Source organism: Motacilla alba, chromosome 1 (genome assembly GCF_015832195.1).
Source record: "Motacilla alba alba isolate MOTALB_02 chromosome 1, Motacilla_alba_V1.0_pri, whole genome shotgun sequence".
NCBI classification, from domain to species: Eukaryota; Metazoa; Chordata; class Aves; order Passeriformes; family Motacillidae; genus Motacilla; species Motacilla alba.
In genome coordinates, this window is record NC_052016.1 from 28,371,538 (window position 1) to 28,515,716 (window position 144,179).

The following is a 144,179-nucleotide window of genomic DNA, read 5'->3' on the forward strand; positions in this document are numbered from 1 at the left end:
TGTTTTAAAGTCTTATTTCATTTTGCGCCAATTTAAAATGGAATGATTTTCCCCCCTCCCCTCCTTCCCCACTTCCTCCTATGTTTGAAGAGTGGTGTGTCACCTTGAAAAACAGCATGTGGGATCAAGATGAGAGAGGTGGGAGAGAAAAGCTTTCAGAAGCAGATCTGTAGTCTTGTGAGAATCAAAATTGTAAATCTGAAAAGCACAGGATTAACTATATTCTGAGATTTCAGGAAAGAAGTAATAAAACTGCATGCTCTTCTACATTCTTGTTAAAAGTAGTTTTCTCCTTAGAAAGAGAGTGGCATAAAATATTAGGTAAGGTTTATCATTGCATCTCAGAAGCAATTCAAAAGGAACCTGCTAGAATTCTGCAGTTTATGTAGATACTTATTTATAGAAAAACAAAGGAAGTATTTTCTGACAAGTGGAGTGGTGAGATATTAAGAAACCCCACTGCCCAGTAGCTAATTAGAAGTATACAGCACGGAAGTCCACAGATGTGTCTCCACAGCCTCCTTCAGAAATTAAGATACATTACCTAAAAATCCTATTACAGCCTTGCTGATGTTCCTGTGGCTGAATGCAGCACACACCATGACAGATAAAAGATATTTTTTTAGGTAAGGACATAATGCTGTAATGGACACCTCTGGAAGCCTTTGTCCCTTCCATGAGCAGAGCATTTGGAAAGGAAGAAGATCAGGGAGTGGAAAATTTAAAGATACAAAAAGGCAAGAGCAGTTAGAATGCCTTCAGAAGAGGCATTACTTACTTTAATTTTGTCTCAGCTGTTTTCAGATGCAAAGCAGAGTACATTAAATGTGGAAAGTGGCCAGGCTGTAGTTGGCTTTCACTCTGACTGGCAACTTAAACAGGTTGACCTCCCATGCATGAGTCTCTCCTCACATCTAACTGTTCACACATGACACAAGTCAGGGCTAGCAGGAAGCAACCTTATTCCCATGCTGCAGACACATGCCAAGAGCTCTTAAGGAAATAAAACTAAATCTCTAGGGCTTGGTAAGAGGAGTTACAGATCCAGGTTGTGCTCAAGGAGGCTTAACTCTTTACTCTCTAAGTCACTGTTAATTCACACATGGATTACTGTAAGAGAAAAAGAAAAAGCACCCCAACTCTCAGTTATATGGGTTGCTTTGCATTTAAGCTTTAAATTTATCCTTAGACTTTCCTGACTCCTGTCTCTTTCATCCTTCTTTCCTACCCTGCTCTCTCTGCCATTTCATTTTCCTACCAAATCTGCATTCTGCTGGATTTTAACTTCTACTTTTCCCTGTGATTTTGATCTGCACATAGGGAAAGTTAATGATCAAAACCAGCAACTAGTGATATGTAAAAGCTGCTAAAATGAGCTGAATTGTGCAAGTAGACAGGTAAGAAATCTGCCTTGTATCTATTTACTTCTTCCACAGCAGATTGGTCAATTTGCTATAGGTAGGAAGATGTTCAGCATAATTCTAAAGCACAGATTTCCATCCATCCTCCTCCACTAATCTTCATGAGCATTTGGCTTGAAGGAGTCATTATATCCCAAATTCATCTTGCTCAACCTCACTATTATGCCTTTTTATTAACATCTGTGATGTGACTGAAGCATTCAGGATTTCTTTTGTAACCTGTACCAAACCTAGCTACAGACATTGATGATAAATGAAGCACCAGGTTGTATGTGAAACATTATTACACAATACATCAGTTTTATGCCAGAGTTACTGATGTTTTCATGGTCTCTCTATTCAGAGGAATGGGCCTGTGCTCACAGGAGCTTCATAGTTTGAATAGCAAGCATCTTTTAGATTGACAAAGTAATTTATAAAACCTGCATTGTGACTCAAGGCCAGTTATGTAAATCAGTTTTCTTGAAGTGAGAGTTGCTGTTGCTTTCTGTTGATGAGTGTGGTCTGCAAGTTCTCTGGAGAAACTCCTAATCCTTACCAATTATTTTCATATGCCATAATCAGTGTAAGATCCCACAAATTTCAAGGCACAACACCTGCAACAGCTGCTCTGAGTTATGACAAAATGCATGTTTCCTACTTTGTCCCAACATAACCTGAAAAATAAAGGTTGAGATAAAGCAAAGAGTCTTCAACAAAGTATTTCTGATCCCTCTTCAGAAACCTGAGTTCAGCTGGTTGGCACTTTGTTAAGCTGAAGAAAATAAGTCAAATATAAGTGAGTAACTGCTGATTTTTTTTTTCTCCCCTCTAAAATATGTTCTTGCATACCTCTTAAATGTATCTCCCAGATGTAAATCAAGGAAAATTTGATTTAATGCACAGAGGTGACCAGCTGCCAGCAATGCCAGATTTGATTAATTATCTCAAACTCATCATTGCTCCAATTCTTCCTACATGTTCCTTCTTTTTTTCTGTATTTGTCACATTTCCTGTCCTGTCACTTTGCCAAAATCCTGATTAACTGAATGAAGAGACAACCCAGCAATGCTATTGCAGGACATCATGTTGTGTTCACTTGCTGGCTTTGTTACCCAAATGCAAAGCAAGTTCACTATAGAATTAAAGTTTGGTCTTGAAACTTCAGTGTGACAAAGCTGCTCTGCAGTGTTTCCTTAATCTGAAAACAGGAAAACTGGAAGTCCCAGCAGTTTACCATTACAAACCACACAACCCTAAGCTGGTAACAACACATTGCCTCAGGTTTCTCTGTGGTTCAAGTTTCTTCTGTTATTCTAATGTTCTACTAAGACATGAAACTGTATTTCAAGATAACGTTAGGAAAATGGTTGGAAAGTTCTAAATCCATCTCAAATCCTAAAATATCCAAGTGGGAATGTATTCTATTGACTGATGATGCTGGAAATAATGGAACAAATTCCCTTTTGGTGTGAGGCTAAGCAGAATGGTTCTGAATCACCCTTTCCTTCCTGCCACTGAAGCAGCGAGGGTCTTACCAGAAACTACAAAACTCAACCCACTTCCCTCTGAGCCTGTTGCAGTCTCTGGTTTATTCGTGGGAGACAGGAATTTTCCATATTTTAAGATTTTACTGTGTTCCCATTAAATACTCTGTTTTGATCTCCTTTTATATTCAAAAGGAAGAAAGATGAGCTTTCAAAAGACTTTGTTTATCAGAAGATATTATCTAAGAAAAGCAGCTGTAAGATTTAAATAACTTCAAGTGGACATTCAGAGATCTGCAAAGCATTCAGTCTTTTCATATTATTTAACTAGTGTAGGACTCATTCAAACAGCCATGAGAGACTAGAAAATGTATTTCTAAATTAATGAGAAAGTTATTAGGAAAAGATGTAGTAGGTTGATGGAGATAACCTACCTACACTCTCTTAATTTTCTTGTTTCATGTTGAGCTAATTAGGACTTTCAAATGCAACACTATTTCACAGCATTTGCATTCTAAGTGCTGGAGAGAGAACAATGACTCAGATGAACAGGTTTGGAAATTAGCGTATTGAAACTTTAGGAAATGTTTAAACATGAGGGGAATAAGAGGTACCATTTATAGGCTAGGTAGCTATGCTGCTGAAGAAGACAAAGGTAAGTAAAAGGTACTTCAGCTTGGTGCTTTCCTAAAAGAAGATCACTTGAAAATAGATTAGTAGATATTGCCTATGATCTGCATGAGGCCCAAAACTTTATTTAGTATCAGGCCAGAAGACAAAGAACTTACCTGTTATGACTTCATTTTTAGTCCTACCTACTATGTGTCTTACACTTTGCAATGATAGATAGATAAAGTCTGTCCTCTAGCATCCTTTCTGCCCTCAAAGAAAGGAGCCTACTGGGCAGAAAAAGCAATAAATTGTAACAATGACAAGATCTTACATAAATGCTATAGCAATTATGCCTGTAAACTGCTGAATTATTCTGGGGGCCTGATAGTGAGAACATATACACATATACATGTAAGCATATATGCAAAGGAGCATTAGTCCAGAACACTAAGTACAAAGTAGTTACACATGTAGTTTGTGCAATATTTAGAATATATAAAAGATTTGTTCTTTATTCCTATTTTCATGTTTTTGTAGTAATGTTTGGCAAGCAATGTAATACTGATAGTTACTTATGTATACATCTAGTTTTTGAGACAGCATTAGTCTTTCTGGCATCCCAGGAACTTTAACATCCTTGCCTAAAATATACACATAACCACTTAATTACAAGAAAATCTAACTCCAGTCTTTTAATATGTAAATTTACCAATGCAACTATAAAGTAATGCATGAAATACCTGCAGATTTCCTTTATGTTCTTTCCAGCTTCAAAGGAAATAATCTGCCAGATGACATTTACAGCCACCAAAAGATTCTCTATTATATATGGATATGAGTATTAGAAGACTGAGCATCAAGAGTGAAAGATGAATGACCCTGAACTAAAAAAAATTATTATTGTGTCCTCCTTTTCTTCCTGTAGCTTGCCAGGAAAGTTAAAGACACAGTGCATTTTACTCTGAAAAACTTACTGGCTTAGCACAGCATGCAAGTAGCATAAGCCTTGCTTGATTTTTTTTCTTGAGAGCTTTAAAATTTAATTTCATGTAGCAACTTGCAAGCCAGTCTCAGAGTCAACAGAGTATTTCAGTTGCCTGGAATAAAAGCAAATCCCAAGTCTTATGAATGTAAAGGGACTAACTTTATTTCAAAACTTGATATACTTAGAAGTTTTTTGTATATTTCACGGGTTTCATTCTTTGGCCTGAAGAAAAAATAAATTGTCTTTCCCTGTAAGTGCTTTAATATAAATTGTCTTAACAAGCCACCAATAATTCTTCTTTCCAATCAAAATAATGAAATCTTGAGATGAGCACCTCAAGCAAATACTGTTTGCATGCTGTACTGACCACCCAGCTGATCCAATGGGCACTTCTCACAGCAGTATATTTTTTAGACTTACCATGTCGAGTACTACTTGGCGGCTGGCTTTCAGTATGCCTTCATTCATTAACATTGTAGATTAGATGCTGGGTTTTTTTCATTGGACTTTAAACAATATTTACTTACCTCTATGAAAGTATCAGTGGTCTTAGCGATAGCTAAAAACCCAAGTGAGTTGCTCAGTGATCATGGACCAACCTCAAACTTACTCTCAGACTGTGTGGTACTTAGTTACCAGCTGTGGTTAAACCATGACACAATGGTATGCAGGAATTACTGAACACCAAAAAATCACTGCTTTTCCTTCCCCCTTCTAAAAGATAATGTGTTGGTTTTCACTAGCACCAGAAATGGCCAGCATCTCCTGTAATTCCTGTTAGTTTTATATCAGCCAGCATTTGTAAAAGCAGTCAAAAATTTGCATATTTACCTGACCTTGGTGGAGTCCCGCCACAGACTTTACTACACACGACTGTTTTTCAAGCAGGTTTGCTCTTGGATGTCCTCAGCCACTTGCCCAAGAGCCGTGACAGCCACCACATAGTGCACAGCATCTAGCAGGAAAACAGCTAATAGACCAAGAGACAGTTCCTATGGATCTCTAGGTAAAACAACCTTGTGTTGCTGGCATGAACAAACTGCTGGAAAGAAAGCTCTGCTCTGCAGGAAAGAAAGAACTACACTCTGTTTTGTGCGTGTAAAACACTGGAGCAGGTAGCCCAGAGAGGTTAATAAGTGCCCGCAGTCAGGTGGGACGAGGCTCTGAGCAATCTGATCTAGTTGAAGATGTCCCTGATTACTGCAAGGGGATTGGATTAGGTGACCTTTAAACCAAATTCCTTCCAACCCAAATGACTCTATAATTTTACAATTTAGGACAGGAAGATTTTCAAAAAACCCAAGTCCCACAAAAATGTAAATAAATATGAAGAAAATATTAATGTTGCTTTTCAGTTCAAGGAAGCTTCCCCAAAACATTAATAACTTTTAGTCCATAGCACACAAAAACTTTGAAATAAAATTATTTTGCACCAAAATTGAAAATGAAGGCAAGAATATTGAAATGGGACTTTTTCATTTTGGAGACAGATAATCATCAAAATCAAGTATTTTTCACAGTCCTTTTCAATATATGGCATTCTCCAATTTGCAGTAGTTTTGCTTGAAGTGGAAAAAAAAAAAAGAAATCCCAAACCCATAGACATACCTGTCTGGCTTGTAAGCTAATTTCTGTTTTAAGGTAGGTTTTTAAGCTACTTGTGTGTTGAAGTAGCTTCCAAAAACTAGATGTTCAAAAAAGTAATGATTTGGGCATTTTGTGCAGGTTTTCAATTATTCTTTGGACAGCCTTGCATGAAGAGGAATAAAAGAAGACACAGGAGGAAATTGATTGTGTTACCTACTTATATTCCCAGTTACAAGACAGCTATTTCTTGCAAAGCAAAAAGGGAGCAGAGTAGATAAACCTGCCATTTCCTTCTGTCAGAGAATTTCCAAACCTTGTCACTACTTGAGGAATGGATTTGTGCAAACCCTGGGATTTACCTGGGTTTGCAGTATTCATGGGATTTGTATACATCCCCCATCCCATTTGTATGTATCTGTGGGCTTCAGACAAACTCTAGCAGCAAGAGTTCTCCAAATGCAGCAGTGTTTCAGGTTCACTTAGCAATAAAAGCAAGTTTGCTCTTTGTGCTCCCTCTTACAGCAGCACAGTAATGAGGCAAGTGCTAGAGCCAAGAAGAGCAGAGCTGGAATGTAGCTACAAAGAACATACAGAATTATTTTAAGATACAGAATTATTTTAAGAATATTTAAAGAATATTAAATATTTAAGAATATTTAATATTATTATATTTATCATTTGGTCAGTACTGACCAAATGATATCATAATGGCTGAGTTCTTCTTAATATATACCACCTGCCCTGAATTCAACATTTAGTATTTCAGGAGATCACATCCCACCATTCCTGAATTAAAAATAGCTCACTGCAGGGGCAAATTGTTTGCTCTGCTATACCCTCCTCTAGCCATATGGGGTATCCTGTCACCAGACCTCCTACAGCCTGCTCTCTTTACCACAAGCAGTTTACTCCTTCATTACAAACATCGAAAATATAAAGTGTGGGTGAAGGATGAAGCAGGATTCGCTTGTTCTCAGAATCACAGTACTGAAGGACTTGTGAATTAGATCCTTTTTTTAGCCTAGAATTGCCATTATAACCCTTCTCTGTATAGTTGTTGCTGGTATTTGCTCCATCAGTTAGTTTATGAACCCACCAACATCCTACATCTTTTGTGTAGTTGCTGCTAAATGAATGTGATCTGGATTTAACTTGGAGCTCTTGCAGTTGTTTTCTTCCTGACCTTCAGAAGGGAGCTGATTTCTCATTATCTTCCTTGACCTAAATAATTCAGGAATTAAAAGGAGAAACACTAAGGTCCAGGACACCGGCTGAGAGATATTAATATGGAGCCTGGAACCCTGCTGCCAAGACCCTCCCAAGGAAATTAATTTTCCAGGACACCACATCTTCAACCACACACTGCTTTCACTATCAAAAGGACAGCTCACCTACAAGAAGTCTGCACAGTATAGTCATCTAGCCTTTAATTTGTGCATGAAAATTAAATATAAGCTTTAGTTTCACTTATTTCTTATGCAGCTGAAATAGGGGATAGGAGTAGGGACAGAATTTAGATTTAAAGAGGGTTTAGTGAATTGTATTGGATTGAATTGCAAAGGTTTAAATGGGCTTATCAGCCAGTCAGGCAAGCAACCTGAGGAAAGGATAATTCACTGTGCAGCAGTGCTGCTAAAAAGGGCTGCATCTCATGAAAGGTCAATGACCTTTTGTCATACCTTTGGCATTCATCTTCTAAACCACTGTCTAATTCTTCTAATTTGCCTAGTTGTGTTCAGCAATCCCTTTGTGCTTTCCAAGACAGTTCTTGCCCGCAGAGAGTCCCAGAGCTTTTCTCTGGGAGCTGAATGCTACACACGTTACTTAATGTCCCCACAAAGGCATTTTCCATTAGGGGGCCCTTAGGCTTGTTGAGATTTATTAGCATGCAGAGGTGGGCAGCATCTTGAGCAGTGGAGAGGCAGCAGACACCAGCTGATTGAAGTCCTCAGCAAGTCACTTCACATGTCATACGTACTAAACACCTACCCTACATGCTTGCTGTAGTAAGGGGTGGAAATGTTCCAGCCCCTGAAGATCTGGATTCAACCTATCTAAAGCATCAACAAAAAATTTTCCCTTTCTTCCTCCATTCACCTTCCTTTCTTTATGAATTCACCACAGTTCTCTCTCCTTACATCTCTTCATGTCTCATTTCAACAGTGATAAAAAACCATTCTTGCCTTTTGCTTTAGGGTCTTCTTTTTTTTATAAAAGTGTGCCTTTTCATTCAGATGACTTCAGTTCTATTATTTGTTTGGCTATATCTCTTTTGTTGTCCTAATTACTGCTCCTTGCCACATAATTTTCCACTTCCTTTACATATATATATTATTTTTGTTTCATAGCTTTCTGTCTCTTCAGTCCTTGTTCCATTTAGTGTTCTCATTTTCCTCCGTAGACCCACTCAAAGTTGTTTTGATAATAAACTCAGAAGAACATGTTACACTGTGGTAACACATTAGTCTGACTAGTCATAGCTACAATACACTTTGTCCTTTGATGGAGTCCAAGGTTTCAAATAGTTTTGACCCCAAAGGGAACAAAAATTCAACCATTTAAAATGAGTTTCTGGAAACTATGTACTATATATCTACAATTTTTAAGGGAAGAAACATATGGTGACCTGGTTTGGAATCAGGAGATTCAAGAAGGTATTCAAGAAACACTTGCTCAAGCAATTACAAAATGAAACATCATAACAATTTTAATGAAAATTTTAACTGTCATTTAAGGTGATGTTTTGGAGGAAAACTCATACAGTGAATGTTACCACCTCCAATTGTGAGCTTTCAAGATGAGCTACTCAAACTGAAAAAGGTGCATATTGCCATTTTTGTAGTCATTGGATAAATATACATTGGCTAATGTCAAGTTTGACACCACAAGAGCATGGCTTTATCTTGGGTACACACATCTGTGAAGGTCATTAGTGCTAGACATGAGATGCAAATGGCACCACGGACTCACCTCTGGTGGAGCCCTTCTGTGTCCCCTGCAGCACTCGTGCTTCCAGTGTGCCCTGGGCTGGGCTCACCAGGGCTGTGCCACTTCAGGCCCCCATGGGAAGGCCAAACTGTCCCCACAGGGCACACACAAGGCAAAAGTCAGTGCTGTGTCCCCACAGTGGCTCAGGAAGAGGTGTCAGTTTTGAATGCTTGGTGGATTATATGGGCTAAGTAAGGTACCAGTGCTGATGCAAGCCCTGAGTAGGCACTGGGGACCTACACCCCATGCTGCCAGTGATCAGCTATTAGATCAGTTATTAACTCCAGATGCAGGATTTCATCTCTGACTTGCCTCCCTGGGCACCCACCTGTTCTCCCTCCTACCTTTGTGCCTGAATAGACAGCGCAGCGAGTCTTCCACAAACTTAATGTGTTCATGTGCAACTGGGAATTCCTTGAGATAGGACTCTTTTTATCTAGACATCTTTGGCTCTAGATACAAAGGAAAATATCCATTCAAGCATTAGAATTACTACTAAACGAATTAGCAACATCAAAACCAAGACGACACATAAGGTCTCACTATCCTAGTTGTTCCCCAGATTTCCCAGGAGTAGATTACAACAAAAGAAAAGTAATTCCTAGAAAAAGTTCAAGTTTTAAGACAAAATTTTAAGTTTTGCAAGCCACTGGAACGGAACAAATGACAAATTCACAGCTAGAACCCTTTTGTATTTCTGTTTAGCCTTACTTTGTTGGAGTGTTAAATCTTACAGGTAAAAATCTTTCCTTGCAGTTTAAGACCAAATCCTTTTGGTCTTAAATTTTACAGAAGTGTCATGAAGTAGATTCTTTCACATTACTGTTCCTGAAACATCATCTTTGCTGTAAGATCTGCCTAAGCTTCAAACCTGAAGAAAGAGATACAAAGTAAAAAAGCCCGCCAAAAATGTGCCTTTTTTTTTTTTACCTACACACATTTTTTTTAGGATAATGTAACAGTTTTAAAAATTGAAATATATCATTAGCTTTTCCTAGTCAATATGCAAAGATACAATAGCTGCACTACTCATTGTAAAAAATATAGATCACAAAATCTTCAATCTGGAGATCAGTTTCTGGTCCTAAATATATTTTGTTGTGAAATATTAAATTCTTCTAGCCGTGGAAACTGTCACCAATTGTCCATTTGATTTTCTTAACTAGACAAATCAGTTACTAACACCAAATTATTTAGTGCAGAAAAAAGAAGCAAGAAAGTCTTCTTTCAGTTCACTTGCTGAGTGAATAGGAATCTGCAATGAAGTCTTACAATAAAATAAGAAAGTGGCCTAAATTAAGCATAGAGCATAGAGCAAATGATGCTCTTTTTTTCTGGCAGGTTTTGCCAGATAACTGTGACAAACTTAGAAACTTTAGACTGGTGTATCTCCACTATTCCCACTCTTGTACGAAAAACAGAGGGTATGTGACAGTTAAAACCAGATGTAAACAAATAATTATATAAGGATAAGGGCTATTCCATAGTAAGTTATTCAGTATTTTTGAACATATTTCCCTTCACAGTGAAATAAAAAGAGCCAGTGCTGTCCTCAGCTTGATGAATTTTCCTGCTAGATGAAGGTATTTAGGCCCTAATCCCTCACTGATGCATGACTGCTGGGCACATTACATGAGAGGAGACTCCTTTTCCCCTGTGCCCTGATCCCAAAGATCTTGCTGTCCTTCTGCAGCTGTCACCTCTGTACTTTGTTGTTTTCTACTACACATAGGTACCAGGCCAAGGAGGCTTTTGGAGAGGACAGTGGAGATTATTGGCACTCACAAAACTGCCATCAAAATGCTGGGATGTTGTCCTTGTCCAAACATTTAGAACCTGGTGTGCAACAAACAACAATTTCTGCTGCCTATTCTGTAGGGAAGCTCTGCTCGGGTGTCCTGTGCTCCTCTCCCGGCTTGCCTTAGGCACTACTGTCGGCAAACAAGCATTAGCTGGCATTTTCTTGTTCAGAAAGAGACCACCAAATGCTGTCCGTGACAATGAAAGAAATAATTTGCTAGGACACATCTCAAGCCTGTATTCAAAGTGTCACATTTAAATATGTGTAAGGTGCCAGAAGTATCATTTGGTATAAGCCTGTGATGCATAAAGTCTTACATATTTCTTTTTGCTCATGTTTGTTTATATCTCGGAGCAAGGTAAGACAGCAGTAGCTTGATCCAAGTTTTACATTCCTCTGACATTAGGAAGAACGTTTTCAGAAGAGTTGAACAGTTCAATGGCTTACTTGTCCCTTTCCCTCCTAGGAAATGAGATGCTACTATGGTTCCAGATATGGTTTTTTTTATTCAGTTCAGAGGTAATGGACACAAGCAGGTAAAACAATCCTTGCCCCTCTCTGTAATCATCTGCACTGAACTAAATTACACCAAATTGTTCAGCTTCTGGAAAACAAGGTAAGAAGAAAATCCCTCTGCTAAATCAGCTGATTAATGGATGGAAAAAAAAAAAAAACCCAACAAAATAAAACCAACTCCAAGCTGGTAGCTTGGAAGATCTGAAGATCACTTTTGTGGTTTTTTCACCAAACAGAATAACCAGTTCCAAGATTCTGTCTCTCTTGTTAATATTCTGGCTTTATTAAATCTGTTCATATCTACTAGATTTTACGAAACTTAGAAATGCAGAATGCTCAAAATCTTCAAATTTCTACCTGCAACAGTTTCTGGATCTATAATTTTAGACCTTACTGGCTGATGGCTGGGAAGGGGTGGCCCAAGACATGAGCTGTACCCTAGACTCCAGTGAATAAGCTGTGTACTTGCAAATACACTGTTCCAGTTGGAAAAGATGCTATAATTTCTATGAAATGGAGGTAGACAGGGGAGAAAAACAAAGACAGAGCAAAAATTAGTTAAGTACTAATACAAAGCCTCACAAATGAGGGCTTCACTTAGAAATTGAATATAATCATATATAAACATATTTTTCTATTAGTGACCTCTGGAACATCTCAGCACTAAGTGGTGCTGGTGTACAGCAAAAGAGAGAGCCTTATACTTCTGTAAAAAAAGGAAGCAAGGCCATGTTCCCTCTTCATACATCATCAGGCAGTAACAGGAAAGAAAGATTACAACATCTGAGACACAAATATCTGTGCATGTCTAATAGTTCCTGTCAGAGCTCCCTTAAGGCAAACTTAAATTAACTAACTTGAGATTCTGAATGATGCAACTTCATGCCCAATCTAACACTAAAAAGAGGCCCTGATGATGGAGCACTAGTCAGCGATAAGGAAACAAGATTAAATATAGAGTTAGTCCTCCCTAGCAGAGACGGGCAGGTCAGGCTGACTGAGATCCAGAGGAACAAAAAGTGCATTTTCATTTTAAGATGGTTTCTCAGGTGAACACAGCATGGTCTGCCTAGGAGCTGACAGCAACAGGACATCCATGATCCACTCCCATGCACAACAACCTGTGACGGTGTCGAGTGCCTACAGGTTGTGGAATGTTCCAAGCATGGAGCACATAAAGCTGTCAGGTGCGGTAGTCACAAATCATTCAGCTTTCAGCTAGGAAGCTGAGGGGAGTTGGCACTGGAAAGAGACCACTTTGGCAATTGGCGCTGGAAGAGACAATCTGTGGCAGCTCAACATGTTTTTCTAAGCTGATACTGAAAGCAACTGCCATGACAATAAGGATTAGGCAGGCAGCTGATATATTTGGCATGCATATCTAAGCATATCAACGGTGCTAACGAGGCCCCTTCTTTGCCGAGATTGCTGAGGGTCAGAACAGACCATGTACAAACACACCCTCTTCTCTATCAGCACCATTAGGAATGGGAGTCAATAGTTAAAATATCTTGCTAGTGACAATCAAAATCCAGATTCAAGTCTGCATTCAGAAAGCCACCAACAACTTGTCTAAGGAGAAGGAAAAGAAAAAAAAAAGGGCTTTGTATACAAATGGTTCATTTTCTTCTGCATCAGCAGATGGTGCTCTTCATATTCTCTCAGAGGTTACTTCTAAGCACAGTGCTTTTATGCCCAGGGCTGAAATCTCTAAGTGCTTTTTCCACACTCCCTTCTTCATCTCCTTAAATTGCCAGACCTTCTTCCCTCTAAGGTGGCTGGACAATAATCATATTCATGCTCAATGGGTTCAGTCAGGAACTTTAGGATTATCTGTCATGGTAAATAACCAAAGGAGGCAGAGAACATGTGGGATTTCTGTGCCTTTCTGGAAGGCTACCACTCGGTAAATACTAATGTGATCCTTCTTTTGTAAGTGCTTCTGAAGGCGTCTCACCATGCTTCTGTCCATGGCTGTCCTGAGTAGCAGAGTGACACCACCTCTCACAAGTGCTTGTGGATGCACAGTGTTTACAGCCAGCATATAAATTTGGCATATCGGAGGCGCATGAAAACCGCCCTGCACACCCCTGTAATACCACTTACTCCTGTTAGGCTTCTCAGAACCCTAAACACTGCAAACAGTCACATTCAGATAAAATTTCCAAGTGCAGAATGAGGGAGAACACATCCTAAGAAAGCAGCACAAACACCATCCCATTTTCTGATACCCAAAACAGGGACATGCATGATCTATCCAGCAGCAAAACTAGCTGTCCTCATCTTGACAAGCAGGCACAAATGCCCTTTCCATACTCTGGAAATGGAGCATCTGGGCATTTGTTCCACTTTATTCACTGAAACTCAGGCAGATGATGGAATATCATGTGGGCTGTAAATAGGCTCACAGGCATGATGAAAGAATCAATTTCTGGGATAACAGGAAGAAAATAACTCGAAATATACATACACATAAATCAAGGAAGATGGCACACTTGCATGAAAGTGCTATAAATGATGCACTCTGAAAAAAACCTCTGTCGTTTCTCAGTCGCCTTTGAAATCTATAGACTTCTATAAACAGCATTCTCTCTTCATGGCTTCCTTCTGAGTTTGGCTCTAGAAATTTCTCTAAAGACAATGTGTTGTATGAAATGATGTAAATTATTAAGAGACTTGGAAAATGCAGCTAGTCCACAACAACAGTAGTAAGACCACAAATGACAAAAAGTGGCACTGACACCACTGAGGTAGCAATACACTGCAGTACTTGTCCATGAGTTTCCCCACCAGAAGGGAAACAAACTAATAAAAAACATGAGCCACAAGTTCACCCCCACTCAAAAAATCTCCAAATCTCAGGGGGGTATCTGTAACCTGTACTGCTGCCTTAATTCCATAGCACACCTGGTCAGGAGGTGTTGTTCCTCAGAGGCCTGAGATTGAGTCTTTAAATCTCTGGCACTGAAGGTGACCCACAGCAATTAACTCCTCCTCAGCTGCTCCCTTTTTAAACCCAGAAAAGCCCCTGGGATTGTGTTTTGTTTTGTTGGGGTTTTTTTGTTGTTGTTGTTGGGGTTTTTTGCTTGTTTGTTTGTTTGTAGTTACTCTTTTGCCTTTGTTTAGAGCCTGCTCTGTGTCCTTGGCAGGAGGCACAGTATTTCCTTAGAGTAGGTGAGGGGAAGAAGGATATAGTGGCAAAATTCAACACTCCCTCAGACTTATTTCACATAAATGAATAAGGTTGATATCTCCAATACCTATTGCCTCTGACCTGGCATAGTCCTTATGTAAGGGCTGAGTTTTTGCTCTGGCAGCAGGACTCCCAAATACTTCTGGAAGGATGCTGCCCAAGAGCTCCACCACAGAGCTTAGCACCATCATCTGAGGCTCAATGCCTCTGGCTACTTTAATGAAGTGTGGCTCACATCATGGGGCCTTTGTTATCTATCCTTTATTGAAATCATTAGAGTTCTGCTCTATGTTTTCCACCCACATATCTATCTTTATTTTTTACCTCTTCCTCACCTTGAATCTTGCCTTTCTTTTCCCTGCAGTATTGCCCAGTTGTCCTTTCCAGTAAGACACATGATCCAATTCAACCTTTGATGTAACAGTCATTGTTAAATTCAAGTATCCACAACCTGAGGAATTTCCTGAGAGCAAAGGAATACAGCTTCAAAATGTGCTGCTGAAAAGCATGCACAGAGACTTTGGAACTTGCTGTCTCAGTCTGCATTTTCATTATTTCTTTCTGTGCTAGAATATTTGTCTTAGAAAGTGCTGAATATGGCATGAAGATAAATACAGCTTTGGCACTCAGTGCACTCTGCTTTTTCATTTGTTATTCTAATGAAGCAACAAAAACCCCAATATTTTTTTTCCCAACAGAAGCCATGTATCTGATAGCCTAAAAAATCTCTTTCTGTACCTTAAACACCTCTCTCAGAAATGCCACCCTCCTGTGGTAAACTGAATTATGTATCTTGGCCTGATGTTTACTGAACATATAAATTGGTTTGTTTTCGTTCCATGCTCTATGCTCTCTAGAAAAGACACACTTTGAACAGAAAAGGGAAGAGGAAATGGTAATGTTATGGATAAAGGTCAAAATTCATATTTTATTTAAGAGTATAGCAAATGTAATATAGTTATAAGTATAAAATATGTTAGAAGTAGTTATAGGAATTAAAGGGTTGGATTCTATTTGGGGAACCGTGTCTGGACATGCTTTTAGGGAAACCAGGGAAAAACGTCCGGCAAGATTGAGAAACTGGAACACATACACACACACACACATACCATACAGAAAGACCACATTTGCATGTGAAACACAACAGTAACTCAGGGTTTCGAAGTTTTGGTTAAGCAAAGGATTACACCATCGACAGCACACCTGACTACTCACGACCGGAGGGAAGGAGACAACACTATTCAGGCATGTAATCTGTTTCTGGGAAATCTCTAAGTATGAAAAGGGACTTCCAGTAAGGGATGATTATCTTGTATTTGGATTGTTAACAAGGATATCTCTCTCCGCATGGAACGGTGTGGATTGTAAGCATGATTGTTTGAGTCCTGTCTAGCGCAGGACAAGAAGTCGATGAATTATTCCCAAAGACATCGAGAACTGGACCATCTTTCATCAGATAGCATTCTACTGGACCGGAGAAGCTTTTGGGACTCACTTGATTAAGAAAAGGACAAAGGACTTCCTAGCCCATGGCAAGAAAAAGAGTATAAAATCTAGACTCGAGACTGTGATGGTGTGCCACTACCACTCTGATGCATGCAGGGGCTCAGAGCTGTATAGCGTGTCACCCAGGGTCTAGTCCCGGGCTAGACTCTGTCTGATTCGTGGCTGACCGAAATTTTGTCATTTGAACATGAAATAAATTTTGTACTTTGTTATTATATCATAATTTGGCTCTCGCAAATTATTGATAAAATTAGATTGGCAATTTCATTCATAACAGGTAACAAAAGTGTATGAGAATTTACTGGCACTGGGAAGATTCTGGCTCCTGCTGAGGGCATGGGACAGGTTCTAAAAGGTAGAAAGATGAGTACAGAGCTATGAACAGAGATGAAAGAATGGAGCTTGACAAGCTCTCCAAATTAACATAGATGTCTGCTGGTAGGATCTGAAGCTCTGGCTGCTCAGCTTATTATCATAAGAAAGTCTTTGCACAGGACAGATGGATGTATTTACCATTTCAAAATCCTCTAATTAAATCTTAGTTAGGGTTAAGCTACCAGAAAAGTCATTATGCTTGCCAGAAATCACAGGCGTGGGATATAAAGCAACAGAGGCATTGATTCCACTCCAGGATAACAAACATCTTCATCTGAGCTGCAGCAAAGCAGCTGCCAATTAATCAGCAGCCTCAGTGTGCTGGTCAGGGAGGGAAGGATATGGCCAATCTGTACAAAATAACCCTGAAGTGAGATAGGATCTCTTTGACCACTCAAGAAACTAGTTGGCTCTAAGAAATGCCAGTTGCATAGGTGACACCTTGTTGTATTGCACTAACTAGTTATTTAGTTGTTTGCACTGGGTGATTTGCACTGTTCACATGATTTGTATCCTATCACGAAATGGTCCTCCCCTTCCCCCCCCCGCAAGTGTCAGTGCGGTGATCTCTCCCCGGTTTACCCCTCCCCTCGCCCCTCCTCAGTTGTATCCCATTGGCTGTAGTCCCTCTCCTCCAGTCCCCTTTCCCAGTTCTTAAAACCCCCTAGAGGCAGCTGGCCTGGCCGCTTTTCCGTGTGGTGTCTTTGTCGCCTGGGTATCTTTTCACCTGGAAATAAGCGGAGGACATTTTGTCCCCACGTGAAGAGTGCTTCTCGTCTTTTGCCTTTGTGCATGTAAGATCGTGTGGGCTGGGGTCCATAGCTAGCTGGATTGGACCCGAACAGCCCATCCAGACACGGATTCTTACAACACCTCATAGCCTGGTCAGCATTCTCTAAGATCAGAAGATTTGCTCGCAGTCCCCTCTGCCTTCTATTAGGAGACATCAGTGACAGGCTGCTACGGGCTCATGCATGCAGCCAAGCCTCTGTTCTTTTTCCTATTAAGGTTGTCAGGTCTCTCATCTGAGGTAAGACAACCCCAGACAACCCAATTGTCTCCTATCACATGCTTCACTGTCATCAGAGCTTTCCTTTGGGAATCAGTGCAGGAGAGACACTTCAGCTCTGCTCTACAGCTAAGGAAGCAAGTCATGTCAGGAAAGACTGTGCTCAAAATGTACCCTTCCCATAGCAAACTGCCAGCTCTTCAGCCCAGGGGGAGTCCCTCACCCACCACAGGACCAGGATGCTCAAAGCAGCAGGTGTCACCGCAGAAAAGCAAAGACATAAAAGGATGGTACTCTAAGTACTGCCAGCCACACATTAGCGAGATGCCTGATAGTGCTCTGCTCACTCCTTTGCCCCTCCAAAGGTGAAATGTAACCATTTAGATAATATATATGACATCTTTAAAAACACTAGCATCCAAGTGAGAAGTACAGATTGTATTTCGTAATTACTTTGTCAGACTCTCTACAGCCACAGAGAAATATTGCTGAGTTGATACAATGTTATAAACTACAAGCCTGTTAGGTAGGGTAGGAACTGCCTCACTCCAGGAATTGTAGAAGTACTAGCACAATGCCCTTCCTGAAAACCTGCACACATTTATCTATAAATACATTAAATCTTCAGATTTCTCTAGTGCTAAATTAGACATGAATTAATGCTCTCAGCAAATCATTGGAGACCTGAACTTGCAAATACAGTGATGCTCAAAGGAAATGCAGAGCCAAGACTTTGCATATATACCATAGATCAGTTTGCAAAGAGAAAAAAGTTACTCCAGTATGTGAAGGAAACTGTAATTACCTGCACTCAGCAGAAGCCAATCTGCATTCCTCACTGGGTATTACCCTTCCATCATGGCTATGAACAACCTCACAGAGTTGCTGCTGGGTGAGGTGAGCATTCTAATTCAAGGTTGGGTGTGTTATCATGCTCTGTATGGTGCACAGTATTTACTGGTTTCAGTTTATGAAGAGTTTTGATATGTTTCAAAGCCAGACAGTCCTGTAATAATACCAGGTTTTTAAAAGCACGTCAGTACAGATTCTTTTGTATGGCTTGTCTCTGGATTTCATTGCCTAAAATAAGCAGGCACATTAAAATACAGAACCCCATTACAGCAGGGAAAATAATTAGCTTCAAGTCACAGCATTAGCGTAAGAATCATGCACCCAATTATACATTTAACCAGTGACAGAGAAAACTTAGTGAGGTCTCCAAGCTTTTTCCTGGCAATTGAAAAAAAGAGAAGCTATCAACAGTTTCTTTAAAAGAACCTCCTTAGCCTCCAGTTATGGAGAAAGAAACTCTGGGTCTTGATGTCAAAATTGCATGCTTGTTCAACAGTTTTATCAGTGCAAATCTTTGATGTATACTGGAAGTTAACAATGGTTAAAAGAAAACCAGTCATGTACATATGGAGAAGATTCCTGTTTTTCTTTGCATGCCACAGTTTTGCTATTGGTACTGAGCTGAGCACAACTCCAGGAAAACTAGTGCAAAGCACATCAGAACCTGTCATCTCTGTGTGATCCAGTGACCCTCTGTGAACTGTCTGTCCCATGATGTAAAGTCATGATGTGCATGGTTTCAAACACAGAATAAAAGTATTCAGTAGGAGAAAGCCACAAACCAGAATAGTCAGCCTTTACCACATATTTTTTTTGCTCCCTAAGTAGCTGAAAAACCCAGCCTGTGACTGTTCAGCTAAAATGGATAACTGTTTTCAAAACTGACAGAAAATAATTTACACTCTTCTCTCAATTTTAGTATGGTGCTCTAACTCCTAAAAAATGTTTCACTTCAAGAAAAGGGCAGAGCAATGTTTGAAACCGATGCTTTATCCAGGACGCTTGAGTCACAGCAAAGTTCTAAGCATGCATTTATTTATATACTGAGAAGAAAATAAAGCTCAGTGCACAAAGATCAAATACTAACACTACCATTATTCTCTTGCTTGTTTCCCTTTCAAGCTTCAGGCATGCTGGTACTTTTTTTGTTCCTTCACTGAGGTGTGGGTACAGCATTTTATCCAACTCTCTTTTCTTCTCTATCCCCCTATAGTACTTAAAACCATGCTACCTCTTTATTAGGGAGGTGTTGGAAAGGTTGGAAAATGGCTTGATCTACCTGCCTCTTCTGCTTGAAGGATTGCCATCAAGCTCCTGAGCTCCACTGAGAAGAACCTCCCTTTTCAGCAGCTGCAGAGCATGACTTAAGGAGTATTTTATGAACTACCTACATACACACTTTCTGATAAATGACAGCCTGTTTTCAAGATGGAAATGCCATCAATTTCTGTAGTGCTAACATAGAAGGACAGCATTGCTGTCTGCTTTGAAGTCATTCAACTCCCATCTCAGCAACAACGTCTTTGCTCCCCCTGGCCGTACCTGATGTGAACAACTAAACCTATACACACGTGGTGCATCATCAGTGGTGATGCAGAAGGATGTGCATCCTATTTTATGCATCAGTTACCTCAGTATCTGAACGGAAATCTCTAAATAGCAACCAAATCACACAGTTGGCTATCACCTTTAAATATTAAGTAATTTTGTTCTTTAGACTATAAAAACATAAAATCCACTCATGCAAATATTTCATCACCCTGGATAGTGCTACAAATAAAGCACTGATTAAGCAATCCAGCAAGAGTTTGTTGGCACCAATTGCACACAGAGCAACTCTTTCCTAGTCATCAACTATGGAAGTGGGAGCTGCACACACACAATAAAGAAGACGGAAAATACTCCTGAGGAGCACATTTCATAAAAGAGGAAAAACACCTTTCTTAACCAAACTCAAAATAAGAGTTATGAAGGACAGAACATGAATAAAAAGAACTTTAGTAGCCTAGATTATAAACAAAACCAAAATTGAAGCCACGTGATTATTTTGCTAGTTCAAGGTAGCCACAGCAGAGCTTGTTTAGAGCCTATCAGTGTTTTGGCAATGCCAGACTTTTGAAAGAATATGGTCTTGTTAACCAGGAAGCTTAGTGAAATGAGCCATGACATTTCTCTTGAGAAAAATTCTCTTGGAAAAATTTGTCATAGAATCATGGAATGGTTTGCTTTGGAAGGAACATTAAAGATCGTCTAGTTCCAAACCAGAGTCTTCCCTTTGCAGCTGTAGCATTTGTGCATGATAGAGTCAGGTCATCCACAATACCTAAAGGGGTCCATGACTGCATTTATCATCTCTCACACAGAGACAGAAGTTCTGCCTATGCCCTGCCTCCTTCACACAGACACTTTAGTCCAAGACTCTCATGTTCAAAGAAAATTCCTGGAACGGTACCTACTTTGGCTTCCTGGAAACTCCAAAATGTACATGCCAATGTAGGACAGTCACTTCATAGGCTTTCAGCATTTTGTGGGACAAGACAACCATTTTCCATGCACCTGTGTTCTTATTTTCTGTAAATGCTAACAAGCGTCTGACAGTTTACACTACAACAGAAGCAGCACACGCTTTGCTGTGCCCAAATGTGCTGCTCAACAGGAAGTAGTAAGAAAACAATGTTTTAACAGCCATGAATGTGGCAAGATGAGCCCTTTGATCTGCTTACCAGAAACGTCTTTAAATAGAGATGCAACTACAACACTGTTAAGTTGAAAGGTACAGTAGTTAGGTGATTCACTTCATTACTCCAATGCATCTCTGACCACTTTTTAAGGCTTATCTTAGCTTCACTAAGCTTAGCTTTGTTTTTATTTCAAATCTTTCTCTTAACCTACACACACTTTAATTAGATCTAAGCATTCATTAAGCTGCACTGCAGAGATACCTCGGCTTCTGCAATCCCAGATTAAGTTGTGGCAGGCTCATACATTTTTTCATTTCTTTATCACTTTTTCTGACTTGTCAGACATGTGCATGACCTGCACTTTTCTTCCACTTCAGTGGTTCTCCTACTGCCCCCTAGCAACTGTGTCATGAGGGAAATAGTGTCTCTCTGGATAAAATTCAGGAAGTATTTCAGAGGAAATTTCAGAGAAATGTAGTTGAAGTGCTTTCACCTGCAATGTCATGGCAAAGTGAGATGGGAGCATTCACATATACATCAGAGTCTGACTTCTAACAAGAGCCCTCAACAAAACAGCCTAGACTAGTTCTCCATCAGATTTTAAAGAGCTCAGAGATTTTTTTGTGCCCAGAAGGACAGGCCATCATGAACCATGCTGTGATATTACAGGTTCAAAAAGTGGTGGAAGAGACAATATTCAAGTGCAGAGATGGCATCCTGAGTTACAAGAACTCATTGCCTGCAATACCAGTCACTCAGTAGAGCACAGGAGTTGTTTTGCCCAAAGTAAGGGCTATTTTCATTCAGAATTGTGGCTGTGAACACTTCACTCAAGGCAGAACAAGTTTAACCCATTGGAAACAGAGGATAAACTTCTGATATTCTCTTAGCCATGATGAGAAAGTCCACTAAGAAGGCTAAGCTGCTTAAGGACACACTGCAGAGCAGGAGTCAGCTTCATCACCTCGGCAATGAGGACACATGAGGAGTCAGTTTCTCAGCTCAGGCCATAGCAAAGGACTTAGACTGTTCAGGGTGATTCTACACGAGGTTTCAGGCAACATGTACAGTTTGAGTTTTCTACACCAGGTCCAGCAGAGCCACATGGACGTGCCTGTGGTAGTAGTCCCAAGGAACTTTTAAAAGAACAAGCTCAGTATTTTAGAGTTGCTATCTTGCTCACAAATTCTTCTTGCACTTTGGTCAAAGTTGATATAGTTGTAAGCTTGCTCCCAAACACAAGAGTGGAGCCTGCTGGCTTCACAAGGATGTCTCACATGAGAAAGAGTTGCAAGGCCAGGCCTTTGGCTGCCCGGGGGAAAGTATGTGCCCACACTCTTGTATAAATGTGTCAAAAGGGAACTTAAAAATCCCCTAAAACCAGGTGAATGGATGATAGCACTTTAATAGGAAATTCATTCTTCTTGTGGCTATTGAAAGAAAAATCACTAGAGATTACAGGTCTCTCAGGATACAGTGTCTGTCTGAACAGAAAATAAAACCTAGTGAAGTGAAGGGAAAAGCCACACTTCATCTCTGCAGGCTTTGAATGAAGTGGCATCTGTTCTATTTTCTCTCTGCTAAGTACACAGGGACTCTTCTGCTATCTCAAAACATGCAGCCCAGAAAACCCCACCCAAAGCTGCACAAGTATGCAGTGTTAGATTTCAACGGAAATTTTTCAGTGCAGAGTTATCAAGAAAAGAAATTTACTCTTTATAGTCCTTGATAATAAGGTTTTGTAGCATTCAGAAAAAAAAACAGCCAGTGGTTTCCCCACAGGAAACCCATGATGCTGGTTTTAATAGGAGCCACAATTTCAGGGGCAGTTAATGAGACAGCATTCTGCTTAACACTGGTTTTAAGTAAAGCGGTGATTAAAGACAGGCTTGTCTACAATGCACAAAGGACCCTGATTAGTTTTTTTAAATTTTATCATTAAGTACAAAATTCACTGTGAGAGATAGAAGAGCTCCCTGCAGCATTTGAAGCACACTTGAAAGGCCTGACTCTTTCTGGGAGCTATTTTAAACCAGCCTCTCTCCTGTAACATTGTTGCTCATTTGTGCTCACAGCACAAGAAGCACCAGGAACATCGAAGTAGAGTCACACGCTTAGCTTAAAAGAACAGTTCTATTTCTCCAATGTGTTTGTGAGACTAGAACCAGAGCAAACTGCACTTCAGCATAAACCCAATTAAAAACATTTCTGCTGTAGTTAATTTGCCCAGAAAATTCTGAAATTTTATTATTAAAAATAGATTTCCATTTCAAACAGAAATATAACTTACATCTTGGAGGAATACCTATTCTTTTCAAGATGCTACTACAAAGAGTGTCTCTTACATTCTTTGCAAGGGAATTTTCACTACAAGACTTAGCACAGCAAATGATACAATTTTTCAAAGAAAGTTTGTGATTTGACTAGTAATAGATAACGTAGGCATTTGAGGCCTGATGGTGTTGTCAGTTGTGCAACTTATTTCACCTTCAGGAAGCCAGAATAAACATGCATTCTGCAGTTTTAGAAAAGCACAACTTGCTGGCAACTTGCAAACATTACAAAATGTACTTATGTACTCCTTGACTCCATTTCAGCACAGACTCACTCCTTCATGTACATCTGTGCACATTACTATTTATCGTGCTCTGTTTACCTTCTCCAAGAATTTCAGTAGCAAGAGCTATTCCCAGCCAAGGCAGATGTCCACTTAAGACAGACTCTTTTCTCAAGATACTAGCATCCTATGTTTACCAAAGATCACATACGTAATTAAGCAGGCAGAGACACTTTCCTGGAATATGCACCCAGGAATTTATAGTTTGGGGACTTAAAACAGAGGAGGAAATGCCTTTGTATGCAATAGATGGGGATGAAGTAGCATTGCCTTATGTCCTCTCTTTCTAAATATAGTCATGATTTGCCCTTGTCTCTATTGTCCCGAATAACAGCATTTTAAGCAGACTACTGGCTCTCTCAAGTTTTTAAATGTAGCACTGATACAAAGGAAAGGAAAAAAAAGAAAGCTCATATTCCCAATGGATTTTACTGCCTGAAGCGAATATTTTCTTGCTATCTAACAGAGCCTCCTGTCTCTTGCAGGTTGCCCAAAATAGAATACCAAGTTCACATTTATTCCAATAGACTTTGCTTTTGCAGCCATTTGATGTTGATACAGTACAGCAATGATTTGCTCTTGGAGGGCAGATTTACTAACACACCAGCAGGACTACAGACTCAGAAATCCTGTGCTGCATTCTCAGTTCACCTGTCCATTATGCTCCTAATTATATCCAAAGGAGTTTATTACTTACAAGCTTCTTGTTCAGGCTGATAAGCATTTTATTAGGAATCCTCTGCAGATCTCAGATTTACTCCACGTGCTCCTAGCTGAGAAACGAAGTAGCTGTCTTTGTTTTCACAATGTACATCTTCCACCCTCTCCGGTTCCTCTCTCACTTCAGTATCCTTTGATAAGAATTGCCACCATTTTGAGTATTTTCAGATTAATTCCTCCTGCTCTATTCACTTCATTATGATAAAGCTCTGAGTAGTTAAGAGTCTATACCACCTTTACACTTGAATGGGATGTATTATATTAATCAAGACTAATCTGTTCCTTCATGTTCAAATAAGATGCTAATCCAGTAAATTATTTCTTAAGCATTGATCTAAGGCAGTTAATACAAAAATAATAATCTAAAGTAATAGTATCCCAAGTAAACACAGATCGCAGAGGACATTTTCTCACATTAGATAAACAGCAGAGCTTTACATTGCTCCTTAGACTGCACTAAGAGCTATTTCAGTTTATGTATTCCAAAAAGACATAGTCATGTGATTCACATTCTTTTTATAAGAACCCCCTCCTACTTCTACATCATACTTTGTAGGAAATAAAACTGTTTGCTCTGAAGAAAAACCCCCAAACCCAAACTACACCTAAAACATCAGAAGCTAACAGAAGGTTTCTTTGACAGTGCTCAGCGTTCAAGCTTCCTCTGGAAGAAGCTACTCTGAGAATAAAATGGCTTCTCTACGTAAACGCAGACATATTTCATTAAATTCTAAAGACAAATATACACAGTAAGCCACATACTGGTTTATCCTTTCTTTCTACAACTGTACTGGACTATGGCCCCAGATCATAAGCTCTAAAGAATGGAGGAATGACATTATGTTATTCTAACCTGACTTTCAAGACCTGGCAGTGTTGTAATTCATTCATCATGCCTCTGAATCCTGTTGTTGCTAAACTGTAAGCTCTCAGCAATGATTTTCTGCCTTGGTTTAGAAACTTCAAGAGAGGAAGAGTCACATAGCACTCCTAGGTAAAATAGTTCTGTAATTTACTTTAAGAAGTATCTAAATACTTTTGTTGAATTCAATATAACATTAAACCCAAGAAGACTTAGAGTGTGAATATGAATATTACAAAAGTAGGCTTATATCACATAAATGAAACTAATAGTCCTGTACATGTTCTTCTGAGGCAAGACAGGTGGACCATAAATACAAGGGTACACATAAATACTTTAATTCTCTCTTGGAGGCAAACACTGAAGGAGTATGTGTGTTTACTTGTAAAAGCTGAACCACATTTCCTGTTGTAAGAAAGAAGGTGAAAAAAAAAAGACTGGACGGATTTGAGATTAACAGCAACTCTAAAGACAGTTTCATGCTGCCAGGTTCAAAACAAGAGTATCCAACTTCTCCCAACATAACTTGATTTTCTGTTGGATAAAGGAGAGGGGAGTATTCCTAGAAGCAACAGAACCAGGTAAGCCTTCCTTATCTTTTAAACTTGTAAGCATAGGAACAGTAGAACCACGCTATGGTAGATTCACAGTCTTCTAAAAAGGTGGCTCAGGGTGCTAAACCTTCATTAATTAAGGCATTATTTTTATTCTGAAAATACTGTGCTATGAGCCTTCTTATTTTACAATGTACTGTTTCTCTTCTGAAGTATGAAGCTGACATCTTACAAAGCAATTAGTTGTGCACTAATTACTTGCAGTTTAAGGCATCTTTTTCAGTGAATTAATCCTGTATTAAATGCTCACACAGGTGGAAGCATTTTTAATGCTAATTTAACGTTCATCAGGCTCTTAATGACTTTCTTTTTCTAAGGGCCATTAGGACAAAATATTATTTATATCAATGTTTAATTGGAAGAGGGGGAGGAAAGAAAGTTTTACATAATCTTTAACAAATTTGTAGACAAAAACAAGAGGAAAGAAACCATTCTGTGCTCCAGATCATCACCATAAATCTGCTAGCAATTAATCTGTCTCTGTGGATAACCGTTGATACAGATGGCCTGTCCAGCTAGATGGTATCTATGTTCCTCACCTCACGTTCTTTTCAGTACAAAAACCTGGTAGAAGTATCCTGTCTCCCTGTTATGCCTTGTGATGGATTCTCTAAACAAAATATATTAGAGCAAGGAGGAACAAAACATAGCACTTCTGCTACCTATTCTTATGTTGTTAACAGGACAAATATCCAACACAAATTGTTAAATCTGGCTGTACTCTCTACGGGTAAGTACAGGATTATGTCCACTCCTTTGAGTTGCAATAAAACGAATAGCAGACGTTTGCCCAGGAAAGATTAGAATGTTTTGGAGGCTTTTGTTTTTTTGCTTGGGATTTTTTTTTTTTTTTGTTTCTTTTCCCTCACAACGCTCCAGTGACAATATAATGAACCCTGAAAAGAGAAATTCTAAGAACAAATAACCAAAACTGTATTTATTCCCATGTTTCTGTTGGTGGAGAAAGTTGTCAATAGACTTTTAAAGAGAAAAAGCACAATTAACTACGTATTTAGAAGGTCTTTTGTTTGTCTGTGTTTTGTGATGTGAATTTAGTATATTCAGTTTATAACACTGGAAAATATACTAAGAGGTGGTAAGTAACCCATCCCTGAAGTCAGAAAAGTAAAAACATTATCCAAATGAAGTAACTTACTTAAGACAGACATTCTACTTGGATGCAACTCCAAGTTTAACCTGGTTTTCAAAGATAAAAGGAAGAACAGCAGCATAAGAATGTGTCATTAATACTAGAGAGAGTCTGATATTAGTTAATCAAAATACTGTCATCTTTATAATTATTAAATATAATATTTCTCCACTCACACATCCCAAAGTCTTCTAACAATATAACAAGAATTGTTGTCCCTCTCATGAAACCTTGGGTATGTAATGAACATCTTCCTTTCACAGAGGAGCACATTACTTTAAGAAGTCTTTTTAAAGACTTCAATATCATTTCTTGTAACAAACTACTACCACCCTGAAGTTTTCCTATCACAGATAGACTGTCACAGAAAACCCTGATGGAATTTGAGCTTATCGTTTCAGAATCATAGTGTCCTATTCCCAAGCGGCCTAATTATTCCATATGACTTTTTTTAAAAGATAGAACATTCTTTTTTTTTTTAATATTAAATTTGATGGCTTGAATGAGAATACCCCTGGATACAGTGTCACGGGTTCTTTGGACTAATTGTATGTTACATTAAAAAAAAGATTATTGTAGTTTTGCTCCATTTGAGGATAGATGACTTGCATGAGAATTAAAATTAGAGAATAGGATAAAAGACAACATTTCAAAATGGAATATAATTAGTCTAATAGACTTGCTGTTTATTTCCCACTCACCATCTACAGTCTCCTTATCTTATTTTTGTCTTTAGCACAACCTGTTAACTGTGAGAGGTTGTATCCGCTATTTACATTTAGGGAGGGCAGTGTAGTTATCCATGCAGACAAATTGTTCTTCACACAGTTGGTCAGCATTCCTTCTAATGCTGCTGTTGTCAAAGTAGTTAATGTTGAAATAATGCAGGCGTAAATGTAAGCAGCATATCAGAAACACCTATAAGAACAAGAAGACATAGGAAAGATCTGGGAGTTGCATATTTGTAAAGCTAGGATGAAAAATTGGATTTTCTCATATTTTAAATCTGGGTATTATGATTAGCTTGAAACTAATGTTAGAGTGGCGTGGAGCTCTCAGAAGAGCACCAGTACATTTCTGATCAAGATGTTTACTATGGTTTTACGGGCTAAGTAAAAACTTGTATGTTTCTCCCATATAAGTTGTATTGTATGACAAATAAATAGCTAGTATTGCAAAAACAAGCAAAAAAAAATATACTGAAGTTATACATATGTTTGTACACGTTCTAATGAAACACAAGCAGATGTTTAAGTCAGTGTTATGGAAAATAAATATTAAAATAAACTACGTAGTGCTCATCCAGGAAGAAATTTAAATATTCTTTTCTTAATCTACCCACACCCATGAAATTTCCTAAATCACACTTAAGAACTATAGATTTTGAGATTGAAAACATTGATATGTTAGATGAGAAATCCAAGTTTCATATATTTTGCTTTTCCTAAAAGGTTTTTTAAATTCTTGAGAAGTAGGATGGCTCAAATACTATAGAATTTAAACTTGAAAACTAGAAAGAAAATAATTTTATCCAACCTTTACTATATTCCAGATAATAATTTCAATTTAAATCAAAAACTGAAACAGGAAAATAATACTTGTCAACAAAAAGTGGGCCAGTTAAGGGCTGACAATAGTCAAATTGAAACTAAGAGTTTTCCTTCTACTCTGGAAACACCAGGCAAAAATTGGATTCCTGAATCAGAGGGATAAATGACAACATGCTGTAAGAAGAAAAAGGAATAATGTTAGATCATAACTGTACTTTCGGTACCTGCTCACTCTTTTTGTTCTAATGAATCTCAGTGTTGTGGCCTGTGGAATGGGCTGACCAGGGAGCTGGTGGAGTCCCTCTCCCTGAGGTGTTTGAGGAAAGAATGGCCATGGCACTCAGTGCCACGGTGCAGTTGGCAAGGTGTTGTTCAGTCACAGACTGGACTCGATGATCTCAGAGGACTTTCCCAACATGGCTGATTCTGTGATTCTGTCACAGTTACATGTGCTTCCCTTCTCGTAGGCCACAATACTGCTTCTGCTCCCTGGGAAAAGTGTTTGTAGGAAAAGAAATATGAAATGGACACGAGAAGAATGGAAACCAATCACATCAGAAAAGATAAAAAAGACAGGAGAAGAATGAGAAGATTCTGATTATTTAGGTACAACAGTAAAACTTGAAATTTCTTGTCCTGGACAGACTTGTAGTTTCAGACAGGTTGCACAGGATACAAGATTAAGTGACTAATTGCACAGTAACCAGGTTCCAAAGACTGGTGATTCTTGATGCACCCTGATAACATCTTCTCATTGTAGGATCTCCCATTCTTTTAATTCCTTCCCTAAAAAATTGGAATGATGTATAGCTGCTTCATGAGGATGTTGTCTCTCCTCATAAATGTCTGCATCTCATTGCATAAAAGTGCCTTTCAACATGAAAAGGAGTATTGCAGTGATAAAGAACTCTCAAACACCTTTGGGAGAACTCAAGTGGCAGAAAGGAAGGGAAAGAGGATGTTTAGTTTAAAAAGAATAAATGGTCACTGAAAGTACCATATGCAAAAAAAAGTTAAAAGTCTGCCAGAAAATTACAGCTTATTTACTTTGCGTTGTTCCTTTTAAAAGAGCGTTCTGATCAGGAAAGAAACCTGCATCCCAGAAGCCCAGGTGATTTGTGATTTTTTACTACCAGGGCTTATCTTATCTTGTTTTGTCATTATAAGAACACCTGGGGGTTGAAGTACAATAAAGCACAAAGAGCTTTGGCAACACCAGCACAATGAGGGGGCAAAACCTGTCAGAGGGTTTTGAGCTGGAGCCCAGTCAGTCAAGGAACAAATCTCTGTTTTCTCAGCAGGAGCAAATGCATTGCCACCCTTCCCTGGCCAGCAACATGGAAAAGTACATTCCTGTACTCCTTTAACTTGGCTTTAATTAGGAAAACAAACAAAATGTGAGCTTCCTGAGGGAATCCAGGTATGTCAAGAAACAAAAAAGTGCATTAAGGATCAGTATCGTCCAATCCAGCCCCTTGACTGCTCTGCTCCAGCTACACATTTCGTTTTATGCACTATTAGAGGCGTTAGTTTTGGGCACCAGGCTTTGTTTCAAACACTCCAAATCTCAGAGAATATGAAATATGCCTCTGGGGAAAGTTAAGAATAAAGCTGCAAGCTCTTTCACTCATTTATTTGGCTCAGTGTTTCCTCTGTCAGAGAAGGCTTTTGCAGGCCATTCGTAGCAACACTGATAATTTTGACCACTGGACAGCAACAAATAGGCTATTTTCTTCAGCATGGTTTGCGATGGAAAATTTAAATAAGCTGGGTTAATAAAAAAATTAATTAAGTGAAAAACAGATTTTATGCAGGGGCATTCTTTCCTGTCTTTCTTATTGCAAGGAGTGGCAAGTTTAGAGCAAAAGAAGATTTTGCTCAGATAAGTGGACCCACCTTTTACAAAGTGATTTTCCAGGAGCTCCTTGAACTTTTCCTTGGGGCTTCACTAGTTCCCAGTTGATGCTTATCCTTTACCATCACTTTCTCTGGTTTCTCAGGCATGAAAATAAGAACAAGTAAGTGGTTTTAATAGCTGGAAGACAATGCAAGAAAACATAACCAAATTTTTACTTTTTTTTCAGGGATTGTTAAAATGTTACCATCTTAGCTATTATTCTGAGACACATCCAGCAAATTTGTTTTGGCTAAATTCAGAACTACTTTCATGAACTCTAGAATTTAGCTAAGAATTTACTTAATTTACTGCAAATACTAACTGAAAGACAACTGCAAAAATAATTTCAAAGCTATCCAGTAAAATGACTTTTTTCTTTATTAATTTCTGATTTTTACGGCATCCTACAGGCAAACCAATAGCTTAATCTTTGGCTGAATTCTTATGAAACAATATTTCTGCTAACAGTTTATTAACGTTGCTTTCTTAATATTTAGCATCTGGTTTTGATATTAATAATTTAGCTTGTATAGCAATAGCTGTCAGAGAGTAAACAACAAAATAGCAGCTTTGATTACAGAAAGCGAAAACCAGCCAAGCACGAAGAATGCAGTAATATTGTTAGACAACATAAAGAGTAAATTTTCTTTCAGTTACAGGAATGGACTGCCATTTTTCTGTCTGGGGAGTTTTGGCCTTCCTGAGTTTGGCTCTGCTTGTTTCAGTGACACTAAATATTGTACACTGTATGAAAAAGAAGCAAGGTAAGTAATGTCTCTTTCTAAGGAATCGAATTTCAATGTTTAAAGCCAAACCTGCTCAGAGCTATCAAGTCCACTCTTCTGAATCTTAAAGTTATATTTTGGCAAGAATGATTTTACTAGCTTTTACGAGGATTTTTTTTAACTAGGATTTATCTTTAGAAAATTTTTAGGCAGAGTCAGATATGATTACAGAATGATTGCTAACTGCCCAATCCACTGCTAAAAACAGCTACCCAAATCCATTCTCTGAAGGCAAATCAGCAAAACAAGAAGAATTTAGTTCTGACTAAATTTTTATTTTTAAAGTCTATTTTTAATACCTGCAATTTCCTTTCCTAGGAAGTATACTTTTCCTATAACTGATTATTATTTATATTTCCATTTAAAATTTATTTTAAGTAGATGCATGGATAGAAAATACATTTGAGAAAATTTTCTCCAAATTCCTGAATGCTCATTTGAATTTTAGATTTCATACAGATTTTATACCTTATCAGTGTATTTTGGAAAAACATTCTAATTGCTTTTCATAATGGGATTCTGATGTATTTCTTAAACCAGTGTGTCTCTCATACGGCTGCAGTCATACTCTGGTTTTGGTTGAAATTAACTTTCACTTTTTGACAGATTCTGCCAGTGCAACCTGTCTTATGCATGCAATTCTATGGTTAGGAAGTTGTACAATCCTCACCATTCCCTTCACACAGGGAAAACTGCTCCTGTGCTGTACATGTAGGGGTGGGCAGGCAAACACTGGTGACTTCAACAAGGCTAAATACACCTGTGTATATAATCTACATAAACAGAAGGCCCATGCTTAAAAACTGAGCTCACCAAGTATTAGAGTCAGATATTCACAGGATATTAAGAGAGTTGCTGGAGTCTTTTGGGATGGGTGTCAGTTGAGCTTTTTGGTTTGTGTTTTAGGGCTACTAGGCAGATATTGCTCTGAGGAAGAATCACAATCATTTACAAAACTAACCTGACCAAGATTTAGGTCAGAGTGGCTGATGCCACATTAGCCATCAAGTTGGAGCTTACTCCATGGTAAATTCTGGAGTCCTGGAGCATGAAAGTCAGGCATTCCTGACTTTGAATTATTCATCAAGCTCTAGCATAAAATCTCTTTATAGCCATTGCCTCTCTGCTTCAGTTTCTTCTGTGTGGATCACAGGATCTTTTTCAGCCATACCAGAACTAGTGAAATAAATAAACCCATCACCCTGTAATAGTAACACAATTCATCTCCCCAGAGAAAATCTGAGAGGAAAAAAATGAGAATGAATCACATGTGTTGCAATATGGTTTTTGGGTACTGTAAACTAATGTAGACTTTATAGACACAGCACAGGACCATGCATTTCTTGTATTTGACAAAATATTTGAGGAAAGTAGAGGGACAAATGAAGATCCTGAGAGCCAGAACTCTGAGAGCTTTCAATTGTATTCCCTAAAACAGAAACAAAACCATGCCTTTTGAGACTGAAGTGTTCTAAAATAACATTTCATTTTCTCTTCACTTTTTTTTTTTTTTTTTTTTTTAATTCCAGCCAAAATGCATAAAGACTATGAAGAGAGTGATCCAAGGTAAGTTGTATAAAAAGTTTTTTTCTGGCAAGGGTAAAATATGCAATAAATAATGACAGATGGCTTTGGAGGGATGGCATAAAGGAAAATTCAATATCTCATGCAGTCTGCCTGGAAATGTTGGTAGTGGAAAAAAAATTTTAAAAAACCTAGGGAAAAAATATTTACATGTGAGATACATCCTCTAGTCATTTTATCAACAATGACATAATTGCATGCTAATGCAATAATTTTATCTGAAAGTGCAAGGTATTGAGTTAAACCACCATTACTTATTGCCTAAAGTCAATAATTCCGTAATAATTTAAAAGAACTCTCAACTCTCACAAAGCAGTAGCAAATTATGGTCTGATAGTTAATACTTGTGGAGCGATAATTTACACGTATTTACATTTCATAACCATCTTTTACACATGGCATCCAAAAGCAATAAAAAAATCTGTTTACAACTGTAGGATACCTCATGATCCATTACACAAATCTGTTTCAAGTCTCTCTCTTATGCCACACAGAAGAAAACCCCAAACCAAGCCCAAACTTCAGAAAACAAAGATGGATAGAGTCTCATCTCAACCCAAATATAAAAGGCCCTTGAAACAAAAATATAAAAGCCTGCACCTGTTACCCAAAACCAATTCTCAATTACAAATTTTCTTGAAATTGGAAAATCTATATTTGTCTATTACTGCCTGTTTAGATGAAACACCACTGAATATGGTGTTAGAGCACAACTTCACCCCCTTGATGAGACGCAATATAGGGGCACAGTAGAAAGGTTACACAGTACTTCCCACTTACAACTCCCATTTTACAAATCCACTTAAAAACATTTTCAAGTAACACCAGGTAATGAAACACAACATAAAATTAAAATTGCAAAGCTGAACTTGACTTTGGTCTTCTGTGTTTGTGTTGACAGAAGTATTTTAGTTGAATCACGAGGGGACGTTTTAAGAACATCATCCCAAAAGACACATATGTTGCTTTAGTTTGTATTGCAGAGTGGTCTCAGAGGATATGAATTGGGTTCCTTTTATGGATCATTAATATTTCTTACCCTACCTCAAACTGTAGCTTAATAGTCTTGAGATTAGCTTTGTGCTTTAAGAAGTTACAGGAAAGGAGAGTTCAATTCTGGGCTAGGTAGCAAATCTCTCCTGAGAATACCCACACTGCCATTTCTGCCCCCTTTGATATTTTTGATCTTGTTTATAAGATAAAAACCAATCTGGTATATATAGATATATACAATCTGCATATGTGCATAAAACATTTACTAAAATATAGTATTGGGGTGCTAAATAAAGCATATTCTGTGAATTAAAAGTATTTTTTCATTCCCCTTGTAGCTATGATGGCTATCACACAGAAGATTATCCAGTTTATGGCAATCTCAATCAAGATATTTTAGGTGAGCTTCATTTCAGGAACATGTGTCTATTCAGTGGCTATAAAAATGTATAATTAAAAAATGACTGACTGAGATATTTTGCATTTCTCAAACAGCAAACTTGAGAATCTAAAAACTTTCAACTATTAATATAATTGAAATTATTAAAAGATACTTGGGATAGAAATGCAAACCTTCATACTGCACTACAATTTATAAGAACATATCTCATACTGAATTTGATTTTTTACAGTCCATATGTTCCTGTTCAGCCAAGTATCTCAAAACAAAGAGCTTGTCTAAATGTAAAGCTGCACTAACTGAAACAGCAGCTTGATCCATGCCCATTAAAGCAATCTAAACCACAGATTGCTCATGGCCCAAGGTCAGTGCTCCCACAGAAGCACGCAGAAACACATACCAGCTCTCTGCTGTGCCTATGCACATATCACCAGCCACACTGACAAATGTGCTGAAGCCCAGCAGCTGAATGATGGGCAGACATCTTGGCTCTGCTTCACTGTGCTCATGTTAACAATCCTTGGCAGAGACACCACATTAAAGGCTGTACCATCATGTAACTGCAGCGAGAGCTGGATATGCAGAGGTTTCAAAGCCCTTACAGAGTTAAAGCAGTATTTAAGTAACAAGAATAACTTTTTCTGCAAGCCTTAATTGGAGCTAAGCAAAATTAAAGCACTTCAACTGCAGGGGAAAAAAAAAGGCCAAACAAACCCAACTTTTTCATACACAGTTTGCATAAATTGAATCAAGTCAACACTCAAATGCAGTGACATTGTGAAAGTCTGAAAACTGTAAGGAAGTAATCTGTTTTACTGGTGGCTAAAATGAGATATAACATGAGAAAATAACTAGAACCAAATCTGCAGAAAACTGAAGTAGACTCAGGAACAGAATTTAATCACCAGCTGCTGCTACTCACAACCTCTTTCTCAGTCAAAGAAAAGGCTGCTTGTGCTGAAAAATTAATCAGTATGTGGCTACCTCTTAATTGCAAGAAGTCCTCCCACCACTCCAAAATGACACCCATATAAGTAAATAATGAGAAACCTCTCCTTCATATGAACACAAAATTATTTTCATTTTCACAGTATGTGTCTGAATTTCTTAGCTATTTACTTCTCTATAATTAGAGGGAGAAAACTGTGTGTGATTTCAAAACAAACACAAACATCCTACCAAAGCAAACTGGGGGGAGTTTACAGCATTAATTTAATTTAGAGTATTCTCTAACAGAGAGAATCTGTTGGTCTGATCATTTAAGACTCAGTAGCATGTCTTAATAAAAAGATTTTTCTATTTTGATAAATTACAGAAGAATGTTGTTATGAGCAGATGAAGTCCCAGCCTCAAAGACCAGTTAATCAGCTACAGGTATCTTTAATTTTAGTTATATATTTCTGAATTAGAGTAACATGGTCTGTCTCAGAGTTCCTTTATTTATCCTATAAGAGTATATAACAAAAATCTTCACACTCTCACAAAAATTACCATGCATTATTATCTCAGTTCATCAAAGTATTTCAGTACAAACTCAACCCTCCATTCAATCTGAGTCATTAATAAGGACTCATAATTATAGATGGTTCAAATCCATGCAATGCAGCGTAATAAAGCTCAGCCACAGGCACGCAGATCACATGGAATTAAATTTGCATCCATGGCTAATGTAAAGAATTAATTTTATTTGGTTTCGTTATCAGCCAAGTGAAAACACAAGCTGCATCACATGATACTCATGAGTTTGACTGGCTCTCTCCTGCCCAGTGCAAAATCTATATGCCTTAAACAGGGAAAGATTATTTCCTATTGATTTGTACTTTGTTGAGATACCTGTATGCCTAAAAAAATGAAAGCTTCAAATTAAATCTGCCTGTAATTGAAGCATTCCTAGCATCAATTTCCTGAGTATTTGCAACATATTTCATAGGGATGGATTTCTGACTCTCCCACAGGATATTTCCAGCAGGTAAAGAACAACTTTTTAAATCTAGACAGTCATTGATGGTTTGCATTGAAGAGCACAAAAAACAGGGGAAACACAAAAAGCATACATTTTGCACTGGAAATGAGATCATGTATATAGACAAGAATCATCCATCTTTGGATTTCTGCACAAAGCCTGTTAATAACTGGATTCCAACTAAAAAATAAAAAAGTGAGAAGAAAACCAGATCAAATAAAGTCTTGCATCCCAAAGAACCTGGACTTATTACATGAGCTTCCCTCTTTCCCACAGAGAATCTTTCCAGTGATAACTTGATGAATTTTTCCATATTGCAACTATCAGTCATTTACCATTAGCTTATATTGATCTGTTTTCCATTCTCGCAGAGATGATTAATTTGTACTTTTAATGAGTTGTTTTACAGCTAGTTTAGGCAAATTTCAGGCAGGATTATGATTAGAGCATAGACATAGTTGAAGACTTAGATATGAATTTAAAGCAAGGATAACTACTGAATGTTAAAGTGAATTTTCTTTCAGGTGGAGTCTGCCAGTCAGATGTGTTATGCCTCACTTGATCACAGTGTCAAGGGAAAATGCAGAAAACCAAGGAGAAAGAAAGATCCTTCATTAGAGGAAAATGAAGGAGAAGGATCATCTAATCCCATGGTGGCTTCCAAAGTTAGCATTTACCTCAACAGTGTGCAGCTGGCTGCTGAAAACACAGAGAATGTAGAAGCCATTCACGATGATCCCGTCAGATTAATGGGCTTGATTCATAATACAAAAGGGGAGAACTGAATATGTAATGAACCAAATATGTAACCATAAAGTGAGACTTGCTTTTTGGAGGGTCAATGATTGATCAGAGAAAATATTCCAGAAAGCTGACATACTAAACAGTGGTATGAAATGGCTAAGTTAAGTGTTCCAAACTGTCTGCCAAGCATATTTGTAGACTAAGCAAGACATAGGTCCAGACTGCCACTCAGATGGATCTGCCCCTCTGAAGACTATTTGAAAGAGTTGCAGAAGCTGGTAGCTCAGCATTCACATGGTAGTGATTCCAGTAAGAATTGATCCTGTTTTAAACAATCATCAGCTTTCAAGCAGTCCTGAAAGACCCCCTTGTTGTCTATACAGCTCTAGCAGAGTACAACTATTCCATATTAACTTCAACACTTTTGAAATGAGATAGTGTTTCGTACTTGCACACTTCGTGATTCGTTGTTTTACCAACTAAGAACTGATCTGCTCTTCCACACTGTGAACTTTCTGACTGTGACTGGTCTATGGTCATGACTGGAGAATAATTTAATAGCTGATTTAAAGTAGTAATTGTACATTTCACGAGACTTAGCAGTATCTTTGTGTATCTTAGTTTCCTCTAACAATACTAGAATACATCTCGAATCTCAACTCCTCTACTAGTGTAATATTGTATACAGCTGTATTCAAGGTCCACAAAGATTATCACACCATCTGTAACAATAAAACTAGGAAGGATTTCTTCCAATTCCTATTGGGTCTTCCATTGCCATCCTTAACTATTTTACAAAAACAAGAGCTTTTCATTTCCCCAAACCCTTCACTTACCCACTCTATTAAACTCTTTAAATGGTAAGTTTTGTCTTCAAATAAATGTGCATACAGTATCTGTTTCATATTATATTTTATATTCTGGGAGTCATTAAGTAGTTGCAGCAGGAAAAAATAAAGCAAGTTGATGTAATGTGTCTGCCTCTAGGTGTCAGACACTTCTGCCTTCTCACAAAAACAGGATATTGGAGCCTTTAAAATCCACAGAGTAGTGGTAAGGAGCTTGCAGCTCTGAAGCACACAGAGCCCTAAAACTGTGTCAGGTCTGAGAGATAAACCTGGAAACAAAAGGCCCATAGTACAGAGAGCCAACACCTTCTAACAGTAGAAATGGATGGACACATCAAGGGATGAGATGAATTTATGAAAAAAAAACCAAAAAAACCAAACAATGGTTAAATGCAACCTGTCGTTTCAATCTGGTAACTAATTTAATGGAAATGAGGTACCCACTTCTCTCGTTAAGTGTACATGTAACATTAGGTTCACTTCCAGGGATTTAAGTACATTTAGTTTCCTTTCTATTCTCAGTCTTCATTGTTTAGTCCAGCTGTATGTTTATTTTCATCAGCTGTATGCTAATTTTCATCAGCTGCTTTCCCTTGCAACATAGTTTGTTCAAAGAACATTTTTGTAAATATTCTCCATATATATCTATACATACTTGCTTTCCACATTTAATCACTGCCACCAATAAATTATTGATTGTGGCTCTCAGGATGATCTTTAATAGCCTATCAACTATTTCCAAGGCATTTGTAATCCTGCCACATTCACATTTAGCTTTATTTTTTTGGCTCTTTACCCTCCATCTACTTAAATAAGCAATCAAACAACCTATTTTTTTTTTAAACAAGTTTTGGGGTAGTTTTCAAATGACTACTGAATCCTTACATAAAAAAGCATGTTCAATATTGTTCCATCTTCAAGACATTAGAGAAAGACCTACATAAACTATCATATACTAGTTAAATTTACATATAAAGCAAGTTTCAACTAATTACAACATAAGAAGAGTTGCTAGGTTCTAGGTTTATGCTGTCTCAGTAACCCCATCTGTTTTTCCACTGTTCCTTAAAAAAATTTTTATGGCAAAGATAAGCAGTGTAAAGCTTTTTTTTATTAATGGGAAGCTTAGCATTCAAGTACCAGTTCAATGGAACAGTTAAGAATGAATAAACAAGAGGACATATGGTGGAAAAAGCAATACTGTTTGGAAGGGTAGAAGAATGGAACTCAAAACACAAGAGATCTGGTAGCACCACTGACATCTTTATAAGTTGAGGCAGATGTATTCCAGCAGTAATTACAGCATTTGATAATCACTGCAGATCCTGGCTAAACATACCTGGTCTAGCAGTTGTTAGTATCGTTAGGAGAAACAACAGACTTTTGTTTGTATCACACTTTTTAAGAGTCTGCTGGCTCACATGGTGTAGGAGGATCAACCCTAAACACAGAAACTTTCTCCATGTTTTGCTACTGCTAGCACCCAAAACATGGCATTGGTATGATCTTATCTAGCAACACTTAAAGGTTTTCCAAGAATGACCTCTTTAAATTATTTTAAAGTAATCCACAAAGACAATTTTGCTATGTTGAATAAACATAGCAATTGTTTATTTTAATAATTTGCATATGTTGAATAAACTTCCTTACCTGTCTGAGCTGCATTGAAGTTGCTGTGTAGAAGTCATACCTAGATTCAGAACAGGTCCAAACCACAATTCTAGTTAACTTCTAAATTACTTTAAAACAGAAAACAATTAACTATGCAATCTCTCAATACTAGTGTATCAAGAAATACTGGGAAATTACCTCAACAAATCCAAGAGGAAAATATATTCATAAAATATATTCCCTACAGTGCATCTGTGTCTGGAAAAGGAAGAAAAAAGAGCCCCAAGAGCATTTCTAAAAGACAGTATTTTGCTGCTGTCATGGAAAGAAACGTAATATCCAAATTATGAAGGATGGAATGTATGTGCAGAGTTTGTATTGCAGAGAAAACCTTACTTGAGCTGGCTTCTTGTCCTATTCAATAACAATACTTAAGATAACAAGATTTTGGTTTTAAGAGCTAAAATAAAACCCTCCTGTGTGTCTGGAAATAAATTAAAGCCAAAGAAAATAAATTTCTTCCTTTTCTGAAGCTCAGAAAGCTAACAAGGGGCAGCACTGTTAAAACAGCAAATACCTGATCTGACATCACTAACACAATCCCCTTGCCAAGAAAGGACACAGCAGTGAAAACCTGTGGGACTCTCATACCTCATTCTCATGGATTTGCTTGTGCAGGTATACAAACTCCTCCTGAGAATTCACATAGGCAAAATAAAATGCTGAAGGCAGGTATTTCTTCAGAACAGTTTTTTATTCAGAACATATACTGTATCAGGTACAATTTTGTCAAAACACAGAATGCAATGCATAGCAGAATCAAGTCATAGCATATAGCAGTGATTTTTGGGTCTGTACTGATGCATCCAAAAAGCATGAATAGGCAGCAATTTAGGTAAATAAGCTTATTCCTTATTATTAACACAGTAAGAATCAAAGCTTATATCAACTTTGGTGATCTACTTAGAAAATGTTAACATTAAGACAGCACATAGCAGTGAATTTGGATCTGTTCTGAGACACTCAAAAACATGAATAAGCAGCAATTTAGGTAAATGAGCTTGTTCCTTATTATTAACCCAGTAAGAATCAAAGCTTATCAGCAAATAAAAAGAATACAGATTACATTCTGTTATTACAAATACTGCCAAATATAAAAATCCAATTTAGCCATAAATTGAGTAAGAAGTGCCCTGTTAAAAGGGACGAAGAACCCTTTCCCAAAGATTTGAACTACAAGGAAGTATAAACCAGAACTAGTTGTGTATTGCTTACATCTAATTATACATCCTTGATTCTTGGAAGAAGAAACAACACTGAATAAAACCCAACCTATATAAAACTTTTTTAACTGTAACAGTGCATTAATGCTTCTTTGGTGAGCTTTAACCAGAGAGTCATCCAAGGGATTCCTAGAATTGGTCTTTCCCATCAGTGTAGCTTAGTTTTCTGTATACCCTAAGAAAAAAAACCAAAACCTTTGTTTAGATGATGGAGTAAATTACACAAAAATACTGTATTTGCTGAAACTCCAGTGAACAGGATGAAATTGAAAGAAATTGTCACAGCAAAGTATCAGAACATCTTGACTGTGAACAGCAGCAGGGCTCCTTGTCTGCTTTCCTATGTGCTACCACATGGAGAGGAAGCTTTTCATGCTATGTCATTTTAATGCCTCAGTAGTGCTACTAGATCAATCTAAGTTATGTATATCTATTAAACTTTGAGATGCAATCTTGGAATGTATACACAACTAGTTAAAAGATAAAGACACAAGTGAGAACACCTTGCATATTACTTAAGAAACTGCATAAATTTTCTCTCCTTTTATAAACTGATTTGGTTTACATCTGACAATTAAGTATAGCAGTAAAGCTGTAGGACAGCGTTCACACAGAGTTGTTATGAACATTAGTTATGAAAATTTATGTTATTATTTATAAACATTTCCTTTTCAGAAATCTCTTTCATAATTATCTTCTAGATAAAGGCAATCTGGTTCCAGATAGAAAGATCTTATTTCCTTTTCTTTTCACAACCATTCATTAGAAAATAGAGCATTTTTCCACATGGCTTAGGCATTAAACATCTGAGGGATCTGAAGCCATTAAAAAGCTTTACTGCTGGGAACCATAGAAAGCTAAAAATATCACACTACAGGCCTCAGGAAGCTTTCCAGCTGACAGTCCATTTTGGCTACAAATAAGCAAACATGTCTTTGTGTAATTATAAGAAAGAAATAGATTTTATTCCAGATGACTTGGAAGAAAACTCTGAAATCTTGATTTCTCTACTTATAGGCATTAAATAAAGAAAATCCATTTCCTTTAAAACAGTAGCTAATCTAACAGGAATGGCTGTTTGTATGGGGAGACAGAATAACATAATGAGGAAAAACAAAAGGGAATCCAAGAACTGAGAAGAATTTTGCTCAGTTAAGTGGGCATACTCAACATCACAGAAACATCCTTGCATACTCATCAGCTTGTCTCCAATCTTTCATTATATAAGAAATAATAAAAATATAATCTTTAACAATATTGTGTGTGCTTGTAAGCCTCTAAATTTCAATTCCTTCTTTGCTTAAACTGAAACTTTTTTCTTTACATCAATAAACTCATTTTCTGGTTAAATTCTCCATACAAGTAGTTTAAAAAATGCTTTCAGCTTTCCTTTGAACTTCCAATTCAAACACTGTCAGGTAATGTTGATATCAGCCATATGATGATCTCAAGCATAGTGAAAATATTTCTTGACTGAGCTTGGGAAGCCAGCATAATGTCTGGTGACAAATTACACTTACAGCAAAAAGCATAAAATGTAAAAAAATATTTTGGTAAATAAAATCAGGATTTTTTTACAGAGCTTTTAATGATTTAAAATCCTTAGAATATTAAATGTTTGTAATTAAAAATCAAAGAGATCTGAAGCTTGATAGTCCTTTAAAAGTTACCTATTTTCTATGAAAACCAGACATTTTAGGCCAGTATTCAGGGACTACTGTAAAGTGTCCTGCTTCCAGAGATCTAAATACATTGCCAGTAGTGATAATAGCAGGAGGAAAGGATCTCTGATATGTTCCAAACACAGCCACTGCTTGTTCACACAGAGCCAAAATGCAGCTAATGATGCTCAGCTGCATAGAGGCCAACTTTTCCAAGTCCTTTTAAATAGCAATATGCTGCACTCCTCTCTGAGAGGACTTGTCAGCTTAAAAACAAAGCCACAATCAAAACAATTCCACAGCATATCTAAAATAATAAATACCTCTATAATGAACACCAGATAAAGATTACAGTAGGTTTCAGTCAGGTCATCTTACTGTCTTGTGCTCATCAGCTCTCCTTGCTGGAGTCTGGCTAGTTTTGACTGCAGACACTTGCCTCCCAGTGTTTAGATCTGCAGGTGTGATTACCTCGAGCTCTCCCACACTCATTTTCATTCTACAAGTATGATATCTTTAATACAGGTGTAGAGGAGTAAGAATTCATTTTGAAATCTCTTTAAAAAGAGGCTATTATTACCTTGGGTGGCACTTGCTCACATTTCTGAGAGGGCTGCAATTCTCCATTGCCCCAGGCCAACCAGAGTGTGCACCTGCACACTCAGATTCTGGTGGTTAGAAACAGTGGATGAAAAGGGTAAGAACAATGTTGAGTAGCATGAACATTACAGAATATTGTTTAAGTATTAGCCTATTTAAACACTGGAAGTACTTCAATGGGCAAATTTCCTTAAGAAAATACTCTTGAATGAATTAATAAAGTGTCTGAAACTAACCTTGCAGGGAAGTACCAGGAATATCAAGAAAACTTTGATCTGAAGAATCATGAGATCCAGAGCCCTGAAAATAAAGCAGCAACATATAACATTCATTAAAAGATATACTATTTCACAGCTTGCCTCAGAAGAAATTACTGTGAACTTTGAAATAAGTGTCTGATTTAAATCAAAAAGTTTAATGATTCCTGTGAAACCCTTTAAAGATTAATTTGTTTGTTTCACCTTGTCCATCTATAAAATTAATGTCATTACTTCAGAAGGACAACAAACTGAGTCACTATTTGAGACCATTTTTTCCAGTGACACTGTCTATTAAAATAGAGTAAAACCTTTCATTTGGAACCATTTCAAATATATTAAATATAGAGAGCTTCATCACATGGATCTAGGAGACCTGATATCCCCAAGCCACCAGAGCTGTAAAACATCTCTACTGACCAAAAAGCACCATAAGTATGCTATCCCTAGTAAAAACAGCTTGCAGCTCTAATCCATTCTTAAGCCCTTCTCCTAATATCTAAAGGTGCACAATTTTTTTCCCCCCAAGGTCCTTAAATACCTGACAATGATGGTTGTGATCAGCAAAAAAGCTGGGGTTGCTGCAGTTGTACATGCTCAAAAAATCCATACCACCTCTCTGAAGATTACCCTCTTTACTGTGGAAAATCTCCTGACATTTGCTTGAAGAAACACAATGTTCCGGTATAAATTTCAGTCTCTTTACTGGTGAACAAGGAAGATGGTTTTGAAAATTTCCTGCTCTTTTAACACTGAAAATTGCAGAATAAGTTCGGTCAGGAGAATTAACAAGAGCATTTACAGTTTCAGGCATCTGTATTTCTTCATATTTCCTGAAATTTGAAGCTCTCTTAAGCCCAGGAGATTTTGGAACAGACTCTGCACACAGTTTCTCAAATTCTCTATGACACTGTTTAGGGGACCTCTCAGAATCACTTAGACTACGCTTCACTAATGTTCCTTTCTCTTCTAAGTTCTGTGAGTTTAAAAGAGGTCTTGTCAAAGGCTTTAGGTATTCTCCAGAAATCACTCTGTAGTAGAGTTCGTCAAATGCAGCATCTATTTCTTTGTCCGTCTTTGAAGAACTCTGCTTCCAGGAGGAAAATGACTCTTTGCACTGGAAAGAAGTTCTTTTTTGAGGATATATGAACATATTATTTGATGATCTTGCAGGAGAACAATTTGTGGTAGGTACAGAATTGCTTCTATTGTCATGGGAACTGCAAGCAGATGAACACAACTCTGAGGTACATACACAAAAGTCAGTTTTCTGAGTCTTACTCTCTTTTACAAGGTGAAACACTCTTGAATCTGAACTGGCAGGAGATGTTATAAAACTGGGTTCTGAGAAATGTTTATAAGTAATATTTTCACCTTCTGTGTATTCTGAATTCTTTGGTGAGGCAGTAGTCTGTAATTTATCTTCAAGTAGAAATGTCTCTCCCATTCTATCCATAACATCAGGAAAAGCAGTGTGCTTGCAGACTTCTTGGCTTTTTCCAGATGCCCAGTGTTGTTCTAAACTTGAGTCAGAGTAGTGCATTTTGATTTCATTTGTATCAGCACAAGGCACCAGACCAGATGAATTACTAATGGGGCAACTGTCAGGACAGAATTTTCTGCTCTCATTTCCAAAATCTGGATTTTGGTTGTCTTTACTTCTACAGCTACACATGCTGTGAAATGCTTTCTTTAGTTTACATTTACAGGGTGTGAAGCCTCTCATTTTGTCTACAGTGACACTGAGCTTTGGTCTTCTAGAACGCTGTCTCTTGGACCATAATTGTCTAAACACGTACTTCAACACTCTTCTCTGAGAACGCTTTGTCACGAGCTTTGTAAATATCTCTACCATTGCTGGATACAAGCCTGAAAGAGTTGTACTGCTCAAGGAGCATTCCTCATCTGCAGACTGGTATTCTTCAAGGATACTATCACATGAAGTTGTGCTCAGTTCTGGACAAGGTCGATGCCTAGGTGAGGCTACTGTATTTGATGAAATGGGAACAGCAGAATGTTGTAATTGTGGATATTTGGATGAAGAACATGCATCTGACAACTCTAGCTTCTTTCTGCAAACAACAGCTTGATTGTCTACTCAAAAAATACAAAAACCAAACCAAAAACTACAATGAGTAAAAAAACAAAAACAGAAAAAAATCCAAACCTATTAAGGCACTTCCAATGATATACTGTATAACTTAAAACCAACTGCATATGATTCAGATAGCCTTACCGATTATTAAAAAAAAAATTAATATACTTCCTAACCATATGGAATTCACATAGAGGAAAGAAATTAAATGTATTGGAAAAAATGCACTATTCAAAGTAGCGTAATATGCAGATATTCACTGCAGAGGAAGACGTCTTTGCCTTTTTGTGACTCCTGGTCAGAATTAAATGCCTTGTCCAAAAGGTTTTGTTACTTATTTCCTGTGTTCCTTGAAAGCTTCGCACTTCGCTAGTACAAGTGCAGCTTTTGCTTTCATAAACCATGATGAAAATAAGGCTTTCTGTAGTTGTTAAGCCTAAAATATTTGCACTAAAACTCTTAGGCTTGAAGCAAGTTTGGAAAGCTTCTAAACAAAGTTTACTAGCAAAGTACCACTTGGAAAACACCTTCCCAGCAGACCCAAAGCCATTGTATTACATGCCTGGAGTTTAAAATTAGCAGAACTAAAAGCCAGTGCATTAAGTGAGCTAAATGCTCCTGAAATAGTAAAAATTGAAAACACGTAACTATGCATAATTGGTTCCCAAGGCTGCATAAGAAAAACTGGATTTATGTAAACAAGTTATTTGCTTTCAGTTTTCTAAATACATTTTGCCATAAGCAAAAACATACCTAAGTTTCCTTTGAAAACAACCCTATTAAAATTTACAGCCGAATATTAACGCCTTTGTTAAAAAAATTGACATATTTTTTCTAATGAATTTTAAGAAATCCACATTTTTAAACAAATACATTTGACCAACAGACAAGAGACTTAATTGTACCAAGCAGTTCTTGCCCTGGCAAAGTTGAACGACGACTTTTTGATGAACTTGGAGTTGTTATCTGAAAAACAAAGAAAGAAAAAAAAAACAATCCAACGCATTGAGTTTTTTGCACTGAGTTTTTTGTTGAAGATATTATCAAAACCTTACGTGTGACTTCCTTGCTCCTTGCTGTTCTGGGTCATGTACAGTTATGGTCTTTAAGGGCTCAGCCAAGTTCAGACAAAGTGGAAAACATCTATTCTAAGACTTCAGTACGAAGTTTTAGGAGTTACTAGTTTATTCTTGGAAAGCTATTCATCATGTTTTCAACTTACACGTTATGTGGCATGTATTGATCCCCACCCCAAGTATAAGAATTTATCCATGGATATATTTCTACACACACACACACACCCGAGTAATCTAGACATCTCTGGCAGCTCCAGCAGAAAAGAGAAGCTGTATCCTGACACTTCATCTCTGACCTTCCTCGCTCCCCTAATCAAAACAAAGCTAATTCTTTTTTTTTTTTTTTTGTCCTCTACGAAGCTCAGATTTAGACTGTTAGGAAAACTGACAGCTCAAAGATCAACCAGCACATGAGGGTTCCAAGAACAACATACAAAAGTAAAAAAAAAGTGAAAATAAATGTATAAAACATTTGCTCTGTTTCTTACATATCACAGCTGTCAAAACACCAAGATCCGACAATATCTACACAGACATCAAGCAGAAGGACAATGGGAGAACCACAGAGAAGTCGTGTTAGAATTCATTTAACTGCTACCCAGTTAAAGAGCTTTTATTTTATTCTAGCAAGCTAATAACTTAGAAGAAGAGAAGTATCTTACCGTTATCCACTTGGGAATATTTCTCTCATCACCTTGTACTATCACATCCACTGGAACTCTCTTTTTCTTTAGGGTTTGTCCATCATCTACATTCAGATTCTTAGAAGAAAATAAAATTATTAAAACACATAGAAATGATTGGCACAGGCAACTCCAAACTGATTATTCTGATTTCCTGTAAACTAGCATTCTTCAGATCAGGATATGCAACCCGCATAAACTTATTTTTAATGTATACATTTTAGGCAAAAATCCGCCTCCCAAACTCCCCCCCCCCCCCCTGCGCCAAAAAAACAAAATCCCAAGAAAGAACTACATGTGAAGATATATAAAAAGGGATAATAAACAATATGTTCAGGGAAGAGCACACACTGCCTTAAAGATCCTCTGACAAAAACCAACAAACAAACCACGCAAATAAAGAAAAGAGAAAAAAAGAGAAATGGTTACAAAGCTCTGGTAATTACAGCTGCAAATCTCTACTTGTATTCAATTTAAGGTCTACTCTGCAACAACCCTCAACGTAAAACCTAAGAGAATTTTGTAAGAAAAGGCAATTCATTAGTCAAACTGTCACTTTCTGAAGCAGATTGTATTAGCTGTTGTCAGAGAGAGAGGACACCAGCACAGTGCTAGACAAGTAAGAAAAGTAAATCCCATTTCTGGCAATGCTATTTGAGCAAGCAGAACACAGGATTAAAATGGCTGCACACACAAAGTGTGTGTTATATTTTTCCTCAACACTGTAAATAGTGTGGCTATTCCTGACCATTGTCTAGTTTGGGGAGCAACAGCAGAAGATTCCAGCCTGCTTTTGTTACAGCAGCCATTACTGCACATTTACCATTTGCCAATCATGCTACCTATTTATGCTAGACTCCCAGGTGAACGACCATACTTTTTAGAAGTGCCTTCACCTTATGATCCATCTGGTTGCTCTTTTTCCTTACCTATAAAGGCCTTTCTCAGGGCTGCCTGTTGATGCAGTACATTGCAGGGCTTTCTCTGGCTCATTGGTATCAGCAAGACAATAAGATCACTTGTCACTGGTCTCTGTGACCCTATGTATTGAACCCCTCGCTTGCCAAAAACATGCATAAAGATGCAGACAAAATCAAGTCTTCCGCTGACTGCATCAACTCATGGGGCATGTGTAAACTATTCAAACAGGTAACAGTTTCTATTGAATCGTTACATTCTATTAGACACCCAAAATTTTTACCTTGAGGTGAATTCCTTCAAATTTTCTTCCTACTGAGGCTATGTCATCACTTTCTTCACCTGCAATTTGAAGGTTAATATTAAATTAAACATAGCTGAACGCAAAACAGAAATGTTTTTAAACAAACACACACTGAAAACAGTGTAGTCAATAACTTGCACATTCTAGAAAACAGTTTTCTATGCTGTGACTTTTAACTGTATCACATTTCCATTTCAATTCCAATTGAAAAGCATGGTTTGTGGCTCCATAAATGACTTCAGGGGAGCAAAAGAAGGGTAAAGAAACTTGTTTGCAATCAGTTCTTTACAATTTATATTAAACATTTCAGAGAGTAAAGTATTTTTAAAGCTCTCTTTTGTGGCTCTCTATGATTTGTTAGTCATTAATGCATAATCCCCACTACATTCCTAAATATCCCAACAAAAGACAGCAAGGACGTTCTCTCACGCTCTTCCTCTTAGTAGCTTCCTGTTGTCAAGACCACCTTAGGACTCGCCAAGTGAGAAATAAGGCAGACTTGAGAATATGACAAAACAAGTCAAGAGTCCTTTAACTCAGGTTTAGGTATTCTGTGTGGGTGGTTTTGTGAGTCAAATGCAAGAAAATATTTTTTTCCTCGATGTAGCCAGACCTTCCAACTCATCATTAGCTAAAAACCAGTCATCCATGAGCATAAAATACATGACTGCATTTTCAGCCCCAATTTCTGAATTTCCCTGCACTCACCAGAGGGAAGGAAAAAGGAAAGGAGAAGAACCCTAGAAACCGTGAGCAAAAAAACCCTTGGCTATGATACCTACCACATCACTGCCTCGTCATACTACTCTTAAATTGCTATTACTCTTTCTGCCATACAATCTTCTTCCTCCAGTAGAACTGGGCACAAACCTGTCAGATTGCTTCCTCAACATTCATCGAAGAGGAACAGACTGGACTGCCACAAAAACGGGCAGTTCTTGAGATAAAGGGAACAACTCCTGTGTCACGGAATGCTTGACTCCATCACACCAATTATAAATTACTAAAAAGTAGCTTGTATCAAAGCATGAGTTGATTTGTATACAAGTGGAAAATTCTTCCAAGTGTGAATCCTCAAAAATCTAATTTTGGTATATCTTCAGTGTGCTGGCAATCCTACTTTCAAATCACTGGAACTTCAGTAATTAGCAGTGGGCCATGGCACAGAACAGAAACATAAAAGTATTTTCTCCAGGGAATCTGAAAGTGGTCTTAAAGGCCAAAAGGGAAATTCAGTAACACCTTTGCACCTCAAAGGCAGAACAGAGAGGAAAAAAGAAAACTTCCACCTTTCTCTCTCAAAAACACAACCTTTATTACAGAAAGCTATTTCACAGGAGGTGCATGCAAAACACTATCCTTCCCTAAGTTGTAACTTATTTATCCCTTTCTCCAAATTAATTTGGTCTTCTGTGATCTTCAGGATCCTGCTAGATACAAGTAACTGTTACATATACTCTGCCATGCTACTTCCTCAGAAAGCAAGAGGGTACTCCTAATAACTTTCCCTATTTAGGACAGACTAACACTTGCAGGCCCAGGTGAGAGCTGCTCCACTTGACTTTTACCTGCTGTAGACAAGCTTTGTACACTTTCAAGACAAAAATAGTGTATAATACCTGGAAGAAACTCTGCCTTCCCTGACAAGTGTGAAGTATTCTGTATGAATACTAGAAGTGGAAAACACCTGCCAAAACTAAAATTTTAGCTAATACAGCTAAAGACAGATTTCTTTCCTGAAGTTAGTATGCCCTAGTGGTAAGCGTTTATATATCAAAAAACCACCAAAACCCAACCAAACTACCAAAAGCCAAAACACCACACATCCCAAACACCACAGTGCACTCAATTTTTTTATGTGAGGAATCCAATCCCATACCCCCAAGACTCCTAATTTCTACATCTTACAGGATTTGGAGATAGCTGGAACTCACAGAGGTTTCTACAAATCCACAGCAGACTCTTTGCAGACCATTCGTAAGAGGAGGAGGAGAAGTGGATAATCATTTCACTGTATGCTGCTATGATAGTACCAGAGCCTGAAGCCCTTCACTCACTTATCCCTCAAGTGCAAAAGGCAAAGGAACTTACAGAAGCCAAGCTACAGGTGCCTCTGAAATATTTTTCCTAGCTTTCATTGAGCAGGTCAAGTAAAATGGCATGCTTTCTAAATTGGCAGAAATTATTTTATCATTCACATGCTTATTTGAATTTATCCTCCCAAAAGACAGCAGGACACATTTCCCTCAACAGAAAAGTAATCGCCAGCCTTAGAGGCAGCCATGTAGGCAAACAAGCTAATTTAATACCAGAGGACTTAAACCCCAAGCTAACCATACTCTACTGCAACTTCCCTTTCAGCAATTACCTGCTGGCGACTGTTTAGCTAGAGCTTAATCTAAGACAAACACTGGAAGCTTTCATTTGCTCACGAATCAAAAATGTTGAACAATATCAGTTATAAACATTAAAAAGCCAGTCATAAATCTATGGCCACAAATTATTGCAATTGAGTAGTTATATGGGGATACAGAGCCAAACCCGCCCCAAAAGCGAAATATTTTTTCTAATGAATTTTAAGAAATCCACATTTTTAAACAAATACATTTGACCAACAGACAAGAGACTTAATTGTACCAAGCAGTTCTTGCCCTGGCAAAGTTGAACGACGACTTTTTGATGAACTTGGAGTTGTTATCTGAAAAACAAAGAAAGAAAAAAAAAAAAACAATCCAACACAGTGAGTTTTTTTGCACTGAGTTTTTTGTTGAAGATATTATCAAAACCTTACGTGTGACTTCCTTGCTCCTTGCTGTTCTGGGTCATGTACAGTTATGGTCTTTAAGGGCTCAGCCAAGTTCAGACAAAGTGGAAAACATCTAGTCTAAGACTTCAGTACGAAGTTTTAGGAGTTACTAGTTTATTCTTGGAAAGCTATTCATCATGTTTTCAACTTACACGTTATGTGGCATGTATTGATCCCCACCCCAAGTATAAGAATTTATCCATGGATATATTTCTACACACACACACACACACCCGAGTAATCTAGACATCTCTGGCAGCTCCAGCAGAAAAGAGAAGCTGTATCCTGACACTTCATCTCTGACCTTCCTCGCTCCCCTAATCAAAACAAAGCTAATTCTTTTTTTTTTTTTTTGTCCTCTACGAAGCTCAGATTTAGACTGTTAGGAAAACTGACAGCTCAAAGATCAACCAGCACATGAGGGTTCCAAGAACAACATACAAAAGTAAAAAAAAAGTGAAAATAAACGTATAAAACATTTGCTCTGTTTCTTACATATGACAGCTGTCAAAACACCAAGATCCGACAATATCTACACAGACATCAAGCAGAAGGACAATGGGAGAACCACAGAGAAGTCGTGTTAGAATTCATTTAACTGCTACCCAGTTAAAGAGCTTTTATTTTATTCTAGCAAGCTAATAACTTAGAAGAGGAGAAGTATCTTACCGTTATCCACTTGGGAATATTTCTCTCATCACCTTGTACTATCACATCCACTGGAACTCTCTTTTTCTTTAGGGTTTGTCCATCATCTACATTCAGATTCTTAGAAGAAAATAAAATTATTAAAACACATAGAAATGATTGGCACAGGCAACTCCAAACTGATTATTCTGATTTCCTGTAAACTAGCATTCTTCAGATCAGGATATGCAACCCGCATAAACTTATTTTTAATGTATACATTTTAGGCAAAAATCCGCCTCCCAAACTCCCCCCCCCCCCCCCCCCCCCCCAAAAAAAAAAAACAAAATCCCAAGAAAGAACTACATGTGAAGATATATAAAAAGGGATAATAAACAATATGTTCAGGGAAGAGCACACACTGCCTTAAAGATCCTCTGACAAAAACCAACAAACAAACCACGCAAATAAAGAAAAGAGAAAAAAAGAGAAATGGTTACAAAGCTCTGGTAATTACAGCTGCAAATCTCTACTTGTATTCAATTTAAGGTCTACTCTGCAACAACCCTCAACGTAAAACCTAAGAGAATTTTGTAAGAAAAGGCAATTCATTAGTCAAACTGTCACTTTCTGAAGCAGATTGTATTAGCTGTTGTCAGAGAGAGAGGACACCAGCACAGTGCTAGACAAGTAAGAAAAGTAAATCCCATTTCTGGCAATGCTATTTGAGCAAGCAGAACACAGGATTAAAATGGCTGCACACACAAAGTGTGTGTTATATTTTTCCTCAACACTGTAAAGTGTGTGGCTATTCCTGACCATTGTCTAGTTTGGGGAGCAACAGCAGAAGATTCCAGCCTGCTTTTGTTACAGCAGCCATTACTGCACATTTACCATTTGCTTTAAATCATGCTACCTATTTATGCTAGACTCCCAGGTGAACGACCATACTTTTTAGAAGTGCCTTCACCTTATGATCCATCTGGTTGCTCTTTTTCCTTACCTATAAAGGCCTTCCTCAGGGCTGCCTGTTGATGCAGTACATTGCAGGGCTTTCCCTGGTTCACTGGTATCAGCAAGACAATAAGATCACTTGTCACTGGTCTCTGTGACCCTATGTATTGAACCCCTCGCTTGCCAAAAACGTGCATTAAGATGCAGACAAAATCAAGTCTTCCGCTGACTGCATCAACTCATGGGGCATGTGTAAACTATTCAAACAGGTAACAGTTTCTATTGAATCGTTACATTCTATTAGACACCCAAAATTTTTACCTTGAGGTGAATTCCTTCAAATTTTCTTCCTACTGAGGCTATGTCACCACTTTCTTCACCTGCAATTTGAAGGTAAATATTAAATTAAACATAGCTGAACGCAAAACAGAAATGTTTTTAAACAAACACACACTGAAAACAGTGTAGTCAATAACTTGCACATTCTAGAAAACAGTTTTCTATGCTGTGACTTTTAACTGTATCACATTTCCATTTCAATTCCAATTGAAAAGCATGGTTTGTGGCTCCATAAATGACTTCAGGGGAGCAAAAGAAGGGTAAAGAAACTTGTTTGCAATCAGTTCTTTACAATTTATATTAAGCATTTCAGAGAGTAAAGTATTTTTAAAGCTCTGTCTTTTGTGGCTCTCTAAGATTCGTTAGTCATTAATGCATAATCCCCACTACATTCCTAAATATCCCAACAAAAGACAGCAAGGACTTTCTCTCACGCTCTTCCTCTTAGTAGCTTCCTGTTGTCAAGACCACCTTAGGACTCGCCAAGTGAGAAATAAGGCAGACTTGAGAATATGACAAAACAAGTCAAGAGTCCTTTAACTCAGTTTTAGGTATTCTGTGTGGGTGGTTTTGTGAGTCAAATGCAAGAAAATATTTTTTTCCTCGATGTAGCCAGACCTTCCAACTCATCATTAGCTAAAAACCAGTCATCCATGAGCATAAAATACATGACTGCATTTTCAGCCCCAATTTCTGAATTTTCCTGCACTCACCAGAGGGAAGGAAAAAGGAGAGAAGAACCCTAGAAACCGTGAGCAAAAAAACCCTTGGCTATGATACTTACCACATCACTGCCTCGTCATACTACTCTTAAATTGCTATTACTCTTTCTGCCATACAATCTTCTTCCTCCAGTAGAACTGGGCACAAACCTGTCAGATTGCTTCCTCAACATTCATCGAAGAGGAACAGACTGGACTGCCACAAAAACGGGCGTTTCTTGAGATAAAGGCAACAACTCCTGTGTGACGGAATGCTTGACTCCATCACATCAATTATCAATTACTAAAAAGTAGCTTGTATCAAAGCATGAGTTGATTTGTATACAAGTGGAAAATTCTTCCAAGTGTGAATCCTCAAAAATCTAATTCTGGTATATCTTCAGTGTGCTGGCAATCCTACTTTCAAATCACTGGAACTTCAGTAATTAGCAGTGGGCCATGGCACAGAACGGAAACATAAAAGTATTTTCTCCAGGGAATCTGAAAGTGGTCTTAAAGGCCAAAAGGGAAATTCAGTAACACCTTTGCACCTCAAAGGCAGAACAGAGAGGAAAAAAGAAAACTTCCACCTTTCTCTCTCAAAAACACAACCTTTATTACAGAAAGCTATTTCACAGGAGGTGCATCCAAAACACTATCCTTCCCTAAGTTGTAACTTATTTATCCCTTTCTCCAAATTAATTTGGTCTTCTGTGATCTTCAGGATCCTGCTAGATACAAGTAACTGTTACATATACTCTGCCATGCTACTTCCTCAGAAAGCAAGAGGGTACTCCTAATAACTTTCCCTATTTAGGACAGACTAACACTTGCAGGCCCAGGTGAGAGCTGCTCCACTTGACTTTTACCTGCTGTAGACAAGCTTTGTACACTTTCAAGACAAAAATAGTGTATAATACCTGGAAGAAACTCTGCCTTCCCTGACAAGTGTGAAGTATTCTGTATGAATACTAGAAGTGGAAAACACCTGCCAAAACTAAAATTTTAGCTAATACAGCTAAAGACAGATTTCTTTCCTGAAGTTAGTATGCCCTAGTGGTAAGCGTTTATATATCAAAAAACCACCAAAACCCAACCAAACTACCAAAAGCCAAAACACCACACATCCCAAACACCACAGTGCACTCAATTTTTTTATGTGAGGAATCCAATCCCATACCCCCAAGACTCCTAATTTCTACATCTTACAGGATTTGGAGATAGCTGGAACTCACAGAGGTTTCTACAAATCCACAGCAGACTCTTTGCAGACCATTCGTAAGAGGAGGAGGAGAAGTGGATAATCATTTCACTGTATGCTGCTATGATAGTACCAGAGCCTGAAGCCCTTCACTCACTTATCCCTCAAGTGCAAAAGGCAAAGGAACTTACAGAAGCCAAGCTACAGGTGCCTCTGAAATATTTTTCCTAGCTTTCATTGAGCAGGTCAAGTAAAATGGCGTGCTTTCTAAATTGGCAGAAATTATTTTATCATTCACATGCTTATTTGAATTTATCCTCCCAAAAGACAGCAGGACACATTTCCCTCAACAGAAAAGTAATCGCCAGCCTTAGAGGCAGCCATGTAGGCAAACAAGCTAATTTAATACCAGAAGACTTAAACCCCAAGCTAACCATACTCTACTGCAACTTCCCTTTCAGCCATTACCTGCTGGCGACTGTTTAGCTATAGCTTAATCTAAGACAAACACTGGAAGCTTTCATTTGCTCACGAATCAAAAATGTTGAACAATATCAGTTATAAACATTAAAAAGCCAGTCATAAATCTATGGCCACAAATTATTGCAATTGAGTAGTTATATGGGGATACAGAGCCAAACCCGCCCCAAAAGCGAAATATTTTTTCTAATGAATTTTAAGAAATCCACATTTTTAAACAAATACATTTGACCAACAGACAAGAGACTTAATTGTACCAAGCAGTTCTTGCCCTGGCAAAGTTGAACGACGACTTTTTGATGAACTTGGAGTTGTTATCTGAAAAACAAAGAAAGAAAAAAAAAAAAAACAATCCAACACACTGAGTTTTTTTGCACTGAGTTTTTTGTTGAAGATATTATCAAAACCTTACGTGTGACTTCCTTGCTGTTCTGGGTCATGTACAGTTATGGTCTTTAAGGGCTCAGCCAAGTTCAGACAAAGTGGAAAACATCTAGTCTAAGACTTCAGTACGAAGTTTTAGGAGTTACTAGTTTATTCTTGGAAAGCTATTCATCATGTTTTCAACTTACACGTTATGTGGCATGTATTGATCCCCACCCCAAGTATAAGAATTTATCCATGGATATATTTCTACACACACACACACACCCGAGTAATCTAGACATCTCTGGCAGCTCCAGCAGAAAAGAGAAGCTGTATCCTGACACTTCATCTCTGACCTTCCTCGCTCCCCTAATCAAAACAAAGCTAATTCTTTTTTTTTTTTTTTGTCTTCTACGAAGCTCAGATTTAGACTGTTAGGAAAACTGACAGCTCAAAGATCAACCAGCACATGAGGGTTCCAAGAACAACATACAAAAGTAAAATAAAAGTGAAAATAAACGTATAAAACATTTGCTCTGTTTCTTACATATCACAGCTGTCAAAACACCAAGATCCGACAATATCTACACAGACATCAAGCAGAAGGACAATGGGAGAACCACAGAGAAGTCGTGTTAGAATTCATTTAACTGCTACCCAGTTAAAGAGCTTTTATTTTATTCTAGCAAGCTAATAACTTAGAAGAAGAGAAGTATCTTACCGTTATCCACTTGGGAATATTTCTCTCATCACCTTGTACTATCACATCCACTGGAACTCTCTTTTTCTTTAGGGTTTGTCCATCATCTACATTCAGATTCTTAGAAGAAAATAAAATTATTAAAACACATAGAAATGATTGGCACAGGCAACTCCAAACTGATTATTCTGATTTCCTGTAAACTAGCATTCTTCAGATCAGGATATGCAACCCGCATAAACTTATTTTTAATGTATACATTTTAGGCAAAAATCCGCCTCCCAAACTCCCCCCCCCCCCCCCCCCCCAAAAAAACAAAATCCCAAGAAAGAACTACATGTGAAGATATATAAAAAGGGATAATAAACAATATGTTCAGGGAAGAGCACACACTGCCTTAAAGATCCTCTGACAAAAACCAACAAACAAACCACGCAAATAAAGAAAAGAGAAAAAAAGAAAAATGGTTACAAAGCTCTGGTAATTACAGCTGCAAATCTCTACTTGTATTCAATTTAAGGTCTACTCTGCAACAACCCTCAACGTAAAACCTAAGAGAATTTTGTAAGAAAAGGCAATTCATTAGTCAAACTGTCACTTTCTGAAGCAGATTGTATTAGCTGTTGTCAGAGAGAGAGGACACCAGCACAGTGCTAGACAAGTAAGAAAAGTAAATCCCATTTCTGGCAATGCTATTTGAGCAAGCAGAACACAGGATTAAAATGGCTGCACACACAAAGTGTGTGTTATATTTTTCCTCAACACTGTAAAGTGTGTGGCTATTCCTGACCATTGTCTAGTTTGGGGAGCAACAGCAGAAGATTCCAGCCTGCTTTTGTTACAGCAGCCATTACTGCACATTTACCATTTGCTTTAAATCATGCTACCTATTTATGCTAGACTCCCAGGTGAACGACCATACTTTTTAGAAGTGCCTTCACCTTATGATCCATCTGGTTGCTCTTTTTCCTTACCTATAAAGGCCTTTCTCAGGGCTGCCTGTTGATGCAGTACATTGCAGGGCTTTCTCTGGCTCATTGGTATCAGCAAGACAATAAGATCACTTGTCACTGGTCTCTGTGACCCTATGTATTGAACCCCTGGCTTGCCAAAAACGTGCATTAAGATGCAGACAAAATCAAGTCTTCCGCTGACTGCATCAACTCATGGGGCATGTGTAAACTATTCAAACAGGTAACAGTTTCTATTGAATCGTTACATTCTATTAGACACCCAAAATTTTTACCTTGAGGTGAATTCCTTCAAATTTTCTTCCTACTGAGGCTATGTCACCACTTTCTTCACCTGCAATTTGAAGGTTAATATTAAATTAAACATAGCTGAACGCAAAACAGAAATGTTTTTAAACAAACACACACTGAAAACAGTGCAGTCAATAACTTGCACATTCTAGAAAACAGTTTTCTATGCTGTGACTTTTAACTGTATCACATTTCCATTTCAATTCCAATTGAAAAGCATGGTTTGTGGCTCCAAAAATGACTTCAGGGGAGCAAAAGAAGGGTAAAGAAACTTGTTTGCAATCAGTTCTTTACAATTTATATTAAACATTTCAGAGAGTAAAGTATTTTTAAAGCTCTCTTTTGTGGCTCTCTAAGATTCGTTAGTCATTAATGCATAATCCCCACTACATTCCTAAATATCCCAACAAAAGACAGCAAGGACGTTCTCTCACGCTCTTCCTCTTAGTAGCTTCCTGTTGTCAAGACCACCTTAGGACTCGCCAAGTGAGAAATAAGGCAGACTTGAGAATATGACAAAACAAGTCAAGAGTCCTTTAACTCAGGTTTAGGTATTCTGTGTGGGTGGTTTTGTGAGTCAAATGCAAGAAAATATTTTTTTCCTCGATGTAGCCAGACCTTCCAACTCATCATTAGCTAAAAACCAGTCATCCATGAGCATAAAATACATGACTGCATTTTCAGCCCCAATTTCTGAATTTCCCTGCACTCACCAGAGGGAAGGAAAAAGGAGAGGAGAAGAACCCTGGAAACTGTGAGCAAAAAAACCCTTGGCTATGATACCTACCACATCACTGTTGCTGGCTACCTGCTGGCTACTGCCTAGCCATAGTTGAATTTATGAAAAACATTGGAAGTTTTCATTTGCTCAGGAATCAAAAATGTTGTCTAATACCAGTTATACATATTTTTAAAATGTGAAAGTAATTTCCAACGTCAGTAATTAACAGAATCAAATAATTATTTGGGAATGTAAGGTCAAAGCCTTGCTATCTGCAATTTTCTCAACAAAGTTCAATAAAGTTTAGATAACTAGTAAATGAAGAAACCCACCTGTATCAGATGTAACCGCACAAGGGTTCTCAGAAGATTCCTTAAAAGCACATGAAAGTAATTTTAATACCTGATAGCTTAAGCTATATTAATTAGCCCATAGAATTTCCTGCTTTCATTACTTGCTCAATTTTTTGGGCAGTGGTGGTAGTGAAACAAACGCAGTTGTATTCCACGAATTCTGACCAAACCACACCATCTTTATTAACAAGTCTATACACAAACTTTGAGTCAAAAGAAGCTATTCTAGACTACACCGATTTTACAAATAGTACTTTAAAAAGTCAGACTCACATGTTTCCTAACTAAAAAGGCACTTGATGGTGAAGAGCCTATATCCAACTGCTCTCTTTTCCCCTTCAAAACAATCCTAATAATTCAGGTGAAATCCAGTACAGATATCGTGGTACAGGACCACCTGCTCATAAATGATTTCTTAGCTTTTGACTACATAAATACACTCTCCCATGAAGGCTGACGTATGATGGTTGGGGTTGGAAGGGACCTTAAAAATCATCTAGTACCAGCCCCTCTGTGATAGCCAGATTGCTCAAAGCCTCACCGTGCCCGGCCTGGAACACTCCATCAAAACAGATGCAATGTAGCACCCCTACCTGGTCCACCACTGTTGAGTGTTCATCTTGAAAATCACAGCTCTTCTTGTCTGATATTTCATGGCATGAATGGGAGGAAAAAAAAAAGTTCTATTACTTTCATAATATTTAGCCTCTTTTGCTATTTTTGTTTTCAATTTTTTTTTGTTTTTCCCTCCATTTACATCCTATCACCAGTGGCTCTAGTAATTGGTTTCTTTTTCTGACTCACTCTGGCCAATCACACTATACTGAAACACAAACTAAAGTGTTCCAGCACACTTTTTATCACTGTTGAACAGTGCAGAAAACCTGTTTTGTGTGCTTCATGTTCAAGGCACTTGTGCGTGTCCTCTAGCATGGTGTGCGCTATTTTTACAGCAGTGTATGATATCCTTGATTGGCTCAAGCAGGTTTCAAAATGGTTTCTTAAGCATTTGATTATTCCAAAGTAAGTCTATTACCTTGAACGTCTTTGCATGAAATTGAAGAAATTTTACCTTAAGTTTTATCCCAAATTTGTCAGACACCTTTCTCAGTGGTCAACCCTACCTGCTATCATCTGAGAGTTAATTAAGGGTATTCCCTCTTCTGTTATTTACTTAAATAAAGTATATAACCAATAAAGCGTGTAAAAAAAACCCCCATGTTTCCCTCAAGTCTGGACACAGACCACTGATAATTATTCTAAGCACAAGTTTCCAACCAGTGGCTATAAAACCACTCTCTCATAAAATTGAACAAGCATATAACTAGAAGGCTCTGGCTGAAGGTTGTAACCTTCTCTGGAAATTAATGCAAAACACTACTGTAATAGTTCCTTAACCACATATTTTAGAAGCTGAATAGTGTCTTTTCCAGACATATCTAGATTGGGAACAGAGGGCATTAGAAGAACAAAGGAGCGTCCAATTGAAATCCCTTACTGAGCAAGGCCTATGAAACACCACAAAGCACATTTTGTTTCAAAAAAACTCTGGAAAACTCAAGGAAAAAAAGCCAACTTAAGCAGCTAATATGTGACAAAAATATCACTTCTCTGGGAGGCTGAAATTTAACATACCTGGTCCTCCCTCACTGACATCTGCCATATATGAAAAAAAAAAGCCCAGCACTCAAAGGACTGTCATTTGAATCAGTAAAACTTGACAAGGGTACTGGACATTCTACCCAAATAGTAAAACTCAAATCTAGTAAACTTCAGAACTGTGAGTTGGAAAAAACACTAGCTATATATTCTAAGGGGAGGGGTCCCTTGATAGGTATTTGTTTAATGTTTAAACTTATTAGCACAAATCTTTACGTATCCTAATTTAAAACACTTAGGTCTACTTAAAAGTGAGTAAGTAAAATCCATACATTTGCTTTAATAATCCATAGTCAGAAGTATCTTTTGTGGGTTGAGGGTTTAAGGTGTATGCGCTGGTTTGATTTTTTTTTTTTTTAAGGCTACAGCAACCACAACAGTCGAAATGTTTATTATTGGTGAGATTCTATTTTTTATGGAATATATATATAAATACAAATCTATGCAGGCTTGTTTTTTTATAAGAAAGCTGTTCACCCAACTTTAGTAGTTAGTAAGAAATTTCCTCCCTAGGATGACTTGAAATAAAATGAAGAAATACCTTTCTTAAGTAACATTAGAAGCTGCAAAAACACGTATTACCCATTTTTCTGCCTTTCTAGGTCATCTGTAATGGAGTACACTAAATTTAAAATTAGTAAGATGAAGACTTTCTAGCACTTAAGACAACCACGTAAACTCCTTTTTTGAAGAGCTCCTAGGATATTCAGACCATGAAGTAGATTAGCAAAATATTTATTCTAAATGACTTTCAATACTGTATCTTTGAAAAAAACCCAACTTTCTTTCCAAGTTTTACCACAGACTATAGCCAAATTTTTGCACTACTTTGCTGTATTAGCCACATGGAACAAGAAGCAAAGGTTGGGACCATCTGAAACTTTTTGTACCAGACCCTTATTTTCCAGTTCTACATTTAGATTTCTTAGGCCAATTCAAAGCCTGTATCTAACCACTGTATGGACAAACTTTTTGGCAGTGCTGTGGAGGAAGACAAGTGCTAGGCAGTGATTTGTCCTCTGGCACTCCAAATAAAAGTTTCTCAGATGAATGTCATAAAATAACACCAAAAAAACTCCACTACAAAACCTTGAGAATAGAGCCCAACGCACCTTCATTTGGTGAAGGCGGCATGGTGGCATTTTGGCCACAGTAACCCCCTGCAACGCTAGAGGCTGGGGACAGAGTGGCTGGACAATACCCACACAGAAAGGGACCTGGGGGCACTGGTGAACACAAACATGAGCCAGCAGTGTGCCCTGGTGGCCAAGAAGGACAAAGGCATCCCAGACTGTGTTAGGAATAGTGTGGCCAGCAGGAGCAGGGAGGTCATTCTTCCCCTGTACTCGGCACTGGTGAGGCCACACCTTGAGTGCTGTGTCCAGTTCTGGCCCCTGAGTTTGGGAAGGACATTGAGACACTTGAGCGCATCCAGAGGAGGGCAACAAGGCTGGTGAGGGGCTTGGGACACGAGCCCTGTGAGGAACGACTGAGGGAGCTGGGGTTGTTTAGCCTGGAGAAAAGGAGACTCAGAGGTGACTTTATCACTCCCTACAACTTCCTGAAAGGTGGCTGTAGCCAGGTAAGGGTTGGTGTCTCTCTCCAGGCAGCAATGGACAGAACCAGAGGACACAGTCTCAAGCTGCATCAAGGAAAATACAGGCTAGATATCAGGAAAAAGATTTTTAAGGGAAGAGTGATAAAGTACTGGAATGGTCTGCTCAGGGAGGTGGTGGAGTCACCATCCTGGGATGTGTTTAAAAAAAAGAGTGGATGTGGCACTCCATGCTGCAGTTTAGTTGAGGTGTTAGGGCATGGGCTGGACTCAATGATCTTGAAAGTCTCCCCCAGTCTAGCGATTCTGTGTGATTCACTCTACTACACTGGAGAATTTCTCCCCCATTATTTACCCCAGTACAAATACATATTTTAGTGGAACTCTTCAGAAAAATGTTCAGATGTCACACATCCTGTCCAAGTGGTATCATATCTACATTTTGGTGTACAGACATGTTTTGATTTCTACTTAGGAACTGTATGCTACTTTTTCCTGAAGACATCCTGATTCATTGACTACACTGAATAATCTGCTAAATTTTGGATAACCCGTTTTGCAACCTCATGACTTTATTTTAGTACATATTTTCTAATATGCCCACTTATCTAGTAATTTTCAAAAAGGTAACAACATTCATATTTCACCACCATGTGCACAGAAGTCAGGCTTGTAATTTTTAAGATTCAATGGTTATTTGACAAATGCAACAAAAAACTCTTTGATTAATTGATAAGTGGTGCTTATTTTAATCAACTTGTTATGATAGCACCACAAAGTATAATGTATTTAATCTTAAACACTTTAAATGACATTTCTGAATCCTTATGAACATTAGTATTGATGATTCATTAGATGGTTTCTAACACAAAACTCAATGAGTATCCTAAAGGGTTAGCATGAACCTGAATACCTTCCTTTAAGTCAAGACTCTTGGCTTAACATAATTTGTAATATTTTTTTTTAAACACTACCTGTGTGCCTTGGACTTCGTCTATTACACTGCAATAGAAAAAAAAAAAAGAATAATCAAAGAAAAGCAAAATAACTTTAACCATCATCTGTATTTACTTTGGTATAGCCCACAACTACAAACCCATTAAATTTTCTCAGGTTTCCCCTGGCCTACACAGAAAAGCCACAAGTATCTAGTAAAACTTACCTGATCATTTGACTTTTTCTCTTACTGTTGCTGCTAAAGTCACTGCAAGAACATACCTAGGCCCACATAAGAGGCTAAGACAGAGAATTTCCCTCACAGTCTTTTATGGATTAGGTTGGGAAACTTGGGCAGCAATGCTTAGTAGACTGTGCACGAGGCATTAGCAGGAGTGGAAAGGGAACCCTAAATACAGCCTCTTTTTGGTCTCCATTAAATCCACTCATGTTCCCTCAGACTGAATTTCATTCCTCATGCCCTCACTCTGTGGGGCTCAGAACAGCTTCTGTGTTAACTGCCAAGGCACACCATACAGGCATGGGTTTACCTGACACACTGACTGGTGAGACTGCAAAGATTCTTTTATTAATCTGGCATTGTTTCACAGGGAAAAGAAAAAAAAAAAGAAATGAAAGATGAAACCAGGAACCCCTGTGGAATCGAAGAGCTGACCGTCTGAGCAAAGATTAATTGATTCAATGCATTAACTGCACTGAATGCATTCTGATGAGTTCCAAAAATACACATTCCCAACAGACAGCAATTGAAAAAAAAATTTCTCAAGGTTTACAAGTGGTGCTGACCACTGATAAATGGTCATCTATTTCAGCCTAATGCATCAGAAAAATCCTAAACTCTCCTAAAACTCTACTGTAAAGCAGATGTTGACCTCTTCAATACCTCTGAAAATATTATATAGCATGGCAAGATTAGAATATAATCCTATCTATCTACACATCCATAAAGAAATATTGCTGCATTTTGGCTGCATGGTAGAACTGTACTATTAAACACCTTTAATATTTTTTTCTTCCAGGTTTTAACGTCCTTTCTTGATACTTTATCCCATTGTTTAGGTCCTAGAAAAAAACAAAAAGTAGTAATATTACTATATATCGTAATACCATCTATACTGAATATCACTCTAACAGACATTTAGGAGCAATATATTACAGACTAACAAAGCATTAGCAAATCTGAACTGTCTACCACCACATTTGCTGAAATAAAAATTTAAAGGAAAACACACCAGGAGAATATGGCAATTCAAGTTGAGAAGTCAGGCAAGAAAAGATAATCACATGCCAAGTCTAACAAGACTGAGCTAAAATCCAAAGAGCATTACAGCCCCCTTTTCTACCAAGAGGAGAAAAGAGGCAAAAGATTTTCGGTTCTAGATTTCAGTTGTTGAATGCAGATTCCATGGTATCTGAGGTTAGTTAAAGCCATAATTAAGGCTCCTCAGGACTGAGATCCATATTCCTTCCATATTGAACAGAGATCACTAACCCAAAAGCATAACCAAACCTTTACAAATGCAAAGCTGTCTATTATAGTACTCTATGAATGCTTCCTCCCTCTCCCAATGGATAATGTATATGAAATGTAAGCCTGCCAGTCTGTAAAAACCTTTGGTGCACAACTGGTACTTCCCCGATCTCTCCAGTAAATTATAAAAACTGATACAGCAATTCACGTACATGGTAGTTTTTAAAGGGCTTGATTTTTGGTGAAGAGGGAGAAGGCCAGTCACGGACAAGTGATTTTCTAGGAAGAGCTGCCGAAAGCTTCTCCTGTGCCTGGCAAAATTAATTGCTGGCTGGCTCTGAGAAGAGGCATGCTGTTAAGCCAATTAGAGAAGCTGGTAATGCCTCTATGACAATGTATTAAAGAACCAGAAAAATGGCGAGAAGCTCTCCATCTCTGTGGTCTCGAGGAGTGGCGACGGGGGCCAGCCGCGCCCTTTCCCGGCGGAGCCTGCAGAGCCATGCTCCGGGCCCGCCCGGCACCGCGAGGAACCGCGCGGCCTAGACCGGGGCCGCTGCTATCTTGGCAGAGCTCGCAATGAACTCAATCGCCTTGGCCGCCTTTAGGCAGCCTTGCTCCAGACAGAGAGGCAAGCGTGGCGGCTTTTCCTTTTCGGCGCCCGCATGAAGAAAAGGCACGAAATGGAGCCGGCGGGGACCCCGCCTTCACAACGAGCAATTCTCCCGCGCAGAGCCCGGACGGGATCCATCTTTCAACATTGCAGAACTCTGACTAACCATTACAATGAAAAACCGGATAAATATTGTCATGGGCCCACATGGTTTAGATGTATGCTTACCACATGGGAAAATTCAATGAAAACTTAAAGACACTCTTTACCTACTCCACACTAATGTTTGGCATAGCAGTAATTTATCAGAGCATTATTCAGAATACTAAGTGGAGATGAAAATTCATAATCCATTCATGCAGATCAACTCCTGCCAATATCTGCATTCCTTTTCTTTCTCTCAGTCTTTTTTTTTCTGATTGTTCTTCCTTCAAGTCATCCAAACATTACCCATTTATATCCTGAACTTTGCTAACAACCCTTGTCTTATCTAGAAGGGAGCACACGATATTTTAAGAGTGCACACAGGAATAAAGTCTTGGTACTATACCAAAGTCTACATACGATTTATCAAACCTTAGTGAACAAAATTAAGTATCCGTCGCACTAAAATATTCTGTAGCTACCAACACTTGCGTGCTTTATTAAGTCTACATATACAGTATGTAAACATCGCAGCTTTAAGGAGTTCTTACCATCAGAGGTATCATACGTCAGAGAAGCTATGGAAATCAGTACGTCATCTTTGAACGGACGATTGTACTAAAGAAAAAGAACCATTAAATATTAGAGCAAACTATCAAAGTAATATCTTTAATGCCTGTTTTATGTATTGTTTTTAGGACATTTTTTTCTTTTATCCTAAACATGAAGTTACCAATGTGCTGTTTTACTGGCTAAAGCTATAAGTCAGCAATCTGGAAATATTAACTCCTAGAGGAAACCGGTGTATTTTAAACATGTGTTCAAGCCATTCAACCCAAGGCATAAGGCAGCCAGTGGCAAAACAGGGCTCCAGAGAGTTTTAAAATGCAGTTAAGTCGCTCTGACAGTTTCACCCAAAATTCCTGCTGTAGAAACTAAAAGCAGCCCCCAGCTAAGACCAACAGCTCATGAAATGTAAAAATACCCGACGTGCACTAGCCGAGAAAGTCCATCTAGAGCCAGATTTAGCCCGGCGGCGGCACAAAACATCTCCCGAACGGGAAAGGCCGCATCCCCAGATAAAGGCGTGTGTCTGTGCACGGAGGAGGCCTATACCCACATCTTAAACACAGAACGGCTCCCTAGGGAGAAGGATTCACGGAGGGAGTCCCCCACTTTCTGTAGTTTCATTGAAAACCCCCCGTCTAACGCAAACTAGCAGGGTTAAGGACACTGTGAAGTCAGCTCGCACTTGTGACTAAGTCGCGTATCCAGCACGGGCAGTCCCAGGAGTCCGTTTCGTGCCTGTATTCCAGGACTTGGCTCATGCCAGCCTTCTGCCAAGGCACAGGAGTGCGCGGCCCAGCACAGGCTGCTCTCAGTCCCCCCTTCCCCGCCCGCCTCAGGACGGAGCCCGGAACCCGCGGCCACCCTAGTCCCATAGCTCACTTGCTCAATGATGCGGGTCATAGATGCCACGAAGCGGGCGTTGCTGCGCCGCAGCCCCTCCTGGACTGTCGCATCGAAGTCCATGACGAAAAACAGTTACTGTTACTACTACTACCACTACCGCCGCCGCCAGCCACCTTCCGCTCCGCGCACCGCGGCCGGCCGCTCCCGCCCCGATTCAAACCGCCGCTCCTTCGCCGCGTTCGATTGGCTGTTGCTGAAATCAGTTCCGGCGCTAATGGGAATGTAGCCACTGAGAATCTACTCTCTGTAGCAAATGAGAATCCGCGATGGGCGGGCTTTATATTCTGATTGGTTGCTGAGTGTCCGATCACCCCGTTTGCAAGGCCCGGCTTTGGGCGCCAGGATGGGACGGGGCGGTTGTTCCGCCTGCCAACATCGGCTGGCCGCGGGCTCCCATTGGCGCGGCGCGGGACGCTGCGTGGCGGGACGCGCCGCCGCCGGGAAAGGGGCGGCTCGCTGCGCCCTCCGGCCTGGGCAGCTTACAGACTGTTGTGTCTCTGTCGGACTCTGCACAGACCTCCGGCCTGGGCAGCTTACAGACTGTTGTGTCTCTGTCGGACTCTGCACAGACAGCCAGAGGAGTGGGGGCTGGGGAATTTGGTGCTCAGTGGCCGGCGGTCACGCCCTCCCCAGTCGCTCTCCGGCTGGTCCGCGACGGCTTCTGGGGAAGAGTGGAACTCGCAAAGCCAAAGCGTCACCTGCCTGCTGGCACTGATATTTTTGATACTATTCTATTCCTTCCCAATATTCTTCAAGTAACCATTGGTTTTCTATAAATAAAGATTTTTTAAAAGTAAAATACCATCAAGCACATCAGTTTCCCTGGAACTTCCCATTAAAAAAACATTTTCCATTTTGGTAAAGACAGATGCATTTTTCATAATCCCTTACAGTTTAAAGCTGATCTGTATTTACTTACTTATTATAAAGTTGTATTAAATTTTATTTTTTTTAACGGTAGGACTCAAGAAAAATAGATCTTTGATCCACACTTAAGCATTCTTACTAGTATGATTGTGAAGTTTTCTCAACTGATAAGATCTGCACTAAGGCCTTACCCTGTTTCTGACAGGTCTTACCCTTTTTCTGGTTCTTCATTAAGGCCTTACCATTTTTCAGGGTATGATTTTCTGCCAGCACTGCATGAAATACTGCTCTCAGTGGTTAATGTGTGTGCTGAGGAAGCCAGCTAAAAGAGTACTGAAGTATTGATTTCAGCACGCAGAAAAAGATGAGTGTGGTAATTCCAGGGTGACACAAGAGGTCCCACTCCTACATTTGTCACTGTATTTCCACCAGGATGACTGCAGGAGAAATCATCTTTAAAAACCCAGAATCTCATTGAGGAGCACCTGATTATGTGTTCTTTATTTTCTTGATACACAGCTAGGGGTAGATTTGCAGAAGTTCTCAATACTTTGTCTTTACATTCACTTTGATGGAAGCAGTGCTTTGTATATATCAAAGCTTATATAAACTTCCTAAGATTTAAAAATGGGGGGGGGGGGGGGGGGAAGTGTAACTACCCTAAATAAATTAGAATCTCTGTATCACAGATTGACAAAATTGATGAGCACTCAGTAGTTTGAAGCAAGTGCCTATAATCTTTCCTTTCCCATTGGTAAAATGTACTACTAATTTCACTCCCTTGAATAGATGAAATATAATTTCTGTGATACTTCCAACATGGTCAAATATCGGGTTAGTTTGGAATAGTAGTAGGAATTTTATCAGTACACAAGTAAATCTATACATACTTAGGGCCAGCTTTACATGATGTGCAGAGAATGAGACTTGGAGTCCCACATTTAGAGAAGGATAAAAGGAAATAACAGGTAACTTACTATTTAATATTTCCAACTTTCAAAGTGCTAATCATGTGGAAAAAAATTGCATCATTAAGTCACTTGTGGGGAAAAAAGAAGCATCAGATTATCTCTGCTTTTCACTGGCAGGTTTAGGGTTGTCATGGCCTTCATGGTGGTGTTCTGTGGTCCCCTTGTAGCGCTTTGATAACTTCAGGTTGAAATACAGTGCACACACAGGATGAGATTAATTACTTTCCTCTGACATTTCCTAGCTTAGGACTCACCGACTTCACAGCCTAAATAATATTTGAAAACTTATTTCATATTTGAGGTAATCATCAACCTAGGAAAACAAGGGTGATCCAGTTATTTGAATTTTATCCAGGAGTTACTTTTGTCTATTTTGAATTCATGGTATACTTCAGTAGAGTGACAGGAGCACTCAAGTGCAAAAAATTTCTTCTACCGCCCATATGAGAAAATGAGATTGTCATTCAGCAGCCATGCATGGAAACTGTCCTAAGCCAGCAGTAACTGGTATATTTGGTGTAACCAAAAAAATTTTAAACTGCATGACCTTAAGAACCACAAAGTCAACAAAGATTAGCTAATGCTCGGGTGAATTTATGTTGACTGCAAAGCGAGATTGTGGATCAAATTCTTGACAAACTAAAGAAAGTGGCACAATGTTCATTGTTTACATAGTAATAACTAAACAGTGAACATTGTGCCATTTTTTGCTAGAAAAGAGAATGTATTAATATGATACAGAAACAGACATTTCAAGAAGAAAACTTCTTTGGTGCCTTTATAACACCAGAACCTCATCCTCTCTTCTGTCCAAGCTCTACATTTTCTGCCTTTCTGTTGAGTAGATCTGTGCAGAAATGCATGACAGAAGATTTAACTTCAACTACCCTTTGATTAGTTTGACTTGTAGAAGAAGTTTTCTTACATTTCCTCTTCCTGTTTTCTCCCCTGTCCTGGGGTGCATGTGGATACTTGGCTGCTGCAGGACTCAACCTACTGCAGGTTATTTCTGCTGTATAACCTAGTTATTTCTGAAGCCTTCTGATCACTGAAATATGTCTGACTGCCAGCTCATTTATAAAGACAGGTGCCAAGTTCAACCACTCTGTGTGTGGATAGAGGAATAAGCAATTACTAGGACAACAATCGTCAAGAAATGCTCAATCTTTTTTCCATCACATATGGGAATGCAGAAGAGAGAACAAAAGTAATTTTTAATTATTTAGGACTCAGGGTACAAAGCTCAGAAATCTGATATAATAGAATTGTATTACCATTGAAGCAAAGGATGAGAATTTCCTTGAATAGGAAGGAGTGATTCTTGTCCCTTTTACTACTCACTACTGTTCTCCGTTTTCCACATCTGTTGAAACTGTCTAGATTGACTTTTGCTCCAAACTCTTCATTCTCTCTGGCATTTTGTAGAAGTAGCTCTCTAGCTCCTGCTTGGGTTGGCAAAGAACTGAGTGTCACCAATGTGCTGAACAAATGCCACAACTCAGCAGTCACATCATGCCTCTCTTGCATAGGTATCAAACTGCTTCACAAAACATGGCAAAAATTATTAACCTTGCCTTGATAGACAGAAAACCCAAGGTTCAGAGTGAAGTGATTTGCCCAGGATTGTGCACATGCTGTTGGCACATTGGTGAACAGGCTGTAAGCGCACCCTAAATTCTGGTCTAGCATCCCCCTTCTTGACAGTATTAACATTTAACTAATAATAGCCAATTGCCCTTGGTGCTCCCACACACATCAGTATGGAAGGCTCAGGATCTCCCCCCTGGATGCTGGTCCTCCTGAGGCATGCACAGCTACTTGTCGTGTCCCTTTCAATCTGCCTTTGAAGGAAAGGAAGCAACCACTGAGTGTGACCCCATTCATTCCTGCCAGCTTGCACAAGTGGATGATAGCAGTCGGGTACATTGGAGGTGATATAAAAGCACATTCATCTGTAACAAAAGCCACTAAAGGATGTTCTGTAATCATCACTGCTACCTAACCTCTGTCCTGCATGAGCTGATTAAATTGTTTTAAAATATTTAAACACGGTACTCATCGTGATCAATGTCATTCTGTTGGTCAGGTCAGTGGGAATGAAGAATAAAACCCCATTTACTGAACCACAGATATTGGCTGTGTTTCCGGAACAGGCCAAGGGCTTATTGAAAAGAATATTGATTGTGCCAAGAAAACATTGAGCAGTTACAAAAGTTTAATCATATTCTTGTTCAAGCTTGCCTTCAGTGCCAGGAATTAAAATTCTCCAATCTCCTGAGGATGGAAGATGCATTTCCATAATGATCTGTAAGCTTCCAATGCTTAGCATCTGTACTGAATGGTGGAATTATTCATTGCAAGTGATTTACTGAGATTTATACACAGTGCTTTATGCACCAAGTGTACAAATTACGCAGAAACAAGCTGTGATTTCATTATTGTTTCTCATTTGCAGTTGTTTAACAATGGCTGGGCAAGCCAGTGTTAGCGCACAATATGTTTTTGAAGTGGTCACAATAAATATTTGGTCTTCATGATTGAACAACGTATGCCTGGTCCCTCAAATCAGATGAAACTCCAATGATTACTCAGCTCGAAAAGATTGCTTTCATTATAAGGATGTGTCTATGTCTTAATTAGAAAACTGCTCATAAACCTTTACAGTAGGCTGAGAGAACTACTGTGTGCAGGGAGTGAAATGTCATGTTCAGAATGGCCCAAGTGCTATGGTAGTGCCTGGTTATAGAGGCTCTGTGGGGTTAAAGAGCAGAAGTGTTTGCCAAGAGAAAACAGGAAATTGTTTTTCTGGGCTCTGATTGTGAAGACTTACACTTTTCTAAGCTAAGCTCACTGCAGTGGAGAACAAAACCAAAATAAGAGCTATGTCTGAGCTACTATTTCCCTTCCCCTTTCAAGAAGAAATCCTCTGCTTCTCTTATATCTGTGGCAATCTTTATGGAATTCAGTTGTTGCTGGATGTCCTGCAAAGGGAGATGTGAGTGTAGCCAGGGCAGAGGTATCTCAGTGGCTTCCAAATAACTGAGACTACAGCATTAACAAGGATAGTAGGGTTACACAGGGCATGGGCACCTTCTCTACACAGCACAAAGTCTTCAAACATGCTGCGGTGCTCTCAGGTATTTTTGTATAGCAGGCTAAGTCAGAGTTATATGGTATGTACACCTATGTGTTGTAAAATTGACTTATATCCTACCCAAAAAAGGGTGTGCTGTGAATTCTTCCCCCTTTGCGAAACTTGTAGGAATTTATGACTAAAGGGTCAGTGGGCGGAATCACTTTACAGACGTGTCCTGTCTCAGTTCTTTGACTCCTGATGACTGTGAACTGCAAAATGAGGAGTTAAACATGTCATATACTTCAAGTTTCTTTGTCGGGCCTGTCACTTCTGAGATGCAAAGGACAGTTGCATTGGTGCCTGGAGTTCTGAGTTTTTTTCTCTTTCTGCCCCCACCCTTCAGTTACCTTCTGTGAGATCTCTTCAAGGACATGGAAGGAAATGTCATACATGAAGAAGACTTTAAAATTAAGATAGTGTCCGTGTGAAGGTGGCTGAAAAATTGGAGTGTAAAGAAAAAATCAAAAGGGGTAAAAGACCTGGAAGCAAATGCTAGGTAGCAAATAAAAACGGGTGATGCATTGGTTGGGGTAGCTTGGGTACAGGTAGATAGAATTAGGAGCAAGGTCAAGAGGAACAGAGAACGCCTTGAAAATCTTGAACCATCAACAGATGCACACAGTGTGCATGCATGTAGGCTCTTTTCTCAAGGCAAGAAGAAGGAACAGCATCTTCCTACTTGAGAAAAAAACCAATGAGCAACACAAAACCAATAAGAAGACGTAAACTAATTCTTCTTATGTTTTATTTTGGGAAGGGAACAGTCAAAGTAGCAAGTCCAGAGTACAGGGTTCTACAGAGCTGTGGTGTCCTGAGGCACCTTGCCTACATTCACTTATCCAATCCTGCATCTCACACTTATGGATTCATAGTACAATTCCCCTAGCTCCAGCTGTACACTCTCTACACAAGCCAGTACAGTGCTTCCTAATAGAACGTGTGCTTGGAAATGCCCCATTTGAGGACATGTTCCCAGTCTACACTGTTACACCATGGTCCTTCCCATCATCCAGCACCCCTAGTGCCTATTGTGTAACTCTGAGCTGCTTGTGTGTTTATTGTGCTGGTTTGAGAAGATCAATGTTGTGCTTAACCCAATATGCTCAGTTAAAGATTCAGTTTGCTTTTTGGCACATTAAATCAAATAATTCATAAAGAAAACAAAAGTATTGCTTTTTCTGCCTTACTCTTGTGATACATGAGGTTAACATTTATTTGCTTAGACATTCCTCTGTGATTAGAGGATGTCTGGTAAGGTCAAAACAGACTTATACTGTGAAGTGGGGGGTCTCAGCAAGGAGATGGGTGCTGGGAGGGAGCAAAAGAGCTGCTGCTGAAGGCCATGTACCTTTTTTGCTTGTGTGTTTTAAGGGATTACATGGATTAGCAGCGTGTGGAGAAAAAACAGCCATTCAGGAATCATTTACAGATACATAATAGGATTATTTATAGAGGGCAAGTTAGAACTAGATTTATACAGCCCACTGTATCTGGTCCCCAGATTACTATGGAGGTTGTAGTGATACTGAGTCTCAACAAAATCCTCTTTAAGAAAAATTTTGCTTATTTGGGCTTCTATATCTTTGTGCTCTGTTCAGTATCACAGAAACATGACAGACTTGTAGCCAAATACTAATCTCAGAAACTTCACAGGAGTTAACTAACACCATCTGCGGCAGTTTTTACTGCAAATTACCACAACATGTGAAATGTTTCTCAGTGATTTGTAGAGCCTTGTCATGGGAATAGTATCACAAGGCCTCCTTGCACCATGGCTCTCATTTCCAGACGTCTCTGTTTTAGATATATAGGAAAGGATGCTTGATTATAACGCTTCAGTAAAAAGGAAGATTCTTCTTCTCAGTGTGCCTTGAATACTAATGCAAAGCAGAAATGAAAGAAATTAAACCAAATAGCATGAGTATCACATATGTAAGTAAAAAGTTTTCTCTATCACAAAGCTACTCCCCAGATGCTGAACAGCCATTTTTATCTGTACCCTCTTGCTTCTTCTCAGGGTTTGTTTCCCTCTCCCTTGGTCTTGCAGTAGTACTTTGGACAAGTAGAAGAAAGCAGAAAGGATTTGCAGGGGGAAAAATTCCACCTTGGCAACAAGCAGACCAAAACAGAGAACAAGAAAAAAGATACAAACAATCAGTGAGTACAGAGGAGAGTCACCAAGATCATTAAAGGGATGGATCCCATCTTCCAGGGGAAAGGCTGAGGGAACTGGGATTGTTCAGCCTAGAGAAGAGAAGGCTTTGAGGTGACTTAATTGCAGCCTTCTGCTACCTGAAGGATGCTTACAAGAAAGATAGAGGGAGACTTTTTACAAGAGCAGGTGGTAACAGGACAAGGGGGAGTGGCTTCACACTGAAAGAGGGCAGGTTTAGATTGGATATTAGGAGGAATTTTTTTTTCTGTGAGGGTGGTGAGACTCTGGAACATGTCCAGAGAAGCTGTGAAGACCCCATCCCTGGAAGTGTTCAAGGCCAGGTTGGGTGGGGCTATGTACGACCTGGTCTGGTGGGAGGCATCCCTGCCCATGGCGAGGGGCTGTAAGCAGGTATCTTTGAGGTCCCTTCTAATCCAAGCCATTCTGTGATTGTGTGATTCTGTGATTTGTTGGACTCTTACCCCCTAACTTTGATACCTGCAGGAAGGTAATTTCTTGCAGCTTCATCCTCCTTTTGTTTGTTTTAAGACCATTGATTAGCACTTCCCTTTAGTCCTGGCAACTGGTTCTTGCCTATTGTGCACATTTCACTTCTCTCCAAGGGTGTGGCAGCATTTGGCACTTTTCCAGAGAGGAGGCTGTGGGGGGGGGGGGGCACACAGCAGAACACTTTGTGAATCTGAGCGGGCACGAATGTGCTTTCTACAACAATCAAAACCACCAGATGTGCTTTCTACAACAATCAAAACCAGCAGAAAATAGCAAATTAAGATTTATAATTGTGTTCTCCAGAGTCATTTACTAACCCTGGCAGACAGAACACGTTTCTGGGAGCTTCTCTTTTTGGGGAGCAAGACTATACATTTATTTTGCTTGGGTTTTTTTATAATTAAGCTTCTTAAGATGATGGGTCTCCTGTGCTGACCTACCACTACAAGAACTTCCTCTTTCCACTGATGATCTAAGAAAAAGCAGTTCCTAATTTGTGTTCTTGGGAATCTCACCTGTTGGAATGTTGGGGGTTACAAGACAGACGATGGACTTTGGACCTGGTTAACATAAGAGATTTGATAACAGGATGCCTTTGCAAAAGCAAACGGAACTTTGAAAATTAGACCAAGATTGCAAGAAGATTCAATCAAATGGGTTTATTGGAAAAAGAAAATCCCATTAAACTCTGCAAGCAAGAGATGTTGTTCTATGCATAAGTTTGTGTATGTGATTTTAACCTAATCATTGTAGTACACACTACTAGTCTCCCTGAAAAAGTATATAAGTGTTTGTATCCCACAATAAAATCGGATTCTGATCACAGAGTCAGTCTCCTTGTCTCTCTCCATCGCCGACACTCACCATCTTAAATAATGAAAAAAAAGACTGATTGTTAAAAAGCTTTGATTTTTTTGTGGATTTTTGTGTATTTTTTCATGACTTAGAAAATGACTAAATTATTATATTCTTCCCTAGAATCTGATTGCTAACTGACATGGCCATTAGAGGCTGAGCTGGTGAACAGCATATGAAAGGGAAGAGTAACCTAATTAGAAAATAAATAAGGACAAGGGAAAAATTATTCTCTTTTGATATGAGCACCCCTAGCAGCTTTTTAATAGTGATCTGTATTTTAAATCAGAGGGGTTTGAAATCTTTCACAATAGAAGCAATTTTTCAAATATTTGTAATTTAAATAAAAAAGAGAAGAAAAGATGCAAACTCTTCCAATATTGTCCAGAACCAGTAAAGCTAAGAGCTAGAGGTATGCTGCAAGTGTAAAAGAAAAAAAAAAGAGAAAAACCCCACATAGTTTTTATTGCTTTGGGAACAAAGATGGAAGTGGCATGTGAATGGATGGTAAGAATGAAAAGCTGTCCCTGAAGCCTGATGGGAGTTTAGTCTCTCTTGATGCCCTCAAAATTGTGTCAACCCTTTCCATGAATACTTAATTGGCTTTTAAAGGGAAAATTATCACTATTCTAATACATCACCTGTTTTTAAAAAATGTTTTCAAAATACTTCTTTTATCCCTTCCCTACATCCTTCACTAGTAACCCATGGAAATACATAAAAGGTTAATAAAAGGTTAATGAGTACTACACAAAAGGTTAATAAGAGTCTGAAGAAATCAAGAATTTGATATATTCTTTAGTTGTTAGTGAAAAAAATTCTGTTCTGGTTTGCAATCAATGGGATCATTGACTTTTATGGGACCACAAAGAGACTACAATTTCATATTCATTTATCATTCTGAGTGTACTTTGAATTTTCCAGGAAAGGTGAAATTTAAAATAATAATAGCCATGTAAATGCAAGTGACTAGATGGCTCATGAGATAGGAGATCTAAAATACTACTATTTTCTCTTTATGTCAGTTGCTTACACTCAGCTGCCAATTGCCATTCAGAGGGCACTTGTGAGGAAGAATGTACTGTGTTTCCTAAAGAAATAGCAGTTTTCCACAGCATGGAAAACTCTCCATGGTAACACATCAGTTGCTGCCTTGCTAACTTGCACAGCTAATTAAAATAATCTAGAGAGGAACAATGAAAAGTACCTTTATTTTATTAAGCTGTTGAACATTCTCAGTGAATAAACAGAAGACATCTTGAGTGGTTCGTTCCCTTGGTAATGGAGAAATCAGGTGCAGTACCAGTGCAGAAGAAACTGCTGGGTAGATTATTACTATTTTAGATTTTTCATTTGTAACATTGGTAATCTGATTTTTCTGAATGCTAGAAAATTTCAGAAGACTATTTATGTTTGTACTGTTGCACAGGAAATGATAAAGAGATGACAGGCCAATGTGTCTGGCCTCTTTTGAGCCTTCAGTGCATTGTTGGAAAAGATTTTGGTTCTATTACAGCAGCAAGGAAAGCCAAATTTCAGACAGACCCTCAGATTAAGTACCACATATTTCTGTTTTTGTTGTGCACTTGTTGTCAGGTATTGTCTGAGGTACAGAACATGAATGTGCCCCTCCATAGCCTCAGTCTCTTCTTCCTTTTCCTCTTTTCCCTACTTTGACATTTAGACTTACCTTTAGAATATATCCTTAGGGACAGAGATGGTCATATCATGATACTCCTTTGGTGAGGCCTGATCTTTGCTACCTCCTATCCCTTCTAGGATTTCTTCCCCTGCTTCTTTTCTTTTTACGGTTTTTGGGTGTTCTGTGACTTCATCCAGTCCTCCCTTCTAGCGTTTCCAGTATTCTGCACAGGTCATGAGTTTCTGTCAACAGCGCAGCTTGAAATGTGACAAAAAATTCAGGCCTTAATTTCAAGCTGGAGCCATAGGGTTTAGGAACTCAAAAGTTATTGTTTCAATACAGTGTTGTTTTAAAGCACAGTAAAAACTGCCTAGCAAGGTGTCTTGAATTGTCTTGCAGGTTGTGGACTCCCTGTTCTTGGAAGTGTTCAAGATCAGGCTGGATGAGGCTCTGAGTAAACTGGTCTAGCAGAAGGTTCCCTGCTCATGGCAGGGGATTTGGAACTAGGTGATCTTTAATGTCCCTTTCAACCCAAACGCTTCTATGATTCTACTGCAGAGGAAGTGGAAATGAAAATTAAGTAGTGGTACAGCAACACTTTTAGAATAACTAAGTTACCTTTAATGGCTGACTCTTCTGTCACATGGCTGTTGTAAGGCAAAAATCAGTGCAGGCCTATGCAAGAGATGTCACTTTTCAGGTCCATCCAACGATAAAGTCCAACTCCTGGCCCTGCACAGCACCATCCCCAGGAGTCACACCCTGTGCCTGAAAGCATTGTCCAAACACTTGAGCTCTGGCAGCCTTGGAGCTATGACCACTGCCCTGGCGAGCCTGTTCCAGTGACCAATTACCCTATGGGTGAAGAACCTTTTCTCTCTCATGCAGGGCTTCTTAGCAAAAGCACCTCTTGGGCTCAAGCACCCTCAGGATCATCAGGTCAGCAATGCCCTGAACCACAGAAGTGTTTGCTAAGGTGTGTACATAACATGCACTAACACTGGGCTTTCTTTTTCCTTTCCTGCTGTTCATTCAACTAGCAATTCAGTCAGGGATTCTGATGGTCAGGTCAACTTACAGTATACCTCCAGAATGATGAGTTGCAGCTTCATGTTGTTTCAGAACAAGATTTTGGGAGGAGGGGTCACACTTGACGGGTTTTCCATGTGTCACCTGATTTTACTGATACACTTGATGGGCAGCTGACAAGTTTAGATAGAAGTTATGGCCATAATGCACTTATTTCAAGCAGCTGCTATCAAATTGTTTTTAACTAGTCAAAGGAAATGCGTGTTAATCAACTTACAAAAAAAAATTGAGTAGAATCTTATGTATAGTTGCCAACATGAAGAGTTACTGTAGATAAATAATTTTTGAAATGATGTGCCACATTAAAATACACCGATACTTGCATCTCATTTACACAAGTTTCTGCTAAATGATTTCAAATTAGTGTAAGAAATGAGCATTTCAGCTACACCTTCCTAATTTAGTCTAAAAAAATATGACCAAGAATTTCCTTACATACATTGTTTTATAATGCAACACAGGACTCTCCCAGAATTGGTAATTAACTTCATATAATTATAGTTATGCAGAAAAATTAGGCAAATTTAACTGGAAATACTCTTTTAAAAATCCACTTATAGAAAATAATCAGTGTATATAGATAGTAGTTATTTTTGCAAGTCTATCACTTCATTAGTTTAAGACAAAAAATCCCAAATACAGCTTTTTCCATACGCCCAAGCTGCTTAGATTGGACCATTTTATTTTAAATATTGTAAATCCAATTCTGAAAGACTCTCATAGGCTTTAAATACAAAAGCTTCAGACTAACAACAGTGATTTTCTGAAGTCTGGGTGTGAGAAAGCTGACAGTGACATATGTATATGTCAGAGATGAATAAATACAAAAACATAAAATTAAAAACGCCAGCAATCTCATACATAGTTTTATTTATTTATTTTTTATTAAGGTTGTAAAAGATTCAAGTGTCAGAACTATAATGTCGGAATTGTTTATAATGTCAAGTGATGCATGTTGCATATTCTTTCTATATTCCATTGATCAACCAGAACCTGGGATAATAACTGTAGATGACGGAGTACATTTCATGTGCAAATGGACATGGATTTGAAGTGAATTTTGAAGAAAAACTCTTTTGTATTGAAGTCTTAATAACTCTTTTGTTCAACTTGCACCAATCCTTCAACAAATTATTTTGCTTAATTCTGAAGTTTCTAACAGTAATTAATATTAGTGTGATTCCTGCAGGGCATTGTCACTCAAAGAGAACTTAGTCTTATGATATAATATAGTACTTTGATAAAACTTGTTACAGACTTGAGAGAATCAATGCTAATAGATCCCGAAAGAACTATAGTTTTCCCTTCGCACACATTTCATGCCATTCCAGTTTGTAGAATTAGTCTTGTTATTTACAAAGTAAGGTTGTGCTTTGAGCATGCTTTCCTAAAAAAATGAAAAAGATGTGATCATGCCATCTGCAAATGCCTTCCCTGCAGTCCTGGCTACCACCTTCAGAGACAATTGCAAACCAGTTTGACAGGAGGTAGAAATCTCAGAAAGACTCCATTGCTAAAAGCTTTCACCAAGGTATTTGGGCAGGGTAAAGATACCTAAATTAGTCAGGGAAAGGCTGTCTGTTTTGCAGAAGTACAAGTAACCCTATATCTATAACCTTTTGTTTCATACAGCCCTGGCAAAGAGCCTAGTAAAAAGATTTTTTTTTGCAAAGGAGGACATAAAGTCAAAGGACACAAATCTCTGGGAGCACTTACAAAATGATTTGGGTTTTACTATCCTTTGAACTTCTAATTTTGCTTTACAAAGACAACAAAATTTAATTCCAACACTTTTATAAAAGGTTGATTTAAAATAACAGTGGCTGAGCCCTGGAAAAAACATCAAAATATCACATTATTTTAATTAACAAATGTAATAAAATCAAGAGTAGTAGAGAGCTTGTTAAGGAGGAATCACATCTTGGGAATATTAAGCTAGCTGAAGTGTTTCCCAGAGAACTTAATCCAATTTTGAGTACTGATTAGAGCAAATGTTAGGTTAATACAAAGCAGGCTTTGTTCTTAATTCATCTGGATAGAACACAGTCCTACCTAAAAGTTTGTGCCCACACTTTAGATAGCAGGTTAAAGAACACATTATACAAAGAAAAAAAATTATTAACTTTGTATCTTCTAGAAAAGTTGCAGTTTACATTATTTCCATTATTTTATCGATTAGTCTGAACAGAAGAGAACGTGCTGTTTTCAGTTTGGATAGTTCTTCATAGTACCTGGTATGAGACTGTTTTGGATTTGTGACCAAAACAATATTGATAACACAAAGATGTTTTCATTACTGCTGAGAAGCACTTGCACAGTGAAAAGTCCTTTTCTGCTTCTCACCCCACCCCACCACTGAGTGGGCTGGGGGTGCACAAGGAGTTGTGAGGGGACAGAGCCAGGACAGCGGGTCCCAAACGACCACAGGGATGTCCCACACTATGTGGAGACATGTTCTGCATATAGAGCTGGGTGAGAAGAAGGAAGGGAGAGGATGTTCAAAGTGATGGCATTTGTCTTCTCAAGTCACCCTTATGCTTGATAGATCCGTGCTTTCCGTGGAGAAGGCTGAACATCTTCCTGCCTGTGGGAGGTGCTGAATGAATTCCTTGCTTTGCTTTGCCTGTGTGCATTTTCTGTCCATATTAAACTGTCTTTATCTCAGCCCACAGATAATCTCACTTTCGCTCTTCCAATTCTCTTTCCTATCCCACTAGATTGGAGTGAGTGAGCAGCTAGCCAGGGTTTGACCACAACATGTTCATAGAGATCTAGATCATAGAGACTTTTACTGCATCAAATATATTTTCTATTATATGCAGGCAAAAGTTGTTGTTTTTTTTTCAGTTTTTTTGTTTGTTTTTTTGGTTTTGGGTTTTGTTTGTTTGTGGGGTTTTTGTTTGTTTTTTTTTTTTCCTGTGGCTGCCACAGTCATTAGCAAGGAAAAGAATAAAGAAAATAAAAGGATATATTAAAAAATTGAAAATTGTTACTCCTGGAGAAGGCTGCTCAGTATTGCCCGGCAGGCTTTGACAACATCAGCCTCTCTGAATATAGCAAACATTGTCTTCCTTGAAATTATGAAACAGACACCACCTCCATGACTGGATCCTTCAGACGCTGTTTCTCCTGCCATTCTGTATGACTTTGAGTACGTTGGAAAGGTCAAAACTTTTCGTAATTAATTCCATTAGGTCCTCGTCTTTTTCCACACCATTGATAAACTCTTCTAAAGTCAGTTCCCCTAAAAGAAAGTCAGATAGTCTTTAGAAGCTGAGAAACACAGCAATCTCTCCAGTGAACAAAAGACCATTCACACCAGATTGAATCCCTTATGAAAGTTGCTGGTAGGCAAATGCAGGTAGAGTATTTGCTAATGATTTCTCACTTTGCATCAGTCAGATCCTCACTCACTTGTTTTTCTGTTAAAATAGGTCAAACACAGCTTTCACTGAAGTCTGAAACAACTATAAGTGCTCATAAATGTGTGTAAAGGGGCTCTAATGAAGCCAGTATCAGGGCTGAATTAGGATGTACTGGCCACTTCTCACTGAGCTAACTGGAAATTATATTAGAGCTGGTTTTAAAAGAGATTAGTGTGTGATTTTCTAAGGATTAGTGGTCATAGTCCCTGTGTTGACTACTAGGATTATTTAAAGCCATTATCAGAGGTAGGGGAAAAAAATCAGCGAAGTAGTTTGATAGATAAATTCTTTCAAGGAACTGAAATGGCCATTTAGAGTGTGATTTTTTTGGGCTCATGTCAAAATCAGATAACTTCGAAGTTTAAAGACAACAATAAAATCTCTTTTATTGACGAATAGGAATATTGTTTAATGTTCTTCCTCTTTTCCTGCTCTTTTCCCTGTCAACAAAGGCCAGTTCTAGGCATGTGTCTGTTTGCATAGTACACAGAAATGTCCACAGTTCTCTGTCTACGGGTTGTTTCTTGTTAAATTCAGAACAATGGATGATTTCTCTGTAAAATTAGAAATGACAAGGGCCAGGCAAAGAGGAAAATAGCTGGATGAGTTAAGGCCATCGGGTGCAGGGGAGCAGCAGTTTCAGTCATGTGTATCTCTGGCAAATGCTTAGTGTGCTGACTTTTGGCTGTTTTCAGGTTTAAGTAGTCTCTGTAAGTTTGGGGGGGCGGTATGTTGTTTTTTGGTGGGTTTTTAGTCACATATGCCTTTGCTACAGAAGTGACAGGCTCATATAAAGAGGAAAGTCCTCATTTGACAGAAGTCCTGGTTCTTAGGCTTCAATGAAAGTACTAAGACCCTCTCCAAGAGCTGGCATGCAGAGTCCTGAGGAAGTCTGTACTTCTTTTTTCAACAACAGCCTATATAATCATTTCACAAGCAGACTCAGAACAAGCCATCTCTGTACACTTGCATGCATCATCCTGCTTTGTCACTAATCCACTCACTTCCTCTGAACTCTCCTCCTATCCCAGACACTCCTCTTAGTTCCCCTCTCCTTCACTCTGTATTGCCTTTGACTCAGGTCTTTGGGTGGATGGGGTTCCTGGACTCATCACATGGACATGCTGCCCCATTTTTCTGCTTATTCAAGGAGGTCAACTGGTCTTGGATTCCCTCCTCTTGATCCCAAGCTGTGCATTTTGAGGTACCAATAGCAGGCATACAAACCACACTGCAGGTGCCAGATGAGGTTAGACTGGCAGGCCCAGACTCACTCCTGCTGTGATGGGCCTCAGATTTCTGTCAGATAACAAAAATAAATTGCAAAACCAACAGGAGATTTGTTTTAAGAAATGTTCTTTACAATCCATGGGATTATTTATTGTATATTAATGTAAGGAGGGACTTTGCAATTTATTTGTCTATTTGCACTTTTCTTTAATAAGCTACAGGGAGTAGCTTTTTTTCAGTTGAAGCTAAATTTGGTAAAACTTTGCCTATTCCTCAGGTCGAGCCAGTCCTGTTGCTTTCCAGCAATTTAAAAACTAAGAAACTATGGAAAACAGTTTGAAACGGAACCACCATGAAGATAATCCTCAATATGTCATGTTTTGGATTTTCCTTGCTAAAATTTATGACAGTAATTATGGTCTAGCTCAGATACAACTATTACTTGCCAGTAAATGTATGGTCAAAGCATTGAATAATCATAGAATTTGGGTTAGATTTTGACTGTGTTATTTGCACTCCTTTCATAATTTGTCTTCACCAAAGAGTGGACCAAGGAGGTGGGTCAAAAAAATCCTCCACTGAGGCATCCTCCACAAGACCACTGTTTATACTCTGATTATATATTGCAAACAACTTTTAAAAAGAGTAACTTCAATACACTAAATAAGACCATAAAAATGCCCCTCCCTTTGCCAAACTCCCCAAAATTCCTGTCTGTGACTTGACTTCACTCTTTTTAACTTTCCTAATGTTCCTAATTTATCAATGATTGCAGCAATTGCTGTAAAACATAGTTGCCAATGGAAGGATTATCTTCATGATTAGAAGTATAAGGGAGGACATTCATCCGTAACAAATTTTCAATTAGAAACAACTCTAAAAGCAGTGAAATGAAATCATAGTTTCCAAATGCAAGACCAATTGACCTAATTTAGTATGTTGAGGAAAAACCAGGAACATGTATCTTAGCATGCGTTGACAGTCAGCCTTCAAGGAACGTCCAGTATGCTCACCAGTCTTTAGAACATACTCAACCATGCATCCTATTTGGTTTTTTTTAAAAGGATTTAAAGTAGATTATACCAACACAAATATATTACTCCCCCACTGCCAATCACACTTTTATTTTGGTAGGCAACCTGAGAACTGGCATTTTGGATGAACAGTGCAGGAGCTGTTTTTACTGCATGTAATTACTGCATGTAATTCCTTTGTCAGTTGATTTACACTCCACTGTAAAGCTGAAGTAAAATAAGGGCAAAGAAGAGCAGATTTGGGCTTTCAGTTATCTAAACCAGTCATCCTTCAGTTGCACATTCAAATCCCTTCTTGCAGAAGAGTCCCTGCCAATGCCAACAAAACCTAGATTCTTACCGTCATTGTTCACATCTATCTTCTGAAATATCATGTTTGTGAACTCTTCAGCACTCATGTTGGTGTAGCCATTAATGGCCTGGATTGCCTGAGGGCAGAAACACAGAAAGTTCTTTCAGAGTTTTTCCCGTCAAGTTGTGAAAACAGTACACTGGCAGAAGCAGTACTTAAAGTGCAACTCTTTAGTTCACAAACCCTTTCAAAAATCACTAAATAAATAGTTACTTCAAGTAAATTGTCAGTAATAAGGACTGGAAATTTAATTAACATAATGCAGCCTAGAGATTACAGACTAATTTTCATATCTCTGAAGGTCTGAAGAACCCTGTGGCACCTCTGCTCTGTAATTCACTTTCGATTCCACATCAGCATTTTTACCTGGCCCTAGAGAGTTCCATGGCTTCAGAGAGTGCCCTTTGGTCTGTGTGATTTAAATGCAGTATTGTTTTTCCCATCTGAAAGCACATGCGGAGAAAGCCTAAGTCATTTTACTATTAAGATATGTTTAATTTAGTAATCACAAATAAGGTCAGACCAGCCATTCTGTAAGTTGGCAGTTTACTTGTCCTCCAGAGAAGTTAAGAAAACCAGAAGAAACCCCTCTACTTTTTTGAAGGATCCGTGGGTTTCGGGCTGTAATATCCCCCCGGCTAGTTTGGGATTTAGGCCAGCACGGATCCTACATGGACGAAGTAAAGGACGAGAAGCGCTCTTTCTCCACGTGGTTCTGATGTCCTGTTTTATTAGCTGGCAAGGGACATCTGCCTCGGAGACCATCCAGGTGAAAAAAGAGGCCAAATTCCAATCCCAAGGGACATTTATACCCACAGAATGGGAGGTGGGGATGGAAGGCTGCAGCCAATGGGATACCAGTGCGGAGGGGTGAAGGGAGGGGCTACAAGGGACAGATCATCTTAGCAAAGGAACAAACCACCTGAGGGAAAGGGGAACCATTCATGTAACATAACACCCAGTGCAGCATCTAAATAACTATTTAATGCATCACAACACAGAAGAAACCCCTCTACTTTTAAACTTTTTTTTTTGTTTATTTGTTTTTGTTTTGGTGTCTTTTTGTTTGTTTGTTTGGGTTTTTTTTTGTGGCAAAGAACTCAATATTTGGAGTAAAGGTATAAATGTATGTTTTTGCAAAATTGTATCCCATTGACTGGGAAAATATGTGCATATATAAACATGCATAGGCATTATATAATGGGCACACTATAGAATTTGTTTTTCTGCACTTGGATTATCTTGAGGTGAACTGTGTTGCATAAGATAAGTCACTGTATGTGCCACTTGTTTCTTTTGATGTCTCTTTCCAAATATTATATTAGACCTCACGTTTTAAAACAATCTATTCATCTATTCACTGATACAGAATTCTTGACCAAATAAAATAATAAAAATGCTCCCTCCAAATGGCCCAAATTCCTGTCTATTTCAAAAAGCAGCAATAATTTTACAAAAGTCATTACATAAACTTGTTTCCATTACTAATTCATACTTTAGGTACTTTTGGTGTTTTAGATGCCTGACCCTCCCGCAGTCTTAAGTAGCAAGTTGTATCCCTTCCACAGTTAAATTTATTGCAGTGCGAAGAGTAAATCAGTGGTTCCTGGAGTATTTGTGTCACTGACTACCACAGAAGCCCCTTAAATAGTAAAATACAGGGCATTGAAAGGGTGCATGATTATCTGGAAGGAGTTTGGTGGTGATATGTTGGTCCATAGTTTGCATAGGTGTAGGGACAGATTCCATTTTAATAGCACTTCTGTGTTTCTAAATTAATGACTCAGATATGACACATCTTTTTGGACAAGTCCTTGTTTGCTGATGCTTATTATAAGCTGGGCACCCCTTAATGGCTGTGAGCCTGTTCTTTTTTTCTTTTTGGGCCCACCATTTTAAAGCTAGTCTAGGCCAATGATTTAGACAGGTTTAAGTTAAAGTTCATATACTTGAAAAGAGATGGAAACACACAGAGGTATAAACTGGTTTAAAACCAGGTAAGTTGGAAAATAAATATTCTTTACATTGGAAGGATTTTACATTTAATTCTCATTTTGGATAAAGCTGCAGACAAAACACGATTGACTTGTTGTCTCTTGGTGAAAATTAATGGAGAATTTGTGAAAGAAAGATTTCATTAGTCTCAAAGGAGAAATCTGGAAGATTCAGCCTCTCCTTCTGTCTTCAGAAAGCTGCTCTTTAGGTGATCAGCTTTATTTGTTTGACCTGGTAGCTCCATCTGGCTCCAGTTCCTTTCAGTTTTGGCAGCAGCTATTTAAAATCTCTAACAGCAACTGGCTTGGCACCAGCAGTAATGCAGAATCCAGGAAAAGTACGTTCCTTGTTTGTTATGGCATTAAAACTCTATTTAGGTTTGATGCTCTGTGCAGCAAAACTTTGATCTCTAGTGAGTTCTGTACATTTAGGGAGCAGTATTGAGTCAGGTATATTTGTAAGGAGCCTTAATATACCTTTTGGATGACAGCAGCTAATGAAGAGGATAAGGTTATTTCATTAGAGCAAGTTGAAAACTATGAAGATAATTTTAAAGAAAGAATTGCCCTTCTTTGGTTGCATGGGTTTGAAATGGACCAATTTTCTGCAAAATTTTGGGAGTATTTTTATACAAATATCACTGCGTGATTTAATATTAAAATTATATTTCCATTATTTAGTTTTAAAATGGGGGTAATGGTGTTTGTAGTAAACAAATCTAAAAGCCTTTCAAAATTTTAAAATATTGTAATATTTTGATGACATCTATATTTTTCTTGCTGCAAGATCAGTTTGAGAAGCCAGTTTTCCACAATAGACTGGCACATATACTTGTAACCATCTGTTTTGTTCATTATGCTGCTACTGTCTTGCCCTGCCTTATAGTACAGTTTATCACAGTAATGTCTCTATTGTTTCTACAACATTTCACTTTCAGTAAAGTACTTTATCTGTAGAACTATGGTTTAAAGTAAAATATTACTTAGATGTGTTCAATAAGGAAGAAACTAATGTCAGGAGTGTCACTACTAGCCCCTGTTAATTCTGGTTTTACAACCATAAAACATTAGATAAAGTACTGACAATCCATTTACAGCACATGATGAACCACTGTTTCAGGGCAATGCACTGTATAAAATGCTCTTGCTATTGGTCGTAACTTACTTACCCTGAATATGCTTAAGAGTTCTTTTTTGTCAATGCATCCATTTCCATCAGCATCGTATAGCTTGAAATACCATTTCAATTTTTGGTCAATTTTCCCTCGTATAACCAAATTTATTGCAGCTATGAACTCCAAGAAGTCTATAAATCCGTCCTAAGAAAGAGAGAGGGAGAGAAAAAAACACACCTATTTAATAACATTAGTTTTCTTTTCTTTCTGGCAGTTGCGCAGAAACAGGTCATCAAAGTCCCTACAATACACATTGACTTATGAAGCACCTTAACATAGAAATCTTCTGTGGTATCAAAAAAGGATAAAAGGATGAGCTCAACTGGAAGAGCTATGGGAAGAGGTATTAGGAAGGACGGTTTTGTTCTCCTCTGAAATCCGGGCGTTGTGGAGGTGAGGGGCAAATCTGTTCTGAGCAATTGTTATTGACAGTTTTTAAAAGGAGAAGAAGCAGTTTTGTGACAGACTGCCATGTGGAAAAGAGGAGTTTGGGATATCTGGTTTGGTACTAATGAGATATCTACAGTGGAGTCGTTTACATCTATACTGCAGAACTAGGTATGATTTCCAGAGCTGTTCCAGGTGTTATTAATCTGAAGGATCATGTAATAAGTGTTTAAAAATTGTAACCAATACTCTGGCATGAACCCTAAGTACTGTGGTTTATCCAAATAAAAATCAAGTCTCTCTGATAAACATTTTGCATGGGATACAAAGCCTTCAAGGCATAAACCAGACTGTAAAATTGAGGACTGGGGATATTCATAGGGAAAAAGCATTTCAGATTTATTTCAGATTCATTTTCTACTGCTTTGCTCAAGCTACTGATAGAAGCCTGTAAAGGGCAGGCCTCCATAGTCAGGTTCTTCTGTTTCTGTAGAAATGTGGTTAGGATGGAAGAAACAGTTGCTGAATTTGGATCCAACTTGCTCCAACTGTTTATCATGTGCATACAAAAAGAATTAACAACTGGTAAATTTAGTCTTGTGATCAGAATCGAATTGGTCAGAATCCAGCTGCTCAGAAAACCTTGGAAAGACATGTCAGTTTCAGATGGCCTTTGACTGAAAAGAGAAGGTTGGATGAGTATCCAGTAAGTTTAGCATGTTACTTAGTTTCATTGCCATATATCAACAGACATATTGCCAGTTGAGGTTTATAGGCATTAATCAGGCAGGCATTAATCAGTCCTCAATATTGTACTACAGGAAAAGAAGATCTGTAAGGATGCACTGTGACTCATTGCCAAAATCAGAATCCTAAAGTGATTTAGGTTGGAGAAGACCGTCAAGGTCACCAGGTCCAACAGTTAACCCACAACTACCAAGTACATCACTAAACTGTGTCCTTAAGTGACACACCTTACATGTCTTTTCTATCAGTATATTTCTGTGACAAGAAACCAAACATGAGCATGCAAAGAATGACAACAAACAGGAATTTATAAGGGCTAGAATATACTGAAATTGAGAGCTCTTCTAACCAACCTTTACAAAAAACCAAAATTGAAAACAAACCAAAATGCCTAAACCATTGAGAGGAATGGCGGATTTGTCTTTACAAACAAGCTGTGGGTCTGCTGGTAGATAAAACTAGCACTGGGAGATAAAAGAAACAAAGGGAAGGAGTCCACTGATTGCTGAATGGAAAAAGATACTTGCTTTTACAAATAAACTTTAGGGTTGCTGATAAATTAGATTGAAAGATGAAAGAAACAATGGGGAAGAAAAACCATAAATTCCATAAGAATTAAAAATTAAAAGGGAGAGTTATACATTAGAGAGAAATCTTCAGTATCAGGTGTATCGGGAAGTCTGTACTTCTCAAGTACCTCAGCCAATGGGGAAAGAGAGAAGGGAAATGTGCCCAGGAAATGAGGATAAAAAGGGAGGCTGCATTCTCCAAAAATTTGAGAGACCCCAGGGGAACGCCCCATGGGCTCTCCCTTTATTCAAATAAAGTAACAGGACTCCTCTGTCTCCTTTTTGGACATAAACCTCTGATGTTTGTGGATTAATTTTCCTAACAACAGCATATCCACACATCTACCTGCCTAGATTCAATCACAATAGATTGTGGAAGTGAATGTAGGTTCTCAAAGATTGGGTATATTTTTCCAAATAGGAGTCCACCCTCTTTTTTTTCTTTTCTTCATTCTCCTCTTAGATTCCTCACAATTGTGCCCTCATGATACTGATCAGGGTCAGAGCTCCTGGGAGCCCCTTGTAGTGTTTGTTTTGATTTCTGTGCAAGTCTGTTCAGCAAAGTGGCACCTCAGAGATAAATCCAATGTATTCAAACACACTGGATTCAGCCTTCATGCAGAAATGGTGTGTGCATAAGCCGTACAGACTGACCATTGCTTCACAGACCCTCTGCAGGTTCTCTAGTAGTTGCTTGTTTTACTGTAATTTCAATCACAAGCAAATGCAGAAAAGACACCATTCAACCACTGTTTAAGATCAGATAAAATTTGACAGTAACTACATATAATTTTCAAACAAAATCAGGTCCAGTGTTAAAAGCAGATGCTTAACCAATAATGACATATCATGCACTACAAACTTAATATTCTTTTTGGTACACTGGCTTTAATTTCCATTTTGCAAGTATTATTTCAAGAAGGATCTCATAAAGTATTTTACTGGAGGTCAAAATATATTTTGCTGATTGCATTTCCATCATCTGATTTGATATATCTACTAAGAATGTGGTTAAATGCATTTTACATTGCTGCTTTTTTACTGCATTTCATACTGCTTATTGCAACTACAGATTAATTTAAGGATTGCTGGGTATCCATGACCAGATTAATTTTCTCCTTACTCCCTTACATTTCACTTGGGATTTTGGAAAATATAATTTTGTTTGCTTTCTTTCTGCATCTTGGTGTCACTATTGGTGCTCTGGCAAAACATCAGGAATCTGGACAATGTAATAACCAGTCTAATGTGTTTGAGTAGGTAATTCTGATCTGGTGGATTAAATGGCCTGTCCCAAACAGGAAGGGTCTGAAGGCCAGGATGAAAAAACTCCCACCTCTGAAAAACGCCTAAGAGAAACCATAGTTGTCAGGAAAGCCCTTGCCACTTTCTGCAGCCGTGGGAACACTGCTGGTGACATGATATCTAGCATCTGGTTTCTATTTATCAGGAATAGAAATACTGAGAAGACTTAGACATGTTTGTCTACTTGATGTGGAACCAGAAGCATTTCATAAAAGCATTGATGAGAAATGTAATGTTTTCCTTTCTACACCAAAAAACATACATTGTAGGTAAAAAAGAAAACATTTATAGGATGCAGAAGGCTACAGTGATCTTGTTGCACATATACAAAACTTTCTGAGATAAAGAGAAATATTGCACTTTTTACAGTAGCATCTCAAAATACTACATTTAACAGTGAAAAACATCATATCACCTATGAAGATCATCCTGTGGTTCTGTGAGTAGAACAAATAATGCAATAAATGTGTTATGACGTTATTAAAAGAATACCACTGTGCTGATTTACCCATCTGCTGTTCTACAATCATTCTCAATACAAGTATCTAGGTAGGTCCTTATGTGTCTGTGGGCTCTGTAAAATACCTCTCTGCAGCATGCACAGCAATGTATCTGTTGCCTGTCAGGAAGTAATTAATTCACAAACAAAGGGCTACTGTAAGAATAATAAAATAAATTTTTAAATAATGTCCAACAACATAATAAGCAGAGCTGATTACCAGTGGTGGAAGATAGATATTATTTACTTTTGGTGTCTAACTCTGTAATTGTCAAATATTTGTAATATTTTTATTAAGTGTAATTAATGCGAGTAAAACCTGCTTATTCATCAGGCTAGGATACAAGACAAATTTGAGTGTGTGAAGGTTTCTTTTCCATGTCTGCATGGCGCTGGCTCTGCCTTCCTTGCCTGCAGCACATTGCCATGGGCACCTGTAGGGATGGTGAAGTCCTGCACCCTCCCCTGCCCAAATGAACAGAGAGGGGCAGGTGGAGTCAGTTCCCAGAGCACCTTTTTGTGATGTAAAATAGAGGGACACAACTCTCCTAATGTGGTTCTGAGGAGTGGGTTGGAGACATACCAAAAGAATGGGTTCAGAACTTCTTTTACATGCCCCAAAGTCCACCAGTATTTCTATACATAGTAGGCTTAAATGACTAAAAATGTAGACTCATTTTTAGTCTTTTAACAGCTTGACTGGCTGAACTAGAAGTCTAAGGACACTTTAGGGTCATGCATGTGTTTGTGCCCTTTGATACTGTGTTTGTAACTTGTTTTGCTTTTGCTGATGAGTGATATTTTAAGCCTCTTGCAACAAATTGATTCACACAATAAAGGCAGAAAGAGGCTCCAAAAATGCAAGTAGAGCTTGCTGATGGTATGAAATTGGTCCTCAGGGGACTATCATTTGTGAGTGCCTAAGGTCCAGAGCACATTTCAGTTTTTCATTAGATACCGGAACACCTGAGGAAAAAGGAATTTAATTCTGTCCTTTCATGAGTGATTTTTGCTTCAGGCTGTCAGTTGAACCTTTACTGGAGGCTGCTCACCATTATTTGGTGAGGACACAGATGTGTGTTCTCGGGGGCAAAGCTGGGCAGGGTGGGACTGCCACGTTATACAATGGCCATTAATACTCCAGCCCTGGAGCTGTAGGAGGGCATTATTGGCTTCCAGAACAGCACTGCTAATCTTCACAGATCCTTAAACTCTTAGGACTTCAAACTGTAGTAGAGATTAAAAATAATTGACTTGTCAGCTATGAATACACAGCTGATCTGAAACAGCACAGTTATCCAAGGCTGTGCCAGAGTGATCTGAATGTGGTGTTTTGGCTGCCTAGCTCTTCCCTGAGAGTGATTTTCTGGCAGTGACAGGGATCCCCGACAGGGATAGTCAACCATCTCACACCACATGCTGTGGCCAGGCATGTGGAAAGGGACAATTTCTGTCCCTCAAAACCCTATGATGAATGAGCTTATCATCTTACTTGAACCACTGGAGCTCCACCAAGAGTCTATACACAATAAGCAGTGCCTTGTTTCCAAAATTTGTTCCTGAAAAATCTCTAAACTCAATCTGACAGCAGGAGAATAGCTCAAATTGGTTATCACGCTTTTTAATAAGCATGCAAACATAAATGGTGCAGATATTTCAAACCTAGGGCTTAGGTCATTAAGCCACCTTCTTTCCCAACAACCTGTCTTTCAGAATTGTCCTTAAACCTCTTAAGGGAGAGGGAGGAGGCATGGGTCAAACAGCTCAAAATAACTGTGATATTTATAGCTAGTCCTATGTGCTTCTTTCTTTCTCTCTGGGTCCCGTTTCAAATGTAGCACTGCTTTCTCTGCCCTCAGAAACCTAAAGGAGGTTTCATTTCACTCCATTTCTTCTTCCCGTTTCATGGAATCACAGAATTATAGAATTGTGTTGGTTGGAAAAGACCTCAAAGATCATTGAGTCCAACCATCCTCAGTTTGTTTTTGCTTCTTTGTACTTTCATCTGTTCCTCAGAGGTTGCAGATGCAATTATTGAAGAAATAAATAGCTACTTGTAACTCTGTTACTTTGATACTTCCTTAGGATCTTGGAGTTTGGGCTTGGCCAGACTCACAAGTTTCATAAGTAAACAGAGCTGGTATTTGTCATGGGACAGGGAAGACCTCAGCAAGCAAAGATTATTTAATAAGGATGAAGAACAAAGCAGGGAATTAGGAACTGCAGATTGTTAAGTGGTTTTGTAATCATTGCTTTCTCACGGTTATGTAAAGGGATGAGGCAGTATTGACCAGGCCATTATACAAGGTTCTGCTTTGCCCAGATGAAGAGGACCTGCAAGGTTTGGGGACTTAAAAAATTACCTGGACATTTGCATTGGAGGAGTTGGAATTGCAGAGCCAGCTATATGCCCTGGCTCTCAGAATTGCAGGCTACCCTGGTAAAACCTGATGAAATCCAAAATGTCAAGATGACAAACAATTGTATTTCTTTAAAATTAACAACTACCCCCTAACTCCTTGCCATCATAGACAATTTTCTTTTAACATTACTGGAGAAGACAAGGAAGTCACCAGGCTGGGGCCTCTGCCCAGGAAGGCTGTACTGAAGAGACCTAGCCCTCTGCCATCCTCTGCTGGATGGTGGGGTTTAGCTCTCTGCACTCCTAATTTTGAGCCTTTGCCTGTGCTTTTAGGAATATCTTTCCCAAATTAAAGCAGTAGGCAAGAGAGGAAAAACACTGAAAAATGCAGCCATAACATCTTAACACATTTTCCAGCAAATTCCTTGCTGATAATCCTAGCAGATTTTTCTTGTTTGACAAATTCAAAAACATAGCAGGACAAGCCTCCAGGAAAATTTGTCTTGGTTTGAAAGAAAGATGTCTCCCAAGGAAAGCAGGGGGAAATATGACCCTATTCCCTCAAAATTATTATAACTTTGAAATTAAGGGGCTTTCAGGCAGAGATATGGGAAAAGGAATTAACTTTTCTTTACTAGTATGTATAACAAGGCAAACAAGAAAACAACAAAAAACAGAACCAGAATCCCAACCACAGCCTTCTCTTGGCCGCAGATACTTTCCCCTTCGGTGTAGCTATGGCCACAGCTGGCAGGGGCACTGCTGGCTCCTGGCTGGGCAGGGTAAGTGCAAGGAGTCCCCCACAGCTGCAGGGGGTGCTGTGGCACAAGCACGGTTACATCTTCCTCATGTGGTCTAAAACAATTAGATCATAACTCAAAGATCCTAATGTTAAATCCTACAGTCAAGAATTCAACTGTACTTGAATTAAGCAAGTGATGATATTATGATAATTAAGTCTTTTAGTTGGTAATGACAAATTATTATAGCAGAAGTTTGTATTATCACAGCAGTGCTGGCTTCAGACCCTCTGTACCTTTCACTCCAGAATCCTAGTGACCTGAGTCTCCCCAGGCACCTTCTGCCAAAGGCACTAGGACAAACCATCGTTCCCGCCTGCAGAGTAAAGCACATTCTTCACCTCTGGTCCCATCCTGACTGGGCCAAGGGCTACTACAGGAGCGATCTCCTGCTTAAGCTGGGCAAAGGCTTGTTGCTGCTCAGGGCCCCAGTGGAAATTGTTCTTTTTGTGGGCGACAAGGTAGAGAGGGTTCATAATCTGACTGTACTCAGGAATATGCATTCTCCAAAAGCCTATGGTGCCTAGGCAAGCTTGCGTTTCCTTTTTTTTTGGTGGTCGGTGGATACATTGGGGTGATCTTATTGATGACCTTGGTGGGAGTCTGATGCCATCCGTTTTGTCACTTAACTCCCAGGAACCAGATCTCTCGAGCAGGTCACTTAACTTTCTCTTTTAGGTGGCAAAGCTGGCTTCCAGAAGAATCTGGATGATCCTCTCTCCTTTCTCAAATACTCCCATTGCCATGTTCCCTCACACAATGATGTGCCATGTTCCCTCACACATGATGTATTGCAGATGTTCTGGAGCCTCACCCTTTTCTAGCACAGCCTGGATCAGTCCATGGCAGGTGGTGGGGCCCTGCTTCCACCCTGGGGCAGTCAGTTCCAGGTGTACCGAACACCCCTCCAGGTGAAAGCAAACTGAGGCCTGCATTCTGTTGCCAGAGGAATGGCAAAAAACATGTTAGCAATGTCAACAGTGGCATACCACTTTGCGGCCTTGAACTCCAGCTCATACTGGAGTTCCAGCGTGTCCAGCACAGCAGCTGTCAGTGGTGGAGTCACTTCATTCAAGCCACAATAGTCCACAGTCAATCTCCATTCTCTGTCAGACTTGCATACAGGCCAGATGGGACTGTTGAAGGGCGAGCGGGTTTTGCTGATTACCTCTTGGCTCTCCAGTTCATGGATCATTTTGTGGATGGGGATCACGGCATCCCAGTTCACCTGGTACTGACAGCAGTGCACTGTCAAGGTGGCAGTTGGTACTAATTTTTCCTCCAGAAGTCCAGTTTCTCAGAAGTCCAACTGCAGAAGGATTCTCTGATAGTCCAAGCAAGGTGTTCAACTGCTTAATGTTCTCTGCCTCCACAGCAGCTATTCTAAAAGCCTATCTAAGTCCCTTTAGGTCTCTGCAATAGCCATTCTGGAGGAAACCTATGCCAGGAATACACAGGGCCTCTGAGTCGGTCACAAGAGGATGTTTTGGCCACTCCTTCCCAGTCAGGCTCACTTCGGCTTCCAACAGGATCAATTGCTGTGATCCCCCCATCTGTTTCAATGGAAACAGGTTCTGCCCCCACATGTCCCAATGGTATCAGGGTACACTGTGCACCAGTATGACACTAAGGCATTGTATTTTTATGGTTCTGATGTGCTGGGGCATTGGATCCACACCATCCAGAAGATCCAATTTTCCTGTGCCTCTTCCTGGATAGAGACAGGGCCCCTCTAACCCTGGTTATTATTTTCTTCCTGGGCATACATGGTAGAGGTACCTTCAAAGGGATCCAACAGATCATCCTCCCTTCTGTTATACCTGGCAGCTTGGTCATGGGAGACTGAGGCTGCCTTCACTTTAGTGGAACTTCCTCAGTAAGTGTTTTCCTCTTCGAATTCACAGACCTGCGCTGCCAGGACAGAAGTAGGTTTCCCATCCCACCTTCCCATATCTTCCCTGTAGTCACACAGGAAGTACCACATCTCAGCTCGTGGGGAGTACTCCCTCTCCCTAGCTGGGGCACATCAGGCTCTGATGTTGGGGAATGTGTCTCACACTGGTACCATACTGTTCTTCCTCACTTCCCTAATTTCTTTTAGGTCCTAAATCAAAGCAGACACATGAGCCTGCACAGGGCCATTGACCATACTCTCTAATGCCTTAGCCTGCTGGCAATGGAACCCACTGCTTCTTGGTTGTCCATGGCATTAATTGTTGCAATGAAGGTGCTGTATTGAGATGGCCCTAGCTCTTCCAGGGCCCACAACATCTGCCCTCTGCACCTGACCTTGTCATGATCTTTACCATGCTGTCCATACTTTCCATGAATTCCTCCACCTTGGCCATTTCTCTTGTCTCTCTGTTAACAGCAGACCTTTCATTAGGGGTAGAAATGAGCCAAGACACAGATTCTCATTTAACATGTAAAAGGTCCCAGTTTATTCTTCTTTACAGCTTAGCCATCCTGATTCTGGCTACAGCAAATTCCTACTGTTGGCTTTTCTGACAGACAGACTGCTAGCTATATCCAGCTGGAATATGACTGCAACTATTTCCTTACTGCCTCTGACTACAGGCATTTACCTAGCTCAATTATAATTGCAGGCTCCAGCTCTATGAGACCCAGAATAACCTTATAGCAAATCTTTTGCAGTAGCAACCCTCTTTTGTGTTCTATTCTTCTTTAGGTCTCTCTGGATCATTACTTCTTCCTCAGGGCTTCTCTACCTCCTCAAGGCCTTCTTCCTCTATCCTTCCCCCTGACTAGGGATGCACCCCTTTTATCACACTTATCTTTATTAGTCACAGCTTTGACCCATTAAGGGCAAGACTGGTCTTCTTTTGGTAATTAGTACAACTGTGACTTATCAGGGGCAAGGTCATTTGTAATCCCTTCTTCTACACCTACAAGGTACCAGTTGTTAGTCTGTCTCTTACCAACAGATGGGACAAAATTCCCTAAGAGAAAGAAACAAAAGGAAAAATCCTAACCCCCAACAAAGGTACATTGAAAACATACATATTTTCTAGTGGCAAAGATGTTCTATTGGGTAGATTTGGCTGATTCTATATAATGCTCTGTGAATCTCAAGGGATGTATGAAAGACAGCTCCTAAAAGTTACATGCATATACTATCATTGCCTAAACTACTTGTATTATTATAGTAGACTGCTACTATAATAACTGGCTAATTCTTAATTAATGTATAAATAAATAGAAAAAAAAGACAGTTATGCCTTGAAAGAAATCTTAAAATTTCTTTAATAGAAGCACCTTCCTGAACTGTTTCCCATTAAAATTAATTTCCTCTTTATGTTCATAATACTTTAAAAAGTAATGCTTAAAAATAACTATGATTAATTGTCCAAAGTCAATCTCCATTGCCTATTCACATAACATGACAAAATTACAGTGTTACCTGATAATGGCATGCTCCAAATGCTTCTTAAACTTAGTAACTGCTGCAGAATACATGCTAATTTGTTTGCACTTAAATGAACATTTCACAGAAACCCTAACCTAAGCAAAACCAGCTTATCAAGACTGTATGATGCAAGGAAAATTTAATGGAGTATTAATCTGTAACACTTAACTACTTGACTATTTTAAAATTTAGATTTTAAAGAGAAACATTTATTGGAAATTCAGATTACCCTTTGGAAATGAAAAAAAAAAAAACCAAAAAAACCACCAAAACCCAAAAAACCAAGAACAGAACAAAGAAGGCCACTGAATTCTGCAGTGTTATAGCAGGGATCTGAGGCCTTTCTTTAATGTCCCATGTAAAGAATTGGTCTCCCATGCTTGATGGTGCTGTGTCACTACTGGGGAATTAGCTCTGGTCTAAAACTTTTAGCTCATAACTTAAAACTCATAATGTTAAATCCTTCAGTCAAGAATTCAACTGTACTTGCATTAAGCAAGTAATGATTTTCATGATAATGTAGGCTTTTAGCTGGTAAGGACACATTATTATAGTTTGTAGTATCACAGCAGTGTGTCCTGTGACAAACCAATAGAAAACAAACTTAAGATTATGAAATTGCCCCAATAACTGTGTGAAGTATTTATAATATTACAGAATGCTTTTATTTTTTTTTTTTGAACCAATATATAAAATTGAATGTAAAAATTTTGGGAGACAGTTTAGAAGGAGAACACAAGCATTCTTTAGTAAAGTCTGTAAATAAATCGAGTAGTATTTGGAAACTGGTGAAATATTCATAAAACATGGAATTTTTTATCAGAGTGCTGCACCTTTCAAAGGCACTTAAGCATACTGAGAAATATTAGGTAACTATACTGCCTTGAACACAGCAAAGCATAGTTTAACCTCCTCATTTACAGTGATCAGGCTAGTTACTTTACATTTGAGATAATTTTACGCAACATTACTCCAAATTAAGGAAAAGCAAATTATTTGGCTTTGTTGCTTTTGTTGGATTGTGTCTGAAACTAATGGGAACAGGATTTTTACGTCACCTTCAAAAAATCCAAACGTATCAGGAAGTAAATGCTGTAGATTTTTGTTACTTCTAACAGAAGAGTTCTTTCTGTCTAAGACCTACCTAGAGTCTTATTTCTTCAAGCCTTTGGTTTAGAAGCTGATTAATTTTCTGACATACAGGATTTTATTGCTGACTACAACATGATAGCAATGACTGTCATAAAACAAAAAAAGAGATTTCTAGGGTTTTCTTGTTGTGGAGACATTTATGAGAGTGACACAATCTTCAAAATCAGAAAAAGCAAGAGTTAGACTTCTCTGGGCAAAGTGGAAGTGCTGGGCCAATGTAAAAACCATGGAAAAGGAATAACGTAAAGCATCCTGCCTCAATGCAGTATCAGTTCATATGATTATGTCCCCATAGTGTCATGCAGATGTTGCTGCTGCAACCTTGTTGATTTACCTAGGCTGGTTGGTTAGAGTAGGCTAAGAAAAGGGTCCAAGGAGTAATTTCAGGGGGCAGACATCCCTAAAGTTATGTGTGTTGCTGAACTTATGTTTGCTCAATTATTCAAAGACTCATGACACAAAAGAAGAAAGTAGTTCAGGAGAGTTTGGGAAAATGTTTCTCTGATTATCATCCTTACCTTCTATTAACTATTGCACCCAATTTTATTGTGTCAGTTCTGGTAATCCCTGCAAACATGTAAGGATGTAGCAAAGAGGCTAAGTGGCTGCTTAGGCAGCCTGACAATTCATATCACAGCTGCTATTCCAGAAAAGCTATTGCTGTTCTGAGGACACAGCAGAGCAAGACAGTCTGGGAAAGGAAGTCCAACTGAAAATTATATTTTACAGGAAAGGACAGTTAGCAAAGTTATCCTGAGCCATTATACTTAATCCCACAAGAAGTGGAAATGCTTAATATTTAGGTTCCTGGTAGTTTTTGAAGAATTGCTCTCTAGCACCCATATTTTTAATCCTTTAAGAGCTCTTCACACCTTTTGTGATCATATGGAAGGCAGCTAACATATCATGCTAGGTAACAATTGCTCAGTTTGGCCCTGCAGTCTTTAACGAAATAGTATCTTCACTAGAATCTCTACACTAGATGCTTCTTAGAGATGAAAGTAACATTCTTCTCTCTCCCACAATTCTCAAGGTGGAAAAAGTGGAAGGAAAAAAACTGCTGAAAGTCAAATGAAGAATAAATTACAATAAGCAGCAAAAGACCTTTGAAAATTATAACATCTTTCTGTGGACATTTGTATGCTTTTCATGGAATATTAAGTGCAACCGCTGTTTTAATAGAGAATTTCAGGGCCAAATGACTCTCATTTCCTTCTATTACAATACTGAAGATGTTGTACTTGGCTAACCACATTCACGTCCCTGTAACCAAAAGAAGATAACATCTGTTTATATCCAGAACACAAATCAGATGCTGAAAAGTTTACATGATAATTTGAGTCATAAAGACACAGCAGGACAGTGGGGAAGGATCTAGGATGAGAAAAAAAGGAAAGGTGGTCTGCCTCCCAACACTTCTTAGCTTTGTTCAAAGTATGGGGAGTGAAAGGAAACAGTTATTCTTCAGGAAAAAAAAAGGAGAAAAGGAAAAAAAAATTAACTTGAGATTTAGTTTACATTGCTATGTAGTCATCCCTACACACTACAAAGTTCTATTGGAGTTACATATTTTTGCATTTCCTATTATCTGTTCTACATCAAACAGGCTTTTAAAACTTTCTTATTTATATTTTAAATGGATTAATTTAAAAATCTTTTTTATCATTCTAATCTGCATAATGATGTCAGATGAACTCTATCAGAGAACTACTTTACATTTTAAATGAAAAACACAAAGTAGAAAAATGATTAAGGGTTGACATCAGCTGGTGGCTCCTTATCTAAAGATTTCTAAAACTGCTGTGGAGTGTCCATTTTTGTGCATCTACCAACTTTATCTCTGCATATAAAGTAGCAGAAAACAGTGTTCTCTGACGTGGCCTGTCCAATGCTTTATAAATTTTAACAGAAAATCCTTGAAATTGCATAATTTTCCCTCAGTGCCACATACCTATCTTCTTTACTCTTCACAGTAATCCTGCCTTTTAAAATCCAATTTTCTTACAAAGCAACATACACTTATTCCTGTAGCTAGTTTCAATTAATGCCAAAAGAAGCAGTAAGAGAACTACAACAGCAGCATCCCATTTTCAGTCCAGTGCTTCACTTGTTAAATGGCTATGCACTTTTTGTCCTGCAGAGGTCATAAGAACTTAATCAATTGATCAATCAATCAATCAATCAGTCACAGTGTTCAATTTTTATTTTTAGAGGTGGCAAAACCTATCTGCAAGCTAATGGGAAATGAATGGCAGTGATCTGGGTTTAAAGAAAGAAGATATTTTAGAATAAGTGTTGAATAGTAGCAGTGCTGACTGTAGAATTTGTCCTTATTTCTTCCTAAGAGCAAATAACATTTGCAATATATTATGGATACACCAGACATTATTTTTTCTATATATGTTTTCTCCTTTAACATCAGTGGAACCTCGTCTTGATGGATATAATAGCACTGAAATATATTCTCACTGAAAACCAAATATACATCAGTATACTTGGCAACTACTGAGATATTTTATGTGAACATAACTGTTTCCTCTCTAAAATTCATCATTACAATGCATGAGCTAGGACTGCCAGTTATGAGCAGACTGAGACACAGGGGAAGGAAAAAAGTCGGAAGAATTAAATGTTGTTGTATGTGCTTGCAGATTTATCTTTTTTGTATTACAAATAGCTTAAGGGCGAAGAAGACTGAGATAATTTTTCCTTAAGAATGGACTCTTCAAATCTAACAGGAAATCTTCAAATCTAAAGGAAATACTTAAAAAAATAATTTGGTTGCACTTGTATTTCAATAAACACATTATTTTTGAAAGTTTTCAGTGGAAAGTTGTGGCAGAAGATAAACCTTATTATCCTGCCAATGTCATTATATAAGTAATGCTTACAAGTATTAATGTATGAGTCATCAACAAAATGTTTGCTGAAATGCTACCTTCTGCACTCCTTGTGAGAATCTCAAGGAAAGTGAATTTTGCAATTACAGTTCTGAATGTTCAGCACCTTTATTTTTCAATGCTGTTAAGAATGATGAAGAACATATTTCAAACTTCACTAGCATATTTATTTGTTTGCTTGTTTGTATGTTTAATTATAAGCAAAGCATCCCACAAAGGGCGAGGAAGGGCTGAAAAAACCTTTACATGATCGTCTCTGTTTTTAAGAAAGTTAAATAAATTAAAAATATATCTGTGTTTCTGGTGCATAGGGTCATTTATTTCTGAAACCACTGATGGTCTGCACAAGAGACACACTAGTCTTTATTTAATGTGTTCCTGAGAAGAAAGGTTTTCAAACACAGCCTTTGTCACTAACCTCGCACAGGAACAGGTCCTGCCTGGAAATGGCCTTTGTGCATTGAACAGGAGCACTCTGGTGAGCCAGAGTCACAAATACCTTTGCAGTGCTGATAGCTGTACCTGCACCTCATGCATGTACCTGTACCTCACAGGTGTACCTGCATCTCACAGGTGTGCCTGTACCTCACAGGTGTACCTGCACACACATTAGCATGGGAGATAATAGCCCAAGAAGCCAAACAGCCACAGCACCATTGCCTCTTTGGCATGAAATGATTTGCCTGCTGCTGAGACCAGAGGAGGCCACAATCTGCACATGGCATTAAATTACTCTGTGAAGATGTCCCCTTCCCTATCATTTGTTCACTGGCCATTAATTTCTGTGAGTGGGGAGCTGAACTACTTTTTTATCTCCAACCTAGAGAAAGGCAGGTAATGATAATGTTTGGCTTGCAACTATATTCCTGTTGGTATTCCTATGGATGACTTGAGTGTAATGAGTTTTGAATGTGCTTTCAATCTATCACAACTTGTCAAAAAAAATCTTACCATGCTGCCATTATTATTTTTAAACTATTTTGAGTTTACTGGAGATTTAGGATTTTGCTGGAAATCCTAAGAGGGTGAGGAGTGTCTGTAACAGGCTTCAGCTGGAAGCAGCAAAGCTGATGAGAAGGTGTAATTCACGACTGTAATTACATCCCACAGTTGCACTGGCAGCTTATGAGGTAAACATTGCACACCTTACATGGTAGAGGTTTTAAACTGGGCACACATGAAACACAGAAGAGAAAATCTATGCACCTTTCAAGAGTGTTTTACCATCTTGTTCTATGTTAAATACCTCCAAACATGGATGTCCTCAGATTAACTCGAGGCATTAGGCTGCTATAATTGGAATTGTAGATTAATCACAGGACTACTCTTTAGCAGAGCTTTGTGAGCAGATTCCTATTTTGAGAAAACAGAAGCCTACATGTGAAAAACACATTTTATGCTGAGAAGACTGTATTAAATGACTCAAGTTTTCCATAACGGGTTTTTCTAGATTTAGATCAACTGTAAACTAGTCTTTAAACTATATGATTTTATAAGCTTCAGCAATAAAGTCATAACAATTTTAAACTGTAAAAGTCCACTATTAAACCATGCTTAGAGCAGGAAAAAAACAGGTCATATATCCATAAAAAGTCAGCTGGGGGAAGTATGGGAGGAGGTTCAAGTTTTCCAACCACCTATTTATAACTTTTATATGAAGGGTACTTTTAAGACAAAGGAAATAATTTCTGTCAAAAAGTTTTGTATACTCTGCCAGTCATTGGGATAGTGACCCCTTGATTAGGAAGCAAAAACCAGAAAAGAATGTTGTTGGGATGTTTGGGAACACAAGACAAACGATGGACTTTGGACCTGGTTAACATAAGAGATTTGATAACAGGATGCCTTGGCAAAAGCAAATGGAACTTTGAAAATTAGACCAAGATTGCAAGAAGATTCAATCAAATGGGTTTACTGGAAAAAGAAAATCCCATTAAACTCTGCAAGCAAGAGATGTTGTTCTATGCATAAGTTTGAGTATGTGATTTTAACCTAATCATTGTAGTACACATTACAAGTCTCCCTGAAATAATATATAAACGTTTGTATCTCACAATAAAATTGGATTCTGATCACTGAGTCAGTCTCCTCATCTCTTTCCACTGCTGACAGAATGTGGCAGAAAAGGAAGCAAAATTTTGCTCTTTATACCACAGAAGCTGTTAAAGTACTGAAGGAACTGAATGCAAGCAAAAATGACCAAATTATTTCTGAATTTGTGCATTGTGCACTTACATCCAATAACTTCTGTGGCTTGGAGATGAACAATTTTCATCTGTTTAATACAGCACAGTGCCTAAATGTTCTGACATAATGTCACACACCCCTTATTTGTATAATAATAGCTGATATTTCGGAGCCCACAGTGTGATATCCCCAGTCAGCCATCCATTAACCGCTCTTCACACATCTGTACTTAACTAAAAACTTTCCAGGATGGAATCCTACATTTTTGCCGAAAATCCTGGGGCAGAGAAAAATCTGTAGAAAGCTTATAGGACAAAAAGCAAGTATATGGAATAAAGAGATCCTCGTATTTTACCTCATCAACATCATACAACATTCCTTTCTTCCTGCCCTAAGAAGCTGGCTGTTGCCATTTTATTCTCAGCCTAATCACATAAAAAACATCACAGCTGTATATTTGAAAAGCGTTTGATCAATGCTTCTTGTTTCTAAAAGTATTCCTTAAACAGCAGTGGCAATTCATCATGGTAATAAATAAATAAAAATTAAATTTATGAAAACAGAGTGCTTTTAACAATGCTAGAAAAAGAAAAGTAATACAATCATACTGAATAGAAATTAAAATACAGCAAATCTGTAAAGCTCTGTAAAAAGTTACCACGGGCACAGGATATAAATCTTGCATCTTAAATTGCTCCTTTCCATTTTTTTCTGAAAAAAAATATCTGTTGGTCTCAAATATGCCAGTTTTAGTTTCATTTGCCTGACATCCTTCCCTACCAAGGTTGATCCTCTCAATATCTAACATGCCTTACAAATGCTCACAGGCTCTTGATCAGCATAGATTTCTGAGCTTTGCTGCACTTTAGCTTGATTGCCAGCTGCTCTACTGTTTAATACCTATTTTTCTACTCTGTTTTCTAGAGCTTTATTTCCTCATTTTTCTTTTCACTTGGAAACTGATCTACAGGTTGGGATGTCCTTGCTGTTCAACTCCACATTACGTGGAAAGCTGAAATTTTTGGAAAAACTAGTCATGAAATACCTGAAAAGAAAGGGGACTGGTAGAGGTGCTACACTAAGACACCATCTGGACACACATGACCTTCTCTGGTGAAGGGACTGCATTCCAACCTACCCAGTTTGTGTAGTCAAACAGGACACCTCTCACTGATCTGGTATATGTGACCTCAAGAATTACAAAATACAGACAAGGGAGAAGACAGTAGGGGGAAATGCTTTCTCCTGTGCTGACTATACAGCCATACCCCATGGTCCCCCAAGGATGTGCTCCTGAAAGTTGTAATGGTCAGCAATAGGATGGGTGATGAACTAGTTTTCCTGCGAGACTGAATTCCTGGTCCTTACTCTGTCATTACCCCATTCTTTAGCCTGTATTGATCTTAGCACATCTGAGGAGGACAAGGATGAAGACAAAAGTTCAGAAAGATGTAGCAAGAAAGTTGGCAGTAAAAGAGGGAGTTCAGTGACACAGATGAGGCAGCTGAGATCTTTCAGAACAGCGATCCTGAAAGCTGTGCCCAAAAGGCAGTGTGTTCTTCAGCTGTCAGTTCTGGTGCAACTCTTTATGCCTCTCTGTTTTTGACGCCATACATACCTACAGTCTACATTCAAAATGTGTGTTAAATCCCCCCATGCATCTGTCCTCACTCTACTTCTTATGAAAGCAGTTGTTTTAGTGTCTGGCAGTTTAACCACTTTGTATACAAGTGATGACAGCCTGTGGAGGAGTGACACAACTCTGTAACACCAAATAGAGTAGCAGCAATTAGAAGATGATTCCTATTTTAAGTGTCTTTGGCCGCTGCCACAGCAAAGGGTGAGCAAATGCTCTTTCTCTCACCTGCTTTGATTCCACTCTCCTCACTTTTACATTAATCCAGGATCTGAAGGTCTCAACAAATATGAACAGTACTGCAGAGCATGTGCCCCAGGCCACTCAGCATCACAATGAGTGGAGGGCTCAAGGTGGCCAGCTCCAGGACCTTACAAACATGAGGCAGTGCTCAAGACAGACCTAGAAAAGGGTGCTACATAGAAGTACCAGATGACCGTGTGTTCAGCCTTGTCTGTACTACTAAGGAAAATATATCTTGTCTGTCTGGGAGCCAGCTACATTACAGAGAGCTGATTGCAATTATAAACAGTTATTGCAGTAGAAAAGAGGGTAAATTAGAAGTATAGCCTGGAGAAACTTCTGAACCTCTTCATTCAGTAGTATTTGGTCTTGTGACTTGTACAGTGAGTGTGAACTCATCTGAGTTGTTTTCACCTCTGCCACACATTCAATATAGTACTCTGAGAAAATCCATTTAAATCTATTTATATACACTGCACTTCAGTTATGTGCAGACTGTATTTCCCCTTTGTCTAACATTGTTGTAAGAACTCATTAACTTTGAGTACACCAACGTTTTCATATGCTTATATACAAGCACAGGATAAGCAATGAATACAAAAATAACCAGTGATCTGGAAATTGCCTCTCTTTTTAAGAATTGTTTCCTGAAATTTTTTTAAGTGTCCCCGGAAAGTACTAACAGAAGTCCTAATCCAAACCCTCAAAGCACAGTCTCACTTTTTCACTTCTAGTGCACCTTAATGGCAAACCTGTCCACAAGAGCAGTTTTGGGAAGATAGCACAAAAAAGAGCCTGCAGACTACAACTCACAAACAAAGCAATACCATGGCATTAAAAAAACAAAAAAACCAAAAAAAGAAAAAAAAAAAGAAAAGAAGGTTTACCTGGTTCAGATCAAAGATATCAAACACTCGTTTAATGTATAGGTCTCCCTGTGGATCCAACCCTTGAAGATCCAAAAGTTTCTTGAATTCATGCAGACTAAGCAGCCCAGATGGACATTCCCTCATAAATTTGCTGTAATAATGGTGCATCTGTGCAGGGGGATCTGGTAAGGATTCTTGGGAGCCCATGTTGTTACACAGTAAGCGTCCCTTTTTGTCTGTTCACATTTGTATCTCCCAGGTTCAAAGTCTTGCTCATGACCACAGTTCAGGTTAATATGGCTTTTAAATGGCTATGTTAAACATCTTACAGCATAAGTTTCTATTTTTATGTAGTGCCTATCTCTACTCATGAGATTACCTTTAATGCCCAAGTCTAAAATAGATGGGATTTCAAATTGTGGCAAAGAGCACCATGGTCAAATTATAGTTTATCATGCTTCCATTGACTACAAACATGCCTGTTATTAAAAAAATAAAGAGGATATGATAAAAGTGATTGATTTTGAATTATGTACAAACCATTAACAACACACAAGAGTAATTCTGGAATAGTTGTAAGGAATATCTATAATTTTTGCTGCAAATAAGGGCGAAAAAATTGAGAGAGGGAACAGCAATGCCTGTAATTACGTCCTCTTTGCTGTAAGTGGATTAAGCCTTTCTAAAAATTGAGCCCTTTGGATTCCTCCTTGATGTACTTTTTATCATAAATATGCTGTGTAGGATCTTGTATTTGTGTGCAATTCGTATCCAATTTCTTCCCTCTCAGCATGGGTTTCCAGACATAACACAGGGTTTTGGTCACCAGCCTTGTCACAGAATTTGAGTGGAAAAGGAATCTTTTACAGTAACTTCCTTAACAGGAATCAACTTAGTCTAGTAAGTAAATTAAAAACAGGTTTGCTCTTGGTCAGTGCTGTAGTCCTGCTTTTTATTTTACAGCTTTCAGGAGCAGAATTCCTTCTTCTTCCATAGGCTCAGGGAAGGGGTTAGGTATCAGTAATACTTCTGTACTGATTAGCTTTTATACAAGGAGATGAGCAGCTCAGGGGTGTTACTATAGGACAAAGAAATGAGGAGCTATAAATACCGGTGTAAACATGTAGGATGTTAGTGAAACAGAAACAAGACACTGCCACTCATCCTTTTAATTTATAATCAGGCAAGTTTAAGAGCACAGTCCTGTGAGGTGGTGAGTGCCCATGAAAAATGGCAACCATCCTCCAGTCTGAATTCAGCCAGAGATCAATAAATATTATAGGATCAGGTCAGTTTTTGAGAAGGACTCCCATACTTCTAATGGTCTGTGCTTCAGCTCTCTCCACAAGGACACCAACAAGTTTATTATCATATGCTTCAAAATATGGCATTTGAGTAAGAGACCTTGGACACTTCTCAGGTGCCCATGAACCTCTGAAGATCAAACAAAAAGATACAGACATTGCCATTAGTTTAGCCAAAAGTGGTTCAATAGGCACAGAACATAGAGCAAAGTGGATAGTCAATGTGTTGCCTTTCCTGCAGATGACATCCCAGCTCTAGACCTGTTATGTGATCCCAGTGAGTGAGAGAGAATGGGAACACCCAGTGTAGGCATTTCATCCACAGGTGTGTGCTGGCTAGAACACTGAGGGTGAATGAAGGGGATGCAAGGACAAGGGAAGTGAAAGGAAAGCAGACAAACCTCTTGGGGATGCACAGTCTGATGACAATTCTGAACTTTCCTCTTCAGCAATCATGCCCTGCTCTTAAAGAAATGACCAGTGATAGTGTCAAACAGCAAAGACAGGTATTGTGGTTTAACCCCAAGTGGCAACTGAGTACTGCAGAAAGCTGTGCTCTCATTCTCCCCCCCCCCTGCCCCTGGTGGGATGGAGAGGAGAATAGGAAAAAAACTGGTAGAACTAGTGAGTTTAGATAGGAATAGTTTAATAATTGACATAAAATAAATATAGTAACTAATAATAATAATAATAATGCAGGAGAGGAATAAAACCCAAGAAAAAACTGGTGTACAATACAATTACTCACCACCTTCTGAGAGATGCCCAGTCCATCCCTGAGCAGCAATTGGCCCCTCCCAGCTCCCCTTAGTTTATATATTGAGCATGATATTCCATGGTATGGAATATCCTTTTGGCCAGTTTTGGTCAGTTGTCCTGGCTGTGATCTCTCCCAGCTTCTTATGCACCTCCTCAGTGGCATGAGACACTGAAAAGTCCTTTACTTAAGATAAACACTACACAGCAACAACCAAAGCATCAATGTGTTATCAATATGACTCGTACTAAATAAAAAATACAGTATTGTACCAGATACTAGGAAGAAAATGAACTCTATCCCAGCTGAAACCAAAATAACAGTATCAGGAACGAGACTTAAGCAGGCTGAAAATTTGACATGATATGGTTAGGTTAAAACCTGTCCATCAATAAGTCATCCAGTACTAGTCATTCTTCCTCTTTTCTCTCTTTCTCCTGGGCAGCAACAGCTCCCTTCCATCTCTTCATGTGACCTTGTACAGACACTGGTCACTGGATTTCATTCTAGGCACAGGGAACTTGGGAGTTGCGTACACATACTGATCCCTCTCTCCTCCCTCCTCTTTTCTCCCCCTGAAAAAAATACATTACTTCTGCTTGTTGCTTCCAAATAGCAAGTCTTGGGGAAGTGTGCCTACGGTGATTGAGGCACATGAGTGACTGCTGCAGTGCCTTAAAGAAAGGCCTTAGAAGTCCAACTTTGTGTCAGATTTTGTACATTCTGGCAAAAGACTTATAAGAGAATGCTAAGTCAAGGTTGGAATGCTTTTAAAATAATACCTGTTTTCAGAATCCCTTTAGCTTAATAGGAATAACTAAAACACCTGTAAAGATAGCAAAAGTGCCTGGGTAAAAAATAATCTGATTTACGGTTCAGTCTCACAGCATCCCTCACCCCTAGCAGGGGACTAGAACGGTACAATTTGATTGATGTAATACCTGACATAAAAAGAAAGGTGAGTTTTATGGGGCACAAAAAGACTAAAATTTATAACTCTCTGCATAGTCTGACATCACTTAATGAGCTGTAGACAAAGCACGTGCTGAGACAGTAGAAACTCTATAGAAATCACCTGTTCCAGAAGCCAAAGCCATTGGAGCATTTTTATTTATAAATAAAAATAGAAAATTGACAACAATGTGGAGACAAACTGAATAAATTAATATAGCAAAGACATTTCAAAGAATGCTGAAACAATGGGTGTAGAGACGACTTTTTTTATAGAAAACGCAGTGAAACATTCCTAATGAGCAATCTGTACCAAGTGAAGCTGATTCTAAAAGGTGAAGATAAAATTACAGTATGTATTGAGATGCCAAGAAACTTTCTGGAACCTGTACAATATTCTGGGAAACAAAAAAACCCATAAAAACAGGCAAAAGTGGGACTACGTGCTTACACTGAAAGTGATAGTCCTATAATAAAGATATTTGGTTCAAGGACAATCAATGCAACATCATGGGCACACAGAAAATGCACATTGCAGGTAAAGCAAAACTGTCTCTGTAGGGAACTATGAGAAAAAACCATCAGATTCCTTAGCTCTGCTCTGAAAATGGTTTACAAGTTCTTAGTTTTAGAAGGGATCATGTAATTTAGATTTCTTTACAAGTGAAAAAAGGTAGTTTTTTTGACAGAGGTTGAAAATAGAGGTTGAGCCTTTAAAAATAATAACCCACATCACAATGAGAGGAATGGCAGATTTGTCTTTACAAACAAGCTGTGGGTCTGCTGGTAGATAAAACTAGCACTGGGAGATAAAAGAAACAAAGGGAAGGAGTCCACTGATTGCTGAATGGAAAAAGATACTTGCTTTTACAAATAAACTTTAGGGTTGCTGATAAATTAGATTGGAGATTGAAAGATGAAAGAAACAATGGGGAAGAAAAACCATAAATTCCATAAGAATTAAAAATTAAAAGGGAGGGTTATACATTAGAGAGAAATCTTCAGTATCAGGTGTATCGGGAAGTCTGTACTTCTCAAGTACCTCAGCCAATGGGGAAAGAGAGAAGGGAAATGTGCCCAGGAAATTAGGATAAAAAGGGAGGCTGCATTCTCCAAAAATTTGAGAGACCCCAGGGGAACGCCCCATGGCCTCTCCCTTTATTCAAATAAAGTAACAGGACTCCTCTGTCTCCTTTTTGGACATAAACCTCTGGTGTTTCTGGATTAATTTTCCTAACAACAACAAAACAAAACTTCTCAGCAGGGTGATCAAGAACTAACTTGAAATATAAAAAAGCAGAAAACTAAAATCATAAAGATTACTTTCTCTTTCTTTTGGGTATTGTGAAAACAGTGGTACCTTGGCAGTAGGCAGCCCATACTACATCCCTGTGTTGTGGAGCAAGGAGGACACACATCTTTCCCCTCTGGTGGATGCAGCTGAATGCTACCTCTTTGAAATGTAATACAACAAAGAGAACTGCTATAGTGTGAAGTGACAAATGCCAAGTTTTACATGTATTTGAGTAAAAATCTTATATACAGATTTTTGTCTAAATTCATGTCATCTTTGCCAATTAACTTCTTGCATCTGCTCCAGCTCAATCCGGCGCCACTTTCTGTTTCCTTCCTTGGCAATTTCTATGTGGTGTTTTCTCTGAAAAAAGCCACCTCTCACTTGTGTGATTCAGCTGATGCTTCTATACTTTGCTCCATTTCTCTCTTTATCCATCCCTCTCTTTCCACCACTCCATTGTTATCAGGTGCTGGATCCTACCAGTGCTGGGTGCATATAGAGATCTGTCACTGCTCATTTCAGTGGCAGAGGGGCTCTGTGTGGGCAGGACCAGAGGAAGCATCATTGCAGGCATTCCCATGTCCCTGACTTCAGAGCATGGTTTTCTTCCCCCTATCCTGCCATCTCCCTTACAGTACCTTCCAACTCCCCATACGTGTGTGGCCACTCATCATCTGTAGCCAACTTCAGAGTCCGTTTATGTGTCTTAAGGTAGATGCAACCTACCTCCCAGCTCAAGAAGATCTGGCAGAGGTGTTTTCAGAGAGACTACCTAGACAGCCCAAATGAAAGAGAGTCATCTGGACAAGACATAACATTTTGGAAAGAGAAGGCTATCCTCCCAGAAGAGCTGGAATGGCCTATTGTGATAGACCTAGTCAGAAAATATACCTCTGAAGGCTTTCACTGTTAAGGGTTTTTTCTTTTGTCGTTGTTTGCTTTTTTGATTTTTAAGACCCAAACTGTTAGGCCCCAACCATCACCATCTTCTCCCTATGGACTACTCTTCAGTTTTCTAACTATTTGAATGAGCATTTAGCTTCTAAAGTCTGCATTTCTTCTATGCATGATACAAGGAGGAAGACCAAGCTGACCTTATTTCTTTTATCTTCATCAGAATGTAGCTTGCTTTTAAGGGCTGTACTTCTCTCCTTTATGAAACAGAAAGATTTTGCCCCAGTGAGACAAATTTCTAGTAGGACACAACCCCCTGGCCTGAAGTAAGAGGACTCACAAATTTTTACTAACTCAAGAGTGGGGAGGGGGAAAAGAGACGTCATTGCTGCTTTCTGTGGTGTTTAAACCCTGGCACCATTGTGGGATACACAATTGCTGAATTATTCTGTCACTGAAAACACTGGTCAAGCACTGGCCCAACTTTGCTAGTTCACAGCCACATTCCTTGTGTGCCTCCTACCATAGCTGTACAAACAAGTAACTGCTTGAGTTTTTGTATAGCTTTAAAACTGATAAAGAAGGCAGTGACCATGAAAGCAATACATCTATAAGGGCCTATTATGTCTGATTTCTTTTTGTAGTACTGCTTCATTATTCCTGACATGGAGATTAGGAGTATAGCTCAGTGAAACACATCTTGGTGATGAGAAAGTCAACTGTGCTTATTTTAGTTGTGTAGAGCCCAGTCTAAGAGGGTTTTTTTTGGTCATTAAACCAGTTACAGATGGAATTTTGTGGGTGTTGTTACCCACACATGCTACAGTGTGCCTTTATCTATAAATAACCAGCAAACCATGCATAATAAAATAACAAGTCTTACCCTTTCCACAGAACCTTTTGTAGTGCTGTTCCTTTAGTTTCAGTGATTATGGGAAGTGCTCTGAGATACCAATTTCACATTTTCCATTTTTTTAGTCCATGACTTACAATGAAGACCCACTGCTGAAGCTGTTATTTTCATTGAAGTTTCTAGTTGCTGAAGAGGTGCATCCTTCTTTGTCAGGAGCATAAGTCAGGAATACTTTCTTTTAGTAGCTATTGTGAATTCATTGATTTTCCTAAGCTCAGGGTGGGCAAGAGCTTTGGCTGCACCTTGTCAGGTGGGCATCAGGGAACTACAAGTGGGACTAACATTCCCTGCTATTGCTAACCTGCTACTATTCAGTGGTCTTATTAGAAATTAAGTGAAAGAGTCTTCCCATCCGGGGAAAATCTGAGAGGCCAATGAAATGTCCTGGCTCCAACTGGGACAACTAAGAAGAAAAAAAATCACGGAACTTTTCCGTGCTGATGAACTAGATGAGAGATCTCCAGAAATCTTCATGTTAATGGCAATAGATCCAAATACACTCTCACCCCCAACAATGTTTTGATGCCACAGGCTGTTTTCCTAAAGGCTTTCAGCTTAGACAAATTGGATTTTTCCAGTTAATAATGCTACATATAGATCCTTAAACAACTCTAAATCCTGGCTTCCTGTTTTTATCTGCCTACACAGCATGGCTATTTGCCAGAAATTTGAATTTTTTTTTTAATTTGTTTTTTTCTTTCTAGGAATAGAATCTCCTGAGTTAAGCACTTTGGAAAAAAAGAAAGCCAAGCCAATAAAGTCATCAGCAAACATTTAATTAAAAGACGAGGCTGTCTTCCCTAATTAGGGGCCGTTGTTTTGATTGGAGACGTTTTTCTTCCTGGCGCGTGAAGTCTTTCCCGAGGTGAGCAGACGCTGAGCCACTGGCATCTCCTAGTGGCCTGGGCTCGCAGGACAAGGGCTTGTGCTTTTGCTAAAGAGCGCCCTGGTATTTCTGGGTCCAGTAATCCCTGTTCCAGTGCTTTTCTGGGACACTGGAGAGGCTTTGTGGAGAGACACCTCCAAGGGTTGGATTTTGAGGCTGCCACTGCCAGCCCTCTCTCCCTCTCACTGCAGTGAGCAAACAACCACATTTATTCCTGTGTGTTGTTTCTGTCCAACTATCAGTTCTCTTTCTGATGGAGAATGAATCTCTAGTTTAGATTTTAACTATATTTTCAACATTTTTTCTCCATAGCTGTCATTTCAGTTCCACAAGTGTTTCAATTAATGTACAACTAAGAGGTGAGGCAATATTTCCTCCTTCCACTCCTTGAACATTTATTCCCATCTCTTTATACTTGTGCCTTGATTTTGTAAATTTTAATTTTTTTTCCTTTCACTTGTCTCTTCCCTCCCCTCAAAAGCTGTTATCTACTTATTCCTTTTTATTCCTGTTTTTTTTTGACTGACTTATCAATTCTTTCCATTTATCTTCTTGAAGTAAAAAAAAAAATCTTCTTTCTGATCTACGCAAAAATTGAAGTCTGCCTTCCTTCCACCACCCAGCTTTAAAAGTTGTTTTTTATAAGAGGTGAATAGGGAAGTAAAACAGCTGCATAAGTCTTTTACAAGATTTCTAAATAAGAATAAAAATGGCAATTATAAAATAAAGAAGAAAACCAGAAAAGATTCACTGTAACTGTCTGAAAATGCAGCTCTGAACAGAATTTACTTTAGAAATGGTGGGGAAAGTAATTTTGAAAAAGGGGCATGAAGACAAAAATATTCACACAACCTACCAGTAGTGAAAGGGAAAAACCTGAGGATTTTAAGGCTCTCATCCATCCCCACCTACAAGGAAACAAACTTGTTTAGGAGATTATTCTCAGGTGCTTCTGCAGGGACTCTCTTGAAGACAAAACATGACATTTATGCTCATGTTGTATAAGAGCTTGTGTCTGGTTTGCAGCCTTGGTATTCTTGCTAGACTTGAAATAGACCATACACCATCATTAGCATTGGGAAAAAATGTTCAGATCTCACAGAAATGTCTCACAGAAAATATCAGGTTTTTTAAATACAAACATGGGCGAAGTTCATATGACAGCACCTGAAGAAAGGGTATAAATCATAGCTAGTGAAATTTGGGAAGGGAGCTTCTTACGGAAAACAGATTCTTCATGACTCTCCAATTAAAAGTACATACTTCGATTTAACATCCTATGTAAACCAAGCATGGTATAAGTACTTTTCCTAATATAATCCTAAGGTTAAAACCAACTAGCAACATGTCTTTATATATATAATTCTGAAACAGCAGGAGCATGGGAAAACACTAAAAAGTAATCATATTGCTTCAGCTGCATAATCCACTTAACACACATATTCTGTTCACAGGCTCAGTGATGGGTTTTCAGATAATAAAGTGATAGAAATTTGAATATTTAAAGCATAGCACTTTTGTTATCATAGAAACTGGAAGCTGACAGAGTCATCTTCAGCAATTTCAAGTTCAGGGAGAAGCTTGTATTCACATAAGTTTATTGTTTGCATGGAATCTCACTTCCTAAAATCTAAATGCATGCATGCTGCAAGAAATTTCATCTCCAATTCTTTTCCTGATCCACTGATGTCATAGATCTGATAGTGATTTTTACCACTATGGCAGCAGAGAAAATTTGATCCTTGATGAGAGAAAATTAACATGCAGAATTCAGGGCAGATTGTGTTTGGAGGGGACAGGGTGAAGAAAACAAAAGAAAACTAATGGTGCAGTTGTCAATGTCAAAATAAAATGGCATTATGGCTTTTTACATCTGTACATGTTATGCCACTTTAGATCTTTGATTTACGTGTAGGATTTTTTCATAAACTGATAAAAAAAAAATCTTCTTTTAAGCAAGAGTTAGTTTCCACTGACTCAGATAAGTTGTTTTTCCCTTGATGTAAAAGGCAGGGCAGAGAGACTTGGTTCATCTAACTTGGAAAGAGCTGAGTCATCTTAAAGATCCTTTGTCTCTGCTAAGCATGGAAAGGAGTCTTGAGCTGGATTTCTGCATTAAGACCAGAATCCAGAGGACAAATACTTTTCCATTGTACTCTGCCTGAGCCATGCTCTTGTTAGAAGTGTTGATGCAGTCGGAGTGACCAAAAATACTATGGGGATACTGTTACTGAGAAAGCCATGCCAAGTCATAGAACTCATAAATGCTTTTCTCTTGGCAAGTTGGTATGAGCAGAGCTCATTCTGCTTGTTATGTAAAGCAGTCCCCCAAGCCAGCCTGAAACCCCACAGAATGATTTCACAGAAAACATAAATTACAACAGATAAATATACACAACATGTCTAACTAAACAGATGCAGTGTAAATGTCAAAGAGGAAACTTATGAAATCCTGGCACATTGTTTGAGAGGTCCTGGTTCTTGTTTGCCACCAGGTTTTCAATGAGGCTTTCACAAGACTTTATTCAAGGCAAAAGAAGAATAAAACTGAGCTACAGCTTATCTAAGTGCTATGTGTTGTATCTGAATAATGTAGCTATACTGTTGCCATTTAATCAAAAATAGACTTTTTATTATTATTTAAAGGAAAATGTAAAACATTGTAATAAAACATTCTGGTTCACTTGATTCATTTTCCTAAGGGTTTAAGCCTTTCTAACTACTAAATTATACAAATATATTGGGCAGGGATTAAAACTTGCCAGCCATTTTTCTGGGAATGGAAGCCCCATTCTTCATCTTGTTTCCATCTCCAAATGGATATAGACTATACAATCTTATGTAACTGACAATTCTAAATGTGCCATTCCTGTTCTGACTTCTAAATAACTTTGCCTGGTCCTATTGCTGCAGCTGAGCAACAGGTCAATTAAGAAAGCACACAATAAAATCTATGCTCAGATTAGTAGTAGCTAGTAGAGTATTGTTACAGCATCTTGCAGAACAGGAAATGAACATTGGCTATTTAGTGGGAGCACATTATTAAATAGTGAGGTTTTAAGCCTAGCAAAAGCAGTTTTACAGTGGATTTTATGAAGTCCTAAGGCCAAATCATTGTTAAATGTCAATAAAATGGGGGTAAGACTTCCAAACTGATAAAAAACTGAAGCATCTTTTTCTGTCTAAAATGGTACATTAATTAAAAAAGCTCTTCTGGGAATAGCAAAACAAAAGCCTAGACCCATACAAACTATGTCTTTTGTCCCCTAAAACCCCAAATGCTGGTACCCCAGCTCCATCCTGTATTTTCTCTAGGCAAAAGAAAACGTGCCTGATCATTTTGTCAGCCAACTGTTGCTTTAAACAATGAATAAACACTTAATTCTACATGAATGGGGCATTAATTCTGGGTGTGTCCCTGCTACCAAGCTGCCAAATTTTATGAAGACTTTAGGAACTGCCTAACTGAAATGCCTACTCTTTGAAAATTGGTGGAAATATTCCAATTGATTAAAAAGTTCTGAGGATGCCAGAGAAGAGGATGAGAGATTGATTGGTAGCAAGAGTCTAACTAATGTGTATATAACTTGAGAAGTTTAAGGCATACATCTTAATATTCCTTAGATGACTTGAGCAAACTGCTTCGCAGGTAATTAGCTTGTCGTAGTGGGACAAAGGCAATTAGGAACTTCTAAAATAAAAACAATACCAAAAAGATGTTCCCCCCTAAAATAAAAAGCCAAAATCCCCAACACCCAAAGCTCCCCACACTTTTCAAGATCACTGAAGTGTCAAGGGCTTTTTGCAGTGTACATTAATGCTTCAACAACTTAAACTGGAACAGATCTTAGGTGAGCTCAGACACTGTCCATGTGCGCTGTCCAGGAAGGTTAGCATTCATAAAGCTTTTCTGGGGAACTTAATGCATCAAAATTTTAATTCAAAAGAGCACAGCAAATTAACAATTTCTGCCAGTCAGGCAGACTGGAAGTTTGCTCATCATCTGTAATTAGCACATTTATTCAGTTAGGTGATATTACTTAATCACATTTCAGTATGTTTAACCATCTGGTAATTGGTAGTGGGAAGAAAAGAGCATGCAAGGAGCCTCGTTTTATAGGAAGAGTCCTTGAGGAATATGGAAGAAAGAATTACATAATTCCAAAAACGCAAGCTGAATTGGGAGTGGAGATGTGTATGGAAACACATCAGCAGTTTCTGAAACAAGTATAATTAATTACACAATTCTGTATCTCTGAACTCATTGAGATAAACAATGTGGGTAGAGAACATAATTGCTTTATTGATTTAATATTTTTTTATACCAAGATGGGCCCATCTGTTCTATTAGCTGAAAGCTGAGCTTGTATTATAGACAATTCAGCCTAAGCCTAATTTCTGTGACTCTTTTAGGGATTACAGATGACTCTTCACTCCTTTTGTCACATTTAGTGGAAAGTGTTACTGTGGCTTAAGGAGAAAATAACTCTGGGTGAGCCTTGAGGCTAGAAGGAACCTGCACGAAGGCTGTGTTGGAATAACACAAGACAGCAATGCATCTAACAGCTGCTGGACCTATCTTTAGCACGACCTAGGATGTTAAGCAGTAAAACTGGGATGATGGATCAAAACCAAACAGATGTGCCTTTGGAAAAGGGGGATTGACTAATACCGAATTAGGCCACAGAAGGTGTTCAGAATGAATCCCATGACAAGAAGGAATCTTATTGTGCCTGTATTGCATAAACTGAAAGCATTAATACCTATGGATCCAGCTGAACACCTTAGAAAGATTTTTCAAGCAGCTATATAAATAAAAATTCCAGTTATTATTATTAAAAATAACTATAAAAATCTGGTTTTCAAATATGAGAAACTATGTATTAGAATAGAGAAAGCATGTATTAGAATGACTGTATGCAACTTTCAAATTGGCAAAATGTACTGGGAACAGAGCATTCAACATTGTTTGCCAGCCATTCTTGGTTATCTGCTTGGAGTTTTCTATTGAATCGCTTCCATTACCTCTGAGCAGGGAGCCTGCAGCTGAGACATGTCTCTGAGTGCATCAAATGATCCAGCCATAAGAAAGCCCAAAAGTCAAGAATGCATTCTTACCTTATTCATGTCAAATGTGTGAAATACTTGTTCAACATAGTTGTTAGCTTCAGGAGTAAGTCCATGTAGATCCAGGACATGTTTAAATTCATGCAGGCAAAGCTGTCCAGATGGGCATTCCTTCATAAACTTTGTGTACCAGTGGTGAATTTCCATAGCATTAATGTCATCTGCTGATCCAGCAGCACCCATTGCATCAAACATACCAGGTAATCTTTTTCAGTATTAATTCATCCAAATGTTGATTCTTGCTTCCCAACAATGATCATTCAAACACCAACTCTGCCTTTGAGAGCTACTTTAAACCTCTTACAGATCACTACCAAGATAGACTAAGTAAATATAGCACCCTAGAAAGATTACTGGCACCCAGTTTTAGTACCCTGCGGTTTTAGCAGCTAATTAGAGTCTTTGTGCACAGTCAGTCTGCAGAGCCTCAGATGAACTGATTATACCAGTTCTCATCTTGTACTTGCATCTGTGGTACTAAAGGTGTTTAAACTGGATGAATATTGAAAAAGCAACAAGCAGGAACTTTGAGGGCAGTTTCTAAACCTTCATTTTTACAATTTATAAAGTTTTAACAAAAACTTAGAACCATATTAATAGTTGTATACGTTTTATGCAGCTGCCTTGGAGCTTGTATGCATTTTATGCAGCTGACTTTTCATTTTTATTATTTCTGAATATATGGTGATCCAAATTTTACCTTACAGGTCAAAACTGCAACACAATTTGACTTGTATAACCTGAAAAAAACTTGCTGTCTTTAGACAGCAGTTCTACAAGCAACTGAATGTCCTGTAAGCCAATGTTGTCTTGAAAATTGCTCCCCCACTGCCATTACTCTTTCAGTCTCATCCTTTCCCTTCCCTTAGGGCAGCAGAAGAGTTTGTGGTTGTGCTTGGGGACAAGTGTTAAAACAGATCCATGCAAAAGCTTGCAATAAGATTGAACACTAATAAACATAGTTAGCTTTAGAAAACATTGCTTACATTTTTGCATTGCCTGGTGTCACAATAGTGGGTTTTACAAGAGAACAGATAAAGTGAAGGTGGAAAAGGGTGGCCATAAGTATGGGAGGTGCAGGACTGCTGCTTCTGCTGCTTCAAAATTGTGGAAACTTGTGGTGTCATAATGGCTGTGCTATATTGCAGTACATAGCAGTGTACAGGTTTACAGCATTTAAGCCCTACAGCAGATACTATGGCATACAGTAGTTAGAAACTAAACTGGTAGAATGTAAAAATACAGCTGTTACACCTAAGGATACTGCCAAGGTGGTGTCTCACCAGTGGCCCTGCAGTGATGTCTCACCAGAGAAGGTGAGCACCTCTTGAGCAGCTTTGCCCTGGAGAGCAGGCCCCAGTCCCATTACCCTCAAGTGCTGTGCAGCTGCATGAGATCAGTCTTCCTCTGGGCCAAGGCTCCTGCTTGCTCAGTTGCAAAAGCAGTGTCACCAGTCAGGAGAGACAAATTTGATCTCAAGACAGCAAAGGAAGTGAATGCTACTGTTGGACATGTCATGAGTCCTGGTTTTCACGTGCCGGGAGGGATGAGTATTGTGGTGATGCATCCATGGGCTGTGCTCTGGTGGCAAAACCAGCTGGGTAAGCTGCCTCTGATACATAAGGTTTAGAGCCACAGCATGCAGGTTCCAGTGGTCCTCTAGTATTTTTAGGCAAATAAAGAGCTGTGATGTGCTACTCATGTAAGATCAGAATTGCAAGATGTTTTTCAGAGACGGGTACCAGCCTTCAATATAAAAGGGCAACAAGCTGGGCTGTTGCTGGAACAGACTTTCAGCACAAATTTGCACCTATGTTGCAAAAGCCAGAGTCTGCAGCTAGTGAGGGCAATGCTCCTGAGGAGGGAGAGAAGGGGGGAAAAGTGCACATGGATGCCTGGAGGACTTCAACAGAGACATATACTGTAGCTGTTATTAAAATGTGTTTTTTTTCCTAATCTCTACTCATTCCTTGCATCACTTTTAACAATCTCCCCAGAGCAAAAATAGCTGCCCACTAACATCCTGTCAGTTATAAGATCAAGACCTTCAATACTGAGAAACAGCAGGGATTTTCTTTATGAAATACTGAATAAAACCAGAATCTGAAATATGTGAAGTGCCATTTGGAAATATGTCACTTCATAATATCCCTAGCAGGCAAAGAATGCCATATTCTAAATAACAAAGAACAGCAAACAAAAGAAAGGTACCTTGAAATAGCAATCTTCAGTCTTTTAATGTTTTTCATAAAATTTAAATTTTTGATAATTAGGAATTGGAAATGCCAAACCAGAATTTCCCAAGTGTATATCTACCAAATTTCTTGTTCAATGAGAAGAGGAAGTTTTAAAAAACTCAAATGTTACTCAGTATTCTTTCCCCCCACTCCCTTAACCCCCTGAAATAACAGCAGCGTTCAAAGGAAAAAAAAATCAAAGCTTTGAACCACAGGTTTCAGAAGCCATAGACAATTATTTTGTACATATTCATTTTCAAACTTTCTTCTGAAAAAAGCAACAGCATAAATGGGGATATTAAGAAATAAGCCATCTCAGTCCTTGAAAATGTGTGTATTTCCTTCAGATGGCATGGAAGACTCTCTGAACTCTGTTGTTATTGTCCTTCTGGAAGACAACAAGGTAAAAATGTCAGAAAAATCTACATTTTATTTAAATAACTCTTCATGATAATCATCAAGCTATTCTAAATTATCTATTTGATGAATCTGAAAAAAACCCATCAAATTTTAAGCTGGAACATTTGAAAAAATAAGCATATGAACAAGCACGACATGCTTATCAGCAAAGGTCATTATTTAAAAAGAATTAAAAGAAAACATGAGAAGACTTCAAGAAGCAGTGCAATAAGCCAGACTGAAATGGAAACATGGAAGCTAGAATTAGGTGCAAGTAGGAGAAGCAGCTGCTTTTCAACTTCTTGGCCATGTTCCTGCTAGAATAGCTTTACTAAGGGATTATAGTGATGAAGTGCACACAGATTAGAAGGGCTATGCTGGCAACACTGTTCTTTTTAGCCATTTAATATCCGCACTTTCACTCTGAGGAAAAGTTACGTCTCTATCTAAAGCACAATTTTCTTAGACCTATTGCATGTCCACATCCACGTTAGCCAGGGAGTACATTTTTTCATGTGTATTACCCTCCAACAAAGTCCAAAAGTAGAATGAGGGAGACTGTAGAAGCAGGGAACTTCTCACTGTAGATCTGCAAGCAATGTAATACAAAAGGGAGGAAAGGCAGATGGAAAAGAAAAGCAACACCTATCAGAGGGACTGAATGCAAGGCACTTCAAGAAAGGATGAAAAAATTATAAATTAAATTCTGCCATAAATGTGAGGCCTGAAAAGAAAAAACTGAACTTATGCTGACAGTAAAAAACAAAATTTAGTTCCAGTGACTTAAATCCAGTATCAATGGTTACACACACAGAAACGCATTGCCTATTGAGCAGTGTCTCTTTCAAATAGGCATGTGCTTATTTGCCTCTGAATGTGATTGTAAAAAAACACCCATGTCACCTGGAACCTCCTAGCCCTGTTCTAGATGGCACTTAGACCTTCATATGTGATGGTGGGGACTCAAGGCTACTAACATAGGTTATGGAATAAAAAGCCTTAAGGGTGTGATAGACTGTATCTAGGAAATTTCAAGTTTTATATGGATGATGCTATAAAATATAGGGGAAAGTTCAATGAGCATTTGAAACTTAAGAATTGCAGACCATGAGGACAACAGTATCAGCACACAGAAATCCACATCTATTATAGGGAGAAGCTTCAAGAGACTAAACTCTGACCCCAGCTTTTCTCCAAAGCAAAATTCACAGTAAGTCTCTCTCATTGCGATATATTAGCACCATCAGTCTCTGCAAGCCACAGGAATAAAACATTTGGACTTAAAGATGTAGGAAGACAGCACCATTTAGAAGTTTTATCTGATCCCCTTACTATAGTGACAGGCAATGATCTTATCTGTAGACATAAAAACCTCAGGTCCCTGAAATGAAAATCTTATTTTCCTTTAACCTCAAGGCAGCCTTTCTGGAATTCTTTCACACAGCCCTGCAAAACAATTTGAGAAATAATTAGATTTCTTAAAAAAAAAGAAAAAAAGAAAAAAAAAAAGAAAAAAAAGAATGTTAGTGCAATTATAATGTGGAACTGATTAGCACAAGGTGGTATGGAGGCTAAGAGTAAATATGAGTTTAAAAAAAACCAGATAATTTCAGGCAGGAAAAGCCCATTTAACTCATTTGTTGAATCTCTTCTTTGAATGAGTGGCCATAGGCTGCTGGAAGCAGGGAGGGTGACTGAGGGGTGCCTGTTCCCTAGGCATGTCTCCTGGCTTTTGCCAGAGACAGAAGAGTTGACCTGAGTATCTTAGACCAGTCTAGTGAAGTGTGGCTATTTTTATACCAGACACGTCCTAGAGAGTGTTTAACTGGCTTACCTTTATCCAGCTGGTGGTCAGAGTGACTGACTGAAGAGCAATCATTTTGGAAAAATTATGATGTTCTGAAAGTCCTGTCTTAGATGGACGTCTGGGTACAAGGCAGGCAAACCTGCATTGTACTCAGGTTTATTTGTAAATTGCATATTTACCATAAAAGCATTCATGTAAATTATATTTTCTATACAGTTTCTATTTGCATCTTCCTATAATTTTTTCACACAGGTTTAATGCCTCTTTATTAGGACATTTGCTAATTTAATTTGCTTGTAAGCTTCACAGTGTGCTTGTATGTGAAAATACACAGCTCTGAATACACAATAATAAACCTGTAAATTAATGCCTTGTTATTGTTTTAAGTCCTGTATGTGTTTTCTTACATGACAAAAATACTTATGCAGAAATCTGTCTGCTATCAAAGTCATGAAGCATAAAGGGACAGCAAGGTTCTACTGATTATCAACTAATAAGAGAACAAATTGTTGTGATAACCTACTCTGAGGAGATGGCTAGATGACAATTAAACTTTAATTCTTCCTCTTCTCTGTTTATAATTAATAATAATTTATTGTGGTTCTCAAACTTCATTAGATGCCTTTTAAAATTGGTTTTGTAAGTTGGTTCTGAATTGTTGTTAAGGTTACTTAAGTAATATTCTAATGCTACTAAACCCTTTATAAAGTATTAAGGTGACACCATAATCTTTCTGGGACTCTTACACAACACACACTACTCTGTATTAAAAAAAAAAAAAAGAAAAAAAAAGAAAAAAAAAGGCAACCATTCCCTTTCTCCACCTAAGTAGAAAACAAGAGATAGGATAAAAAAACTTCTTTCTTCTTCAGAATGATAGTAAAAATCATAAAATTCACCAAAAGGAATTAATGAAACAATTTAACAAATAATATTTGGTAAGTGATTATATAAACTCAATTTGAAGAACATATATAACAGGCTTACACCATCTCTAAATGAATTCTGACATTTAATAAGTTACAATTTGACTTGATAGCAATTTGCATGAAATCTGCCAGTCCGTCCCTGGGATAGAGTCTGGGATTATCTAAGTGGCAAAATTAGTGCAATGTGAAGAGGCAGAGGAATTCATGGCACACAAAGCACCAGATTCTCTCACAAACCACAGGGACTCAGTGGGAAACACGAGCATGTTCAAGTCCAGTGCAGCAGGAGATACCTCCCTATGAAAAATCCAAAGACGGGTATCTGTGCTATCTGTGTGCATCTGTGCTTATAGCTGAACATGCTACCAACTCTGGAAGCCCAGAATCAGCCACATTTTGCTTCTTTTGTTAAATAATAACAAATATTTGAAAATTAAATGTAATTAAATGTAATTTACCCTCTGAAGGGAGTTCAGTAATTCTGCCATCTTTCCCCTCACACTATTAAATTTTCCTTGAAAAGCTATGTTGGCAGTTCACAGCTTTGCTGCAGTTTACAAGCATAGTCTGCTTTGTGGACATGGTGATGTACAGAATTTTTCTCTTTAATTTTTAAACAGTATGAGATCTTTTAAATCTAAATAGACCATTTCATTTCATATCCTGAATATAGGCAATCTGAAAGTCCCTTTAAAATATATTTCTAGTGAGAACTACTGAGAACTCCTATACATATTCTTCAGCATGTAGAGAATTACAAGCTAGCAACTCAGCATGGTTAATGATCCCTAACAGAGGACATGCAAGGAGTGGCCTGTACGGTCCATCCATGGTTCATGCCTGGTCAGCAGCAACTGATGTAGAATGGACTTATGTGATTCCAGTAACTTACTTTGTACGATATCCAAAGCCTTTGGCCAGCCATGATGCCAATTTCATACGTTGGTGAGTTCAGACTGAAAGAACCTGGTAACTTTTGTTAGTCCTGTATTTTTCTGTCAGAAGGATCCTGAAGAGTTGAGAGCAAAATATAATAATGGGATAGGGCAAAGAAAACAAAGAGGAAAATGATATCTTTTTATCTTGCATTTTATTATCAGCATTTATCAGCATTTGATATTACATCCTGAGAAGCAATGCACAAAAATAAAACCAGCATGGAATTTAATTAAAAAAAAAGAGATTCATGAAGGTCTTTCAATCTTTTATAGTTTATTTTCCACAAGAGGAATTTCATCACTACTGTGCTATGGAGCTCTGACTGTGCTCTAAAGTTGTCTCATGCTGCCACAGCAATCTCAAGGTAGTTCCTGGCTGCTGCAATTCTTGACAAACTTTAAGATATGAAAAAATACCAGCAGCCACAACATTTATTCGAGTGTTCTTTTAACAGAGTATTGACAAAGAGTATTGCTTTGTGTTTTAGTCTGAGAAACTGATGAAAATATACATTAGAGAATTTATACTGAGAAGCTGAGCTCTATGAGTAAGAAGGCACAACTCCGGTGTATTCAGAGGAGGAATGCATATGCTTGATGTGCTTAATCAGCACATGCAATTAAAATAAAGGCAAGGAAATCTGTTAGCATTTAGAATGCAAAGATCATTGTTTCCAGACATTTTTGCTGATCTATTACAGACTTATTTTTTTCATTTTAAAGTGTTTTCATCATCATGGAACAGGTAATAATATCAGCATTCACAATTAAGGGTAAATCACTTGAACTCTAAGCTGTGAAAAATTTGGCTCAAACTTGCAATCACAATTTGAAAAGAAATTAAGGGTGGGAAAAACCAGACTGGGGTTCTGAAGCTGTCTGAAGGTTTAATTTCATGAAAAGAAATGTGCTCTTTAGCTTAAGAAGTGGGAGTTTCATATTCTGTTTATGAAACCTGGCAGGTTCCCTTCAGCTGTTAAACTAAGTCCTTTCATAAACCCTTTAATAGCTTTTCTTCTATCACAGTTCTTAAAAATTGCGATGTTGATATGATATGTCTAAAACATGAGATATACCTCTTAGAGCAATTCCTCTCAGTGTGAAGAGTTACTCAAAATTAACCCTTGCTTTGCATTGATGAGTTTGAAACCAATTTTCCAGGCTGTTAGCAAAGAAATTAATGTATTCACCCTCCCCACCAAAAAAGAAAAAAAAAAATCACAAAAACCAGTTAAGTGAAATAAATTCTGTCTTCATAACTCTTTTGCTAGTTTTGACTGCCAGAATATTTTGCAACAATAACTGAAAGTTAAAGCCATGCTCAGGTTTTTTGAATTAGGCTTGACCTGTTTGTCTACTTCACATAATTTAAGAAACCTCCTTGAAGTATTAAATATAGTTTTGTTAATAAATTCAAAAATACAAATAAAATCGTGCTCTTTTTCTTGGAAAGAGCATCCACAAAGCATTGTAACACCTATTAAGTATCATGTCATTAAAGAATTTTTTTTTTACCTGGACATAGCATGATTTTAATTGTTTAGGAGAAATTTTATTTAGAAAGAAAAATAATTAGCATTTACATTCACAAGGTATTGTGTGTATAAAGGGAGTCCAAAAAATTTATAAAGAAGAAACAACTGAACAAAAGCTAATAGACTGAAAACAGTAATTAGATTCAGGAGGGTATAGAAGCCCTACCTGAGCAAATTAACTCTATTATCAGCAGGTGAATAATGATAGTTGATTTGCCCTCTTATGCCTTAAAGATGACATTGGAGTATTTAAAAATAGTAAGTCTGCAGTACTTGAGTAAAGGTCTCTGAAAAAAATTCCTGGGTCCTGGATGGGGAAGCAATTCAAACTTTGCATGCAAATAGCTGATGTTTACTTGAAAGGTATCTGAAAGCTTTTAATTCTAAATTGAATTAGCAGTTTGCAGAAACTGCAGGAAAGCAACTCATTAATGTTAACAGAGTGAGCTGCAGCTTCTCTCTGAATGGTGTTGCAGTACTGTCTTCTGAGTTCATTGTCCATCTGCACAGTTGTAGAAACAATTGGGTGGCAATTTGTCCACAGAGGCAAAACATGACAGCTAAGCACATGTAACTTGGAGTGGTAAAAATAATCAAGCTGAGTAGCTGTACTTACTCAGAGTGACTCCTCAAGTGTAACGATTCCTGCTGTGATTGTGGTGGGTTGTCTGTGGCCAGCTGATGCCCACCCAACTGCTCTCATTCCACTTCCTCAGCAGGACAGGGGAGAAAAGAAGATGAAAAAGCTCAAGGGTCAAGTTAAAGAGTTTGCTTACCAATTACTCTCATTAGGAAAACACACCTGACTTGGAGAAAATTAATTTAGTTTACACTCCATTAAAATAAAGTATCAACCAGAGAAAGAAAGACAAAACAAATTCTTCCCCAAAGTCCCTCTTTTTGACATGCTTAACTTCACTCATTCCTGATGCCTCTGCTCCCTCCTTCCAAGCAGTGCAGGGAATTGAGGCTGTGGTAAGTCCATAACAGCTCTTCTTTGCCTCTCCTTCCTCTGCATTCTTTTCCTTTCCTGCAGGGTGGCTCCTTCCCATGGGCTACAGCACTTCAGGATCAACCTGTTCCAGTATAGGTTCTCCATGGACCATTGCTCCTTCAGGGCATGTCTACCTGCCACAGTGTGGTCTTTTCCACGGGCTGCAGTGTGGATGCCTGCTCCAGCGTGATCTGCAGGGAAAATCTCTGCTTGGACACCTAGAACATCTTCTCCTCCTTTGACTTGGTGTCTGCAGGGGTATTTTTCACACCGTCCCCTCACTCCTAACTCACTGTGCAGCATTTGGCCCTTTCTCACGTGGACTTTTCCTGGGGCACCGCCATTGTGGCTGCAGGGTCCAGCTGTGCCTTGTGGTCACCCCAGTGGAATGAGCTGGAACTGGCTGTGCTCAGCATGGGGCAGTCCCCACCCCTCTTCACCAAGGCCACTCTGCAGCCCCCCTCCCCTCCAGCACCCTCTGTGTTGCTTCAACCACAATGTCAGTGCCGCTGAGGATGGGGGCAAAAGCAGACCTTCTCTGCATGGAAAGACAGGAGAAACCAATCACTTGCCATACAGAACTCACTGGAAAAATTGTCACTATGCCACAGTCAGGGTCACCATGGTTTCCCATGAAACAGGAGCCCTGCATTCTGAGTGAATACAATCAGGCAGCTGTTGGTTCCCAGACTGTAAACATGTATGTAAGATCTTCTCTGGGTGTGCAGAAAAACTGTTCTCTTAACAGTCCTCTCTATATATATTTGGAAAAAATCAACAGCAGATCTCTGAAAAGTTCAATGACACTAAAAGCAAATACACATCAGTGATGAAGGTTTCCAAAGCACCAAGGCTCAGAAAGCCATATCTTGGTCACTCACTCAGAGCATCTTACTAAGAACGTTGTAATACAGCTATATCCTCATACAGTGGAGAGAAACAAACTGTGCAACAAATGAAACCAATGCTTTTAAATTCCACAAGGCTTTAACTTCTTGTAACTTGGTCAGGGCTTTTATGGAGAAAGATTAAAATCATACATAAAAAGTGCTTTCAAGACTTCAGTGCACACCATTCCACCAGAAGATGTAGCAGAAAATGTCCTTAATGGGCAGTTTCTAATTTAGTACACATTTAAGTAGCTGAAAACGTCTCAATTTTATGATAATTAATTCTGTTTTTTTTTTTCTAGCAGCTGTATAAAGTGAAACCAAACCATCTGGCCACCACAGTGGTGGCCATTTGCTGTGATTAAAATTACAAAACTGGACAGCAGGCCAACTCTTTTTGCTCTGCCATGTGTCTTCACACTGGATCTGTACTACCTGACACCATCAATGTGTCTTCCACACAGTGCCAGTAGTGCAGAAAGCTTTTTTATTTTAATTTTACTTCAACAATGGAAAGAGTCCATGTTTTGAAAAACAATTCCTTTATTTCAGATAAGAAGCTGTAGCACAGAAAGAGATTTGTCTTAGAGCTGCAGGAAAACCGTGCTGGTGCCAGAGTGCGTGCAGATCTGACACCTGACTTAGTCACTTGGAATCTTGGGGATGAGGTCCCCTCCCACAGCTCTGTCTCCATCTGTGGAAGGGGTGCTGAAGAGCTGCCTTCTGCTGCGGGGCTGCAGCAGCTCTCACTGGACATTTTAGGGTGTATTTACTCAAGGCTCTGCTTGCATGGTGGTTGTGAGTTTGGCAAGGAGAGTAGGAGTAACAGCAGAGAAAAGGGGTGAAGGAGGAACTTCTTTCAGACAGAATATTCATGTTGCCTAATCTGCAGTGCCTAATAACTCTGATTGAATTATTGAATGTCTTAAGAGGGATGCAAAGCAGTCAATGATGTCATTTCAATAAATGAAGTGCAACCAAAATGACAAATAGAGGCTAAACACACCTAGAAACTGTACTGCAAGCTTGTGTGAGAACTTGCCTTACACACTGAATTATTATACCACTGCACTCAGAGAGCAAGGGAAATCAGCTTCGTACAAACTTGGTGTTACCTGCAACAAGTCTGACACTAGTAGCACTTCAGATGCCTGTCCTTCTGGTGTTAAGGTTGTTGTCTTTTCCCACAGAACTCTGTTGAAATGCTGGGTTTAGAGCATTTCTCCCTATTGGCAGAAAAGTCACCTTAGGGAACCACTGGTATTTCTGTCAATTTTATTGGGCATCTGCTCAGTTTCAGGCACATAATAATGATAAGGCTGCTATATCATGCTTATAGCACACATTTGAAGAGACTGCTTAATGCATGAACTAAAATCTGACAGTTCAATTGCAGCATGCTCTTGCTTTTCTACAAACTGCATTTACTGAATAAAAGAACACCGAAATAAAACACAGCAGTTTTTCCTCTGTCAAAATTACTAAAACTTCAACATTTTTTCTAATTAAGAAACTGTTTTTCTCCCTCAGAAAATAACTTAGAGTCATTATTTTAACAATATTATTGAAATAGCTGGCCACAGCAGCTATATTCATTGGAACAGAAATGTCACCATTTTGCTGATAACTACATATAAAACTTCCTCATATCTCCACTTTTTTATTTCACAAGTTGATAATCTTTAAATAAGAAGTTAGTATACCACTCTTTTTTTTTCAGAGGGTAAATGGGCTGAATATATCTAAAACTCTTACTGCTTCTGTCTTCAGAACCTGACTTAACACTTTGCTTTTTACTACAGAGCAGACAGTCTTATGAGACAAATCTGCCAAGTGAGTAAATTTGGTATTTTATGCCTATGTAAAACATGTAGTGCATCACAAGCCAAATTAAAAATGCAGTAAAAAGTGAAAGAGAGAGACAAAGACAATTTAGATAGCACTGCTGCCACAAGGCATCCATTTTAAATTTTAAGTGCAATGTTTCAAAGCTATACTCCCAATTCCTCATTCCTCCTCCAAATCTGGTAGAAATGCAACATCTGCCAAAAACTTACATATTCGGCTTACAAAATTTTCCGAGCGCTGAGTTCAGCACTAAACCAAAGATTTCCTCCCTCATCCAAGGACAAACTACCTGCAGATTATTCAACTCACTGTCCAGAAAAAGGAACAGTCTTTCGGCCCTTAAACACCAGTCCTGAATACCCACAGGAGGGATGACTATTACTGGCTTCAGACATACATAAGAGGCAGTAAGAGATGAAAATCCTCACTTCACCCTGCTAAATCCACCATTGCGCTGTAGAGATAGTGACAGGAAAAGTGCCAAATACCTGCCACTTTCATCCTGCTGAAGTGCTGAAACAGGGATTAGAGTTACATAATGTTGTAAAATAGGAATTCAGCGTGCGAAGGGAGGAATCTCTCAGTTCCCTTCCTTATTTAAATCACTGCTCACATGTATGAACAGCACTGCCCCTATAGAAACAAACAACAGCCAAGGCCTCAAAACTAACTCTGACCCAATCATAGTGTTACAAAATCACATTCCAGAGTGATCACTGAATGCCTGAGAATTTCTGGTTAGAATAAAACTGTAGGGCACATGTCCTAGACTGGTAGAAATTTGGTCAGAGATTTATTATGTTCTGGGTATTTTTCACAGTGCTCAAATTTTGTTTGTATTTGCACATAAGGCTCTGAAACAGACTGAAAAATGATTGAAAACCATCTGTACACACGGTGAGCACACAAGGATTTCTAAAACATTTGCATAGGAAAGCTAGTCTTGGATGAGAGATTGGCATTTCCAGTGTTCTCCTACACATGCACAAGGAGGACCCCAAGATCCTGTGAATGCTGTCACTGCACCAGCTTCGGTGTGATGGTACAGACTTATTCAGTACACTAAATAACAGAGAGCAGAAGAAGAAGAACTTAAGTTAGAGGTCCTCTTCCTCAGCAGTTCTTATGGCTTCTTAGCTGTTAACGTGCTACAGCTACTACAGTTGGTGTCAAAATAAAACTTGAAATCAGGGAGACCACACCATCCTTATTTTTGAGTCAGGGCCCTGGAATCAGGCGAAACCTCCACTGGGCTGAGAATGCTGTTCCCAGGGCTCTGGGCTGGGGAACTCTGGTTTTCTCCAGCCCTGCAGCACAATCCTAAAGCACACTTGGTCCAGAAAGCAGGGAGCAAGGGATGACTATACCAGCCACTTCAGCCAGGCAGAACAAAATTAGGCATAACAGCCAAGTGAAAGCAAAGAGCTGACAGAAAACTTGCTAAGTTCAAGTGGGTTTGAGCCCTTCCAAACAATGGTGGTACTATTGCTTCTCCAGAAGAGAAAGGGTCAGAAGAGTTTGGAAGAAGTGGAGTGAAAACAGCTCAGGTATTAAATGTCTGCATGTACTTTGAGAACAAGAGTTTACGTTTCTTGGAAAAGCATGGAATCCTTGACAGCCTAGCTGTGCAGGGTAGAGTGTAAAACACACAGTGCAAGCTGGATAATTGTAGATTAAATTGTTTGTTTTGCCCAAAAGAGTTCAATAGTATCAATTAGGAATGAGCAGAAGTCATCCTTCAACATATTCTTTCATCCAGCAGGAGACAGGTGCTTTTCTAGCAGAGAGACAAGTGAATTAGAGTTGTAAATTTTATTAAAGGACAAATAAGAAGTGGAGTGAAACTTTAGAAATTAATTAACTTAAACATGCAAAATCAAACAATTAACAAAATTAATCATTGCCTATTCATCAATAGGCACTTTTTCACAAAAATAAACAGACTAAAACTTTAAGAAACATCTAATATTCTGTATTTTGGATTTTTAAAAAGTGTTGGATATGTTACACTAAAATATCTAGTGTTTCAGTACCACGCCAATATTCTGACTGTTGCCATTTCAGAAATATTACATTACTTGGGAAATAAGCTAAACCGAAAATTTGGTGGGCTTCCTTTCACTGACCTTTGAAAGAAGCACATGAAAAATTCAAAGCAACAATTCCCAATTTTGATATGTACTGTAAAGTGCAGAAATTGATGCTGCACATAGCAGCAGTTCAAAATACCACATAAAGATAAATGATTGAGGTACTACAGGAAAATTATTTGTCCAGATACTACTTCATTGTGATATAATATTATTTTAGCACCTGCATTAGTGTTACTGAAGTGCCTTTTCCATTTATCTTACTTCTGCACAGCCACAATCTACATGTCTTCACACTCATCCATCCAAAAAATAACAAGATAGTTGTCTGAATGCTACATTGCATTTAACCACCCTGACAAGAGTAGGGTCAGACATCCAATAGTCTGGCCTAGGGAGTCTTATTATAGCAAATTTATGAGAGCAGATGTTGCTCCAAGCCTTGCAAGACTACGTGTTGTGTTTGGCACACTGGAGTTAAGCAGCTACATTTTCTTGCAGCTGCATAAAGTAACAATTATATTGTTCTAACTACGTGCTAAAAATGTACCACTGAAACTAAGCATGATTAAGGGATCTGCGGCCTTGGACAAGTCCAAGACTTTAATACACTGGGTGAGTAGCAGGGTCTTAGAAAAAACCTTTTTTTTTTTTTTTCTTAAAGTTTAGAAAATAGGCGTTTAATCCCTGCTTTTAAACTTTTCTTTCAGAAAATAGTTGAGGCTGTTTTCCATCAAAAACGTCAGATTTATTGTCTTAACCCAATATTTATAAAGCAAATCACCAGTAAATGAAGAAGAATAAGAATAAACAAGAATTCTATAGATATAATTTACATCAAAAGGCACTCATTTACAGAAAAAATATGGCTTCTAGAATTATTATTAGTTTTTCAAAATTGACTGCACTTGTGATTTAAATTTTTAAAAGAATAAAATAATAATTTCAGTGGGTGTAGAAGGCAAATCCCATGCATAAGACTCAATTAAAATCACACTCAAGTCTAGGAAAAGCCTCATTCCAAAATAAGTCTTCAGACTCCTCTTGAAGCAAAGTTTATAAAGTGCCGGGTACAATAAATTCAGGTTTTCTATGTGTTAACCTACCTTACTTTTGATTAAAAACAAGGTTGTAACTAACAAGAGTCAGATCTACTGGCTCATCAGGTGCAACTGCATCCTACTTTATCTTTGCTTCCATTTTCATCAGAAGCAGGTCCACTGATGTTAATGGGTTTAAAATGGTGGAGCTGAGCTATAAATATTTGTGTGTTAGTTATTTCCCATTTCAATCAAACTATTTCAAACACCAGCTCATTGTTATAATAAAATGGATTATGACACTGTCTTTATCTTGAACCACAAATTTTTGTCACTTTTTCTCTTCCTGTTCTCTCCTCAAGCTCCTGGGGAACAGAGGGAGTGAGGGTGTGAGAGAGTGGCTGGTGGATACCCAGTTGCTGGCCACAATACAGAACAAAGATAGATATATATATTTTTATATATATATATATATATATATATATATATATATATGTAAGTACACACAAAGCTTTTTATTAGATCTGGTGAAAAAGATTAAACTTTTTGCAAGTGCTTTGACTGACTTAATTATGTTAAATATGTCTGTCTGCTGATGGTTACCAAGTAACACCATAAGCAGATATAGAGATGTCTAAGAGATGTGGTTGAAGTAATGAGGTTGTTCACAGCTGCTGTGAAAATCTGCTGTGAAAATCTGACAGAAGCAGTTTGAACCTCCCAGAGCAGTATTTTTGCTCATTCTGCCCTTGGACACACAAAGTCCAAAAGGAAGAAGTAGAAACAAGACTGGTTTTGCAGGGAAAGCACTCAGTGGAGTGCAGGCTGTCTGTTGGAGACAGAAACTGAAAATCCTGTTTGATCCAAGGTACAGATTCCTACTAATGTACAATTTCCCATCATTTATGTATAGCTACTACTTTAACTGCCCTGTTTAATTGCTTACAGAAAAGTGAATGGGTAATTTCACACTTGCTCTTGGATATTAGGTTTATTATACAAAACTTTATCTTAGAGAATTGTTATATATTTCAGAAGAAAAGGGATTTGTAACAGGGCTAGTAGCAGGCCTTTATTATAGAGGTGATGGGAGTTACCATCTGAGAATAGCAAATTTTTTTTCACAGTGTAATTTGCATTGATTACCTTCTGTCCATTGCACTGCTGCTTATCAGTAGAGATGCCCGGGAAAGATGGTTTTATATAGTGTCTTTGTACAGTACTGAAACTTTTTTTGCCATAAGAGAAAGTTGATTATCAGCCACAATGAAATCAGACCGGTTACAAAAGTTAATCATGGAGCTAGATGTCTGGTGTAGAAGTCAAGGAAAGTCAAGAATTATTAGTTCACAGATTATTAGGAAAACTTCTAACTTAAAGAAAACAAACAAACAAACAAATCAACAAAAAAAACCAAAACCCAAACCAAACAAAAACAAACCAAAAACCCAATCAAAAAACCACCCTCCCCCCCACCAAAAAACCCCAAACACAACAACAGAAAACCAAATCCAACAACCAAAACTCACCTCAAATACCTCAGAATTAAAAAAAAGAAAACAGAGCTCCTGAAGAGCAGGATGCTATCAGGGGATGAAAAGAGCCTAGCATGAGGAAGAGCAATTACTGCTCTTGTTTCTCTCTGGTGGCCACAGTGAGTTTTCAATCCAGTTTTGAGAAGGCTTAGCTGTGCCATTTCCCCAAGTACGTTGATGCAGCTCTTGCCAACCGGGCCCAACAGATGATTAAAGGGATGAGGAAAGGAAGCAATGTCATGCTTTCCAAGGAAGGAAAGGATCAGGACAGATGTAACTTACTCCACTTCTTAACAACACATTCTTACAAATAGAAAGCAATGCTGGAGCTATTACTGTCACCACTCAAGTATGATGAGAAGTGTTAAAAGTAATAAGCTACCTATCTGAACACATAAAAATGAGGTAAAGCATGGTATAATGATTATCAGACATTTCAGCTAGTTCTGAAACAGGAATGATACGTATTCTGCAAACTATCCATCAAAGGTATCCTACATTATTCCATGTGACAGATTAAATGGCTGCTCTCAGTGCATGTGAACTTGCCAGATATCTAGGAATTTAAGAAAACCCAGACCAGTTTTCACAAAGAGTCTGGGCTTAGTAGTAGTAAAAATTATTGCCTTATTTTATTCTGCCAAAATGCCAGAGTTTGCATGGCTTAAAACATAAAAATGAGAGAAAGACTCTATGCAGAGAACCAGGCAAGGAATGGCAAATCACAGTGTAAGAGGTGTAACAAACTGAGAGGGCTAAAAGAAGATAAAGGGCTAAAAGAAGATAAAGGGCTAAAAGAAACTCCCATGGAATCACAAAATATAAGCATTGTGGGGGTGGCATACCTGGGGAGAATTATGCAGTAATTTTGAAAAGTTAATGTTTAAAGCATAGCCATTTGGGGTGAGTTTATAGCTGTTCACCATTTATAGGACAACCAGAATAGGATTTAAGCAGGAATTAAAGACAGATTAGGATTAAATTATGCAGGATAGGTAAAATTTATGTTATGGTGAATGCTTGCTCAATTTAAAAAAATAGTGTAACACAAAAAAGTGCCCTCAAGATTTCTCGGTGCTGTCCACAGCACCAAGTATTGTGTATAGACTCAACTTTTGTTTCCACATCAGGAGAACAGGCCATCTATTACAGAAAAGATACAGCTGGTGGGAAATTTAATTTGTAACATTTGGTATGATCTGCAAGAATGGGGCTGGATGATACTAATTTAGGCTGCAATTCTATCATGCATGCTGCCTCTTAAAATGAGTTTATTTGCATACAGTCAAGTATTCAATTGAAGGAAAAACATGGAACAAAATGTAAACAAAAGTAACACAACAATGGTTCATCTTGACCAAAAGGACTGCAACCTAAACAGCTTCCTGTGATATCACCCCAAAATGGATGAATTCCAAGATCTGATAATAGATGTAACATACCCTTGGAGCCTTGCTCAGTGCCAAACTTTGTATCTCTTACAAGAAACAGTTATGTGCTATAAGCACTCAGAACTTTACTGACATTTTGCTTAACAGAATTATTTTGCTTTCAATCAACTCAGGAATGTTCTGCTCTTAAATTAACTGCTAATTCCTAATGCAAACCTGATATCCATACATACTGCTATTACTCCTTGATTTTAAAGTTCTTCTCTTTCTCCACCAAAATTGCCAGAAATTGGTGCAGATTTTTTTTGTTCAATTAAAAAATTACATTAGGATTTTTTTATACTCTTTGTGCTCTAAAAATCACAATCTGTACTGCAGTGAAATGCTGCAACAAATCAACGAATATAACCTGCTAATACCATCTAAGCTTTGCCTGATTTAACTTCTTCTTATGCTTTGCCCTCTTGATTCTGCAGATTTCAATTCTAAGTATTTTCAAAAAATTACTTTTGCAGTATTTCTTCATAATTTTGGAATTTGGCCTTTGGCTATCAAATTTCCATTTCTGAAAGTTAATATGTATTAAGTGTCTTTACCCCTCATATACTGTATCAATAGCTTTTCTCTTTTCTTTTTTTTTTTCACTTTTTTTACCTTTTTTTTTGGAAAGGAGGGTGAAGAGAGAGAGGAAAAGATAAGCATGTTATTTAGAGGGTTTTGTATTTTTCCAAGTTTATATTTGTGTAAATACTTGTAAGAAAATATTAATTGAAGTTATATATCAGATTTGTCACTTGACTTTCACTGCATCACCAACCTTATGTTTTCAAGAACAAGTCAGCACTTTAAGACAGATGATCCACAAGTAATTAAGGCAAATGATATCCCAAGCCAGAGATTTAGAGTGCTCAGTCACCATATTAAGAGTATTACAGCTTTCAGACACTGAAAGTCCATCCATGTTACTTCTCCTGCCACAGCACAGCCTTTTGTCATGGTTTACAAGAACCATGGTAAATTTTTGCACAAATGCTTTTAACCTGCAGTGATAGTACAGCATGATAAGACACCAGTTTAAAAGAGGTTTCTTTAAGCAGCAGGAGGTTTAGCATCACCCCTGTGTTCAGTTTTGATGAAATTTGTAACATAGAACAGCTCTGTCATTTTAAAGAAATTCCTCTCACAGATAATTCCCGGACCACTTTTTTTCACATCAATTTTAGCTGCATCTGCAGTTCACAAAACAGGTGATTTCCTTGAGATTGGGAAGAAGTACCTGGAAAATTACATAGGAGCCAAGGTATCTTTTTACCTTAAAAGCATGCATGTTGAATGCCTTCACAATTTGAAATCAATTTCTGGGATGTCTCCTTCTCTGTGTCACATTGCAAAATATGTTTCCTTTTGAAAAAGCCTTGAGATTGTTAGAGGACATTCCACATGTGACTTGCACTTCTGTGCCTGGAGTGCATGGAGGAGATCTTAAATCATATTTCTGGAAAATGAATGAACATACCTTGAAACTTAAAATACCTAAAACATACCTTGGAACTTAAAAAGTTCCAGTTCACAGTTCTGGTTTAAGTTGCCAGCTTTCAGGAGAGAGGCATCTCTTTAAAGAACCATTTTCAGGTGAAACATCCTACTTGCAGTTTTTGTAGAAAAATGTGAGTGAAACTGGATGCTTTTCCATTTCACTGATTCACTGCTATAGGAAAAAAAAATAGTTTTCTATTAACAGCTTATTGGCTGGCAAGCCATTATCTTTTTCCTAGCACATAGGTTAATGACAGGTTCATCTCGCTAAGACAGATCTGACACACCTCTTTTTCAGTAAATCAGAAAACCAATAAAAGCCTAATCAGTTCACATGCGGCCACATAATGCCTCTCTACTACTTGCTGCTAATATGACCAGGCATTATTTTATCAGGTTAAACCAATATTTCATGTAATCTTCAGCTGGAGTCAACAATAGGGAAAAGCAAACAAACCAGAATGCAAACAGTCATGCTCATACTCAATAAGGTTACAGTGAAAGGAGGAAGAATGGGCTGGGAGGGGGTAAATTGTTCCCCAACCTTTTTGAGTGATCGGTGTGCATCCTAAAGCGTGAAGACTGACAGCACCAATACATTTTTATCCCAGCCAGTTTAACCAAAAGCATTACTCATGCCGTGCCATAGAATTTAGACTTGTATTAACGGACAGCTTTATTTACTACTCTCTGACATTCTATTTGTTCTAGCACAACACAGAAATGTGGGGCAAGGTGAATTATAGGAGCCGTAACACCACTTTATTTTCCAATTGTATATACATTACCATTCTTATCCCTTTCTTTCAGGAATGAAATCTGTAGTAAGAGAGGCCTGGTCTCTATCCAAGGCAAAGACATTTCCTTAGTTCACATACACCCTTCCCACCCTTGGTCTTTAATCTTTCAAGATGTGTGTGTGGGTGGAGTTTTCAGCCATGTGAAATAAAAGTGGTTGTTTCTTTTTGATACTTGAAGAAATGTGAGAACAATCTAATTGAAGAAAAGTTAATTTTTTGTTCTGAATAAAAAAAGGTAGCAAAGTACAATGAGCTAACTGTCTCTAAAATGGCTAAAACGGTTTGGGAGCTATTCTAATGGAAAAACAAATAGAATCAAACCTTCACAGAACTAATGCAATTAGTACCCTTGTCAAAAGCATGACCTGCAGTAGTGTAAGAGGTTACTGCCAAATCTAAGAAGGTTTAATCCTGAGTTGATCCAATCACCCTAATAAAATTACGATTGCAGAAGATGAGCTTCATCATCATTTATGAGCTAAAAGATGAGTGGAAATATTTGTGGTTTAGCAAATGAATGCCCTTTTCCAAAGCACTTGCTAACTATACAGTATATACCAAACATGTGCTTCTGAATTTAGTATTTCACACAGCTTCTGTCAATGGGAGAAAAAAAAAATCTATGTCTTGCTCTGAACTACCAACTGGTTTCAAAATGAAGATGCTAAAACATATAGCCAGTATCTATAATTACAAGAAAACTTTTCACTGAGAAATGAGATATGATTAAATTTAATCACCATGTTTACAATTTAAAGATCAGTGTGAAGGGTAAAGTTCCTAGGAGAGAAATTTTTTAATAGACACCCAATTCTGTATGCTTGAGGGATATTACCATACTAATGGTTCCCTGAAAGACCACTATGATAAAACCAGCTAGAGCTAATCTTATATTTGTGTTTAGATGTGCAGCAAATGTGAGTGAAACAATAGAGTTACATGAAAATGGGCGTGTAACAACGGCAAAAGCAGCACTCACCTATTTCCGAGAGACTTGAAGATTGTTCCAGGGAAGTTAGTATCCATTGAAGTGCTAAGGAATGTCATAATTTATGCATTAAAACCTAACCAAACCAGCTCAACATTAAATGTATTAATTCTTCCTATAATGTTAAGTACCACTTGCTGAGTACAGAAGTTCCTGCAACTGCGCCATAGGCTGCCCTTTGTTTGGTCTTCCCTATGTGGTATTTAGCAGAACAGATTTTTTTTAAAATTTTTATTTTTATTTGACTGTGTTTCCTCTTCCATGTGCCTCTGTCTGTCAAATGACAAAAGGAAAAACTTGTGTTTCAGTGACACTCTGGCCTGTGCACACAAATGATCCCCTGGGAAAAATCAGTGGTTCTTTAATTATTAAAGTTGCCTCAGAATTTGAATTGAGGTTTCTCATGTTCTTGGAAAAGAAAGCATGAAAGCAATTACTATACACACTCCAAAAGCATTTTCAGCCCAGGGTTTGTTTTATTTGTTTTAATTTTATTTTTAAAAGAACCCTTTTAAAAATACTGAGAACAATTCCTCCTTCAAGAAATTCACTCTTCAATGAGTCTAAAACTAGCAAGATTCAGTATATGGGGCCGTCTTAAATCAGCCCCTGCTTTGTGACAAATGCCTTTTGGAAGTTTGTCTTGCCATAATCTCTCAGTGTTTAGTGCACAGAGCTTTAGTGCAGAAAGTGACTGCTACCATGGTGGCCCAGCAGCTTGAGAACTGCACAAACCCAGCTCAGCAGCAGCCCAGGAGACAGCTGTAGTGAGGAGACCTGTGTGGCTCTCACCTGCACACCTCTCTCATGAGGTGAGTGTCAGCCATCAAGCGGGGCTCACAAAGAAAGAGCAAATATTTTTCTTCAAAGAAGGTCTGGCAAATCACTTTTGACAGTATTTGCATAATCTTCAGTGTTTCTGAAAGCACATTTGAACCTGCTTGGTCACAAAAGAAACACTTTGCAGAGCTAAAGGTAAGGTGGAGAATGAGAGACTGCAATACTGCATCTCAGGAGCATGGGATGATCCTCATGGTTCCAAAGGAAAAGACAATATGGTTATCATCCAGGTGATCTAGTTTTCTTTGAAGATGGAAAGTCTTTATCCTGAGTACAGCACCTTTTAGAACCCACTTTTTGCATGTGGCCCTTTTCCCTCTACAGTTCTCTGGGCAGAGAAATGACAGAACTGATCCCTCAAGTAAAATTAGTTTCGGTGCTTGCTTTTGTGAGCATTCATGTACTCAGAGAAGGGAAGAGGCCAGCTATGCTGAGACCTCCACCACTTCTGCTTGGTTAGACTACTTAAGAATTATCCATATTTGATTTTACAGACTAACTCATGAATAATTGTAAAATTTGACCTTTTCTAGTTCCCTGCTAACACTAAATGGGTTTCCAATGAGGTACGCTATCCCTGTGAGATACAGCATGACTTTTCTGGGGACAAGTTTCTATTTTGCACTATGTTAAGCCAAAAGCTGACTGTGTGCATGGAGTATTTTCATTTTTATTCTAGCACTGTTTCATAAGTACTTGTTAGAAAGCATGAAACCAAACAAAGAAAGACATTATTCCTGGAGCTCTGCTGCCTCCTGAACGACGAGCTAGCTGTTTGTGGTCCTAATGAAAAGCCCTCTAGGAAAAAGGTGCGTGAAATTTTGGCACTTCATTATATATGCCTGTCATTAAATGTTAAAGACTCACTGAATGACTGTTCAAAAGGTTAGCTACTGACATTTTAAGTTAATGCTCAGATTCAGTATGCCCCCTGATGTAGCAGCACAAAGAAATAAGCTGCAAACCCTCCTTTCCAAATGTATAACTACCCTTACAAGCAGGTGGAAAAAAAAGGTCACTTCACCTGTGAACACCTCCTTTCTCAGAGGTCATTCAGCCTGTTCTGGTAATATTCAACCACCTCTCCCTACTCCCATGCAGGGCAAAAACACAAACTGCAGGCATACAATTTCCTGGTTGTTACCACCTGAACTCTGCATTTTCTGTTTTTAGGAAACTTAGAAAATGAAAATATGAAATGTCCCTTCATTTTTTCTTCTCAAAGGTCTTGAGGTAGGATGTTAACTAGATTTTCCAGAAGACTGGAGGATGAACAGAATGAAAATTTATCAAATAAAGCTACTTATCAAATATGGGAATAGAAATATGTTTTAATATGAGAAGTTTGCATGGTAAATTTTCATAGATTACACTAGTTCAACACTAAATTATATCTCACTTTGGGATTCCTAAGAGCTATTTTGCATACATTTTCAACACATAAAAACCACGTTGTGTGCAGAAATTTTTTCGATAATATCCTTTGCAGAAAGAATACTGGCTTTGTAAGAGTGGTCACTCAGCATAAAATTATATTTGGCATTTCTTGATGGAATAAATGCATATATCAATTTCATAAGTGTGAGGTCAAAATCCTACAGGTAAATTTGTGATCTGGTTCAGCCCAAGGGCCCTTCTCACCATCTAGTCTGCTCCCAGAAATGCTATAAAAAATTCTAAAGGGAGAAGAGGAACAGAGCAAGCAATATGTAATACTGCTGCAACAGCTTTCAGGTACTTTCAGCTGAAATTTTCTACATGAAATTTCTGTTCATTTTTTAGAAAATAGCTAAACTATGGTTATACATAAAAACCCCCACAATTCTCTAATATTTGAATGCATTATACTTCCTTTCTGGGAAAAAAAATAGTACCACTTAAACCATGTGTAACAATGCCTATTTTCTCTTCTTTTTTCTTTCCTAAGAATAAAGGTTAGCATTGCATTTTGAAAAGTATATATTATGCATTTCTTTTCTGCATTGTGCTATCACTACATTTTTGGAATTAATTTACTATTCTTTGGCAAGTGACCTAATTTCAAGAAGCATACAATAAAGACCTTAACCCCTCTTCACTTGGAAATACTCAAAAGATTTTGTAGTTGGAGAGACAATTTGGAAAAAAGTGACTCTAGTGAAAGCAATGGTGTTTTACTTGAAAAGACTATGGTATAATGAGGTAGTATAAAGCCACCTTGACAAAATGCACACATTTGTCAAAATTCCTTTGGATCCATGCACAACTGAAGTGTTATTCCTTATTCGTTTGTACAGTGGAAAAAAACATTTATCTTAACTGCAAGGGTCCTTTGAAGCTATTACCGCTAAGATAAAGGCAAATTCAGAGGATGGAGTTATATTTAGATTTTTTAAGAGCAATTGGCAAGGGATTTCAATCAAAGCAGGTACAATAGAATATGGAATAAAAAAGCTGTCCAAAGGTAAAAAAGAAAACCTTCATAGCAGGAAGCTTTCAGTTCAGCAGAGGTGGCTTCTATGCCTGCACCCTTTCTGCCCTCTGGAGAGGAAGTTCTGGGAGCTAGAGACTGCCGTTAGACTGAAAAGCCAATAGTTTATATGGTTTAGATAAATGTGAGATGTTCTAAGGGCAAAAAAGTCAGTATGGCAGTAACACAAGTGAATCAAATAAAATTTTAAAGTAAAGTTTCAGCATTTCTGTCATAGCTGGTGCATGGTGACTCATGAAACCTTTATTTGCCTCTTTTATGGGCCATCAGTGCATTCCTATATTCTACATGCTCTAAACTCTTACCTTTACCAAATACTTGTCTCATAATTCTTCTGGGAGAGCGAACAACTTGGCATAAATGAAGAATGATTAAGTAAGAACTGAAAACATTGGGCTAAATAGAACATAGAGATTATGCTGCCAGGCAATTAAATACCAAGATATAGAAGATATGCACAACAAAAACAAAGATAATCAATGCTGGAATAGACAAGCTTCAGAAAAAAAAAGAAAACTAGATGAAGACAAGAGCAATCCAATTGGTTAACTTGGTGAGAAGCAACTTTTCTAAAAGAAAATTTAAGGAAATAATGCTAAGAAGACATGTTCATTTGGCAAACTAAAGTAGAAATTCTGAAATAAAAATTTTACATATAATTTAATTTATTGGTAATTTTTGATCAATGTATCAACTATATAGGAAGATCTAATTTGTTCTAGACAAGAAAGAAATATAAATAGGAACTGTGATGTTTGATAATGAGGAACTTGTTTGGAAATTCCTTAAGTAGAGCAGAAAAATGATCAAATATACAGATGAACTGAAGGGATAAAAGAGAAGAGTATCAGCATCCTTGCAAAGAACAACATGAGAGGTGGAGTCAATGTGCTTTCCTGTAGCTGGAGTGATTTCAGCTTTTCTATTAAAAACAGATTCAAAGATAATCCACACAACTACCTGTGTGAGCATGTTTTTGGCTGGCAGCTTTTGCAAGACTTGAGATGTGTCCAAGCATCTGATTCTTCTATAAACTGTGGTCAGAAATCCTTAATCAACCAAACAGATATTGCCCAGAGTGTAGCGGTGAAATCCTAAACAGAACTAAATTCCCTGAATGAAGTGACTTGAATGGAAAATCTGATGAAGCAACAGGTAGATAGATGTCACTATGGAGATAAAAAGCACATGGGCTATGAGACTGAGGACAGGCAAAAAGGGATAATTTGAAAAATCAGGATAGCCAAAGATGCAGTTAACAGTGGGGAAATGAAAAAGGCACCATGCTGTGGAAGGAAAGCCTGATCTTTTGAAGTGATTTATAATAGAGTGAATGGAGATGGGAAAGAAAATGAGTGTGAGGAGACATCAAACCATACCCTGCAGAACAGCTGCAAGCATTGAGGAATGGCAGAATGGTGCACTCTGTAATTCCTACTTTACCAAAGAGCCGGAAAGAAAACAAACATTTAAAAAACAATAAAACATGAACCAAATTTCTGTCCTTTTATTGCTACCTAGCAAAGGGCAGAAATTACCTGAGATGCTGTGCCTTCATCTCTGATTATTAGTAACAACTCTGTCAGTCCTCTTCTTGGAAAATAATGAAATAGTTCTAAAAAGAGCATGATGTAACAGAAAGATGGAATGGGGTAATCTAAAAATGAACATGCCAAGTA

General features: G+C 38.4%; 4 protein-coding genes across 7 annotated transcripts; 1 reads left to right on the forward strand and 3 right to left on the reverse strand.

The window, feature by feature from the left end:
• Positions 1-25,317: 25,317 nt before the first annotated feature.
• LOC119706407 (T-cell receptor-associated transmembrane adapter 1) lies at positions 25,318-40,465 on the forward strand. Of its 3 annotated transcripts, XM_038150091.1 has the most exons (8): positions 25,318-25,772; positions 28,973-29,111; positions 29,804-29,925; positions 31,056-31,166; positions 32,717-32,753; positions 34,103-34,164; positions 35,480-35,538; positions 36,652-40,465. In XM_038150091.1, exons 4-8 carry the CDS (start codon positions 31,064-31,066, stop codon positions 36,910-36,912), a joined length of 522 nt encoding a protein of 173 aa, XP_038006019.1. In that variant the 5' UTR covers positions 25,318-25,772; positions 28,973-29,111; positions 29,804-29,925; positions 31,056-31,063; the 3' UTR covers positions 36,913-40,465. The 3 variants fall into 3 exon arrangements, with proteins under 3 accessions (XP_038006019.1, XP_038006010.1, XP_038006003.1); XM_038150082.1 differs by lacking the exon at positions 28,973-29,111; XM_038150075.1 differs by lacking the exons at positions 28,973-29,111; positions 29,804-29,925 and having other exon boundaries at positions 25,331-25,772.
• Positions 40,466-40,647: 182 nt separating this feature from the next.
• Positions 40,648-48,857, reverse strand: LOC119703426. Its single transcript, XM_038143333.1, has 8 exons — positions 48,821-48,857; positions 48,187-48,245; positions 46,965-47,063; positions 46,132-46,192; positions 43,673-45,225; positions 43,111-43,174; positions 42,855-42,942; positions 40,648-42,773 (listed from the first exon to the last, which is right to left on the reverse strand). The coding sequence occupies exons 1-8, from the start codon at positions 48,855-48,857 to the stop codon at positions 42,644-42,646; spliced, it is 2,091 nt and encodes a 696-aa protein (XP_037999261.1). The 3' UTR covers positions 40,648-42,643.
• Positions 48,858-50,414: 1,557 nt separating this feature from the next.
• Positions 50,415-66,744, reverse strand: LOC119708934 (Holliday junction recognition protein). The gene is made up of 12 exons (XM_038155961.1): positions 66,563-66,744; positions 65,665-65,731; positions 63,886-63,950; positions 62,906-62,933; positions 59,311-59,360; positions 58,697-58,736; positions 57,628-57,686; positions 56,403-56,501; positions 55,573-55,633; positions 52,916-52,974; positions 51,683-51,781; positions 50,415-50,905 (listed from the first exon to the last, which is right to left on the reverse strand). The coding sequence occupies exons 1-12, from the start codon at positions 66,644-66,646 to the stop codon at positions 50,801-50,803; spliced, it is 816 nt and encodes a 271-aa protein (XP_038011889.1). The 5' UTR covers positions 66,647-66,744; the 3' UTR covers positions 50,415-50,800.
• Positions 66,745-78,673: 11,929 nt separating this feature from the next.
• Positions 78,674-118,532, reverse strand: GUCA1C (guanylate cyclase activator 1C). 2 transcript variants are annotated; one of them, XM_038147323.1, is made up of 4 exons: positions 118,225-118,532; positions 87,016-87,165; positions 83,841-83,928; positions 78,674-81,055 (listed from the first exon to the last, which is right to left on the reverse strand). In XM_038147323.1, the coding sequence occupies exons 1-4, from the start codon at positions 118,426-118,428 to the stop codon at positions 80,925-80,927; spliced, it is 573 nt and encodes a 190-aa protein (XP_038003251.1). In that variant the 5' UTR covers positions 118,429-118,532; the 3' UTR covers positions 78,674-80,924. The 2 variants fall into 2 exon arrangements, with proteins under 2 accessions (XP_038003251.1, XP_038003260.1); XM_038147332.1 differs by lacking the exon at positions 118,225-118,532 and adding an exon at positions 106,123-106,488.
• Between the last annotated feature and the right edge of the window lie 25,647 nt (positions 118,533-144,179).

Excerpts from the sequence above, each read along its gene's own strand:
- LOC119706407 (XM_038150091.1), top strand. The coding sequence starts at position 31,064 with ATGGACTGCCATTTTTCTGTCTGGGGAGTTTTGGCCTTCCTGAGTTTG. Across the intron at positions 32,754-34,102 it reads TATGAAGAGAGTGATCCAAG|CTATGATGGCTATCACACAG; the intron begins GTAAGTTGTATA and ends TTCCCCTTGTAG. Across the intron at positions 34,165-35,479 it reads TCTCAATCAAGATATTTTAG|AAGAATGTTGTTATGAGCAG; the intron begins GTGAGCTTCATT and ends GATAAATTACAG.
- LOC119703426 (XM_038143333.1), bottom strand. The coding sequence starts at position 48,857 with ATGGATGACTGGTTTTTAGCTAATGATGAGTTGGAAG. Across the intron at positions 42,943-43,110 it reads TCCTGGTACTTCCCTGCAAG|AATCTGAGTGTGCAGGTGCA; the intron begins GTTAGTTTCAGA and ends TCTAACCACCAG. Across the intron at positions 42,774-42,854 it reads GTGAGCAAGTGCCACCCAAG|AATGAAAATGAGTGTGGGAG; the intron begins GTAATAATAGCC and ends TCATACTTGTAG.
- LOC119708934 (XM_038155961.1), bottom strand. The coding sequence starts at position 66,646 with ATGGACTTCGATGCGACAGTCCAGGAGGGGCTGCGGCGCAGCAACGCC. Across the intron at positions 65,732-66,562 it reads TGACCCGCATCATTGAGCAA|TACAATCGTCCGTTCAAAGA; the intron begins GTGAGCTATGGG and ends CTTTTTCTTTAG. Across the intron at positions 56,502-57,627 it reads TTGAAGGAATTCACCTCAAG|AATCTGAATGTAGATGATGG; the intron begins GTAAAAATTTTG and ends TTTTCTTCTAAG.
- GUCA1C (XM_038147323.1), bottom strand. The coding sequence starts at position 118,428 with ATGTTTGATGCAATGGGTGCTGCTGGATCAGCAGATGACATTAATGCT. Across the intron at positions 83,929-87,015 it reads AACTCTTAAGCATATTCAGG|GCAATCCAGGCCATTAATGG; the intron begins GTAAGTAAGTTA and ends TTCTGCCCTCAG. Across the intron at positions 81,056-83,840 it reads GATAGATGTGAACAATGACG|GGGAACTGACTTTAGAAGAG; the intron begins GTAAGAATCTAG and ends ACTTTCTTTTAG.